At 42.4% G+C, this 118,821-nt stretch overlaps 2 protein-coding genes across 5 annotated transcripts; one reads left to right on the top strand and one right to left on the bottom strand.

The window, feature by feature from the left end:
- Nucleotides 1-37,842: 37,842 nt before the first annotated feature.
- On the bottom strand, nucleotides 37,843-98,433 carry tbl1xr1b (TBL1X/Y related 1b). 4 transcript variants are annotated; one of them, XM_034104369.1, is made up of 16 exons: nucleotides 98,226-98,433; nucleotides 95,878-95,944; nucleotides 83,133-83,236; nucleotides 78,195-78,340; nucleotides 76,995-77,223; nucleotides 75,192-75,324; nucleotides 67,448-67,589; nucleotides 66,463-66,526; nucleotides 66,272-66,369; nucleotides 62,780-62,840; nucleotides 61,753-61,874; nucleotides 56,169-56,243; nucleotides 55,899-56,026; nucleotides 45,440-45,605; nucleotides 45,087-45,188; nucleotides 37,843-40,085 (listed from the first exon to the last, which is right to left on the bottom strand). In XM_034104369.1, the coding sequence occupies exons 3-16, from the start codon at nucleotides 83,188-83,190 to the stop codon at nucleotides 40,059-40,061; spliced, it is 1,551 nt and encodes a 516-aa protein (XP_033960260.1). In that variant the 5' UTR covers nucleotides 83,191-83,236; nucleotides 95,878-95,944; nucleotides 98,226-98,433; the 3' UTR covers nucleotides 37,843-40,058. The 4 variants fall into 4 exon arrangements, with proteins under 4 accessions (XP_033960260.1, XP_033960259.1, XP_033960261.1 ...); XM_034104368.2 differs by lacking the exon at nucleotides 98,226-98,433 and adding an exon at nucleotides 97,794-97,994; XM_034104370.2 differs by lacking the exon at nucleotides 98,226-98,433 and adding an exon at nucleotides 97,790-97,994.
- A 14,966-nt stretch (nucleotides 98,434-113,399) lies between these two features.
- Nucleotides 113,400-115,446, top strand: LOC117461744 (calcium-activated potassium channel subunit beta-2-like). The gene is made up of 4 exons (XM_034103637.1): nucleotides 113,400-113,449; nucleotides 114,037-114,210; nucleotides 114,723-114,918; nucleotides 115,162-115,446. The coding sequence occupies exons 1-4, from the start codon at nucleotides 113,400-113,402 to the stop codon at nucleotides 115,444-115,446; spliced, it is 705 nt and encodes a 234-aa protein (XP_033959528.1).
- Nucleotides 115,447-118,821: the final 3,375 nt, after the last annotated feature.

The following is a 118,821-nucleotide window of genomic DNA, read 5'->3' on the forward strand; positions in this document are numbered from 1 at the left end:
CCGTTGTTGCAGATACACGCTTTACGACATCAGGAAGATACGTCCCCAGCTGACCCAGAAAGAGTTCCCATCAGCAAAAACACGTGGGTTTGCTATCCTGGCTCCAAAATGGTGGAATGAGCTCCCCATTGACATCAGGACGGCAGAAAGCTTACACACCTTCCGGCGCAGACTGAAAACCCATCTCTTTCGACTCCACCTCGAGCGATAGAATTACTAACAAAGAACTGCTAACAGAGCACTTATATACTAATAAAGGACTGGCTTATCTATAGCCAGTTGAGTAGCACTTGAAATACTTGGCTCTATGAAACCTGATGTACTTATATGATTCTGTTTTCTTCAAGGTTGTGTCTTCCTGGTCGAATGTACTTATTGTAAGTCGCTTTAGATAAAAGCGTCAGCTAAATGCAATGTAATGTGGGGCACAGCCCCACCTAGTGTCAGCAGAAAGTATTAAAAATAATGATTACAACAAAATGCAAAAAAGAAATTAAAAAATATATAAAATATATTTTAAGGTCATGTTTTATAATCTGATTCGTCTGTACATTGCTGTTTTAGTCTCTGTTCTTCTAATTAGTGTCTACAGTGTGTGCCTATTGAGCTGTTTAGAGCCTTGTGGGACAAAACCTGATCCTGCCCCTCCCTCTCTCTGTCTAAGTGAACGGTGACTGTAAAAACGACACTGCGCATGCTCAGAATATTTTTCCTATTTAATGTGTGTGGCAAAAAAATAATGACCATAGGGGTATAGAGCTGCCATCCCCACCATACATCATCTCACATAATTCAGAGCTAATTGGCTGTAAGTACGTGTGCCGCGAAAAGTGTGGTGTGTGAAGAAGAGACGAGAGAGCTGCAGTGAGGCGTCCTAAAACCCGGAAGTAAGCTGCGCATGGCTTCCCTCCACAAAAAAGCAATGAGATTTCTCCATAGGATTTTAGAAAATAGCTCCAAATAAGGTCTGTGGGAAACGTTCAGCCGGATAATATCCACATGTCTACCCTACTTTTATAATTTTCGAATCATAAATCTATTGATTAGATTAGATTTATGATAGACTTTTGAAACGACAAGAACATATGGAGGACTTTTACAAAAAAGTAATAGAGATTTTTGTCCAGAAGGATAGGCAAATGGACTTAATCTTCAAGTCAAGGTAAGACTGCAATTGTATTGAAGATGGGATCTTACTAAGAGAGAACAATTCGATATTTAAATGATAAAATTACATTTTTTGGGTATCCTTTTGTTGAACTGTCTGTTTAAAATTAATTGAAGCATCAGACAAAAAAAGCTTTTGAAAATAATATTATATTTTGATTTAGGTCAAAATATAATATTTGTAAAGAGTCAGTGCCAGTGCCTCACCAGCCATGAACCTCACTGCAGAAGCTATAGACATCTAAGTTTTTTGTGCCCCACCACTTTAGTACATATAAAAACGCCACTGTATATATATAGGGGAGAAGGGGGTAAGTTGAACCACCCCCTGTAACCAGGCAACGCCTTATAGTTGTAATCAAGTGACCAGAAATTATGCAAGCTCCACCCATTTCTCATTGCCTGTGAAAGAGAGTTCTATTTCGTATATGGCTTCGCCCTCTAAGGCTATCGCTATTGGGTAATCCCCCTGCGCACCCGCGCAGCACTGAAATACTTGTAGTCCACCCGCAAGGTGGGCCCCACCCTCGGGCTCCCTTCCGGAATAAATAGGAAGGAGGCCTGACAATCTGCTCCCTCTTTTCTTCAGCACCTCGTTACTGAAGCACAAGAGACACTTTAATTGCAGAGTAAACATGAGTAACAATTGTGTGAGAGATTGTCCCTCATGTGGCTCTGGGTTCATAATGAGTTATGACCAGCACACAGTATGCGAATCCTGCCTGGGGAGAGCACGCGTACGCGGCTCTAAACCAGCAGGTAGCATGCACACACTGTGCCCGTCTCCCCTTGGGCGACAGAAAGCGGAGAGCGGACGCTCTCGCTGCTGCGGCCGAGGAGGACGATTGGCCCGTCCAGGCTTACGAGGCCGTGGACGGGGGCCAACATAATCGCCGGACGGCGCCCTACGTTGAGCTCCCCCAGAGACCAGTATGTCGCCCGCCAGGCCGACCGAATGCACCAGTGTGCCTTTCAGGCGTCGGCGAATAACATCGCGCTGCTCTCCAACTCGGTGGTGATGCTGGTAGAGCGTTCCACCACCTTGGCCACCTCTGGTTGCAGCAGGCGTCTGTTACAGATATGGCGAGAAAAGTGCTACTGGACTCTCCCAATCAGCCCGGACGGGCGCCATGGTGGAGTCCATGAAGACGGCCGCGGAACAGGCGGACGACATTCTCCAGCATGTGAGCTGGCTCCAGCCTACGCCCGCAGCAGCCGCGGCATTCACACCGACCACAGCGGCAGCAGAGGCCGCAAGCGGAAAGACGCCCCACGTCTCCGCTCCCCCGCCACCCCAGAGACAGGGTCTCCCGGCGGCAAGTCAAAGGGGAGTGAGGCTCCCTGGTCCGCTCCTGGTCTGCTCCGCGAGAGCCTCCGAGGCGGTCATAATAAACCCATGAGCGCCGTTATAACGCCTCATGTGAACAGCACTGCACACACCTCCACTCATCCCCTGAGCGTGTACACGCCTCATGATGAGAGCCGGAGTGAAATGCAGCGTGTGGAGACTCCCTCGCAGCACATCACAGAGAAGCCAGAACGGGGGAATGAGACCCATCCTTGATCTGTCAGTATTCCAGGATGAGCACCCCCAGCGCTACAGCGTCAGGGCTCTCTGCAGAAGCCTGCTGGTTTTAACCTGCCGATTAATAAACTGCAGAGCTCGCTAATTAAGCCGGCTGCCACTAATCTGTTGATTAAGTAGACAGCAGGGCTCGCTGCAGAAGCCTGCCGGTTTTAACCTCGGGTTAATAACCTGCGAGCTCGCGGCATTCCTCTGTCCGAGATACACCTCTATACATACGGTCATAATAAACCCATGAGCGCCGTTATAACGCTTCGTGTGGACAGCACTGCACACACCTCCATTCATCCCCTGAGCGTGTGTATATGCCTCATGATGAGAGCCGGAGTGAAACGCAGCGTGTGGAGGCTCCCTGGCGTGGCTCGCCACCATGACGACCACAGAACATCTTGAGCATGTGCGCCCGCTCTCAGTGTTTCTCAGTGTGTGAGCACGTGTGTCTGATGGACAGATGGATGAGCAGGCTGATCAGCAGAGGGTACACCCTGCAGTTCGCCTCTCCCCCCCCACAGTTCAATGGGATACAGGAAACACTCCTGTCATCCCAGGAACAGTCTTGCGCTCCATTCAGAGCTACAGGAACTCCTGTTGAAAGAGGCTATTTCCAGGGTTCCTCAAAGGGAGGACAATCAGGGGTTTTTACTCCAGTTATTTTTCTAATCCCGAAAAAGACTGGGGGAATGAGACATCCTCGATCTGTCAGTATTCCACATGCTGACGATCAAACACGTGCTGCAATGTGTTCACCAAGACGACTGGTTCACTTCCACCTGAAGGATGCATACTTCCATGTACCCATCATCACGAAACGCAGGAAATTCCTGTGTTTCTCATTTCAGGGAATATCAGACCAGACAATCGTCTGCGGTTCGGATATTTCCTGGCTCCTTCCATTTTTGTGTAGAGAAGGCTGGAGCCACTACACAGAGGAGGGATGAGAGTGTGGTTTCCTCTGGACGACCTGCTATTGCTGGCTCGCTCCAGAGAGGAAGTCGCTTTACAGACGGTACATCTCGTATCGCATCCGTCAAAGCCTGGGTTTCATAATGAATCTGAAGAACAGCTGTCCTCTTCCCTCTCAGGTTTTCATTTATCTGGGAGTGGAATTAAACTCAGCCAGCAGAGCGCGGCTCTCGCGGCAGCGAGTGGAGAAACTGACAGCTCTCCTCCGGCGTGTCACAACCCGCACAGCCCTCCATGACGCAGCTGCTCGGCGTTGGCGTCAGCTGGTCACGTGATGATCCCCCTGGGTCTCTTCCAACAGGGGGACACTCCAGAGGTGGTTCATTCGCTGCAGTAGCCTGCTGTTTTTAACCTATTGGTTTATAAACTGCAGAGCTCGCGGCATTCCTCTGTCCCACATAGGCCTCCAATACACGGTCATAATAAACCCATGAGCGCTGTTATAACGCCTCATGTGAACAGCACTGCACACACCTCCATCCATCCCCTGAGCGTGTACGCGCCTCATGATGAGAGACGGAGTGAAATGCAGCGTGTGGAGACTCCCTCGCAGCCCTTTTGCCTCACGGGCAGCGGCGAGGGCGATGGCGTGGCTCGTCACCATGACGACCATTACGGCACATCACAGAGAAGCCTCTCCCCCCAGCAGTTCCATGGGATACAAGAAACACTTCTGTCATCCCAGGAACAGTGTCTTGCGCTCCATTCAGCGCTGCAGGAACTCCTGTTGAAAAAGGCATTTTTTCAAAAGGGAGGAAAATCGGGGTTTTTACTCCTGCTATTTTCTAAATCCCGGAAAAGAACGGGGGAGTCGCCCCGTTGCTGTACAATCAAACATGTGTTGATTCGCACAGACAACAGGCCACGGCTACGGAAGCAGCCATACCTCAATCGCCAGGGAGGAGTACAATCTGTGCAGCTTCTGAACGCAGCCAGACGGCTGCTGTTCTGGGCGCGCACACACGTTGCTCTCCATCAGAGCAATGTATATTCCCGGCTAATTGAACCGAGGGACTCGCAGAGCGCAGCAGCCGTGTTATGCGAGGAGTACGGAGACTCAGACCGGTGTCACGCACACTGGCGCCTCAGTGGGATTTTGCTTTGGTGTTACGCGCACTAAGCAAAGCCCCATTTGAACCTTTAGACCAGGTTCCCCTTAAACTGTTCAACCAAAGTAGTATTACTTTTGGCTCTATCAGCGAAAAGGGTGAAGGATTTGTCTGCTCTCCCTGTGGCTCCGTCATGTCTCCGGATCCAAGGAGATGGCAGTTCAGCTGTTTTACACCCTAACCCGGCTTTTATGCCAAAGGTCATCACAAGCTCTTTTAGAGTCGAGAGTGATCACCTTGGATGGCTTCTTTCCCCCTCCTCACAGGTCGGAGGAAGAAGCCGCGTCTCATCTCCTCTGTCCTGTGCACGCGCTGTCCTGCTATGTGGTGCGCACGGCTGCCTTGCGCCGTTCTCAGCGCCTGTTTGTGCACTATAGAGAGCGCTCATTAGGGCAGCCTCTGTCTGCACAACAGCTGTCACACGGGCTGTGTGAGGCTGTGTCGCAGGCATATGTCTCCTCTGGGGTGGATCTCCCGGAGAACATTAATGCGCACTCCACCAGAGGAATGTCCTCCTCCACGGCTTTGCACGGAGGAATGTCAGTGGAAGACATTTGCACTGCTGCATCTTGGTCTTCCCCCTGTTCATTTATTCAATTATATTTGAGGGATGTCTCCCATTCCTCTCAGACACACCCTGTACTGAGTGTCCTGTCAGAGTGAGTGACGTCAGGGATCCAGTTGTGCGCCTCTCTCCTGCCTCTCGGCACGTGGAGAGCGGCCCTTTTTCCCTCTTGTGAGAGGGATGTTTCCTTTTTTCCTCTGACACATTTTGTACGGAGTGTCTTATCAGAGGGAGTGATGTCAGGGATCCAGCTGTGCGCTCTCCTGCCTGTCTGCACGCAGAGAGCTGCTGTTCCCCCTCTTTTTGTCACTGGGCAAAGTATGACCTTCGTCTCTACTTTCTCACAGCGGCAGGTATGTATTGTTCCCAGCCTTTGTCCCCTCATGGGGAATATTCATGTTCTGCTATATTCCGGGGACGGCGATGCGGCATTACGCTTGGCATGGGTTGTTATTGAGCAGGTGTGTCTGTGCTTCTAGTACCGGGCGGACCCAGTGGGGCGCAGACTACATCTTGCTTCGCCCTTAACCCAATAGTGATAGCCTTAGAGGGCGAAGCCATATACGAAATAGAACTGAAGTTACCTACTGTAACTCCAGCTTCTATGAGTATTGGCGTAGCCCTCTAAGTTCTGGGCCCCACGAATAGCTGAAGAAAAGTTATGTTGTATGGGAGCATTGCGGGTGGGCGTGGACTACAAGTGTTTCAGTGCTGCGCGGGTGCGCAGGGGGATTACCCAATAGCGATAGCCACAGAGGGCTACACCAATACTCATAGAATCTGGAGTTACAGTAGGTAACTTCAGATTCCGATTGTGGTCTGGTAAGTAAACATGTTTACAAAAAAACATTTTTTCTTGTCAAAGTACATTTTCTAGATGTCAGCTATATCGGCTGTCATGTCAAAAAAAAGTATCCAGGTTTAAACACATATATTGTATATGTTGATGTGTTGGCAGCGTATTAAACCATATAAATCTTAAAGCTAAAGATGACTCTGAATTGTAATACTAGGCTATTTTTTCTAAAAAGGTGGTTATATGGAGGATTAGGCAAATGAAGCCGCTGACGTCACTTCTTCTTCTTCTGCTTTGGGTTTACTGGCAGGCCGCAAACAACTTCACGACGTATACTGCCACCCGAAGTTCCTGGCCGGAAATCCCGGGAGTTGGGGACTGGCTTCAGTAGAAGCTGCTGGGAGTCCCAGCAGCTTCTACTGAAGCCAGTAAATCGCCAGAACGCCGATACCTCCTCATCTCCACCGCTCCCATGTTTTCTTTTGCGTTGCCATAAGTTAGTCTCTCTGCGTTTGTGCGCTGGGCTAATGCTAATAATGCTAATGCAAGGATAATAAAATGGCGGCTTCACAACACTTTTTGGGAGTTTTACGGGACGTGGTTTGCAATCCGTCCAGCCAATCAGAAATAGGAACCTCCTTCTCCCACAAAAGAAAAAGCGGTTAAAAAGGTTCTCATGAACTAATTTTTGTTCCGGATTTTTTTGGTCTGAACGCAACATTTCGGAACTATATCGGAACTAAAGTGGGAAAAGTACTGCGGTGTGAAAGCGCCTAATACTCGCTGGTTGTACTTTTGCAGGCATCCAATTCACTAGGTGGCGATGTACTAGCTTCATGCTAGCATGTTTTCCTCTCAAATGCTTGATGAGGTTGGCAGTTGAATTAACGGCAGTGGACAAAAGTTTCTGGCCAGGGCACAACGTACACCTTACACTCACATTTTTCCCCTTATTGTCAACAAGTTCGAAGTAATGGGAATACCTCCATCCCTCGAATGTTAGCGTTGGCTGCGCCTGCTTCTCGCTTGCCGTTGCCATCATGCTCTTCAGTCTTCATGCCACCACCAGCATGTCACGTAGCACCTACAGTGTGGAATGAGAGCTTGTGCCTAATGCGTAAGCACGCAGCTGAGTCACTGTCACTCGTAAAAGTAACGTTGCGGAGAATTGAAGAAGAAACTACATTACGTTACCTCTAATCATTAACCCATGTTTGTATAATGTAGTTAACTCCGTGTGTTGCTGCTAGCATACATAACACCTGACGTGGAAACGTTACTCGTGGATGGGGCTACAGAGCTACTAGAAAGACAGTCGAACCCGGTGCATTCCTCCGTCTGAATGTGGAGCACTTTTGCTAAATGTTTAGACAAATTGCTCGTGTTACCGCCCTTACATGCTAAACACTCTTGGCAACGAGCATTGTCCACCTCAAGACGGGTAACATTTAACCACACCTTGGAGCGCTTCTCTCCGCCATCCCTGCCGTGTGTTGCTGCATGTAGCAGCCGAGTGTGTGTAACTGCCCCACCCCCTCGCACACAGACGGGGGAGAGAGAGATATTGTCAAAAATACACCGACCATCAGTTGGGTGTAACACGTTACAATTAATTATTACTTTTGTCGGTAACGGAGTAGTGTAACACGCTACTTTTATAATTCAGTAATCACACTACAGTTACTAACATTGCCCCGACACTAGTGATGGCAGTTTGACACTGAAGCTTCGAACGGAGCTTCAACCCTGGACTTCTTCTATTCCATAGAAGCAGTGCTTCGAAGCTTGCTTCAAATCACGTGACATGTGACGTCCGAAGCAGCAACTGCTTCAAATCACGTGACATGTGACGTCCGAAGCAGCAACTGCTTCATTTCCTGAATGAATCAACTCACTGGTTCGCCGTCCAATCAGGGGATTCAATGCACTGCCTCGTCTCGATTCTGACAGGTGACAGGTTGAAACAGTTTCGAATTTGAGCGCCTCAACACTTTATAACCGCTCTAAACAATGCACAATGTGTGGGTTGTTGTCGTAGTTAGCGTTGTTGTGTTGAGTTGTTGGTATTGCATTTTAATTGGATCATTATAGAGCAAGCCAGGAAGAAAAATAGGTCGTTCTGGCTCGTGAAACACTTCGAAATGTGGAGAAGTTGTGAACAAAGAGACAATAATTACTATAAAAACACTTCAATAGTTTAAGGAATAGATAGCCCAGTGGATAGAGCCGGCGGCCAGGATGCGGCGATGTCCTCCTCACACCTGGTTCAAAGCCAAGAATAGTCAAACTTTTGATCATTGCTTTTCAACTTTAATACTTTAATAACTGATAAAAGGCCCTCTCCGCCCAACATTTTTTCCAGCACTCTCTAGTCTCTTCTCAATAACCCAATACACACAATTATCAATCTTTAATTGCAAATAGAACATGATATTCAGTCTTAGTGTGTGTGTGCATCGAATATTCAGTTAATTATTTCAAGGCAAAGATACGTTAAACCCACTGCAGCCTTGCACTTCGCCAGGAGAGGTCGCTGTAACTGAAGCTTCGAGAAATGAACCTATTTCCGACACAATTGTCCAAGTGGTTCGATGCTTCATTCAAAGCTTCATTTTGCCATCACTACCCGACACGCGTTACTTCGTTACTTACTAAAATCAGTCATAATCAAACCTCAACAAACACCTGCAAAGAACACATGCTAAGGTGAAGCTAACGCACAGCTATTTGTTGTTTGTTTATATCACGTATTCTGTTCTTCTCTGTTTTCCGGTTGTTGCCTGTTTTGAATGACGAATACACACTACCGCCGCCTGCTGGTAAGGAGAGTTATTGCCACTCACGCATGCGCAATTCGTACGTGCTCGGCTGAAGTCTTTGCGGTGTCTGGCTCCAGTGCAACACATGGCCAACACGCAGGAGAACACGCCGACGCAACAGCGTGAGCAGAGATAGACTGCGCAAAATATACAGATAGCAGGAGACAGAGGACAGCCATGGTCATCTGGATCAGTCTTATGCGACAATGGAAACTGGACCAGCCAATCAGAATTGACCTTCTCGAGTTCTCCGATTGGTTGGTTTTGTGGCACATTTGTAACGCTGTGACAACTTAAGCGAGCGCAGGCAAAGCTGAGCGCGCACAGGGTGGAGAGGTCGAGCGAGCGAGGGAGAGAGAGCGCGTGCAGCGGTCTGCTTGCGCACGGAGCAGGAGTTTTATGAGAGAAAATATATTTCTCTGTGCTCAAAAATGTTCAAGTGCGCGCTCAATAGCATTTTCTATGCTCAACATGTTTCATTGCGTGCTCAGGATAGAGGCACAAATATAACGCCATATCCGATGTCCGCATCGCTGTACAGAAGACGTGGAGGGAGGGAAGGAGGGAGAGCTACGGAACTTCACAGTCTAATTTCCCGACCTGATATTTTAATTTAGTATTCAATCAATATATTTTTGGAAAGGGAAACTGTGCTCAAACAGCAGTAAATATATATTCATACAAAATAAAAAAATGGGGGGAAAAGGGCACTTTCTCTGGGGGAAGAAAAAGGCCAGGGGCTCAAGCCCACTTTGATGTCTATGTGTGCACGTGCCTGCACACAAGGTTAACATACCTCTATTTTTACACTTTCCTTGAATAATCCCATGATGAATTATTAGTCATGTGCTCAGCAGGACTTGACTGTCTTGTACTGTAGTCTCCTACATCCGTGACCTCCTGACAAGCATTTCTCCTAATCAGGTCACTTCGTATATTTTTAGATATCCATCTACTGCACCACTCTCTAAACTCTCAGGTGAAATTCAGCAGCTGCAGGGAAGAAGGTTTGTCAGTTAGGAGCCCGCTAGTTTGTGTCTGCCTGCACTAAATGGAAAATGAGTAGAGACAAACCACCAGGATTTTTTTTACACATGGTTCCTAATACGCTGCATAATCCATAAAGACACGGAAATGGGGCATGGATATGCCTTAACTGGGTGGCTTTTGTCACGTTTCGGTCAAAATAATGAGTGTGGAATAGTAGAGAGTGGAAGGGTCATCCTGGAACAAGGAATGTCTTTAGCACATTTGGAAAATCTATGTAACCTCAAAGAATAGATACAGTATCTAATGAAAATTAATTGGTAAAAGGAATTTCTGGGGCATTTTTGGAGCAGTTTCCAAAGAACGTCCAGCAAACAAGAGATCGGTTTTTTGGGTTACAATTACAGCAGAAGTGAGGTTACAGGGAAGTGGGAAGTTGCGAAAACAATGGAATTGTTGACATCTGGTTTCAACATTGCTCTCTGGGGACAGTGTGACATATAGTGCACTATATTTTGTAGGTATTAGCACAAACAGTGTATGAAAACAGTCAGATTTGTTATTATGTTGACATATTTTACTGGATAAATAAAACACTTTTCATCTGGTGGTGCTGTAAGAGAAGTCAGAGGATGATAAAAGTCATTAAGTTGCTGAAACCTGCATTTCTTCTAATGGCCAACAGGGGCCTTCTCCGTTGGTTGCCAAATAAGGCTGCAGCCACACGAGGACGATAACGGAAACGCACCGAAATCGTTATCAAAAAAAGTCTTCCATCCACACGCAATAGGCACCAGAAACGTGTCCGTCCCACTGACACGATTTGAGAGCAGCCAGGCTGGGGGTGCAGAGAAGGACCAGGAGCCCTGCCCTTTTGTTTTAAACAGGGCAGATGTGTGTAAATCCTTTAAAAGGGTTAACCCACACAAGGCTCCTGGACCTGATGGCATCCCAGACTGTGTTCTCAGGGTGTGTGCAGTTCAGCTGGCAGAGGTGTTCACAGACATCTTCAACAGGTCCCTGCTGCAGTCTGTAGTCCCCTCATGTTTTAAACACTCCACCATCGTTCCTGTCCCCAAAAGGACAAAAATCACCAGCCTCAACGACTACCGCCCAGTAGCACTCACCTCCATCATCATGAAGTGCTTTGAGCGGTTTGTCAAAACCTTCATCACCTCCTCCCTCCCTGACTCTCTGGACCCCCTGCAGTTTGCCTACAGAGCAAACAGGTCCACAGGCGACACCAAAGCCCCCCCCCTCCACACTGCCCCCTCACACCTGGACCAGAGGAATACATATGTGAGAATGCTGTTCATTGATTACAGTTCAGCCTTCAACACCATTGTGCCCTCCAAGCTGGCCATCAAGCTCAGAGACCTCGGGCTCAACAGCGCCCTCTGTGACTGGATCCTGAACTTCCTGACGGGCAGACCCCAGGCAGTGCGGGTGGGAAACATCACATCCTCCACCCTGATCCTCAACACCGGAGCCCCTCAAGGCTGCGTCCTCAGCCCTTTACTCTACTCCCTGTTCACTCACGACTGCGTGGCCTCACACAGCTCCAACACCATCGGGAAGTTTGCTGACGACACGACCGTCATCGGCCAGATCACAGACAGCGACGAGACGGCGTACAGAGAGGAGGTCGAAAACATGACATCTTGGTGCCAGGATAACAACCTCCATCTCAACGTCAGCAAAACAAAGGAGCTGATTGTGGATTACAGGAAGCAGCAGAGAGAGGGACACGCCCCCATCGCCATCAATGGGACTACGGTGGAGAGAGTCAGCAGCTTCTGGTTCCTCGGTGTCCACATCACTGAGGACCTGACATGGACTCTTCACACCATCACCAAAAAAGCTCGACAGCGGCTCTTCTTCCTCCACAGGGTGAGGAAGTTCAACATGGACTACAGGATACTCTGCAACTTGTACAGGTGCACCATAGAGAGCATCCTGACTGGCTGCATCTCGGCCTGGTACGGCAGCTGCACCGCCCTCAATCATAAGGCTTTACAGAGGGTGGTGAAAACTGCACAGAACATCACCAGGACGGAGCTGCCATCCATGGAGGATTTATACTCCCAGCGGCTCAGGAAGAAATCCCTCCGGATTATAAAAGACCCCCATCACCCCAGCCACAAACTGTTCTGTCTGCTGCCATCTGGCAGGCGTTACAGCAGCATCCGGACCAAAACCACCAAATTCAGAGACAGTTTCATCCCACAGGCAATAAGACTGTTAAACACCTGAACAGTTGTAACAACATCCATAACATTAATCTGCTACTTAGTAATTATTTATCTATTTACTAATATATCATTCCAATAGCTTGCATATCTGCCTGTCCTCCTACAAAAAACGACCATATAGGCCGATTGTTCATGCCCTTATTACGACCCAGAGACACGTTTTAAAGTGTATGTTGTTTCTTACACGACCACTAGAGCACCTCTAGTAAGAAACAACATGCTCCCGGCCCGTTCATTGCAAACGCTTCGGAAGGGACGTTTATTCACAAATAACCCTCTCTGGAAAATCCTAAATTGTGGAATACTTTGGCCATTAAAATGCTTTTTGATTCCATTTCTGGCGAGAAGTGTATATTGTACTCTTAGAATCCACGTCCAGTCGATGTGTAGGATCTATAGTTTGATAGATATTACGAAGATGATTTGAGGTCTCGCCAGGATAACGTACATGCAGCTTCCATGTAAAGTTAGCGTGGGTGAAAACAGTTTTTCCGGTCTCTAAGTTTTCAGAATAAAACCGGATATATTCCCCTCACTGTCAAATGATTACACAGTGATATCTACATTACTCATCCACTAAAAAACATCAGTTTATCCTTGTTAATTACACAATATTGATTGGTTTAAATTGTGTACAATGCTTTTGTGTTTTTAAACTTCGATTCAGAGAAACAAATAGTTTTTTCGGAATTTAGACACTACAGTTTCCGAAGACACTACACTACCCAGAATCCCCAGCTATCGTTTGGGACTACAACATCCGCCTTGCTTTACAAACCCCGTGAATAGTCATCAAGCCCTGTGATTGGATGTTGGAGTGGCAGTGCGACAAGGTTACGCTGAGCGTCAAACAGCTCTATGAAATGGAATGGAACCACGGTAGACTTTCCAAAACTGAAATTGGACGGGTCCAGCCCGAACTACACATGCTGGCTATTGTGTGTTTCGCAACATGTTCTATGGCCGTCTCTTTTTAAGACGTTTTCGTATTTCCCACAATTAGAAGTTGCCAGTGTACACCCTGGAGGTTTAGGGGATACGAAACACAGTGGTGTTATCAAATGTAAAACATATAATTAATAAATGGGTGAATTAATATACCTACATGACACCTAAGGTCAGAAGAGCTTTATTTAACAGCTGGTCTTATGTTTGTGACCCCTCCTGTTGTTCATTGATAAGCCTGAAACATGCACTTGTCAAGGTTCGGAGGCACATTTAGCAAATATGGCAGTAGCCATCGATCATCTTAAGATAAGATTAGATAAGATATACTTTATTGATCCCAAGTTGGGAAATGTTTTTGTTACAGCAGCATACTACTTTGTTCTACTCGACTACAATTCAGAGATTAACCTGGTATTTTTACTCCACTACATTTATTTGAGTTACTTTGCAGATTCTGATGAATGATGTGAAATATAAACAACCCTTAAATCAGACTTTAGTTACACCTGAGTCAAATTCAGGGAAGGTGATTGTCAAGTGCCAAAATAAACGATGCAATATATTGGACGTTGAGTACTTTGTCAGACTTCATATTTATCTGTGGATAACTCCAACGTTTTTTTCTTATTCAAAAGAAGACCTTAACTTAAAGTATTCTTTAATGTTTAAATAAAGCCTTATCTGTTTTGCACATCCTCCTGTTAATATCTTTGGACGTCCTGCACTAAACTGTTTTATTGTAGAGATCACTATAGTATCTTCTTAATATTTTCTGTTCTATATTTCTATCATGCCTTCTACTTTCCCCCAATTTTGTATGTAGGCTACTCTTAATATTTAAATGTTTTCATCAAATAAAACGTATTCAACAACAAAATTCAATAACGTGCTTTAACCACTAGGCGGTGCGGGTTAAAAAACCAGTGGTGTAGTTAATAAAACATAATAATATCTAACATAATATGACTATTAACTTGCATTGAGAGATATTGTTGTGGAGAGTCATTTATATATAAATCGCAAAATACATTTGTGAATACTTCTGTGAGCATTTCTTAATATTGAGACTGATCTGACTCCATACAGATGTTAAGTTCACCTAGGAATGGTATCATTGACTTAAATGTTGCTCTTCTGTCTATATTGGTCATCTGATGCCCCTTGACTGAAATGTTTCCTGTTCAATATCTCCACTGATTTCCTTACAATTCTGGGATGAGAGTCCACTTCACAATTTACTCTAAACTGTCATTTCCCTTTCATCACTCACCTCAGCAATGGACCTCTCTCCACTGTCCCTGTGTTCTGCCACTGACTCACTCTCAAGCGCCTAGATGTCAAGAGAGGTGGTGAAGTGATCATTATGTATTGAGCAGTATACTCTTTCACATTAAATCATAACAAGTCATACTGAATGTAAATACAACTGACTCTAAAGTAAGTCCCAGTCTGTGACATTGGACATTTTGAAGACTCAAAGTCCCAAGCAGTAGGTAGAATATTAGCTAGTCTATGTAATGTGCACAGAAAATAAATAGTTAACTGAATACTGGGATGGAAATTGCCTATAAGCACTCAGTAAAACATAAACACACACAAAAAGTTTCTGAATGATAAGAAGTATAATTAAAACATAATGCACATTACCATTTTGAGAGAGAACTCAGAAAATAATCTCTTATCGAACTGAGGCTCCAGTAAAACACACTGACTGCGTCTCTACATGGACATCATGGTGGAGCACAGAGAGATCGGGTTATTCATGTTCCCTGTTTACATGATCAATACTAGTAACCTGGCATTTCGATGCCTTTTATCATCTAAACCAGAGGTGCCCAGTACGTCGACCGTGGTCGACCGGTCGACCGCGGGGGCAATGCTGGTAGATCACGAGTCATTCATAAAAAACAAAATCCGGCTCCGTTAAAATAGACAAAACAGGTTTTGATCCCTCCTCCCTTGGCCTCCCTGCCACTTAATTCAGGAGTTTACTTGATTGACAGAAAAAGCGACCTATCGCTTTCCAGTCTGTTAACCCAGAATGCAAAGCGATACAAAATCAGTCAAGTGCCGGGAAAACTCAATTTAAGTTAAAGAGACAAACAAGAGACAAACAACAAAATGAGTGCGGGACCGAGCAAAAAGCTAAAGACATACCACTTCCACCCAGAATGGGAGGAAGAATATTTGTTTGTGATGTCACATTCAAAGGTTATTTGCCTTATGTGTAAAGCAAGCGTCGCTCTGCTAAAGAAAGGTAACGTGGAGAGGCATTATCGGAGTGTTCACAAGGCATATGACAGCGACTTCCCTCCGAGTAGCGAGTTGAGAAAGAGAAAGGTCATGTATTATTGCTACACAAACATTATCTCGCAGTCTTAGTGTCGCCAACTCGTTTCTAACATGCAAAAAGACAAACAAATGCGTCTATGGTCGGCAGAGATGGGGTCGTTACTAAAAAAAAGTAATATATTACATATTACTTTAAAAAAAAAGTAATATATTACACTACTTCGTTACTCTCTACATAAAGTAACTCGTTACTTTACTCGTTACTTTACTCGCAGGGCCGGCCCGCCCCTCCCTGCAGGCAGATCACGCAGACTGCTAACGTTTCAAATGTTCTCTTTAGTTCAGTTTCCATTGTCGCATAAGACTGATCCAGATCCTGAATGTTTTCCTATCTGACCGTGGCTGTCCTCTGTCTCCTGCTATCTGTATATTTTGTGCAGTCTATCTCTGCTCACGCTGTTGCGTCGGCGTGTTCTCCTGCGTGTTGGCCATGTGTTGCACTGGAACCAGACACTGCAAAGACTTCAGCCGAGCACGTACGAACTGCGCATGCGTGAGTGGCAATAACTCTCCTTACCAGCAGGCGGCGGTAGTGTGTATTCGTTATTCAAAACAGGCAACAACCGGAAAACAGAGAAGAAGAACAGACTGTGATATAAACAAACAACAAATAGCTGTGCGTTAGCTTCACCTTTGCAGGTGTTTGTTGAGGTTTGATTATGACTGATTTTAGTAAGTAATGAAGTAACGCGTGTCGGGGCAATGTTAGTAACTGTAGTGTGATTACTGGATTATAAAAGTAGCGCGTTACACTACTCCGTTACCGACAAAAGTTACACCCAACTCTGGTCTCCCCCATGGTTTGCTGTGCTGCCGGGGGATGCTCCAAGCGCTCAGAGAAAGGAGTATGAATGTACGGCTTCCCCACTGACACAGAGAGGAGAAAAGAATGGCTGGCTCAAGTCAGCAGGAGCAATTTAACTATCACAAAAGACAACAACAGCAACAAAACATGTGAGGTAATCATATTTTTCACAAAACAAAGACCACACCATTGGGAAGCTTAATGTCTGTTTAATCAAAATAAGGAACAGGGACAGGCTTGCAAAACTCTGGGAGTTGAGACTCAGGTGCAGGGTGAGGGTCTCATTGCAGGTCTTCAGGAATCCCCCTGGGGTTCTTGTGCTGAAAGAGGGAGACAAAGACAGGAGAAAGGGTTAGATACATCTAGCAACCTATCGGATGGGAAATTGCTGACCTATTTGAAACTTACCTTGTATTTTCACTCTCACTTAGGTCCCTGCCCCTTTGCCATCAATCCAGCATCAGCTGAGCTGCAACATAATACAGACAGGTAATAATTAACAGAATCACAAGGACATAATATGGCTCTGCTAAAAACACTCACCCATAAGTTACGTTTTAGTTTACTGTTTGGAAGTCTCAAATGTGCACTCTAAATCCATATCAATAGCGATGGATCACAAAAATAGCTCTCTTCCTTATTATTGTGTAACGTTAACTATATCATACTAGCTTGAACTCCAAAATGGATATCCTCATTTCACCACCTCCACCCACTACAATCACACGCCCCAATGTTATATTTAACTAATATGTAACTCCCTCCACCACCCCGGATAAAAGCATGTTTAGACCCTTTTCTCTAATTCCACAACGTTGGATGAAATAACATTAAGAGAACGGATGAACGGCTGTTCATGGTTAACGTGTGTTGCTAACTTTATCCGGTATCCTAGCCTAATCTGTTTAGTTGTCCGGTTGAAAATTAACGCAAGCTCTATGCCCATTGTAGAACAGGAAACAGAAGTCGGTCCAGGTTCTAGTCAACCCAAAATTGTGATAGAGAGAGAAACATGTTTTGTCATTCTGCCACCTCTAATGCTTACAGCAAGTAATCAACACCTCAGAAGGGTTCATGTACATGTAGGCTACGGTTTGTTAGCTGTTTGCTTAAACTACCCCTATAGCTATGTTGCCGGCTAGCAAACTCAGGCATTGCTAACAATAACGTGATATCAGAAAGCTGAGAGTGCACAGGGTGGAGAGGTCGAGCGAGCGAGGGAAAGAGAGTGCGTGCAGCGGTCTGCTTGCGCACGGAGCAGGAGTTTTATGTGCCCAAAAATGTTCAAGTGCTCGCTCAATCGCATTTTCTATGCTCAAAATGTTTCATTGCGTGCTCAGGATAGAGGCACAAATATAACGCCATACAGCAGTCCCTTCAGACAGACAGGTAGCAGCTCCTCCAACTTTACTGTCCCATGTTATGCCGGGTTTTCTTGGCTTATTTTGAAGTATACAAAATACTGTTACAACAAATGGACAACGTGGAATACCATACACTAGTGCTAATGTGCAAAGTAAACTGACAAAAATAGTGTTTTGAAAGACTAACAATCACCAAGCAGGATGATCAACATCTAAAAGTGTACATGGCAACCACTTTACATCAATTTTGTAGATGGGGGTCTGCAAAAATGTGTACATGCCGTTTAAGGCCTGGTCATAGGAGATCCCAAACACATAATGTGCTTTAAAAAGTTCATCAAAACTGACGGGGAAGACTTGGCCTTGCAGGGAAGGAACTCACCATCCAACGCAATGTAGTACTCATTGCTGTTTCTTGTGGTCCCAACTGCTAGGATGTTGGGTTGCCTCCACTGGACCAGAGTACTCCTGAAGGCTGGAGATGACTGTAAGATAACAATAAACACAAATATAAGTACACTGACTGTACATCATATTTTGATGGATGGGTCAGACACTGACAAAAACCTTTGATAGCAAATCAGATCAGCTCGGCCATTACCATGAACAGAAGTCAAATGCAACATACACATTCATGCAGCAGTAATATAAAACCTAAATGCATCCCAAAAATAGTAAAACACTGACAGGGACAATTTCACTGCACAATGAGTGCTTTTACTTATACTTAAAGTACATTTAGCTGATTATACTAGCATACTTTTACTTAAGTCAGGTTTTAAGTGCAGGCTTATAGTATATTCACAGGGTGGTATTTGTACTTTTTAAATCATATGAAACTTCCTCCACAACTGGAATTGGTCTATTGCACATGTACAGTACCAAATGTAGTGTGAAGTTAGACTGAACTGTTAACAGCATTATATCAGGCGGGAGGCGAGAGCTTCAAAATCATTCATTCTACATGAGTAACGTAAATCGGTCTCATTATTTCAAACGGTGCCTGCAGACTAGAGTTGATTATGGATTAAAAAAATATGTATTCAAGGCCGCTGCGGCACTTCCGTAACGTTACCCCCTTGTCGAATGATTGGAACGAGGAGCGGTTTCCCCCCGAGTCAGTATGAATGTAACAATTAACTTGGGAGCGGCAGCTAAAATAGCAAACAAATACATCTTTCGTTGTCAGAATAACGTTAATCTGATTGACTATGGCTAACGTTACCACTACAATAACGTCACAAATATTCTACTTGCTAACGTTATCGTTTTTAGTTGTTTAGTTATACAAATTAAAACAAGAAGACAAATATGAAAATTCAGAATTATTCACTTGGTGTCTACTTACCTAACGTTACAGTCCTGCGGAGAAATGTTGCCGTGTTCGATCCATGGATGTATAACTCTTGCATCAATCTGTAACGGTAACGGTCGCGCTTTTCCTGCAGAATATTTTCAAAAAGCCGAGGGTCACAAGGCTGCGTTAAACCAATGAGAAGGCGCTGCCTATCTGATGACGAATCGAAACCTAAGATCGATGCGGACCAGACAGACTCAATGCAAAGATATACTCTGAGGGAGTCCATCACCCCAGAATAAACACTACACAAGTCAACACCAACACCACACAAAGAAACAACACCAAAGAGAGGTTCTGGTGCACTTTATGTCCATTCTACTCCAAAGTGTAAACATTTCTACTCTGGTCATCAGTACTCTGGGATTTTAACACTTTGGTATTTGCTGTGTATATTTAACTTTTTGTTTTAAAACATTTTTTTATAAATGATTATGGGAAGTGCCCTTTTTCTCACTTGAGCACCTGCCCCCAAAATGTCTGTGCACGTCCCTGCTTGTGTGCACACTTTCTCACAGGAAACTCATGTTTGCAGAACTTGTTTCAGTTGATTGTGCAGTTTTTTGAATAAGAAATGGATGGGAAATTCTGAGATTTCTTTTTTAAATTATGGGTTGTTCCTTCCGTACTATCAATTTAGCTTTATGTCTGGGAAGATATGCAGTTTAATTTTAATCAATTTAGCTATTCCAACTTTAAGCGCAGAATTATTTTTATATATTCAACAAGTAGCACCTATTACAAGGGGTCAGAAATGGCTGTCGATTACAAAAAATCTAAAAATAATAGTTTCAGTTAATGTTTTTACTACTTTCTCCTAACAGTATTTTGCTTCTAAGATGATTCATTTAATATTTAATACCTTTTAACCAATGTTCAGCTACATTCAGCTACAATACAACTCCATAATCTTTTAACTGAATACATTTTCTACTGACACACTGTTTGGGTTCATTCCAGTTTTTGTTAATACATTTTACGGTCTGATATGTTAGCTGTGATGATAATCCTGAGTAAATAGTTTAGATAATGTTCAAACACTACCCACCCATATGTGAAGGTTGATTCTTTCAAATATCAAATTGCATTATGCAAGTTTGATGAACACTACCCTGAAAATAAACAAAAGACCTGCAGTTCTCGTCCTCCAATAGTACAACAGCAATTAATGAACCACCTGTATGTTGAAGCGGACACATGGTTGGTTAAGAACACCTAAACACAGATGTATTGCTGGAGAAAGTGTGTATGATTCAGCAATGACACTAAATATAGGCTACAAAAAAGATAAGAGAACAAAGGTGAAGTCTTAAAGGTCACCTATTATGCAAAATCCACTTTTTCATGTATTTTATACATAAACATGTGTCCCCTCTGTGTAAAGAGACTCTGAAAGTTTCAGGAAAAAAGATTCTCTCTCTTTTTGTCCTGATCCATTTATATAAAAACCTGTCTGAAAATGAGCTGATCGAATTTTGGCCACTTTATGATGTGTTGGCTTGTGTAACCATTAGCCAATAACTAACCAAGGTGAAACAATTACAAGTACTGCTTATCGATCCGGTTCTTTAACAGTATTTGTATAGGTTATTATTGTTATTTTTTAGGGGAAAAACTAAACAAATTAGAAACAGAATTCACATTGATTCATTTTATGTATAGTGTGGATTATGGGCTGCTAGCACACATAACACACCTGTCGTGGTGGTAGTAAGTAGATTTACTCAAGTACTGTACTGATATTGAGGTACTTAAGTATTTCTACTTTTGCTTCTTTGTAATTCTGCTCCTCTACAGTCCAGAGGTAAATGGTGTACTTTTACTCCACTACATGTATTTAATACCTTTAGTTACTTTACAGATGTGGATGAATGATGTGAAATATAATCAACTCTTAAATCAGACTTTAGTTGTGAGTAAATTCACAAGCTACCCTGCAGTATACTACTTTTACTTAAAGTGGACCTATCATGCTATATTTGAACAATATATTGTAGGGCCATACCTATATAAAAGTATATAAATGTTTGTTTTTTTCAAAATACCAAACAGATCCTGCATTTTAGCCATGCCTCATTTTGCTCTATTTGCTCTTTCCAGCCCTGTTTTTGCAGGGGCTGATTCTGTGACGTAGCTTTAATGCAAATGAGCTGCAGCTGACCACGCCCCCCTGCAGGAGAGGGGAGCGTGCTTTGAGATCAGCTGCTGGGCTGTCAAAAGAGGGGGAGGAAAAGAGATCTCCGTCCTCCGTGTTTTATTCTTATATGATTATATAGTCATTATTCATTTGTTTTAAAGTTCAATGAATAACAAAGAAGACCTCTGACCGGCACTTTTCTAATTTTGTCCGGAAGATTTAAACTTGAAAGGACATGTTGACCGGCGGAAAAAAATCTAACTGAAAATCTGCCGCACGGTCCCCTCGTCCCTTGGAAGAGGCGGAGAGGTGGGTGTTTGTCATCTGCTGGTGGACTAACGGAGGGAATTACAGTGCTTGCCTCGACGGGGAGGGATTGCATTGAATTACAGCAGCAGGAGCAAACGCTTGCCTCGGGGAGGGAGAAGAAGAGCCACAGCGGAGAATAAACAGAAGGGCAACCATGGCAACCATGCAAGGGAAGTCTTCTTCGCTGCTTTTGTGGCAGACTACAGCGCCACTTACAGGCCTGGCATATGTACTACAGCGTCTCCAGCGCTTTCGGGCGGCAATGGCCGGCCGTAGCCCAACCCCAATTCCCCTGATAGGTGGAGAATTGGCCATATAGGCGGTTCCTGACGTCAGAGAATTTTCAAATCTGTATCAGTCTGTATCAGATCCGTTGCAGCCCCGTTTTTAGAGATTGGGGTATGGAGGAAAAGAGAGATGGTTGTGTTTTCTGACACTTGGTGAGTTCCCTGACACACCGGGGACACATATTCATGTATAAAAGACGTAGAAAAGTGCATTTTGATGATAGGTCCCCTTTAAGTAGGCCTTACACGTAATTGGGGTAACAGAACTCAGAGTTAAGGAAGTTGAAAACGGTGCATTTCTCCGTATGAATATGATGCCTTTTGGCCAGCTGATGGACAGATTGCAGGTGTTTCCGCGAAAATACTTATGACAAACGAGCATTGACAACATCGAGCTCTGTAGATTAGATTGTCACTTTTGAACGCTATGTTTGCCACTGGCGGATCTCTGTGTGCACGCTGCTGCAGCAGTGCAGCGAGTCTGTGAGGCCCCGCCCCCCACACAGACGATAGAGAAAGAGAGATCTCCGCACCGAACACGTTAGATGTCAAGGGAGATGTGTGCCTCATCATACTTTGTTGATTTGCGCATTATAGCTGAAAGGCTTGTCGTGGGCTTTTCCACTTTTCTTTTCAATCAATCAATCAATGTTTATTTATATAGCCCAATATCACAAATGTTACATTTGTCTCAGTGGTCTTCACAGTGTGTACAGAATATCAGTATGACAATACGACACCCTCTGTCCTTAGACCCTCACATCGTACAAGGAAACACAAGAAAACCCAGTTTAAAGGGAAAAATGGGAGAAACCTCAGTGAGAGCAACAGAGGAGGGATCCCTCTCCCAGGACGGACAGACGTGCAATAGATGCCGTGTGTAAATTGAAAAGATAATACATTTGCAACATAGGTAGTCCAAATGTTTGGAAATGCATGTGTGTATAATAGGAAGATGAATCCACGAGGATATCCATCCAGGACCACAGCCACGACTCAAGATCCAGCGCTCGCGATCCAGGACACAGGACCATCCATGACTCCGGATCCCAGCGTATATAGACACCAAAAAGAAAGACATTTGGGGAAGCTGGGTTAATCGGAACATGAGAGTACACAGGTATAGACAGAGAGAAGGAAGAAGTAAGATGTCCCCCGACAAACTAAGCCTATATCAGCAAAACTAGGGGCTGAATCTAATCAGCCCTAACTATAAGCTTTATCAAAAAGGAAGGTCTTAAGCGCACTCTTAAAAACGGATAGGGTGTCTGCCGCCCGAACACAAACTGGAAGCTGATTCCACAAATGTGGAGCTTGATAAGAAAAGGCTCTGGCTCCCATTGTACTTTTAGAGATTCTAGGAACAACCAACAACCCTGCATTCTTGGAACGCAATGCCCTAGTAGGACAGTAGGGTATAATGAGTTCTTTAAAGGGGACCTATCATGCAAAATGCACCTTTGTACGTCTTTTATACATGAATATGTGTCCTCGGTGTTCCAGGGAACTCACCAAGTGTCAGAAAACACAACCCTCTCTATTTTCCTCCTTCGCCAAATCTCTAAAAAAGGGGCTGCAACGGATCTGAAAAAAACGGATCCACATTCCAATACTTTTCTACGTCACAAAGAAGTGCTCCGCTTATTGGTCAACTCTCCACCTATCAGGGGAATGAGCCACGGCCACGTGCATTGCCAAACCTCTCATTCGCATATAGGCTATCGGCAGGCTAAATAATCAACACCCCAGTCACATCTGTGTTTTTGCTTGCTCTTGCCAGGATGTCTAAGCCAGTTAAACGTTGTGCTGTTGTTGGCTGCAAGACTCGGGACAGGGGACTGCATGCAATGCCATCAGTGGAAAAAGAAATGAATCTGTGGCTAGACTTCATTTACAAGGGACATGTGCCAGAAGACCACGGAAGATTTCTGTTTGTGTGTTCCAAACATTTTACCACAGACATGTTTATGAACTTGTCTCAAGTCCAACACGGATATCCCTCCAAACTAATGCTAAACCCGGGATCAATACCAACCATCCGGGACCAGGCCAGTGAGGACACATCCAATTTTGAAGCTGTAAGTTTTTATTTAGCGGTGTTTTTCCTGATAAAGCTATCTCTAGCTTGTAGCATGTAGCTTCGCCGCATCAATGTCGCCTCAAACCCAAATAGTAATCGGTTAGGTGTTTATATATTTTTGTAGCATTTTATTTTGTACGCTCCGCAGTCTTTGCTTTGTCATTTGAATTATCAGGCATTTGCTAACATGTTCAGACATACTGCCGTAATGGCGATCTGTGTGAAGGCTGTAAAGCCACGCCCTAGGCGATAACACAAGTATTTATTCTCCTATTTATTAGTATTTTGTATCCTCTACAATCATATTGAGTAAGTTATAATAACAAACGTAATCTTCTGTAGGCAAGTGCCGTTTTTTCCAGCGTTATATGTAAACGCTTTTGTGATTGTAGTCTGTAAGAACGATCAGATATCATCGATCTGTAAGCTAAGCTACGCTACGCTAATGAGACATGCCGTGTTTTGCAGCGTTATATGTAAAAGCTTTTGTGTGTTTACTTGTTTGCACACATGAATATAAATGGGGGTGTGTTAGGATACAACACTGTCTATGTATGCGAGGGGGGGGACACACCACGAGTAAAACTGAGCTAAAGCCCCGTCGGTCTGTTGTTGTTGACAAGGCCTTACCTCTAGCAACAGGCTAATTAGTGGCTAGCACTCATTACAGTCAGTCTACTGAGCTCAGCCCCTCTCCAACACATCACCTGCATTGAGTCAGAAACACAGCATGCACGTTACGGTTCAAAACTAACTCAGATTGGAAAAGGCTAAGCAAAGAGCTTTGCTAAATAGAGAGCTTTGCTAAGAAGTTTCAGTTTTTTACATGCATATACTAATCTAAACCACATTTTTTGTTGTGCTTTTTTTACCATTGCACAGCCCTACGTGGCCAACTTGATGGACCTCATCTTCGACCAAGTCTTTGTGGACCCTGCACCATTATGAGCGACCTGACAGGGAGGAGGTCATCGCCGGGTATGCGACACGGTTCAATTTGGTTACTGTCTGAACCCAACATCGACATTTCACGGATCAGGAAACTCCCTGCGTATCCTGAGGACAACGCAGGCCGGAATCACCACTCTGATCCTGCATCCAAGGAAGCCCCAGCACCAGCTCACAAAGCTTCTGTAAAAATACAAGTAGGCTACATTTAGTTTTTTTTAATGGGTTTTTTTAACCGTTGATTTTGACAATAAAGTTCCAAGTTGATATCAAAATGTGTCGTGATTATTCATGTTTGGATGGGTAAAGAATATTCTGATTTCAAAAGCATAAGGTTGTGTGTGTGGACCTTTTTGTCGTACACATGGGTGTGTTATGCCATTGCTGTGTAGTATATAATAGTACAATGACGTCGTGGCGCAATTTGCACAAATAAGTCAATAACTGAGCTTTAAAAACACATTAAACTACACACATTGCTGACAACTGAGGTGTTGGAGTTATACTTTTTATCATCCTAAGTTATTCAACTTTCCAACGGTTGTTGCAGGATGTTGGAAGAAAAGGACTGTAAACTATTAAACGCAATGAGGCCATTGTATATATGCTGAAAATATGAATGTCTCCCTTTATAAATATATATATATATATATCGCTGTTTTTGCGTTACAAACTGTACACATTGCATTCTTGCTAATTAGCCAAAATATGAACGGAATAAGGAGCAAGCATCGTGACAGAGTAAAATAAATAGGGACAACAGCTTGTCAGCTAACCATTCAGAAACGTCCTGCTGCAACCAAGATTTTTGCACCTCCACCAAAACCTCCGCTGCTTCAGGCTCAGTTTCTGGATCAAATTGATAGTATGCTTGAACACATGCATTGCTCTGAGATGACATGTTTATTCGACACTCGTAATCACAGCAAGCATGGTAACGTGACTCTCGCCGGCTCATGCCTGCTCTTCTGCAGGGGGGCGTGGTCAGCTGCTGCTCAGGATTTTCAAAGACGGGCTTGGAATAAAGCGAAAATGAGCAAAACGAGGCATGTCTAAAAAATGATCCGTTTGGTATTTTGAAAAATAAAATGTATAAATATACCTTATATAGGTATGGTCATACACTATATCATTTAAATATAGCATGATAGGTCTCCTTTAAGGTAAGATGGCGCCTGCCCATTAAGGGCTTTGTAGGCGAGAAGAAGAATTTTAAATTCTATCCTGTGTTCTATAGGGAGCCAGTGTAAGGCTGCCAGAACAGGAGTAATGTGGTCCCTTTTCCTAACTCTGGTTAGTACACGAGCTGCAGCATTTTGAATCAGCTGAAGCGATTTGACTGACTTCTTGGTACTCCCTGATAATAAAGAGTTACAATAATCCAGCCTAGAAGTAACAAATGCATGGACTAGTTTCTCTGCATCGTTTTGAGGCAAGATATGCCTGATTTTTGCAATGTTACGTAGATGGAAGTAGGCGGTCCTTGAAATTGATTTTATGTGGGCGTTAAAGGATAAATCCTGATCAAATATAACACCAAGATTCCTTACAGTCTCACTGGAGGCCAAATTAATGCCATCCATAGTTAGTATATCTTTAGATAATTTGTTTCGTAGATTCTTCGGGCCAAGTACAATAACTTCAGTTTTGGTCGTGTTTAACATCAAAAAGTTTAAGGTCATCCAGGTTTTTAAGTCCTTAAGGCAGTCTTGAATTTTATTTAGATGATTAATTTCATCAGGCTTGATTGATAAATATAGTTGAGTATCATCCGCATAACAATGAAAGTTTACAGAATGATTCCTTATAATATTGCCTCACGGAAGCATATATAATGTGAACAAAATAGGTCCGAGCACTGAGCCCTGTGGCACTCCATGGCTAACTTTGGTTTGCGTGGAAGATTCATCGTTAACACGTACAAACTGAGAGCGTTCAGATAGATAGGACCTAAACCAGCCTAAAGCAGTTCCCTGTATGCCAACTAAGTGCTCTAGTCTTTGCAATAGGATGTCATGGTCGATAGTATCAAATGCAGCACTGAGATCGAGCAAAACAAGAATAGAGACAAGTCCCTTGTCTGAGGCTATTAGAATATCATTTGTGACTTTAACCAGAGCTGTCTCTGTGCTATGATGTGTTCTAAAGCCAGACTGAAAATCTTCAAATAAATCATTGTTTTTTAAGTAATCACACAACTGTTTTGCGACCGCTTTCTCAAGAATTTTTGAGAGGAACGGAAGATTAGAAATAGGTCTATAGTTGGCTAAAACCTCTGGATCGAGGTTGTGCTTTTTAAGAAGCGGTTTTATCACTGCTACTTTGAATGATTGTGGAACATAGCCTGATAATAAAGACATATTCATAATATTTAATAAAGAAGTGCTAATTAATGGAAAAACTTCCTTCAACAGCTTAGTTGGAATTGGGTCTAACATGCACGTTGATGGTTTAGAAGAGAGAATCATTGAATGTAATTGTTCAAGGTTAATGGCTGAAAAGCATTCTAGTTTACTATCTAGTGTAATATTAGAACTTACGATTCCGGGAGCTGTTGATAACACTATACTGGTCAAAGGCAAGAGGTCATTAATTTTGTTTCTAAGAGTAACAATTTTATCGTTAAAAAAGCACATAAAATCATTACTACTGAGTGCTATGGGAATAGAAGGCTCAATGGAGCTGTGGCTCTCTGTCAGCCTGGCTACAGTGCTGAAAAGAAATCTTGCATTATTCTTATTCTCATCTATTAATGAAGAGTAGTAGGCTGCTCTCGCTTTACGCAGTGCTTTCTTATATTCATTGAGAGTAATATGCCAAATTAAACGAGATTCTTCAAGTTTAGTGGAACGCCATATCCTTTCAAGTTGTCTAGACTTTTGCTTTATTTTGCGGGTTTCGGCATTATGCCATGGAGCTAATCTATGTTGTTTTATTTTCTTCTTTTTCAAAGGAGCAACAGAGTCTAATTTTATTCGCAGCGCATCTATAGCACTATCAACAACATGATCAATTTGGGGTGGTGTACATTTTGTATAAGTTTCCTCCCCTACATGCAGACATGCTATCGAGTTAAGTATTGGTGGAATCTCTTCCTTAAATGTGGCTATAGCACTAACAGATAGGTTTCTGCTGCAAGAGCTTTTGACTAATGCTTTGTAGTCTAGTAACAGTACTTCAAAAGTTACTAAGAAATGGTCGGATAAAGCAGGATTATGTGGTTCGACTAATAGTTGCTCAATTTCAATACCATAAGTCAGAACAAGGTCGAGAGTGTGATTATAGCAGTGGGTTGGTTTATTTACACTCTGACAGAAACCAACAGAATCTAATATAGAGTTAAATGCAACAGTAAGGCTATTTTTATCATCGTCAACATGAATATTAAAGTCACCTACGATAATTACTTTGTCTGTTTTAAGAACCAAAGTTGATAAAAACTCAGAGAATTCTGATAAGAATTCTGAATAAGGACCTGGTGCACGATACACTGTAACAAATAAGATTGGCTGCAAAGTTTTCCAGGTCGGATGCGTAAGACTAAAAACGAGGCTTTCAAAAGAGGTATAATTTAATTTTGGTTTAGTATTGATAAGTAAACTTGAGTCAAAGATTGCTGCAACTCCACCTCCTCGGCCCGTGCCTCGAGCAATATGAGTGTTGACATGGCTGGGTGGAGTGGCCTCATTTATGCTGACATATTCTTCATGTCTCAACCAAGTTTCAGTGAGACAGCATATATCAATATTATAATCTGATATTAAATCATTTACCAATATTGCTTTAGATGCTAGAGATCTTATGTTTAAGAGACCACATTTAATCTTCCTGTTTTGTTGCACTGTAGTAGTTGTTACATTTACTTTTATTAGGTTATTATGTATGACACCTCTATTAGGTTTTACCTTAAATTGTCCCTGGGCAGACACACACACCGCTAATATTGGGTATTTTATTGGGTTCGGGATTCCTATGGGTGACTGCCTAGGAGAGAGCGCAGAGAAGCGTGTAAGACTGCGACTCTGCCTCCTGGTCTCAATTCCAGTTTGTCATGGATTAAGTCCACAAAGCCCTGAAATGTTTGCCGAAATGAGATCTGCACCTTTCAAAGTAGGGTGAATGCCGTCTCTCTTAATCAGACCAGGTTTTCCCCAGAAGGCTGTCCAATTATTTATGAAGCCCACATTGTTTGCTGGGCACCACCAAGACAACCAGCGCTGAAATGATGACATGCGGCTATACATGTCATCATTGATCAGATTGGGGAGGGGACCAGAGAAGATTACGGTGTCCGACATTGTTTTAGCATAACTACACACCGACTCCACATTAAGTTTGGTGCATTCTGATTGGCGTAAAAGAACATCATTACCACCGACGTGAATAACAATCCTACCGTATTTATGTTTATTTTTAGCCAGCAGTTTAAGATGCGCCTCAACGTCGCCCGCTCTGGCCCCCGGAATGCATGTGACTGTGGAGGCTTCGGTCTCTAAATTCACGTGTCTCATAATAGAGCTACCAATAACCAGAGTTGGCTTCTCAGCGGGTGTCTCGCTGAGTGGGGAATATCTGTTAGATACGTGAACGGGTTGGTGGGGACCTGCGGGTTTCGCGTTATGCCTCTTCTGAACAGTCACCCAGCCTCCCTGCTGCTCGGGAGTTGCCGGGGGACGGCTAAGAGGAGCTACCTTTTGCCGGTCCGCACATGCTAACATGGGCTTTACTTTAGCTGAGTTACTTTCTAAGATGCGGAGCCGGGCTTCTATGGCTATGATTCCCGCCTCCAACCTAACAACTATACTACATTTAACACATGTATCCTTACCAGTAAGGGAGGCCGGGAAGTAACCAGAGGGTGGGGAAAGAGCCATGGTTAGCTATCAAGCTAAAGTAGCTACCGTTAGCAAACCCGAAAAGAGTGTAGGCAACTGTGGAGTTACAGTTACAGTCGCTAAGAGAAGGAGAGTTGTGAGTGCTTAAGCTGTAGTAACGTGTGATTACAACGTCAGGTAGTTGCCGTGATCAAGAGTTTTAAAACGATCGATTAAGTTTAAGTTAATAAGCTATCAGCAACAGAACAGGCACACGGGATACCCGGAGATAACAACAACAACAACAACCGGAAGTTACAACGTGCTCACCGCAATAGGTTCCTCCTTCCGCTTGGTGAGAGAAAATCCTGGTGAGCTCTGAGTTCCTTTTAACTGCCGGTTGTGTTAAAAATGTGTCAATTTTATTGATTTTACGAGCAAACAATGTTTGTTTCCAACTTCTTCCCAAGCTTCACGTGCCCCCCCTGCAATAGCGCTGCGCCCCCAAGGTTGGGAACCCCTGTCCTAGAGCATGTTGGAGTCGGGAGGCCTGGTAATTTACTTCCGGCAATTACTCAGACCTAATAATTGACCTAACAGAAGCTATTGAGTCTATAGAGCAGGGGTGCCCAACCTTTTTTGAACCGAGAGTTACTTAAAGTTAAAGTTGCCAGTCTGCCAAGATCTACCAGTCCAAGGCGTAGCCATTACTGACAGCCTACTACCAGGTAAATACACACTTCTTCTTGTATAAAACTTAATAGTGTTGCTACAAAAGTATAAATTAGGCTTATTAATAAGACAACTCAGATCTGAAGCTACACAGGAATCTGCTGCCAAAGTGCAATAAAAAAGACAAAATTAATAGAATCAAACCCTTTTTTTGTTGCATTTAGTAGAGTATAAAAATAAATGCCTTTAAAATAGGATGCAAGCAACACTAGTTTCTTAACCTGAATTGATAATAGACTATAACCTTTATCTTTATCTTATACCATTTTGTACAATAATTATAATGAATAAGTTCAAACAAACTAAAACTTACAGCTGATTAATAACGGTATCTAACTTGAGTTTTTATTATATCAAAAACCTGTTGAAATGCTATACTGTTATTTTTACTGTCCCCAAAGAGTGCGTTGGCAGCCTCCAGGAATGCTTCTTTCACAACTTTGCCGTCTTTGAAAGACTCAGACCCGGCGCCACGAGGGGGCAAAAGGGGGCATTGCCCCCTAAGTTGTTTTATTTTCCCCCTCAGTTTTCAGAATGTGCGTTAAAAAACATGTTACATGTCAGTAAAAACAGAGTAACAGTGTTGCCTGTTTGTAGCGTTAGTGTATTTATCTTTCTAATACTTCTTCTTCTTCTACCTCTATTCTTCTTCTTCTACCTCTACTGTACCTCTACTTCTTCTTCTTCTTCTTCTACCTCTTCTTCTTCTTCTACCCATGGATGTATAATAAGAAGCTTCTTCTTCTTCTTCTTCTTCTTCTTCTTCTTCTTCTTCTTCTTCTTCTTCTTCATATTGGACAAAAGAAAGTCGGCTAGTAGTGTCAACTAAATCCATAGTATTACAACAAAAGTGCTTTAAACGAGGTAAATTACGAATGTATGTTCTCAATCGCTTAGTACGGGATTGAATATTAAATTAGTTTAGATTAGATTTATTGTCCCCAGGGGGAAATTCATTTCCACAGCTCTGTGAAAACAAGATGAAATCGACAAAAAATAAGACAGACATCTACAGATAGCACCACACATGATGCCTACCTGTTATTATTTAGGGCTGCCGGTATGGATCAGGTTTTTGCCAAAGCGAGCCATTTTACTATAATAATAATAATAATAATATGTTATTATATAAACCGTATTGGTACAATGAGCGACATCTAGTGACGGATTTTTAATCTGTGTCTGTCCATTTGGTGTAGTATTTGATCCAATATTACATTTGGTTTATATATTAGTCACTTTCTTATGGAATGCCAGGTTTTAGGTCTTGGTTTGAACATTCAATCCTGAAAATAAAAATCAACCAGATTAATTTGTCTTTAATCCTGACATGACTAGAGTAGATAGTAAGTAAGTCAATCTGTATAGGAAGACAAGTTAAGGGATAGTGGAGAAAAGGTTATGGTATAATTACAGAGCCTGTCAATTTATAAATTGAGGAAATCAATGTTAGTCTGTTAACGTGACTAACAAAGTGCAGGCATCTAATAATGTACTATCTATTATTAAAGATCAGAGGAAAAGAACAGAATGAGAGGGGTCAATCCGGAATACAAATAAAGAAGCAAAGAGATTGTAGAGCAGTGAGAATGAAAAAAACTTGGTGTGTCAATTAATTACATTGCCAGTATTTGTCGTTGTTGTGAAAAAAAAGTCGCCGTTCCTAAATTGCCCTTCTTCGATAAAGCCACGCTCGCATTGCAGATGAGACAGATGGACTTTAAATTGGAATAGATACAAAAATAATCATCCTCCCACTTGGAGTGAAAATTATATATGTTGGGCTTTTTTGCTTCTGCCATAATTGCGGTCTTGTGTGTGTGCGGACTGGCACTCCTGTTGACACGGACAACGTCAGCGAAATAGTGCCCACTGCCCACCACGCCCCGACACATGGGGGTCACGCGGGCCAATCACAAAGCTTTGATGCGTTCAAGTGCATTATTCTGGCACAGGAAGATTAAGTTATAGGACATTAACGATAAAACAGAATATTGTTGTTCTATTGATCGCGATCGACTGGTTGGGCACCCCTGCTATAGGCTTCTCAATACTTAAATTTCCCCTCCTCGACTCCTCGGTCCTCCGGTAGTGACCCGGAAATGAATTTCAGCGCTGTGGTGACACCATGTGGGACCATAATTCACCTTGCTTATTGTGTTGCCACACGGACCCTTTAGTGGGGAAGACCTGTAGCTTTAGCTGCCATTCCTGCTAGCTCATCAGGCAGAGCAGTGCATGTGTTAACCTCTCTGATATTAATGGATAATAAAGATTGGAACTCCATTCTTAATACACCGCCTCCGACTCTCTTTTCATTTGTCGACTTTTCCCGAGAAAGTTTCCGGAAAATTAACGAACATGGCTGAGCGCGATGTTTTCATAAAGCTGCCGGAATTCTGGGAGCACGCCGTGGAGGCATGGTTCGCACATGTGGAGGCACATTTCAAACACCATGGCAAATATGAGGCGATTAAGGCCCTTCTCCTTAAGACATTTAGCTTATCTGCTAAGGAGAGGGCCCGCCAGATACTTGACATTCAAGGCCTAGGAGACAGCAAGCCTTCCCAGCTAATGGAGAAAATGCTAAATCTGCTAGGGGGGGAAGATCCCCGGATTTTATTCACGGAGATTTTCCTGCGTCACTTGCCTCCCCGGGTCCAGACGGCACTGGCCAACACGCCTGTCACAGAGCCCCGTACCTTGGCCGAGGAAGTGGATCGTTTTTTCCTGGCTACACAACAGCCCGGTGCAGAGACGTTAGCCGCGACGCTCAGCGGCCCATCTGCAGTCAAGAAAGCGTGGCGGAGGCAGGACACGGCTGTATCGAGCCGGCGTGGAGACACCGGAGAGTGCTTTTACCACGCACGTTTCGGGACAATGGCGAAGAAATGCATCGCCCCGTGCAGCTACAAACCCCCGGGAAACGGAGGGGCCGGCGCTCAGTAGTGGCCCTGAGCGTCGGCGGCACGTGCAGGCTCCTCTTCGTCAGCGACAGCGTTTCGGGGAGCCTGTTTCTGTGTGACACAGGCGCTCAACGGAGCGTAGTTCCAGCGTCGAGTGAAGACGGCTAACGGTGGTCCTAATCGCACGTACGGCGTGAGGCCTATGTGTTTGTGCATCGGAGGACAGCGTTTCAGCTGGGATTTTGTGACAGCGGACATTTCTTTTCCCCTCCTCGGAGCGGATTTTTTGTGTGCTCATGGACTCTTCGTGGACGTTAAGAATAGGCGTTTGGTTGATGCCTTAACGTTTTCTTCCCTCGTGTGCACACTTGGCAGCGCAGCATATGACGGGCTGTCGGGCTCGCAGTCGGGGGCAGACACGTTTCTCAGACTGTTGGCCGAGTTTCCAGACCTGTCGCTGCCCACCTTCTCTGCGCTTACCACTAAGCATGGCGTGGAGCACCACGTCACTACCGAGGGGCCTCCTGTCTACGCCAGGGCCCGGCGGTTGAACCCTTCTAAGCTGGCTGTAGCGAGGGCGGAGTTCGCAACCATGGAGCGCCTGGGCATTGTCCGCCGCTCTGACAGTTCTTGGGCTTCCCCCCTGCACGTCGTCCCCAAACCGAACGGCGGGTTCCGCCCGTGCGGGGATTACCGCCGACTCAACGACGCCACTACGCCTGACCGCTATCCGGTGACGCACATTCAGGACTTGTCGGCGCATCTGGCCGGTACATGGGTGTTTTCCAAGGTGGACCTGGTGCGTGGATACCACCAGGTGCCCATGCACCCTCTGGACATTCACAAGACAGCAGTGATAACGCCTTTTTGTGGTGGTTGCATTCTCCAGCCACCTTCCTTGTGTGTGTGTGTTTTCCCTTTCCCTGTCTGTGTGGGCGTGGTGTCTGTCACTCCTGGCTCCCGGGTTAAATCTCCACCAGTTGCAAACAGTTGAGCACTCTCCTCTGCGACACACCTGATTCCCATCAGCCATTACGGATGGTATATCAGCGGAGGCTCCACAACCTGTCAGCGCCAGATCGTTGTTAAATCCCAGTGGTAAAACTCTTAGCCTTCTCAGCCTTCTTAAAGTATAGTGACTATTTTTGCTACACCTGAATATATTCTTACCTGTTCTTCTTGTGCTCCAGGATTACGCTTCAGTGGATTACGTTCCAGTGGATTAAAACTCCGGAGGATACTCTTCAAATGATTACGCTCCAGCCGGATTATCTCCTCCAAATAAAACCTTTGTAACACACTGCCGTGTCCTGCGTTTGGGTTCTCTCAGATAACCGTAACAGAACGATCTGGCCCCCTAGAGGAGTGGAGGCACTGGCTGGAGGGAGCTGAACTCCCTTTTATTGTATGGACGGACCACAAGAACCTGGCGTACATCCAATCTGCCAAGCGCCTTAACTCCCGTCAGGCTCGATGGGCCCTGTATTTCGGCCGCTTCTCATTCACCCTCACCTACCGTCCAGGGTCACGGAACCTCAAGCCTGACGCCCTCTCTCGCCAGTTCGCTTCCAATGGACCAGCTGCCAGTCCAGACACTATCCTGCCTGCCTCCTGCGTGGTGGGGGCTGTTACCTTGGAGATTGAGTCATTGGTCAGGGAGGCCCAGCGAGCGCAGCCTAGCCCAGGTAACTGCCCAGCTAATTGTCTTTTTATGCCTACCCCTGTTCGCTCCAAGGTCCTGCAGTGGGCACACACCTCTCGTTTCTCATGTCATCCTGGTGTCCATCGCACACTGTTCATTCTCAAACAACGCTTCTGGTGGCCTTCCATGGCTCAAGACACCAGGGCCTTTGTTGCTGCCTGTACAGTGTGTGCCCGCGCCAAGTCCTCCCACCAGCCTCCCGCTGGCCTGCTTCGCCCACTGCCAGTACCTAGTCGCCCTTGGTCGCATGTGGCATTGGATTTTGTTACTGGACTTCCACTTTCACAAGGAAATACCATCATCCTAACTATTGTGGACAGATTCTCAAAGATGGTACACTTTATGGCTCTTTCCAAACTTCCCACTGCCCGAGAGACTGCAGATCTTCTGGTCAACCATGTAGTTCGACTTCATGGGATCCCCACCGACATCGTCTCTGACCGGGGCCCCCAGTTCATTTCCCACGTTTGGAAGGCCTTCTGTCAGGCTCTGGGAGCATCGGTGAGCCTGTCATCTGGCTATCATCCTCAGACGAACGGGCAAACAGAACGGGCCAACCAGGATCTGGGGTCGGCCCTTCGTTGTGTGGCTTTCAAGAACCCTTCGTCATGGGTCCCACATCTGCCATGGATCGAGTATGCCCACAACTCCCTGCCAAGTGCAGCCACAGGTATTTCACCTTTTCATTGTGCCATGGGTTTCCAACCACCTATGTTTCCAGCCCAGGAAGAGGAAGTTGCTGTTCCCTCCGTTCAGGCCCACCTTCGTCGCTGTCGTAAGGTGTGGAGGGACACCCGAGCAGCCCTGCTCCGCTCCGCGGCCCGCAACCGCCTCATCGCAGACCGCCACAGGACCCCGGCCCCCAACTACTTACCAGGTCAGAGTGTTTGGCTTTCTTCCAAAGATCTCCCACTCAAGACAGAGTCAAAGAAACTTACACCACGGTATGTCGGCCCCTTCATCATCGACTCCATTATTAATCCATCTGCAGTCAAACTTAAACTTCCCTCACACATGAAGGTTCATTCAACAGTTCATGTATCTCTGTTGAAACCTGTTGCCAGCAGTCCTTTGTCTCCTCCAGTGAGTGTTCCCCCACCCCCCCGCATCATCAATAATCATCCAACCTACACCGTCAGGCGATTGTTGGACGTTCGTCACCGTGGAAGGGGATTCCAATATCTGGTGGATTGGGAGGGCTATGGTCTAGAAAAGAGGTGTTGGGTTCCCCGGCGAGACATCGTGGGCGCATCTCTGATACGGGACTTCCACCGGGATAACCCTGGAAGACCTGGTAGACCGCCTGGAGGCGTCCCTTAAGGGGGGGGGGGGTACTGTGGTGGTTGCATTCTCCAGCCACCTTCCTTGTGTGTGTGTGTTTTCCCTTTCCCTGTCTGTGTGGGCGTGGTGCCTGTCACTCCTGGCTCCCGGCTCAAATCTCCACCAGCTGCAAACAGTTGAGCACTCTCCTCTGCAACACACCTGATTCCCATCAGCCATTACGGATGGTATATCAGCGGAGGCTCCACAACCTGTCAGCGCCAGATCGTTGTTAAACCCCAGTGGTAAAACTCTTAGCCTTCTCAGCCTTCTTAAAGTATAGTGACTATTTTCGCTACACCTGAATATATTCTTACCTGTTCTTCTTGTGCTCCAGGATTACGCTTCAGTGGATTACGTTCCAGTGGATTAAAACTCTGGAGGATACTCTTCAAATGATTACGCTCCAGTGGATACTCTCCAGCCGGATTATCTCCTTCTATCTATAACCTTTGTAACACACTGCCGTGTCCTGCGTTTGGGTTCTCTCAGATAACCGTAACACTTTTGGACTTTTTGAGTTCCTGCGGATGCCTTTTGGACTCAAGAATGCTGCTCAGACGTTCCAGCGCCTGATGGATTCGGTGCTGCGGGACCTGCCGTTTGTGTATGTCTACCTCGACGACATACTCGCCAGCGCTTCAGTGCAGGAGCACCTGTCCCACCTCCGAGCCCTTTTCACGCGGCTCAACGAACACGGATTAATCATCAATCCTGCAAAGTGCCAGTTCGGGGTGTATGACATTGATTTCCTGGGGCACCACGTCACCAAGGGCGGTGCGGCACCTCTGCCGGCGAAGGTTGTTGCGGCTTTTCCTCGCCCGCTCACAGCCTCGCATCTCCTGTGGGCGGCACCAGCGCCATATCTATATGGCGCTGGGCGGCACTAAGTCTCGAGGATAGGAGTCGAGGAGGGGAAATTAGAGTATTGAGAAACCTCTAATGCTTGCACTCATGATAAAAATGCTAAATGCTCAAAATACCAATGCTAACATGCATGTAATGACAATGCTAGCAACTAGCATGCTGATGTTATGAAGGTGTACTGTTTAACAAGTTCACTATCTTGGATTAGCAGCATGTAAGCAAGCTTACTAGCATTTGCTTGTTAGCGCTGAATATAAAGTACAGCTGAGAATTATGCATTTCTTTAGTTTTGAAGGTATTTGGCTTCTACCCAAACTATTGAGAAAACAAAAGAGTAGAACTGATTGTTAGAAGAAAACCTTAATTTAAGTTTACAATTTTAGAGAAATATATCTGCTCAAAATTCATCCAATTTGCTAATTTTACACACATTTCCTGTAGTTATGCTTACTCTGTGAGTTTACTGTTGACTTGTTGAATGAATACAATATAACATATAATATAAAATGTCACTCAACAATTCAGGGGTCAGTTAAGGAAAAGGGTTGGAATAACTGTTCTAGGGAACTTTTTTGTCACTAGAAAACTGGATGGCAATCCATATCATATTAACTCCTTCATAAGAAATGTTGTTAGTGCAGCAACATGGAAAGGAAAACCAAACACATTGATATTATCAAAATAGATTTTATTCTAGACCTTGAAATCTGAGTGATATTACAACAGTCAGATCAAGAGGCTGCAGACTGCAACCATGTGAGTGAGAGAGAAAAAGAGTACAACATAAGTGAGGGCAAAGACAACACAACAAAAAGAAATCTGCAAGTTTGTATTTCCATGTTCCAGGTTATAATACATTGACAATTTAATCCGGAATTATTTCTTTGTTTTCATTTTGTTTACGTAGCTACAAATAAATCAGAATTACAAAAGTTTTGAGGAGTACAAAACCTTCAAGGGCTCTCCGACATAGCAAAGATAGAGTTAAAGTTAGTACTTTTTGTAGGAACAAAAGATAGCAAACACACTTGAATGCAGTGTAAAAAGCTTATCATCTAAAAACAAAACATTATAAAATACCATTCCACTGTCATAGACATCATTTGAAATAGTGTCTTTGTCGTACAGTCCAATCACAGCTGACTGTAAAAGCAAACTTTAAAATAGTCTTTAGTTTCAGTACTTTAAAAAAAACAAAAACGACTAACATTCTGAGAAAACCTCTGAAATGTCCGACGATCCGTGCATGTTTGTCAAGCCGTTAGCTGCTAGTTATGGCTGCAAGATGAAAACCGGAATGCCACAAAGTCTGCCTAAATGATGAACCCCTAGGACGCCTTAATTACCCAATGCACACTTTCTGCAGCAATTCTAATTCACCTTTAAGAGCATTTTATTAGATGTGTCTACGATGACTTAAATAAACACCCTTCACATGGCTGCTCTTTTTAAATGTTTCTATAACTGTTTAATGGTATTTCATAAAAAGAAGACACCATTCCTTAGGTAAAGACCCTTGCTGATGCAGTGATATCACACTGTATTTGAAGCATCTTCAAAACTACCCTTAGCGTAGTGGCATACAAGAAGAGTCCCATGTGATAGCACAGATATATATTTATATATATATATATGTTATATGCAGATCATATGCTGCGAGTCTGCTTTTTAACAACAAGCACAGACTTGCCTCAAGACATCAACTCTACAAACAGTAAGCGCTGTCTGTCCATGCATAGGCCGGAACACAGCGTAGATTGTGTGTGTGTGTTGATTGTTATCAACGGCAAACCAAGGCAGGGACTGTAGTGTGTACTTGCTGGAAAAGAAAGTCAGGACTTTTTAAGCGAAACCACTGCTCGATGTGTTAAAGTGATGCCAACAAGCAAAGGAAACATTACAATGGCCTAGTCTGATTATCATTTAGCAATGTCAGCAAGAAGCCAACAATTGAGGAAATAAGCATCTATTAGTTGTTGGCGTCACATCGAGCAGATATAGTTCTGATTTCCACAGATCCCAGAAGCCGAACCGACGGCAGAAAGCAAACTCTTCCTGTGCCACGTTACCTCACTACTGACACAGCTCAGCCGCCGTCTATCCGTTAGCTCGTGACGCTGGACGCACATGGGTGTTTGGTGACATGTTGTTACAAAGATTATCTTTCAGCCTAAAAGGTTTTGAATTCTTTAGAGCTCTATATATTAACCTGATGAGTTGTGAACACCTGAAAACCATTTCTGAGGTTGTAAAAACAAAGGACGGTTCAGCCTTTGATTAACTGCTTTATACTTTGTTAAAAAAAAAAAACTGGATTGGATAAAAAATAGTCCACAGAATTAAAAACCATTTTCCTTTTCTAAGCTAAACATCTGCATTTGTTGCCAATAAATGGATGAGTGGATCTCCAAATGAACACCTTATTAATAAACACCGGCTGTAAAAAGATGAATACCTTTCAAACCCCCACCCCTCTTCTCTCCCACCCCACATGTAGTATTTAACCCGCAGGTAGCAGTAAAATTCAAAACAATGACACATCTGCTGACATATGCAATATGCACACGCCGACAGGGAACCAAAAATCGTTCAGGTACAAAGGATAAAAAGATGAAAGCGAGAGGAGTCCTAGTGTTTGGGCGTGTGAGTGATGTGTCCGTCAAAACAGACAAATGTTTGTTTGCTGGACGTCTGAGAGCGGCACAGGTGTCCAAGGTGTGGTCCTCGTGTGTACATATGTCGGGGGGGGGGGCTCCTTTTGGCTGTGATGTGATGGCGGGCCATGGTGTGAGATGGGACTACAGCAGTGTGGCGGACAGGCAGGGACACTCAGTCATTTTGGCTATGTACACATTCGTAGTCGGTCCATGGCTCCCCCTGACGAGTGTCATTTCCTCAGGTCTAACACGCAAACCTGGGAAAAACAGGAAGTAAGACAGTCAGAACAAAAGGCTACTTCCTGTTTCAGTAAATTCCACATCAGGCGTCTCACAGGCGCTGGCAGGGTGTATGTTTCATTACTCATAAGCAGGTTGGGAGGGTTACTTTAATAAGGAATTCCATTATTACTATATAACTGGAAAAAGTAACCAAATCGAAGAATCGGAATATAAAGTAATCTAACCTGATTCATTTCCGTAACTACAAGAGAAAATACATATCAATGAGATGGCTTTTACTGTGTATAATCTAATACAACAGAATAATATAACATTATTAAAGAAGAAAAGACACGATGAGCTAGAACAGTGGTTCTCAACTGGTCAGGTCTCGGGACCCACTTTTTTCCTTCGTCAATAAATCGCGACCCACAATTTTGAACCGCTCAAATCTATTCAACAACAAATCAGCATACAATTGTAATTAAAGTGAAGTACAGTGCATATATCCTTATATCCCTTCACAGAACTAAAGTATGCTTTTAAACAAAGTTTAATCTGATGATGGTCATTAAGTTTCTAGAATCAAAGTTGAACTGTATAACAAAAAAAGGCACACTTGACTTGTATTCAATAAAAAGGCAGACTTGGAGCCAATCCTGCAAATTCACCACACGTGAAAAACATGACATGCTGAAAACCCAACCTCAGAAGGGGGGTCTGGGAGGGATTGTCCCCCAGGAGATTTTTTTAGAAATACTAACATATAAACTACGCATTCTGGTGCACTCTGAGAAGAAAATAAATAAATCTATTACTACCCGACATATTAATAATAGTTTGCCATTTTTTTATTTTTACTTTGTTCTGCGATATGGTTGAGAACCACTGAACTAGAACATTTGCTATGGTTTATCCAAGACTAGTTTCACTTCATTTTGTGAGAATCATGAAGTGTTGTAATGTGTGCACGTGTGCTTCTTAATACATCATTTGTAATCCTTCCAGTAATCCCCATTTAATGTACCAGTAATCTGATGTTATTTTCTGTATTTGATTGCGTAATCCGGTTACATAATTAACGTAATTCGTCACTTCCCAAAACTGCTCATCAACAATTTACAGGAATAACCCTAAATAGTTTGTCATATTCCTAACCCACGTTACCTTGGATTTTTTTCTCACATGCCTCCACAGTTTCAAAATCAGAGAAAAGTGAATTGAGGTAAAAGGGCTCTGCGTTTTAACTAAAGCAACTAATTTATCCAGTCCTATGCCCACCACTTCACAAACGCATGCATTTTCATTCAAACTACACTTTTTAGTACATAGCCATAAAGAGCCTGGTAGTTGTGTTGCTGCACTGCTCATCTGTGTAAGTGTTGAAGATAGCAAGAAAAGGCTATTCTTTTGAAAGTAGTAAAACAACTGGAAATATGAGACTTAGATTATACTGCACACGTTTTGTGAGAGTTTGTGAATGTTTTGCTGTTGTGAAACTAATGCTGTCAAAATTATCGCGTTAACGGCGGTAATACATTTTTTGTATTAATTGCGTTAAAATTAGGGCTGTCAAACGATTACGATTATTAATCAGATTAATCACAGCTTAAAAATTAATTAATCATGATTAATCACCATTCGAGCTATGTCCAAAATATGCCATTTATTTATGTATATTGTTGTGGGAATGGAAAGATAAATGAAAGAAGGCGCATATATCCATTTAACATACAGTATCTATGTTTATTATAACATTGTTCTGTGTGTCAAAATGTACTTCGTGACCACAGTGTGAACGTTGTGATCAGCTGTTTTAGCGCAGTTCTCCAGTGAAGGGGGGGAGTCTCCCTCCGCAGCCGGTTGGCTAGTTTTGGCACAAGTCCGTTGTACAGACCGACGTTAACAGCAGCCCTGTCTGTGCACACGGAGACCGACTCTGTCGTCCGGTGATCTAACCGCCTTCTGGAAAAGCTTCACAAGTACGTCGGTACGCAAATGCGCTTTGTGACACAAGTGACGGTACGCATTTCAGATTACGCACATAACCTGCGTACCAGTTATGTGCACCCCTGTACCAGAGCCATATTATTACTATTATATCGGCTCTGCCCTGTACTACAGCAAGAGTATTCTGCGTCGGGACTTCCTGCAACAACACCACGCCGTTATCAAAGATGTTCTATTGAGAAGACGATCACTACGTGACAAAAGTTTTCAAAACCGTGGCTACTGAAATCAATCTTACTAACTGCTGTCTGTGCAATTTACTCCATGAGTTGGCAGACTTTATTTTGCTTACATAATTTTCCATGGTGGGGCTAAGCCATTTCTTGGTATGGGTGTCGCCTACCCCAGCCAATGCCATACCCTGGCGCTGCCACTGGTGGCACGTATGGGGCGGGCCATTCTGCACATGCGGTAAATGCGTTAAATATTTTAACGCAATTAATTCAAAAAATTAATTACCGCCGTTAACGCGATAATTTTGACAGCACTAGTTAAAATATTTAACGCATTTAACGCATGTGCAGAATGGCCCGCCCCATACGTGCCACCAGTGGCAGCGCCAGGGTATGGCTGGGGTAGGCTACACCCATACCAAGAAATGGCTTAGCCCCACCATGAACAATGATGTTAAAGTAAGCAAAATAAAGTCTGCCAACTCGCAGTACCGACGTACTTGTGAAGCTTTTCCAGAAGGCGGTTAGATCACCGGACGACAGAGTCGGTCTCCGTGTGCACAGACAGGGCTGCTGTTAACGTCGGTCTGTAACTGCTGTCTTGCACAGACAGCAGTTAGTAAGATTGATTTCAGTAGCCACGGTTTTGAAAACTTTTGTCACGTAGTGATCGTCTTCTCAATAGAACATCTTTGATAACGTCTTCTGGCCAATCAGAATCAAGATAACGACGTGTTGTTGCAGGAAGTCCCGACGGAGAATACTTTTGCTGTAGTACAGGTAACACATAACTAACTGGTACGCAGGTTATGTGCGTAATCTGAAATGCGTACCGTCACTTGTGTCACAAAGCGCATTTGCGTACCGACGTACTTGTGAAGCTTTTCCAGAAGGCGGTTAGATCACCGGACGACAGAGTCGGTCTCCGTGTGCACAGACAGGGCTGCTGTTAACGTCGTTCTGTACAACGGACTTGTGCCAAAACTACGCCAACCGGCTGCGGAGGGAGACTCCCCCCTTCACTGGAGAACTGCGCTAAAACAGCTGATCACAACGTTCACACTCTGTGGTCACGAAGTACGCGAGCCGCCGCCGCCCCCTCTGTCGACTTTCCTGAAGTACTCCCCGTTGATAGAAATCAACACGTAATGAATTAAGACCCCACGGTTTGATGATTGATAGGTGTGTGTGGGCTGTCTTTCATTTTGACATGCAGACAAATGTTATAATAAACATAGATACTGTATGTTAAATGGATATATCCGCCTTCTTTCATTTATCTTTCCATTTCCACAACAATATACATAAAGAAATGGCATATTTTGGACATAGTTCGAATGGTGATTAATCATGATTAATTAATTTTTAAGCTGTGATTAATCTGATTAAAAATTGTAATCGTTTGACAGCCCTATGTGAAACACAACCCTCATTTAGTTCAATCCTTTATCCAATTGTTTATCATCTGTGCACTGTGGAGGCTTGTCAAGAGATTGAGATAACACGTGTTGAAACATTGATGTTGATATGAACCTTTTGTGGGTAGGCTTAAAGCAAATCATTATTGAGCAATACCTGTATTTATTTCATGGTTGCACATGGCATACCTGCGATAAAGTCAGCCAATAAGAGTGCTTATAGCGTTACTCTGCAGGAATCCAGATGTGTTGTCATGTCTCTTTAGCTCTGCAGCAGTAGTGCAGACACTCAGCCCTAGAGGCAGGCTTCCGGAACGTTCCCACCCCCCTCAGCCTCTCTGCCCTGCTGCTCCCTGGGTCAATGCTTGTTAACACTTCTACTATTAGCATATAGAGAGATAGCTTAAAAATATAGGACTGCAATTGAATAAATAAGTATTAATTAATGTTCTTAGTTATTTTCAGAATATGATTCAAACACGAAAAGGGTTTTTATCCAGAGCAACTGTTAATAGGGTTAGGCTGCTAGTTATGAGCAACAACCATTAGATGTCTGATTTAGCAATCAGTAAAACAACATCAGATCCCAATGGCTCTATTAAGTGTTTATGAATTGAACTCGAACAAATATAAATTGTATCCAGTTTTTTAGGCTGTGTTTGAAGCTGTCTCCTGGTTTTTTTTTTTTTTTTAAACACAGCCGCCAGAGCAGTCTTTATTATATTACAATCTCAAGTGCCTTGGTGCTAAAGTCCTTGAAACCACATGTCCTGGGACAAGCAGTAAAACCTTTTACCCCGCAGAGGCAGGTTTCACCCGGAGCTTTTATGGGGTCAGCCTACCTGGGTCAACCATGGATGTATAATAAGAACTGGATACAGCGTGGGAGGCGGGGCCTCGTTCATTCCTATGAGAGTTGCTCATTGGCGCATGATGATAAAATGGCCCAACATTTGAGAGAGCGAAACGTCACGAAAGCATTCATATAATCCGTTCTTATTGTGCATCCATGGGTAAAGGTAAAACGCATGTAGTGCTGAACACGTAACATGAACGTGCCGGGCAGCGCGGTCCCGTGGGTTAGATGCACGTTCATAATGCAGAGGAAAATAACTCTCAGAATAACGTTATTAGCACATTTTCACAACTTGAGAACCGAATGTTTTTAATAAGGGCTATATAAGTGTTCATACTGGGTTGTTTATTTAGTTTAAAAAAAATTATCCAACGATTTACAGATGTCTCTTTCCCCATGTAAGTCATGGGAAAAAGTGTTTCCGGGCCCAGCGACTGATACGGAAGTGTAGTACCGCCGTTTGGCCACAACTAATATTTTCCTCCGTCCGGCGCACTGTTGGGGGCACCTGGGTCAGGTGTCTGGTTAGTGTAGTGTGAATAGAGGTTAAAGTGTGTGTGAGACTCAGAAACAACTCACCGATCCATCCGACGCGCTGGCTCCTACTTTGTCGCCTGTGGCGTTCCAGCACACCTCGAAGATCCCTCCTGTCCCTCGGTAGCTGTGCACTAAAGCCCCCGTCTGCGCGCGCACACACACACACACACACACACACACACACACACACACACACACACACACACACACACACACACACACACACACACACACACACACACACACACACACACACACACACACACACACACACACACACACACACACACACACACACACACACACACACACACACACACACACATCAGCAAACCTTCTCCTAATGCTTTTATAGTAATGTGTATGTGCAAAAATGTTAAAGCATTATCCCTGACCTGAGTGTTCCAGATGTGCACACACTTGTCGAAGGAGCCGCTGGCGAGGTGCCGGCCGTCTGGGCTGAAGGCCACGCTGTAGACGGGCTCCTGGTGGCGGGTCAGAGTGTGGATACACACCCCCCGCTCCACGTCCCACAGCCGCACCGTGGAGTCAAACGATGCGCTGCAGAGAGGGAACAAGCAGAGGAGGGAGGGGTGTCAAAGAGTGGTGTCGCAGGAATATCTGCAATGTGTGACACGTGAGTAGGGTTGGGTATCGTTTGAATTTCCACGATTCCGATTCTACTTTTCGATTCCGGTTCTTAACGGTTCTCGATTCCGGTTCTTTGAGGGGCAGGGTAAAAAAAATGATACATGCTTCTTCCACCAAAAAAATTACATTTATTCGAGAAACTTTTACACAGGTTAGTTTACAGTAATATTCACATGAATCAGTCTGTTTATATTCACTGCTATGTAACTGTAACCTGAGAACCACTGAAGCTGCAACAGTCCAACTTTTAAAGAACAGTTATTTTTGAGAAAAACAAGCATCTGCCTTCTCAGGCATACCGGGAAGAAAGGTTTGAACATTTTGAAGTAAAATGCTTCAATCTGGTGCACTTTGAGCAGAATTACTAGAGACCAGATCTAGGGGGTACAACTCCAAACACCCATATGAAAAAGATCGGTTTACATTTTAATAATTAAATAAGTATGTGAGCATAACCAGTAACCTACCATAGCCAATAACAAATACATGTAACGTATTTTATTTTTGTTGTTCATTCATATCTTATTTTACTATTTTATTTATGCATATTTTTTGTATCTCTCCAGTTTAAAACGATATGTCTGGTTTACTGTCCTATAGTTTACATTGGAATGATTTAAAACCTGTTTTATCCCAATAATTATAAAGGAGTGCCTTGGAAATATGTGTTTACATAAACTGTGATCAAACCGTTTGAGACCCACTGAGATAACTTAGACTAAAGTGAACTATCTAAACACTGAGAGTCCTTTACCTCACTGAGCTGAAGTTATCAGCCGCTCAGTCTGACTGGAGAGGACTCTCCTCCACATCATTGTAGAAACATCTTCTTCTTCCGTAAGAGCAGCTAGCACCAGATTCTAATAACAACAGCCCCCTACCTTTCTCCCTAGCTCACTCGCACGTTGGCTGTGAGCTGCGGTTGCCAGATAAGCCAACATCCCCCATTTTCATCACTTACAGCGCCCATCGTACAGGGGAAATGAAAATTGTAACCGGGATGAAAAGGGTGTTACATTTACTTAATTATGAATGTTGTTACATCAAGGCCGAAAATTAGGATGAGCACCAACGGTCAAAACAAATTTGTTTCCTCCCAGAGCTGCCAGCGCAGCGCCTCCACAGATCTGGCGCCCTAGGCGAACATCTATAACGCCATTGCAACGGGCCGGCCCTGGTCTCAGGTTACGCTGTAGGAAGTGTAGGTACAACGCTACATTTCCCGCCCCGCCGCAGTCACACAGTAGGCTACGGAGAGCGGCGAGAAACATTTCCTCAGGCATCGAAAAGCGGAACCGAAATTCACATTTCTAAATGATGCCGTTGGAATCGAAATGTTGGAACCGGTTCTCGGTACCCAACCCTACACGTGAGGAACATTATGCACAATAGAAATGCTGGATCTCATTTAAAAGGGAAACTACTTCATTAATTGCTTTATTTATGCATGCATTTTTTTGGTAATAAATTGTATTTATAAATGTTCTTCTAATCTGAGACCATATCTAGGCCTTTCCCGATAACTTATTTTGTTCAACGACATGTCATTTCCGAAGAAATTGCATTTTTATGTATATAATTATGGAACAACATGTTTTAAATTAATAACACATAAATCTAACAAAACCACACATTTCGTAAGTAAAGAGAGTGTTATTCATTCCTAAACATGCTTTACACTGTGTTACAAAAAGGTTCAATGAAAAAACTAGGCATTAAATAAGATGGCTAGAGTCACGAAAAATGTATCCTTAGGTGCTTTTATTGACAGCCAACGTGCTGAAAAAACACAAAGTAACCAGGATTTTACAGGAAGAAAACAAAAACCTCATATATACATTACAGGTCGAGGACATATAACTGGTACCTCTCTGCTCTACCGCCACAGCCAGACTCCCCTCAAAACACTTGTGGCCAGGGTTGTATACATGTTAAGCCCCTCCCCATAGGACAATCCACTATTTATACCCCTAACCAATGTCATTCTAATCTACAAACACATTCACAATGCAAGACAAATTACCCAAACACACCAAATCAAAATAGGTCAACATATTATCTCTTTGACCATGGAAGCCCCAAACAATAACATTGTTATACTTGCAAGAAAAGTGCCACCCGCGCCCATGCACTACATGGTATGCTCCAATTGAGCACAGGTGTTCCCACTGATTGAGCCTCTACTTAAGGCTGCTTCTTTCTGTGGCTCTGTTTGGCCTTCACAACCTTGAAGGAGAGGGTAAGCAGGTTACTTGCAAAAAGACTTCAAATAAATTAGTTTTGAACAAACAATGACTTGGGTTTTATTTTATCAAATGTGTGTTAGCCTCAGTGTGCCTTTTACCATGCCCCTATGCCAACTGTGATGAAGGCTTCTTCTTCACATTACCACCCTCCTCTCCTACATCAACGATGTTTGGCAGCCTTGACAGGTAGTCTGCGGTGACGTTTTCCTTGCCTGCTTTGTGCCACACACAGAATTTGAACGGTTGTAGTCGAAGATACCATCTAGTCACCCTGGCGTTCCGGTCCTTCATGGTCTGAATCCACGTCAAGGCTCTATGGTCCGTCTGTAGGTCGAATTCCCTCCCGAGTAGGTAGTACCTTAGGCTGTCCAATGCCCACTTGATTGCCAGACACTCCTTCTCGATGGTGGAGTACCGGGTTTCACGGGGCAGAAGTTTCCTGCTGAGATACAACACTGGACGTTCCTCTCCTGGTTCTCCCTGAGCCAGCACTGCACCGATGCCCACTCCAGAGGCATCCACCTGAACCAGGAAGCGTCTTTTGAAAGTCAAGACTCTGCAGTACCGGAGACGAGCACAGTTTTTTCTTCAACTCCTGGAAAGCCCTTTCACACTCTTCATTCCATTCCACAGGATTCCGAGCAGCCTTGCACGTGAGGTTGGTCAATGGAACTGCTAGAGTGGCAAACTGAGGAATGAAACGTTGATACCATCCAACCAGGCCAAGAAAGGACCATACTTGTTTCTTGGTACGAGGTCTCGGACTGTTCAGGACGGCCTCAACTTTGTCCACCTGTGGCCTGACTTCACCGTTCCCCAGCTGATACCCAAGGTAACGAGTCTCCTGCTTAGCCCACTCACATTTCTGTAGATTGAGTGTGAGTCCTGCGGCATGGATTGCACCTAGGACCCGACGAAGGTGATCGAGATGTTCCTCCCAGGTCCTGCTGTAAATGACCACGTCATCCAGGTAGGCAGCACTGCAGTCCTCACACCCCAGAAGAACTTTGTCCATTAACCTCTGGAAGGTTGCTGGGGCACCATGTAGACCAAACGGCATCACAGTAAACTGGAAGAGGCCTAGTGGGCTTCTGAATGCGGTGAGGTGCCGGGACTGGCTTTCCAAGGGGACCTGCCAATATCCCTTGCAGAGGTCCAAGGTAGTGATGTAGTTGGCTCGACCAATCCTCTCCAGCAGGTCCTCAATCCGGGGCATCGGGTAGGCATCAAAGAAGGAGATGGCATTCAGCTTCCTAAAGTCAATGCAAATGCGGAGAGCCATCCTTCTTGGGTACAATAACAATAAGATGAAAATTAATTAAGATGAACTTTTATTAATCCCTCATGGGGAAATTATTTCTCTGCATTTGACCCATCCTAGTGTTAGGAGCAGTGTGCTGCCATTTTGAACGGCGCCTTGCTCAGGGACACCTCGGTAGCACTTGGTCTTTCGGGGACTTGAACTGGTGACCTTCCAGTTCCCAAGCCAAGTCCCCATCGACTTCGCCACCACCGCCCCAGCCCCAATAGGGCTACTACACTCACTGGTTGATGGTTCAATTACTCCCAGCTCGAGCATCAAGCGGATTTCTTCCTTCAACGCCTCCACTAAACGTTCCGGTACTCTGTAGCATGCCTGCCGAACTGTGTTCTGCCCCGGTTTTACTCGGATTACATGCTGCAACACACCTGTCCGGCCTGGTTTCTGTGTGAACAAGTGGGGAAGGGTATCGAAAATAACTTGCAAGTCAACTGGCTTCTTACCATCCAGGTGGGAGAGATCGACCTTCGCTGGCTGCTGATTCCAGGCACCCACTACCCCTTCGGAGTCATCCTCTTCAACCACCCTGCGGGCCAGTAGTGAGGTGATGGGAGGAGGGCTGCTTCTTTCCTCCCATGCTTTAAGGAGATTGACATGATAAGTCTGTTTTTTTTTTCTCTCCGGGTGCAAGATCTCATAAGTCGTAGGCCCCATCTTCTTTAACACTTCAAACAGTCCCTGCCATTTGGCCAGTAGCTTGCTAGAGGAAGAAGGCAAGAGTAACAAAACCTTTTGACCTGGTTTGAACTCACGGTTGCGTGCTTGCTGGTCGTACCATCGTTTCTGAGTCTTCTGGGCATCCATTAGATTGAGCCTGGCCTCCTCTCGGTACTGATCCAACCGGTCCCTGATCTGGAGGACATACTGCAAAATACCCTGCCCTTCTGCCTTTTTGTCTGTTACCTTTTCCTCCCAGTTACGTTTCAACAGATCTTTAACGCGCTTTAACGTTGCTGTGCACGCCTGAGTTGCTGTGCCCTGTGCGTGCCCTAGAGGCGTATATTGGTGCTACGGCCCATATACGACAGTCAGAGCAGCTCTTCATTTGCCATGGCGGCACGAGAAGGGGCTGTGCTCTCTTCAAGCAGCGGCTGTCCCACTGGGTTGTGGATACAATCTCACATGCCAGTGGCCGCCCCCCACCATCAGGGGTGAGATGTCACTCTACAAGGAGCATCTCAACGTCTTGGGCTGCTCTGAAAGGGGTGTCCCTGGAGACCATCTGCGCTGCGGCATCGTGGGCATCGTCTGGCACATTCTCCAGGTTCTACCGGGTCAATGTCGCCACTCCCCATCCTTTGGGCGTGGTCCTGTTGCCGACCTCCGCTGCTTTCAGCTAGGTAAGCAAGTATTCGGATTCTTCATGACATGGTTGGTATTGTCATCCAGTGCTAAAAGCACCGCCTCTGGCGGTTAGTAGGGACGAAATAGAACGATAGTTACGGCTGTAACTACGGTTCTATCAGTCCCGGATGACCGCCAGCGTTTCCGGTCACTCAGAATTCTTGTGTGCTCGCGAGAAGATTCTGGGAACCGATCCACTAGTGACGCCGGCCTATGTAGCCGTAGTCACGTGGGTCACAGGTGACTTTGTTGTTATTAGGTACTTGAACTGCGCATGCGTGCGATGGACATATCCAGTGCTAAAAGCACTGCCTCTGGCGGTCATCCGGGACTCATAGAACCGTAGTTACAGCCGTAACTATCGATTTTAGGGCTGCTTGAGTGGAAGACCCTCTCCGATCCGGTTGACCGAGCCCACCACAGTGGCAACCTTTACAGGTGCAGCTGGAGCATCAAAACTGGCAGTGTGGTGACTCAGCATCCAAACAACCAATAAGACTGAGGCGTATTGGTTGTTTGGCTGTAAGGCAAGTCAAACCTGAATATTATATTAGCAGCAGGTGGGCTGCACGATTTGGAAATTATTCATAATTGCTATATGGTATTAGAGGGATTGATAATTTTTGCATCATAATTCTCACCATTAGTGAAAATGCATTGAATTATGATGGTAAGATTTCTTAGGGGGATCTGTACCAAACATCCTTTTTTAAGTCTGTGAAATATGATGAGTATGCTGGGATGTCTCTGCAGCACCACATTACCTCATACAGAATGATATTTCACCATATTCATAGACTCTAACAAATACTGTGTTTCCTGCAACTTGAATATTGCATTTTACGGCGTGATATGCCTTGAGGGGGTTTCCCGACATGTCGTTGCAGTAAATTAAAGGGTGTCACCTTCACATTCCTGTCCTTTCTTCGGACAAACTCAAAATAATGGGCAAGTTTTAAATGTCGAAAGTTATCGCTGTTGACTCAGCCATGTTTATGCACTGCAAGTTGCGCAAATATAAGCCTGCGGCGGAAATCCCGCCGCTGTCAAAGGGAGAATCTAGTAATTCTGTGTTAGTAACTGCAGTGTGATTACTGATTATAACGTTATAACGAAGTAACGCGTGTCGGGCGATGTTAGTAACTGCAGTGTGATTACTGAATTATAAAAGTGTTGGTGGTCATGCCACAACCGTTGGTGTTAATGGTCATGCCACAACCGTGCACGCATGTGCACGGTTGTGGCATGACCACCAACATGATTTAAGTGGGGGGGACTTAACCTCCTCTAGGGGGGTCCGGAGGGCATGCTCCCTCAGGAAGATTCTTTTTTAAATGTTGAAGTTAAAAGCATCAATCTGGTGCACTTTGAGAGCAACATTAGGAGATCTATGGATACATCTCTCAACACCCATATGAAACAGAACTGTAAGCAGATTTTCTTTTTCTTTATGGATATTTTACAAATCACTCCCCTTTTTAACTTTATTCTCGTTTATTAATAACAACTTTTTTTACTGTCATATTAGTATTTTATACCTGTTCATTTATTCTCTTATTTTTTTATAACTATAATGACAGGGTGTCCGCGAGGTCTTACAAAGTATTAAAGGGCATTTTCCAAGGTATTCAGTGTGCGAAAAAGTACACGTCCCACCGCCCGGGACGTGTTATTTACAATATCGGACAAGTAGATCTTTCAATTGACTTGTCCGGCGGACAAGTGAAGTTTTTCGGCCTGATTTATTGACAAATTATTGATACATTCAGTTTACAAAAGGCAGAACTCATTCGCAAATTGTACGTGTCCGCCATTGTTCGTTTAGAAGTGTTAGTTTCGGTTCTGCTTGTAGATTCCTAAGGAAATGCATCTCGCCGTTTTCTGTATGTTAGACGGGGGTGGGGCGGAGCGGGCGGGAAGTGTAGCACAGTGGCAGGGTTGGGAAGCAAAACTCGGTTCCGAGTAGGAACAAATAATCTCTCTCTCTCTCTCTCTCTCTCTCTCTCTCTCTCTCTCTCTCTCTCTCTCTCTCTCTCTCTCTCTCTCTCTCTCTCTCTCTCTCTCTCTCTCTCTCTCTCTCTCTCTCTCTCTCTCTCTCTCTCTCTCTCTCTCTCTCTCTCTCTCTCTCCACAGCAGATCCGCTGCCCGTTTAACAGGGTAATGAAGGTTATTAAGCGTTTTAGCTCCTGTGTTGTTAATATTGACCGCTATTTCCTTTATGAAGTGAAGCAGCCTCCCTGTCTGTGTCCTCGCGCTGTCCTCACATCCCCCGGACCCCCAGACTCGGAGGAATTCAAATGGCTTCAATGCGAAAGTGTCGATGGAGTGGAAAAAAATTGTTGCTCCCTTTGTGCTAAGTCAGGGAGGAAAAATGGCTTTACCAGAGGATCAACCAACATGAGAGCATCAGCCCTCACAGAGCACAGCCAGTGCCAAGACCATACGTTCGCAGTTAACGCAGGACAACAACAAATGGCTATGAAAAGTCATATCGACAGCGCGATAAAAAGTGGTGTTTCACATGAGCAAACATGATATTCCAGGTAACCAGTTCAGAGGAATGACTGATTTACTGAGGGCAGTAGGGGCTCCTGATTTTGGAACCGATGACGGCATTTACAAGCACAGCGAATCCTTGTGTGACATGGAGAGGGCACTGGAGGGTGTTATTATGAGGCAGCTTGACGAAAAAGGTGATGAGACTGTCAGTATTACAGTGGAAAATAAATTAATCGTATATGCCAAGATTGAAAACAAGGGCAAGATTGATAACTTTTTTCTGGGCAATTACAACTTGCATTCCGGAACTGCGCAGTGCATATATGAGAAAGTGGTGGAGGTGCGTTGGTGCTCTCTTGAAGAGAGTAAATCCCTTCTTGATCCAGGTGCACTGTGTCGCTCACCGAGCTGCACTTGCAGCTGTAGATGCTGCAAATGCTGTGAGTCAGGTGAGCGCATACAGACGCACTGTGAATACAATCCATTCATTCTACAAGCACTCCGCAAGTAGGACGAATCGCCTCCGTCAGCTGACAGCGACCCTAAGCGATGAAGACATGGTTAGTTTGAAACGGCCATGCGCCGTCCGTTGGCTGTCCTTGCATAACGCAGTGCAAAGCGTTAAAAGCAACTGGCCTGCTCTGGTAATGGAGTTGAACAGTGAAAAAGTGAACGGAAATACCCAAGCCCAAGGTATTCAAAATCAGATTCAGCAGTATTCTTTCATTGCTCTCACCCACTCACTGTCGGATGTACTTCCAGTGATGACCAATTTGAGTTTGGTTTTTCAAAAGGAGGACGCCAATCTTGGCAGCATCAGGCCAATTGTGCACGCATTCCAAATGATCTCCAAGATGGAAAGTATAGAAATGTGGAAGTGACACATCTGAATGAAAGGTCCATTCAGGCTCACACAAACGTACGATCAAAGTACATTCAGCATCTCATCAATGCGTTACAAGACCGATTCCCCGATGACACTCTGGATCTCATCAGCTCCCTCGACATCCTTCTGAACCCCTCCCGATACCCCCATGCACAGTCTGGTAAGCAATTATCTCAACATTTCTCTTGGTCATATTCATTTTATCCTATCGGCACATATTCTACAATATATAACTTCTGCGCAGCACCTGACACTCTCTTTATCTCTTGCTAGTAGCTAGCCTACTATTATAGTATACAGCGGGCATCCAAATTAAATAATTCCGTCCCAATATCCATAAAATTCGCTCCAATAGTGCTCCTTAATTAAGATGTATTTCTTCCTTAACGAAATAATTTAAATCCATCCAGTTTGTTCCACTGTTTTGTACACTTTTGAGACTTTTAAAACTATTTACCGCTGTGGCATTTCCTGTTTAATATAAACTAGGAAATGGCGCCTATAGTACTACTACTAATAATAATAATACATCCTTTCAGCGTTTCAGGAATATGCCAGAGACGCCACTGAAATGGTCATTGCACATTTTGGCCATGAAGTCACTGAATCAGCTCTCGCACCTCTCATCGATGTCAAGCGTGCCCGGCGGGATGCAGTGGCAGTGATGACAGCGCTCCACGGCTATGGGGGTTTAACTTTTGCCACAGCTTGCAAAGTGCTCATTTGCGAGTTCAGCGAGCTGTACCCTGACTGGGCTACACAGGCTAAAATTGCTTGTGTTCTGCCCGTGTCAAGCGTGCCTGCAGAGAGGGGCTTCTCCTTGCTGAACCGTGTCAAGACATCACTGCGGAGTCGTCTGGAGGAGGAGCGAGTGACGCGGCTTATGCAAGCTGCAAAGACACCTTGGACACGTTTCATTTCAGCTCGGCAGCAGAGGACTTTGCCGCAATGAAAGCAAGGAGAAAGTAAAAAGGGTAGCCTAGGGTAAATGTGATGCCTTTTTTAAAAACGGGCTCCAGATGTTACAGGTGTTTTTTTTAATAGCCTACATTTTAGCGGCTAATGAGGTTTTGCTCAATCGTTCCTGTTCGTTTTGTTTAATCGTTGCTGTTGTTCATTAAATAGTCAAATTGATTTGAGGTCGTTGTCATTCTTTCGTCAATCTAGGTGTACATTATAGTTGCGTTTGTAAGATAGACTGTTATTGAAACATGACCGGTAAGTTTTGAATTTATCCGGTAAAATAAATTCTGTCCGGACATCTGACCGGTGAGAAAAAATCCTAGCGGAAACCCTGGTGTGTGTGTGTGTGTGTGTGTGTGGTTAAAACGAAGCAGCATGCGGTCGCTCTTCAGCTGTTCTAATGAAAGTAAACACAGTGAAGGCGTTGCGTAAAAGGCACAGCTCTTTGCGCGCTGGTGCTGCACTTCTCAGAGGCAGAGTTACACGTCCCGCTGCCTCCTGGTGCTGTAGTGATTTCATGAAGTGAATGAGAGTCCGAGTTCGAAATATATCTAAAATAATGTATGCACTACCATTTCCCAACATTAATATTACAGTCTGCAATGAAACGGTTGTCTCCTGTGTGCTCCACTTCCTACTTGGCACTCCGGTAACTTTCTTGTGCGAACGAGATACAGTATATTTTTCTTTTTTTATTTAATTTTAAATATTTAATTTAAAAAAGTAAAGTCCTTTTGAGTCATCTGTCTCAAGTCATGAATACCAAGTCAAAGTCATGCGACTCAAGTCATGTGACTCGAGTCCACCTCTGCAACACAATGTATTGAGTTTGTCTTGATATCCTGATACCTCCTCAGAATTATTATAAAATATCTTATTTTTCGAAAACTGCCTGTTTAGGAACATTAGACTCTGTGCATATGATGGCTGCTTGGCGCTCTCACCTGGCCAGCATGAGGTTGGCACTAGGGTTGTTGGTCCCGGGCCCAGTGGGGCTCCACTTGATGGTGTAGATCTCTTTACTGTGGGCCTGGAGGTCATGGACACATGTGTCCTGCTTCATACTCCAGATCTATACCAGAGAAGAAGAAACAAGCTGTCAGCATGGATTTATCACTACATATAATGAGTAATTTGTCTGATTATGGCTCATTTAAGTTGTCATCTAAGCCATAAAATAACACCAAATAAGTCTGCAGGTGATGAGGACTGACCTTAAGCGTCATGTCGTCTGAGCAGGAGGCCAGCAAGCTGCCAGTGGGATCCCACTTGATGGCGTTCACCTCGTTCTGCATCCAGAAGATTAGAAATTGAAAAAAAAACACAGCATATTTGACTGACATACAGCAACATAATAAATAATATACCCAGTTTAATTAATACATTTATACAAATTCATTTCAAAATAGATGTTGTCTTAGCGTCCAACCCAGTCTCACGGCATTTCGTGTAATAGTCACGAAATAAATGTAATCTATTGATTCGTGTTCACCAACACGATTTTCCCATTTTTTTCGTGTCACACAGAATGATTTTAAAAGCAATGTAAATAATATTTCGAACTCGGACTCTCTTTAAAACTGCACTACACAGCTTCACTTACCTCGGGATCCAGGTGACCGATACATTTAAAGATCTTTATAAAGCTAATTTTGCCCCCCTTTTGTCCCGCGTACAGGAAGACTTTGATCGCTGGTCAGTGTTGAATCTGTCTCTGGTTGCCCGAATTAATTCTATCAAGATGAATATACTCACCAAATGTCTATATTTATTTCAATGTGTGCCCATTTTCCTCCCTCAAACATTTTTTTGTAAAAATGACACTATTATTTCGAACTTTATTTGGAACAAGAAAACCCCAAGGATACGCAATCAATTTTTACAGAGACCAAAGGCGCTGGGTGGACTTGACTTGAGGTTCTATTATTGGGGACTTCCGGCCGGGGACTTTGGGCGGCAGTATACGCCGTGAAGTGGTTTGCGGCCTGCCAGTAAACCCAAAGCAGAAGGAGAAGAAGTGACGTCAGCAGCTTCATTTGCCTAATCCTCCCCCAGGGACTTATTCTGGTGTGAACGCGATCTGTACTTAGTTCTGATGAACCTTTGTGGGAAAAGTACTGCGGTGTGAATGCGCCTCTGGCTACAGTCTGACTCACAGTACTCTCTGCCTGTTTGGCTTGAAATGGAGACTGCTTCCTGTAGTCCAGTATCTCTTTCAGCATTGGCTCACTCTCCCATTAAGACCCCCTCCTCTGCTTACACTAAAAATGTAATCGTCAAAGCATCCTTGAACATTTGGAATCAGTTCAGACGTTTCTTTGGTCTCCAAACATACTCTACATTAGCCCCTTTAACTGCAAACCATGTTTTTCCTCCATCCTTAGTAGATGGCGCATTTACCATTTGGTCTAACCAAGGCATTAAAATATTCAAAGACCTTTATATTCACAACACATTTGCCTCTTTCCAACAGCTATCTGATCAATGTGCACTACCTAGCCAACATTTCTTCAGGTATCTACAGATTCGCAGTTTTGTTAATAATAGATTTCCTCAGTTTCCTAATCACCCAACTGATTCGCCACTAGACAGACTCCTTAGGCCATTACCTACTCTGAAGGGAATGATGACGTGTATTCACGCTCAGATTTATTCTCTTCGTTTGGTTACCCTGAACTCCATTACATCTCTTTGGAAAACAGATCTTGGGGAGGAGATTTCTGAAGAACTTTGGGAAAAAGCACTCGCTAATGTACATAAATCTTCTATTTGTGCCAGACATGTACTGATTCAGTGCAAAGTAGTGCATCGCACACACTTTACTAAGCTCAGGCTCTCTAAAATATATAAGGAGGCGGACCCAACTTGTGACAGATGTAGCCAAGCACCGGCGAGTCACGCACACATGTTCTGGTCTTGTCCGGTCTTACACTCTTATTGGACTGACATCTTTAGATCACCGTCAGAAATCACTGGAAAACCGATCGCTCCTAATGCCATGACCGCACTGTTTGGTGTAACCCCACCCACATGGCCACTCTCTTCTCTGCAGACAGCCTACATAGCCTTTGTTACCTTACTAGCCAGACGCCTGATATCCCACACGGAAAGAAAGTATATGAACATATATGCCAATATATGGCAAATATATGCAGAATATATGTTGCATATATGTCATATTCAGGTTCATATATGTGGATTAATAGGAGATATACGTGTCATATATAGCTCATATATTTCCACATATATGCCAAAGTCAGGTTCATATATTTGCATATATCTCCTACATAATGCCTCATATATCTGTCTTTTTGCATATATGTCATACAGAATGCCTACATACTGTATATATAGGTCTTTGCAAGGTAATGTGGTAATGTGCATATTATTCCAAAGTTCTATATAACTACATGAATTAATCATTGTACTTATTTCCATTCAATACAGATTGAGGTTTGCGGATTGCCCAAGACAATTCAATGTATAAAGACAATATTGTTTGATTACGGTATGTTTTATTGTATGAAGCAACATTTTTAGTTTGAGCCACTAACATTAATCACATTCACTAAAAGGTAGTATTAAATGTACTGTACCAAATGAAATGTTTTCAATCCTATGTAATTTATAAGACCCTTAAATGAACAGTATAAACACATTGCTCCAAGGTCATTATAGCCAACTGAAACTAACAAAATAAAACTAAAATAAAAAGACAAACAGATTAGTTAACTGAAATAAACATGGCTGCATGTACAAAAACGAAAAATAAAAATCATGGAGAAAATGTCCTATTTGGTATGGATAACACTTTGGGGGAGATGAAACCTAGTTTCCATTTTCTTTTTTGCACTGTCATTTTAACCCATTAAAACCAGGAAAGCATCTTTGTCATTTTCAGCCATATTTTATACTTTAGCTATTCAAAAATAGCACATATCGCATCACTTCATGCCCGCTATTAACTAAAATCTTTGGTTCTGGGGGTCCCTCCCACACGGAAAGAAAGTATATGAACATATATGCCAATATATGGCAAATATATGCAGAATATATGTTGCATATATGTCATATTCAGGTTCATATATGTTCATATATGTGGATTAATAGGAGATATATGTGTCATATATAGCTCATATATTTCCACATATATGCCAAAGTCAGGTTCATATATTTGCATATATCTCCTACATAATGCCTCATATATAGCTCATATATCTGTCTTTTTGCATATATGTCATACAGAATGCCTACATACTGTATATATAGGTCTTTGTAAGGTAATGTGGTAATGTGCATATTATTCCAAAGTTCTATATAACTACATGAATTAATCATTGTACTTATTTCCATTCACTGCAGATTGAGGTTTGCGGATTGCCCAAGACAATTCAATGTATAAAGACAATATTGTTTGATTACGGTATGTTTTATTGTATGAAGCAACATTTTTAGTTTAGTTATTTCAACCAGGACCGGAACCGGATGTTTATATCCGCTCGACGTCAGCTGATCAGTTTAAGATTAGTAAATTATTCAATATTTGACAGACCACACTTCCACGCTCACCGGCAGGCACCGACTGTCCATCGGGAGGACCGGGAGGGTGTGTGCATGTGTGGCCCGAGCGAGTGAGAGAGAGACCTTACGTGCATTGTTGTTGTTAGCATCTGGTGCTAGCTAGCTGCGCTAACGGATACAAGGAGCTGTTTAAATGAAAACAGAGGAGCGACATTTCGCCACAACTGCGCCGAGCACTTGACTTTATGCAGGTAGCCAGACAGTGGGGCATTGTAGGAGAAGTCAGCACACTCAGCTCGGATAGTGCAACATGATTGCAGTTCCGGTTCGAGCATATGCCTTGAGTTGCACATAGCTCCAACGATCCCACACACCCACACCCACACACACACACCCACACCCACACACACACCCACACCACACACACACACACACACACACACACACACACACACACACACACACACACACACACACACACACACACACACACACACACACACACACAGGCTAAACTTATATGTGCATATATGTGAAACCTATATGTGCATATACACTGCACCCATATATGTACATATATGTGTGTGCATATATGTGCATATATGGATATATATGTACATATATGTTCAGAGACATACATGTAGGGGTCCAATTTCATATGTCACATATATGTGAAAATATATGTAACATATATTAAAAATATATATGTTCATATACTTTCTTTCCGTGTGGGATTGCTCATGTGGAAGTCTCCAATAGCCCCTTCACACACCTTGTGGTTAAAAGAAGTCCTAAATTCAGCCAAACTCGAGAAAATAAGGTGCATAGTGAGGGGCTCCCTGGGGAAATTCCACAAGGTATATACGGGAGCTGGACATGCCGGATGTCTCTGTACAATAGGGTGGTGGACCTGCTGTGTTAAACTGTGATTAGTGGGCGGCTGACTGACCAACAAGTGCTATGTTTTTATTTGATATGTCTTTTTGTTCCATTTATACACATTGTTTGATTTCTTTTTTTAATTTTTATTACGTTATTAATAATGGGCTTAGACTCAAAGCCTTTAGTTTTTGTTGTTGTTTTATTTGTCCTGTCGCAGTCCTTCTTTGTTTTGTTTTATTTATTTTGTTTTGTATCCTGTCGGTCTCAAATCGCACTGTTGTCATCCTACTTGTTTGCCAACTGCTATTGTGCCGTCGTTCTGGTTGTTTGTTTATAAAAAAACTAAATTAAAAAGGTTTTTTTATAAAAAATCGTTCTGTGTGACACGAAATAAATGGGGAAATCGTGTTGGTGAACACGAATCAATAGATTAATTTCGTGACTATAACACGAAATGCCGTGAGACTGGGTTGTAGCGTCCCATAGTAGACAGTTGTATGTTGTTAGAGTTGTGAATGAATGCTATTAAAAGGGATAGTTTGAAGGTGAAGGTGGTGTAATTAAATGTCAGTGTATTACCTACAGTACTGTGTTTAACTGCTGAGGGACGGGGTCAGTAGCATAACGTATTTTACCCAGATAAAAGAAAGGCTTACCTAAAAAATCCTTAACTGAACCCCTTATCTATGCTTTTTTTTTTTTTAAGCCACCAGACTCCACTGAGAAAAATATGAATCTGAAATTGCAGAGCACGGGAGCGGCTGGTTTATTGCCGACTGGATTGGTTGGTTTGTTTGTGTTATTGTGTATTAGTTTGCTTGGTTTGTAATCACACAACAACACAAACTAACTATCTAATTGAGGCAGCAATACAAAAGTAACTTCCGAATTAAAATAAAAAAAATGTTCAACAAAGTCTGGTGGCTTTGGCAATTATTGATAGCGCCTTCAGTTTCCCATCAGAAAGGACTCTCTTATGTCAAGGTAAAATAGTTAAATATTCTAAATATAGCTTGCACTTAAACTGATTCTAATTTCTTTTTTAGGTAGGCTTTAAGGTGGCTAAAATGTGGATTTTGATACAGTAAACAGTACTGTAGGTCATACACCGACGTTGGATAAGCACATAATACCCTAAAGGGGCATTCATTATTTTAAATCAGAAGATAAAGTTAGTAAGTGCCAGTATTCCTATTAGCTATCAGTGGCGAGTCGTCAGTTATTCTAAAATATAATATTTGAAAACATTAAAAAAAAATGTCAGAGGGCCTAGGCATAACAGTCATGGCTCACCACTGTTAGCTACTGTATGCAACAATGCGTGTAGAACAGAGTGTGTTTGGCCAGCGGAGGGTGTGTGTTCCCCCTGTGAGAAATCAACGTGTCCTGTCTCACCGTGTGTCCCTGGAAGGTCTTGACCGGTCTGTCCTGACCCAGCTTACACACATGGATGCACATGTCTGTGCTGCAGGAGGCGAACGTGTTGTTGCTCTGCCAGTCCACGTCCAGAGCCGGTGCTGTGGGGAGGAAGGAGAGCTTAGAGGCACAGAGCACCAGGAGAGAAGACCAGATGAACACGGTGCTATGACAACACAGTGGTGCAGTGATTACATATGTTTGTGACGTTAGCATCGCAAGCGCTCCTTCGATTGGTTTTTGGAATGTTACAGAAAATAAGCTCCGACTCATTTATGACACCTTCACGTTTTGTTCAGCAGGAGTATCTCCACATGTTGACACCACTTTGTGAATTTTAAAGCATAAATGCAATCACAAGAAGTAAATACCTAACATGTGGCTATGAAAACAAACCACATGACGGTAACATGACTTCAAATCAACACGCTAAGCTTAACGCAGTTAAAGCTGACGTGATTCGTTTAGTAGTCTTATTCAGTCACTTGTTCGCAACCGTTATTTTTAAGACGCCTAGAAACTCCAGACATCCACGAGTGGGGTATTTATTAACTTTTTTTTGTCGTCGAACAAAGCGGGAACATCTTGTGAGCTTGTGTTAACCACATACCTTATTTTGGGAAGCTAACCAAAAAGCGTTGCCTTGGAAACGAGGGTACAGGAAGTGTTAAAATGCTATCTAATTTTGAGGTGGAGGAACTACACCACACAATAGATTTCTTTATGCCATATTTGAATCTGATGATTCACTATTACCCTACTCTAAGGGCAGATATTGTTTTTAAACAAAAAGAAAAGCTTTCAGCACATTTATTTAATGGTCACTTTTGCACTGCAACATAGCAACCATGTCAAACACGGAGCTGAGTGCAACATGTGTACAGACAAGTTGGGTTGAGTGTGGCAGAAACACATATCAGTCACAACGTGTGCAAAGAACGTGGGTGTCACTAGAGTTTAGCAAAAAGTTAAGTCAGTCTAAAACAGAAAGCTTTTTGTCGCTCACCTGAGTGGAAAGGAAATTGTTGTTTGGCCTCTCCCGTATGTGCGTCCCAAATAATTGTGGTCTGTGTGAAGAAAGACATTCTCATTATTTAGACCAAACTAGTATTATCACGCACGCACGCACGCACGCACGCACGCACGCACGCGCACACACACACACACACACACACACACACACACACACACACACCACACACACACACACACACACACACACACACACACACACACACACACACACACACACACACACACACACACACACACACACACACACACACACACACACACTAATGTGAAGGAGGATATGCAAACAGTTAATACATCACAACTCACACGCTTTTTACCCCACCAAGACACCAAAACAGGGGTATTAAAATGTATTCTGAAGGTGACGATGACAGTGCTATTATTCTTCTGTACACTAGGTGGCAATGTTGAACAACAAAGGTTTCAATGTTGTCCTTTTCTGACCGGAGCATGAGTATGTTCATTGTGGTAAGTGATATCTGGTCAGCTAAGTAGAGGCTGACATGCAGGTATATCGATTAGTTTAATCTTTATATTGTTAAGGTTTAGAGTAACAAATATACAAGTGTGTTACATCAGATGTTGCAGAAGAGCCAAAACTTCGGTTCAATGTTTTATTTGTATTTTTCTTTGAATCGGCTGCATTAAAAGTAGGGGCTCTCTGAAAACAAAAATGCAGGGAGCAGCATTTTTTATTTAGGCAGAAAAATATGTCTCCTAACAACAGACGTCTTTTAAGAGTGTGTGAGTACGCTGAGGGTTGGATGGGTAGACAAACACAGGGTTCTCACCCAGGAGACCCACATCGTCAGACATCGTTTTATGTCCCTGGATGTAAAGCGTCGTTATAGTGTAGCTCAGGGGTTCTGTCCTGTTGATAGCTGTTGTTGTAGCTCAGCTCTGTAGGAAATAATTTGACTTTTCCCAAGCCCGTTTAGGCGCTAATTTGCAGTTGGTTGTTAAAGGTGGGGTCGTCATTTTGGAGAAACCAGCTCGAGTGCGCTATTATTTGAAAATACACATCTGGAAAAGATCTGCCACTTCCTCACAGAGCCCCGCCTCCAACACACACGAACGCGCACATGACCAATGAGGGCACGAGGTAAGTTTGTGCCCAGATGGAAGGCTGACAGGCAGGTAGGCCATCCAGTTACTTTAGCCGGGCCGGCTCAGATGATTGGTCGTGCTTTTTACAGAGCCACGGCTTCCACAGATGACATTTTTCTATGGATTTTTTGTCAAAGCACTTCAGATGTTCATTGCTATCGGGATGTTAAGAGCATTCCATGGAATATAACAAAGTGTATCTCGAGCCGGTTTCTCAAACTTACCTACCCCACCTTTAACTATAGCAAGGGCTTATTTGTGTGTTGGTTAAGGGAACATTTACATCAAGGGAATGTAAGGGAAGGATCACACCTCAACCAAAAAACACAAGGGACTTCAAACAAGCATTTTTAAGAAGTGAATCTTATCCTTCTCCAAGGTAGTAACTCCACATTTAAATCCCTTTACACTCTGTGAAATAAAACGGGCATGATTGAGTCTCTAGGTGAGAAGTGATCATGTTGCTTTGAATACATCAGGGAGTAGTGATGTTTGTTCCATCATACACAATCGACCGAAAGCAGATTAGTGTGTGAATCAATCAATAAAAAGTGTAACCTCACTGAGGTCAGACTATTGACCACGACAGTGCGAGAACAACGAGTCATTAATGTGTGGGATTCTCCCATTCCTTCTTCTGCGAATGATGTATTGAATACTTAGAGTTGCTGAATCTCGTCTGCGATGATGCTCTCTGCTTGGCAAATTAAAAAACAGCTTTTCCTGAATATATTTTTATTTCGTATATTCTCTCTTCAATGAAATGCATTACAACTGTATAGAAAGATTAGCAGCAGAGCCAACTGTCACAACCACTGGTTAATGCATTTCTTCTTAACCTAAATGTCGCCAAAACAGACACATTTGTGTTTTATACAGCGTCTCCCATATTGCATTCTGATATGCCTTTTCATATTTGTAAGGATGTTTTGTACCCAGTGGACATTGCAGGACGGTGAAGCGAGGCTCACACCAGGTACATCTGAAGGCAGAGTCCTCCAAGAAACACAAGAAGACTCACCGGCCAACTTCCTTGATGTGTTCAGAGAAAGACACCAAATGCAGCCTGAGACAAAAGGGCTTGCTGGAAGTATCAGTCAGGTAGAGCATCTGAAAAAGATCTGCCTGATGCTCCGCGGCGCCCAGAAAGATCTTGTGCAACTGAGCTCCACAAACAAGGACCAACAAGTTGCATCGGAGCACATGAAGGAAGACAGAGAGGCCCTTCAGATGAGCTTTGTGCTGACAGGGTCAAAAACCACGTGGAGGTGGAGCTAGGGAGTTCTCTCCAAATAGGATGAGCAGAGAATAGGCATCTCCAAATTGCCCATAACATCTCTCCCAGACTGAACGCTGCCGCGTCGAAATGGAGGAAAGCATCCTTCATCAGGAGGCAGAGAAATCAAGAGCTTCTCTTCTTGCTTCACTTGAGAAAGAAACAAAGCTCGAGTCTGCTCCGGAATGGACTCAGCAGGAGCTTAAGTGCATCAATCTCCACGACACGAGGAGACCACGTCCGTCGCTTCACAGCTGGAAGTATCAAATGGCACTCGTCTTTCCGAGCTGCAGACGCAAGGTCGAAAAACAAGACCCTCATGGCTGCACTTCTAAAACAAGCCACAGATCAGCTTGGAAACTATGGATTTCCTTTGTAGGAGAAAAAAGCAAAGACCTTCTGTGTGGCTCTGCTTACGGAGCGAGGACCGGCGAACATGAAGCTGGGCGACGCTCTAAGAAAGGCTGAGCAGAAGTTGGAGTGCGGTCGCATCCAGTGGCAGGACGACAGGTCCGCCCTTCATCGGGCCACAAAAAGCCTCCAGAAGACTCCGCAGCAGCAGGAGGAGCAGGGATGGCAGGAAGCTGAGAGCCCTGGGAGATCGCAGGCCGAGGAATCGGAGAGCCGGTTCCCAAAAAGAGGGAGAACTGGTTCCAAAAGTGCTTCAAACTCCCGGCTGGGCACCTGTTGCTGATGTAGGGATATAAAAAGGCCCACTGAAACACGTTCGATCCAATACATGCTAAACTGTTATTTGTTATGTTTATTTGTGATTTAAAATCTTAGGTAGCACAAGAGTGTGTGCAAATATTTATGAATCAGTGGTAGGCATCTATCTGAATAGAAATTGGCTTAACTGGTCTCGTCTAGATTTTATATTGGTCGCAATATTGGGAATTTGGTTTAAAATAGCATCTACTGCACTTCAATAAACACCAGAAAAGATGATAGTGAACATGCTTACCCGAAAGACTTTAACATTCTGAGGAACAAAGTGAATTAACTTGTTCTGTTAAAACATTTAATACCTCAATGATCTCAAAAACTTGTTTTAAGCGTTTATCAAACTGTTTGCCTTACCTTGTCTACACCAGCACTGAGGATGAAGTTTCCTTTCTTATTCCACTTGAGTGCAAATATAGGACCTTTATGCTGACCCAATGTACTCGCCAGGTTACCTGGAAATATGAAAATTCTTGTTATATCCTCAGCTAAGAAAGAGAATGGAAACATTTCATCATCTGAGCATCCCTGCTGAGCTTTGATCTTACCGTCTTTTGTCCATATTCTAGCAAAGCCGTCGTATGAGCCTGTTGCTAGCAACGTTCCCTCGCTCTGAAAGAAAGAGAGCCATGATTCTTATTAGAATTGAAGTCAGTGGCATTCAGTCTTTCTCAGTTTTATTTGAACATCCTGATTCAGGCAGGTTGAGTGTGATTTTATATTCCACAGTTTTTTAACGAGACACAGAGTGGTGGAGGAATGAATCCGTAAACCCTGGGAAAGATATGGATTTCAGCCGGCGTCCCTTCAGTTCCCAAGCCACGTCCCTACAGACTAAACTACTGCCGCCCCCCTATGTGTCCAAGAAACAACTAAGACGTAGTTAAATGAGACTAATGAATGTCATCACACCTAACATTAGCCACTGTTAGCTCAGCAGTGTTAGCGTGAAGTCATGTGACCGGGATGTAGTTTCTTTATAGCCTGATGTTAGCATTTTATATCTCCTGATTGCATTTACTGTTCAAACAATCGAAAAGTGGTGGTACTAGGTGGAGAATATCCTGCTATACAAAACGTGTAACCAAAACGTGTGTTTGCTACAGACCTTGTTTTTTTCAAATGTTCCCACAAATGCTATGGGAAAATCCCATTTAGTCCAGGGAGCCCTTGTAATGTTAACTCCCAGATCAGCCTACAGAAACATGTCCTCACTGCACGACTCTCTTAACACAACAGTAGCTAATGACTAAACTAAATATTAGTGCTGAAAATAATTTTCAGCTGAGCGGTAGAAAAAGTATTTCCCCCCTGGGAGAGACTCGCCCCCGTGTGTGTGTGTGTGTGTGTGTGTGTGTGTGTGTGTGTGTGTGTGTGTGTGTGTGTGTGTGTGTGTGTGTGTGTGTGTGTGTGTGTGTGTGTGTGTGTGTGTGTGTGTGTGTGTGTGTGTGTGTGTGTGTGTGTGTGTGTGTGTGTGGAAGGAATGCCTTCGGCAGGAGTAGTGGTCAAAGGGGCACACACACACGCACTCACATTCCAGTCTAGTGAGGTGACGTCTTTGTTGCTGGGTACGTCCTGGCCCCCTTCCCGTATGCAGTGCCTCAGAACCAGCTGGGTGGACCCGCCTGTGCTGTTCTCACTCAGGTTCCAGATCCGCGCTGTCGAGTCCCCGGACCTGCCCAGTCAAAACACACACACACAATCTAACGTTAGTCATGTAACATGGCTTCCATTCTTCAAACCAGTACTGAAATGTTATCCAACTGACCATCGCTGCTCTTGAGTAGGGCTGGGGTTTGAAAGCATTTATTCGAACCTGAACCCAGTATCAATGCCGTAAATCTTTCTAAATGACTAAACAACCCTTTTTCACATGATCTGTTGAGGAAAAAGGAAAAATACATTTTACAGGCACAAAACTTAATTGCGATTACGTGGCCCATAATGCACCCTGTCAAATGTATAGGTCTGTTTTTTTATTTTGGTGAGGCGTGCTCATGGATAGGAGCAGGACAGTGTGTGCACACTGTTGGGTTGGACACTTATATTAATGAGCCCTCAATTGTAGATTAAGGCAGGGGGAAGTTTAAAGACATTTTAAGGAAGATGATTAATAATTCTTTTTTCAAAGTTAAGTCAATTATTTTTACTCCCTTGGCTTCGATCCATGGGCTTGGAAGGAAATTCATATTATGGATTAACACTTAGCTGTTAATGATGGCTCACAGTAATGGCCATTTACAGTCGGACCAGGCTTTTCCTGGGATGGGTGTTGAAGGGGCAGTACATTTATCACACATGTTCATGCCCTTTTCTGACTTGTTAATAACTTCTTTTATTATTTAAGGTGTAGTCCACATGTACAACGATTTCTTCCATTATCCGATACACGTACTGCCTTTTAAAACAATCCTCCAATATGGAAAAAAAGTGTTAGATACTGTAGCTGTAAATCAACCTGAATCGCTTTCTGACTACTCTGTTTCTCAATACAGTGGAAGAGTAACGTTTTTATGAACCATGGAAAAGGTCTTGTTAGCAAGTTTAGAGCCAGCCCTATTTTGGATACATCTGCATGAAATATTTAGTCATTGGCGAGGCCTCACAACGCCAGAATCTCTGTCCTCCCAGTCTACAATAAAAACGGAGTTTCTGATCATCTTCATCCTGGAAGGGGTTTTACAAGATCTTCTTTGTCGGTAACCATAACGCTTTTTGAATGTGGACCAAATATAGAATATGTTTAAAAATACCAGTGTGTGTGTAGACTACATTACATTTTGCTGACGCAATCTCATGAGCACAAATCCTGCAGGTATATCTACACTGAACAAAAATATAAACGCAACACTTTTGTTTTTGCTCCCATTTTTCATGAGATGAACTCAAAGATCTAAAACATTTTCTATATACACAAAATAACCATTTCTCTCAAATATTGTTCACAAATCTGAAAAGATCTGTGATAGTGAGCACTTCTCCTTTGCCGAGATAATCCATCCCACCTCACAGGTGTGGCATATCAAGATGCTGATTAGACAGCATGATTATTGCACAGGTGCCTTAGGCTGGCCACAATAAAAGGCTACTCTGAAACGTGCATTTATTGGGGGGGTCCGAAAACCAGTCAGTATCTGGTGTGAGGGTTAGGGTAATGTTGTGAATCGAGTGGCCCATGGTGGTGGTGGGGTTATGGTATGGGCAGGCGTATGTTATGGACGACGAACACAGGCCACTCGATTCACAACATTACCCTAACCCTACCCCTCACACCAGATACTGACTGGTTTTCGGACCCCCCCAGACCCCCCCAATAAAGCAAAAATGCTCGTTTCAGAGTGGCCTTTTATTGTGGCCAGCCTAAGGCACCTGTGCAATAATCATGCTGTCTAATCAGCATCTTGATATGCCACACCTGTGAGGTGGGATGGATTATCTCGGCAAAGGAGAAGTGCTCACTATCACAGATTTTTTCAGATTTGTGAACAATATTTGAGATAAATGGTTATTTTGTGTATATAAAAAATGTTTTAGATCTTTGAGTTCATCTCATGAAAAATGGGAGCAAAAACAAAAGTGTTGCGTTTATATTTTTGTTCAGTGTATAACCAATCCAGGTTTAGTACTACTGCATTAGCTCACTTAAAGCCAAACCTTTTTAAGTGCAACGTGCAGAAGAGAGAATCTTAATATTATTTATCTTTTTGACCAAGGTGTCGTCAAAACATGTGAGTTTTCTGCTGCAACGGAATCGTTTAGACTCTTTGATGTCCTGATATCAATGGGGAGCTTGTTCCACCATTTTGGGGCCAGGATAGCAAACAGGCATGTTTTGTTGAGGGATACCTGGGTCTCTTTCACAGCGAGGGAGTAGCAAGCCTATTGGCCACTGCAGAACGAAGTGCTTGTGCATAACCAAGTCCTGGATGTAGGAAGGGCCTGATCCATTATCAGCATGGTAGGCCAGTACCAGTGTCTTGAAGCGGATACACTAGGCGCATGTTTTCAATGGATTTCTACAATAACAGAGCCAAGCCGTCTCATGCGGCTGCCTTGGGAAAAAGCGCTACACCCAGCATAGTTTTTCTAAACGCTTCACCTTCTTTTTTTTCAGCCGTTCCGAGTGCTTGAGCTTGAACATGTTTCAACTTTTTAGAAAAGCGCTGGTTTTTAACTGTGTTTGATGGAAAATGTCAATTACAACATTTGTTTGAATTGGGGACTAGTAAAGTGTGTGTTCTGCTAACTGACTCTCAAAATCAATTACTGCTTGGCGTAGTCTAATTTTTCCAGCCATGGTTTCTGGGTAAGGGCAGTTGGACCAATTTATTCATTTTGAATATATATATTCAAAATGAATAAATTGGTATATATATATATATATATATATATATATATACACACACTAGGGGTGTAACGGTACATGTACCGAAATTATTCGGTACGGGCCCTTCGGTTCGGTACAGGTGTGTACCGAAGTGTACCGAACTAATATAACGTTAAACGTAAAATATTGAGAACGTGAACCACTTTTTGGAAGTAATCTCAGGTGCTGCGTCGCAGCATTCAGAGTAATTTGCTCCCATTGTGTTCAACGCGTCATAGAGCGAGCAAGTCATTTCATTGGATGAGAGGCATACTATGAGAGCTGGTCAGAGGGATGCGTTCAAATGTAGTCAGTAATTTGAGGAACTGTCGGAAATTAATGGCGAATGCAGATAAAGTTGAGCTCGAAAATCCTCCAGCATCATTGAAGTCTCCGGTTTGGGAACATTTTGGTTTCGCAGTTACGTACAAGGATGACGGACAAAGACAGGTGGACCGAACCAAAGCTGTTTGTCGGCATTGTTCAACTAAAATTGGTTACTCGGCTGGCAACACATCAAACTTGCACACTCTTGAAAAGGCATCACCTGAACGTGAATATCACCGGTACCAAAAGAAAAAAGACTGAAGTGCAAACCCAACTCCCGCTAGCATTTAAGCCTCCACCACTCGCAAAAAGTTCAGACCGAGCCAAAGCTATTACAAACGCCAAATATCCTTATGTTGCCATGTTAGCAAAGCGCTACCTGGCTGTATCTGCTACTACCTCTGTCCCTAGCGAGAGGGTTTTCTCCACAGCAGGAGACATTGTTAGTGCCAGCAGATCTGCCCTTTCGGCAAGCAATGTGGACAAGTACATTTTTCTTTAAAAAAACATGAAAATACAATGACAAGCAAGTCCTAATGTCAAACTGGCTGCTTAGGTGCTAGTACAGTACAGTTCAAATATAGATTATTTCAGTTAATCGAAATGCTGCACCTTAATGTTTATTTTATTATATTTTGTATTTATTTGAGTGAATACATTATTCACAGTTTAATAAAAATAAAGATATATATATATATACCGTACTTTTCGGACTATAAGCCGCGACTTTTTTCCCCATTTTTTTTGTCCAGCTAACGGCCACTAGGGAACCTCCTAAATCTATGGATTTTACAGGTAAAATTAACCAGCTTTAACACTACGGGCTCTAGGACCGGTCCGCGCCCGCCACCTTTAAGCGGCGGGCTCCAGCAGGAAAAGCTGGAGGCCGGAAAAGAGTGAGACGGGTAGCGCGCCAAAGTAAAAGTGGAACCGAGAGACAGAACGAGAGCAAGACAGACGGACAATTTAGCTGCTGCGGCTTATATGCAGGTGCGCTTTATAGTCCGAAAAGTACGGTATATGTTTTGTTTTGTGAAAAAAAATTCTGCTGTACCGAAAACGTACCGAACCGTGACCAAAAAACCGAGGTACGTACCGAACCGAAATGTTTGTGAACCGTTACACCCCTAATACACACACATACACAAAAAACATGTGTTTTTCACAGACAATTGCATTCTGAAGCACTTTTTACAATTTACAAAACTTTCATTTAGGGGAAGTTATCAACAACCTCCACCATAGTGGGAACACTATAAAGCATAGACAGATTCCAACACTACTCTTGAGGCTATCTGTTTGTTATTTTCTAAAGCTAAAAAGTAAATAGTGCTGACTGCAAAAGATGAAGAAACTTTCCCCCAAAGACATGGTTCCCAAGAATGCAATAGTGAACTCAACGTAATTCTAAAACTAACCCTCTAAGTCTACTGATCTGTAAGTAGATTCATGGTTGCCAAATAACTGCTTAGTCTTACTTACTGAACAATAAGCTTTTAATCAATAGTTCAGGGCTCGAGCTTAAGGACGTCCCGTCGTCGAGAAAAATAGTGTCGGGGAGGATAAAAAATAATTTTGGGACGGATTTGGGACGAGAGTTAAAATAAAAATACCCTGCTAACTCTACTACAAACGGCGATGAAAATAAAACCGACTGCACGTTTTGTGTAGCACACAGTTATTAAACCTCCTTGTCAACATAAACACGCACAAAACATTTAGCAACCCGCGAAATACACACACATGTAGCTACTGCTGTGCCGCTGGCTGTCAGCCAGCCGCACAGCTGGCTGTGCCCGTGAATTCCTGGTCCGCAAATTCGCGGGTCTAGCTATGTACTGAGTGTGTATTTCGGGGGCTGAGTGATGTACAATGGCATCCCGTGGAGGAATTCTGAAATGTTTTACCGTTACATCACAAAAACGCACAGCAGAACCAGACCCTGGAGCACCGGTCTCTTTATTTACTTACTCCTCTTCATCCCCTATGGGTAATAAGGCTGAGAAGAGAACCCTCCCCCGTATTTAGTCCTTAGCAATATGCTGCGCCTCTCCCCATGTAGGGATGGGTACCGAGCCCCGGTATTAAACGGGCCCCGGGCCGGAATTATTAAAGACAGTGGTAACGTTAAGCTCCGACGTTATCAGACTTTTGATTGGTACTGGAGACATTTAAAAAAGATATGTCATATGTATTATTGCTACATACACATTATATCGCAGTTTTAGTTTCGCCAACTCCGTTTCTAATATGCAATAAGACTAAAACATGCGTCTATGATGTATTTTCGAGCTTTCCAATCCAGACGAGATCTCTCTGTCCCGTCTATGTGCGAGGGGGCGGGGCCGTTTGTAAAGGTCTCCTGACTGTGTTACAGACTGTCATCCTGGTTAGTGGTCACTCTGGGTTCTGTCTTCAGGACACAGTGTTGGATTGTTTTGTTAATTGGATGGGACTTGATTGGATTCAATATTAGAGTAATTTTCTCGTTTGTGTGTTTGTTTAAATATATTTTGCCTTTGTTTATGTGAAAATAATGTGTATGATGTCAAATAAAAAGGTTGATGGATTATCATCTAATGATTTGTATGATGTTTTATTTATGTTAAAGGTCACTTTGAATGATTTTAACTAATGGTAATGTAGAAAAACTAAAAAAAAAAAAAAGAACGGGACGGTCCAAATAAATTTCGGGACGGCTTAGATTGTATTTCGGGACGGTTCCGGGAGGATGGGGAAAAAAGTTAGTCGAGAGCCCTGCATTAGTTACTGCTGGAAAATCCGGCTCATTTACAGTGCCATCATGTAAAACATGCTTTGCTCTGTAACAAACATTACATAGATTTTTCTGCATGAGTCCATTCATCTAGAGAGGGATAAGCATACTGCAAAAACAATGACTTAAACCAACAAGGATTTGTTTAGTGGTGGTATATCAGAGAAAGACCTTTCCATCGACAAAAAAGCAATGGGATTTCTCCATAGGATTTTGGAAAATAGCTCGAAATAAGGTCTTTGGAAAACGAACCCGTTTGATAAATGCACGTTTTGTTCAGCCGGATAATATCCACATGTCTACCCTACTTTTATAATTTTAAAATCATAAATCTAATCGCCAGAAGCAAAATGCTAACGTTATGCTATAAACGAACTACAGCACAACTTTAATGTCACGCCAACTTACGATCGATATTCAAAAATACAGATTCAAAATGGTACAAGTTGAAGTGTTTGTTTTAACAGTTTGCAAGAGCGCAGGAACTTGCTTTCAAGCAGAACAGGGCAAACAAACTTAGCGGGAGTGTTTACGTGTTCGGCGTACAGCGTCCTCGACAACCTCTGTAGTCCTATTCAGCCACTTGTTAACAACCATCGTTTTTCAGGCACGTAAATCACCAGTGCAGAGCAAAACGTGATCCGTCTCTTAAATGTGTGTCAACCACAGACCTTATTTCGAGCTATTTTCCAAAATCCTATGGAGAAATCTCATTGACTCCGAGACGAGGGAACCAGTAGTGGTAAAATGCTAACTCACTTCCGGGTTTTAGGACTCGTCACTGCACTGCAACGTTATCCTTGAATTTGAAAGTAACCCGTATTTAAAAATCCTGTAAATGGTTTAAAAATTAATTAGCTGACAAAATTAGATATTTTTTGCTGGAACTCATGAACATTATTTTAAGTCATGCCCCGAATGATCTGATTCCGATTGTTATCTGCCTTAATTAAGTTAAAATATGCAATCAGCATTAATGCTTTCTAGTCCCCGATCTGCAAAAAGAAACGACAATAAAATATCCTTTTTTTTTTTATCGTGGTCAGCAAACTCACCATCAACAAGTACACAAGTACAGGGGGTGATTGTTTTGTAAACAACCACCCTGTGTTAAATTCGGCACAAGGGCTGATAAAGTAAAAAACAAAAGTTTTTATACCGAAAAATACATTTTAAGATTACATTTGAACGTATCAAGATAACGCAACTTACCTTTGCCCAATACACATTTTAATTGAACGCATTATATTGAAACTCGAGGAACCTGCTGCTGTTTACATTAGCTTTTAGCAGATCGTGGCCCTGTAAAGTTAAAGCGTCATCATGATGTGTTCAAATGCAATCTTACAAAATGTAGTTTTTGGCAAGAAACTTCCTCTTTACCCTCATAAACCTTCATGGAGTTCAAGACCCCTTGGTAACCTTGGTAACCATGATAAAGCAGCAGGAAAAAAGGAGGATCAAGGCATCTCTATCAATAAGTGATCAAGATTTTGCTTTAACTCATGCAGGTCCTTTTAGGTAAATGCATAAACCCACTCTTGGCCTCACACAGGACCAGTAGGCATCATTAGGCATCATTAGAACACTTGTTGCAGTGCGTATTCAAATCATTATGGTTGAAGGCTGTCATTAAAAAGGCATTTGTATTAAATGAAAAAAGAAAAGAGCCAATAACATCACTAACTTGTATTAAGGATGTTAATGCATTACTAAAATCCACTGTCCCAGTAGGAGAGACACTTTTGCCTGATATTCTAGACACTGCATGGCCATAGCCAACAACAGGGTGATATGGAGATACTAACCCGGAGGCGAGGAGGTCGTTCACAGGGTTCCAGGCACAGATAAAGACTTCGGATTCGTGGCCTCGGAGAACCATGGCTTTATTCTGGGGGATCTCCACTTCCCTGTCCACCTCCATCATCTCTGCGTGGTGATCTTAAGGAGGGAGTGAGAAAATAAAACCTTTAACTTAAAGCTCACATTACCTTCTGTTGCAGGTAGCAGGGAAGCAAGGGCAATGGAGTACAAACAAGATAAGATGAGTCACCGCTTCAAGGTAAATTGCCTGTTCATTTTCAATTGCCAGTGTTTCGCTACAAATAGGCTTAATTTGGGTTGGAACTGCAAACATCCATTTTAATATTGTCGGAGGACAGTCTGACATGATCTAATTTCCTACGAACCAGAGCAGTGGTTCACATGTACGTCATCGTCTGATCTCGTTAATTCAAACCGAATGGCGACACCAGTATGTTTTGGACAAGGCTCGAGTTCAATCACCGCGAAATGTACTTTAACATAGGAGTTTCTCCTCTTGCACGTTATGTAGCTCTTGTATCTTCTCTTGCACTTTATATGTCGTAGCTGCTGCATTGTACTGCCATGTGGTTAATGCTTGTATGCTGCTCATGCTCTTCCTGGATATCATGTATTTATTTTTGCCATGTATATAACTGTCATGTTCATAAATGTTGTATGTGACGGGACTACGGATGGAAATGAGCTCAAAGCTAAAAAATCTGGTTCATTTAAATTTGTAAGCATTATTTTATTTAAAATGTTCATCAATGTGCACTGTCCCGAAATCAAATAAACGATTAGATGAAAAACAAATAAGATGAGTAACCACTACTGCTCTGAGTGAACACCAGACTGAACAGCTGACAGCTGTGGAATTAAAGGCTGTGCTTGTTGTTAAAAGAACCAAAGCTTGTGCCCAACCCACAGCAAAAGAAGGAACAAAAAACAAGTTATCGAGTCCAGGTTAAACTCTGTGTAAGCCATCGTTGGATTTGTGTTTAGCCCATAAGAACCTGAACATAACACTCTATAATTGTATTGTGAGTCCGGTTGTGATGTTGGGATTCAAACCCATCGGAGAAAGAAGGAGGTTTTTGAGGGAAAACAAGCAGACCACATTTTTCCTTTCTATGCTAAAACAAACAAACAAACAATTGTGTGTTTGGAAAAGGTGAGTGAAAACATGGACACAGTGCTACACAGGAAGGACAACACCAGAAATGAATATGTGCTGTTTAAAGAAAAATATAGAGTTGCCTTTATGTAATACCAAGCAAGCCACAGACTTAAAAAAAGAAAAGGAAAAGCAAATGTTGTACTGCGGCTGTCATGACAAAGGAAAAAAGCAGACCCACACAAACAGAGGTGGTAAGCTTTAACTCCATGCAATACAGTCCTCGTACAGTCTTACAGCTCTTACAGCTCTTACAGTCCTGGCTGCAATACATCCAAACCAGCTACTATCCTGGAAATACTTAAATAACATCGTAATGAATGTTCCTGCACATTCTACAAATGTACGTTGAAATTAAGTTGGATCATAATTCTATTCATGTTAAGGTAGCATTAAAACTTGGTATTGCTTTGCTTTAATTTTTCTCCGTTGTATCAGATTGGATATTGAGAATGGAAAAGAGAACTAGATTAACGGGGGAATGCCAAACAGCATCTTATAAACACAACTGATCATGTAATTTGTATAGAGATAACATCCTGCATAAATACAGTTGTGGAATTTAGTGGACTATCTGTTTGTTTTAGAGCTTATTCATTCAGAGAGTTTTTGTAACCATGAGTTAGCTTACTGGCTAAGGCGTGGGATCCATTCTCGTCCCCGTTGGCAGTGCCCTCTCCGTTCTTGGGGCCTCCCTGGGGCCCTGCAGCGCTGTCACTGCCTGCCGCCTGCTGCTGCTGTTGCTGCTGCTGGGCCAGCTTTTCCCTGTAGGCCTGCTGCCTGGTTTGGACGACATCTGGCATCACAGCGTCGATCAGAGACAGGGACTCGATGGGCCGCCCGTCAAATAAGGTCCCGTCCTAGGAAGACAAATATAAATAAATACATAAATATATTCACATTATCCTTTAGATTATATGACAAATACTAGTGCTGTAGCGACGCGTCGACAACTTCAAAATATCGTCGATGACATATTTCCGCGTTGACGCGTCGCTACACACACGTGGGTCACCCACAGCAACAAGCAGTTCTAGCTGTGGTGGCTACCATTAGCAGCTAGCATTTGCTCTCCGATTTTTACATTAAAATGGAATTATAGATTATAAATTCAATCATTTTTTTATACATAGACGTTAAAAACCTATGGATTAACCGATTCAGCCGCGTTTTTTCTCATTTGAATGCCATTGAACACGTCTTTTGATCAGATTGACAGCTACGGTGGTGAGACGATCTCCCTAGAAGCTCTGTAAAGGTACGTGTTGTGATGACTGTATTTGCTTTCCCTGTCGCGAGTCCGGATCACTCAGTGATGATACTATATACCTACATAATCTGTGGAGTCTCAGCTTTAATCGGATATCTTGTATGTGCAGCTACGATAAGTAATAAGGGTACTTTTATCTTGAGTTCTGTGCCAATGTCCGTTAGCATTTTTCGCTCAGGGGTCATTTAGATGCTTCTTATGAGACTTGTGTTTTGTTTTGGTAAACATGGTTTGTATCGTCAGTTAGCTGAGATTATTCCCGTTAATCTGGTATAACACATTAATAGGTTCTTAAATATTAAGATCCCCTGAGACACAGTATCGTGAAAAAATTACATTACTTTTTTTTACATTACGTTTTTTATGAATTGTACAACAGGAAAATAATCGTTAGATTAGTCGACTAATCGATCAAATAATCGCCCGATTAATCGTTTTCAAAATAATCGTTTCCCCCCAGCACTAACAAATACAGCAAATAAACCAACCAACTCTAGTCAAAATAAATCTGACAGTGCAGAATGTTGTAGGATAAAACTAATTATTAGTTTAAAAGCTGACCTCATTAATGCTGACTTCAGCCTCCACATACTGCAGGCCCTTCTGAAGGATGGAGATGAGGGCAGCAGGGGGCACCAGGGCTCCATTGATGTTGGACTGGCTGATGTGGCTCTCTATGCCAAAGGTGAACGCTGAGTGGGAGAAGCCTGGAGGAGATGGGGATCATTAGGAAGGAAGGATGAGTCAATTGCAGGGATTCAAGCAGCAGTGTATAACAAACTATTAGAAATATTACGTTAAGTAGGAAAACAAGTGCAATACAGTGATGCAGTGATGACTTATTTGTGAGGACGGACACGGAGGATAGCATGGCAAGGGGGCCGTCGACAGAAAGCAATGGGATTGCAGAAGATAAGATTTGTGGCAAATTTGTTTATGATACTTCGACATTTGTATCAGCAGTATAATCTCCACATATTGATGACACTTTATCATTTGTGAGGCATAAATGCAATCGGCAGAAGTAAAAAGCTAATGTTAGGGTGCATTCACACCTGCCTTGTATAGTCGGTTGAATCGAACCCTGGTGCGTTTAGCCGCTTGGTGCGGTTCATTTGGGTCGGTGTGAACGCAGTCCGAGACCTCTTAAGTGAACTAAACAACCAGACTCTGGTCCGCTAAAATAGGTGGTCTCGGAGCGCTTGCTTGCGAACTCTGAAGCGGTTCATTGCTGGTGTGAACGCAGTCCGCACCAAAACATAGGAAGCGTAGTATTTACGTGTCACAAGAACGCGGATATCTTCAAAATCTTTAGCGAAAGAGTCTTTCAAGACATCCGCGGTTGTTTAGTTAAAGAGTAAAGCAGAATGAAGTGTTGAACAGTGTCGTGTAAAGTAACAATTCTCCTTCAGCTACATAAAAGTAAGAACACCCGTCGTCGGTGAAACGCCCCTCCTTACTGCAGAATGTCTCTCATTATATGTGTTTTAACGGACGTTGTCTGATTATATAATCATATGCGCGGGCCGCTGTTGATCTCCAGATTAACAGCAGCATGAGAATAACCTGCGAAAATGCCGATGCTCCATGGCGGAGGCTCCGGTAGAAATTGCCGGCATTTGCGGTTTTTACCCCCTGAATGTCTGACCAATGGTTGAACAGCATTTCCGAGCACATGACTTGTGTTTAAAGTTTATAGTCCGTTTGAGTTTTGCCCGTGTGAACGCAAACCGAACCTTCTGAAAAATGAAACAATGTAACAAACTGTCGTCTGGTGCGCACCAGAGAAGCGGACTATTAGGTGTGAATGCACCCTTAGAGTTTAATGAAACTACATTATCACTTCGCGCCACCATTGCTAAACTAAAGGTAGCTTAGCAACCTCCGTTTTTATGTCACAGAGACTTCTAACATTCACAAATTGCACTGTTGGAGGAGCCCGTGACCTAAGATTTTCATCTTCATAACCGCTGGGACTCCCAGCAGCTTCTACTGAAGCCTTCCGAGTAAATCGCCAGAACGCCGACACCTCCTCATCACTCCACCGCTCCCATGTTTTTTTTTGTGTTGCCATAAGTTATTCTCTCTCCGTTGGTATGCTGGGCTAATGCTAATAATGCTAATGCCAGCAAATACAATTGCGGCTTCGAGGGCTGAACGATATACCGCGTCAAGGCGATAACCACGATATGCGCATGCGCGATATTCACACCGCAGGGACGTGCGGTTTTATTTTTATTTTTTTTTAAATGCTAACGCACTTTAGCACAGAATTCAAAATAAAGATACCCTTATTACTTATCGAAACTGCACATACAATATATCCGATTAAAGCTGAGACTCCACAGATTATTTAAGTAGTATCTGAGCGATCCGATCTCGCGACAGGGGAAGCAAACACAGACATCACAACACGTACCTTTACGGAGCTTTTACGGGAGATCGTCTCACCGTAGCTGTCAATCTGATCAAAAGACGTGTTCAATGGCATTACGAGAAAAAACGCGGCTGAATCGGTTGATCCATAGGTTGATAATGTATCTGTGGCTTTGAAGCAATTGTTTATAATCCATAATTCCATTTGTATGTAAAAGTCGGAGCACAAAAGTTAGCTGCTAATGGTAGCCACCAGAGTGTATGCAGCTTCCGGTTTTGGTTACGCGTCACTCTCACTCCTTATTTGGTAATGTGTGTATTAGACTGCCGCAAAGCCAAGACCGGAAGCAGCAGCCACTCTGGTGGCTACCATTAGCAGCTAACTTTTGCTCTGCGATGTTTACATACAATTTTTTTTTTTTTATACAGAGACGTTAAAAACCTATGGATTACCCGATTCGGCTGCGTTTTTTCTCGTTTTAATGCCATTGAACACGTCTTTTGATCAGATTGACAGCTACGGTGAGACGATCTCCCTAGAAGCTCCGTAAAGGTACGTGTTGTGATGTCTGTGTTTGCTTCCCCTGTCGCGAGTTCGGATCACTCAGTGATGATACTATATACAGGCATGAAAACAGGTCAGGGGTGAAAAAGGTGAGAAGTATATTATCCCTCTAGGGGGGTCCGGGGGCATGCTCCCCCAGAATATTATGGCCTCCTTACTAAGTATTATCAGGGATGCAATCTCATCAGGTATGGAAAAGGTGACAAGGATCCGAGCCCCCCGACCCCACGGAATATCGGCTTTAAAATGAGGAATAACAGGATGTTAGCAGTCAGAACAACTAAAGCAGCAGTGTTAATAATAACAGAAACGCTAAAGAGTCACATCTAATAGAAATATATAAAAGCATTTATTTTAATTGTGTAGCAGTCAGTTTATAATTTTGGCAGCACTGTTGAGCATTTTGAAAATTTATTTTCATGCCTCTGTGCAAGGCTTAGTCTTTCTATCTGTATACTGGTGTGAAGTAACTAAGTTCATAAACTCAAGTACTATACTTGGGTACAATTTTGAGATACTAGTACTTTATTTAAGTATTTCAATGTTTTGCTACTTTGTTCTTCTTCTCCTCTACAGTTCAGAGGTACATGGTGTACTTTGACTCCACTACATGTATTAATACCTTTAGTTACTTTACAGATGTGAATGATGTGAAATCTAATCAAGTGTTGAATCAGACTTTAGTTCCACCTGGAGTAAATCCACAAGCTACCCTGCAGTATACAAAGTCCTTCAAACTAGCTGCACCTTTACCAGCTTTCAGAACACTTTCATGATCAATCATTATAAAACATATCATATATATTATTCTGAAATGGACCAATCTGCACAACGACTACTTTTACTGTCGCTACTTTCACTATATTTTGATGAGAATACTTTTCTACTTTTACTTGAGGAACATTTTGAATGCAGTACTTTTACTAACAGAGTATTCCTTCCTACACTGTGGTACTTCTACTTTTACTCAAGTACAAGACCTGAGTACTTGTACTTTTACTCAAGTACAAGATCTGAGTATTTCTGCTTTTAATCAAGTACAAGATCTGAGTACATCTATTTTTTCTCAAGTACAAGATCTGAGTACTTCTACTTTTAATCAAGTACAAGATCTGAGTACTTCTACTTTTACTCAAGTACAAGATCTGAGTACTTCTACTTTTACTCAAGTACAAAATCTGAGTATTTCTGCTTTTAATCAATTACAAGATCTGAGTGCTTCTACTTTTACTCAAGTACAAGATCTATACTTATACCACCTCCGTTTATAGCCTATGAAAAAAAAAATATTAGAAAACTAAGGCTAAAGCTAACGTTAGCAGATAGTGACAATGTATGCTAGCTAGCTAGCTCAACGATAATATTGCGACAGAAAAACTTTTCAGTGCACATCACGCTCTGCGCTCCGACAGGGAGCTCTGCTCTGAACACCTGAACGGCCCGTTCTAACAGCTGTTCACCAGCGGTCCAGTCTGTACCACAGTGACTCCGGACCGCACAGTTAATATTAACTAACGCACCCATAGGTAATATGGCTGCTGAAGCTAGACCATCATCGCGGAGCAGCAGAGCCGACAGGCAGGAAGACTCGAGCACACAGCTCGCGCTGCATTATAATATATAAAAAAAGAACACCATGCGTGTCATGATGGCACATAACAGCTCGCGGCCGCAGATTACTCGGGGTCCCAGACCCCCCCATACCCCAAAAATATTTTTATTGCAGATCTACATGAATCACACAAACGACCTATTTTGGATTCAAAACGGCGAATTTCGCCAAAAGGTGAGTGATTTTCATGCCTGTATATACCTAAATAATCTGTGGAACCTCAGCTTTAATCGGATATCTTGTATGTGCAGCTAAAATAAGTAATAAGGGTACTTTTATCTTGAGTTCTGTGCCAAAGTCCGTTAGCATTTTTCGCTCAGGGGTCATTTATTTAGATGCTTCTTATGAGACTTGTGTTTTGTTTTGGAAAAAATTGTTTGTATCGTCAGTTAGCTGAGATTATTTCCGTTAATCTGGTATAACACATTAATAGGTTCTTAAATATTAAGATCCCCTGAGACAGTGTCGTGAAAAAAAAAGTAAAGTACCCGCCGGGACCTTGGGGCTTAACGGGTTAAAAAAAACGCAATATATATCGCAGGGGAACAAAAAACCGCAATGTCAGTTTTTTTCAATATCGTGCAGCCCTAGCGGCTTCACAAAACTTTTCCGAGTTTTACGGGGCGTGGTTTCCAATTCGCCGAGCCAATCAGAAATGGGAACCTTTTTCTCCCATGAAAGTATCTGCTCTCTAGCAGGCACTAAAAAGGGGGGGAAAAGGATCTCATGAACTAAGTTCTAGTTCCAGATCTTTTTGGTGTAAACGCAAAATCTCAGGAACTATCAGAACTAAAAGGGAAAAGTACACGGAAAAAGTACTCCGGTGTGAAAGCGCCTAAGGACACCGGAAGTGGGGAAATGCTAACTACTTTCTGGGTTTTAGGCTCCATTAACGCAACGCTCTTTTCACAGAATTGTACTTTTGAAAAATGAAAGCAAGACTTACCTGACTCTTGCAGGTATCTGTAAACCAGGAAATTTACTTCATCACTGCTTATGCTCATTTTTAGTCCTTGTGATTAAACCATTTGGTCAGCACAGGATAGGAGTCTGTAAAAAAAGAACACAGAGCAGGGAGTGTTATATATATATCAAGGCTCGACATTAAGGAATGCCCGATGGCCCGGGGCCATCTAGTATGTAGCTCGGGCAATGAAGCCTCACCTGCTGGTTGCCCGATCGGGCAATCTATTATGCCAGTATCATGCAGCTCGCGGATCCAGTAATGAGTGACCCGACAGTAAAACTAAACATATCTATAACTAGTTTAGGTAGTTTGAGAGGTAATTAAAATAACTACGTGTGATATTCTAACCTGAAGTGTGTGTTTTGTCCGCTCACCGCTGCATGTGATCATGCAGAGCTGCGTGTCAACTCGTCAGCAGCAGCTGATCTCTCTCTCTCTCTCTCCCGTCAGATTAGACTTCACTCGTGTTTATGTCCATATCGATCAGATCCAGCTAGTTCTAGCTAATGATAGGACTACCTGCTTATTAAAAGACACCTAAACAATAAGTGTCGCTATGCAACTGGGTGAGGCCACAAAGTATAGCGCAGCATTATGCATTTGTTTACATGCCCACCGGAACCCTGTGTGCTAGAATTTGAAAATCGGCCACTTCCTTACAGAGCCCCTCCTCCAACACACACGAAGGCGCACATGACCAATGAGGGCACGAGATAAGTTTGTGCCAAACTTACCTACCCCACCTTTAAGTGTTAGACATTATAATTGACTAGTATTGTCTGTCACATACTCTTCTTGTCTGTCACATAAGTGGCACAACTGAAGCGGTATTGCGCTAAAGGGAAATTATTTTGACCGAAGAGATTTAGATTTGCCGGCTAACGGGAACTCTGACGTCGCCATTTTGAGTGCTACGCGGATGCACTCGGCTCCTCTCGACTGCTGCTCGGTCAGCTTCCGGATGAGGAGGCATTCATTCGACCAACTTACAGTAGATAACATTACAAACATTTTTAACAGGGGCCATAATAGTGTAAATAATGTTTGTTTTGGCAGTTACAACTGAATGTAATGTTTTCTACTTTTTTACATATGGGAAGCAGGGTCTCCGTTAGGGTTGCCAGAAACTGACCATGATCAAAATCGATTATTCGGCAGCCCTGGCGAATAATAATCGATTAATCGACCGACATCAACATGATGTTTGTTTATTTTTTGTTATTTTCTAAAGTGCCTGCCATTGCCTTTATTTGGAGATGTGCTATGCACGCACAATGTATTTATTGCAATACTGCCATTATTAAATACAGGCTACAGCTTGTATTAATAATAGCAGCATTGCAATAAATATTATTATAGCAATTTATGTATTGCAATGCTATTATTAATACAGGCTGTAGCCTGTATTATTGTAGCTGTGATAGACCAACGTCTTTTCGCAGAGCTTGCATTTAACTTCCTTTGGACTTGTAAGTTCGAAGTAGTTCCACGAGGAGGAACTCTTTTTACCTGCCGCTTTGTTCATCTTTAGTCGCACGTGGGAGGGAGTGTGGGGTCGGTGTGTAGCGTGCTGCAGCAGCAGTCTGCTCTGCACGCAGGCTTCCTCCAAGTTTACAGTAAAACAAACTGGTGGTGTGACCAATGGCCATTTACAATTATTAATACTATTACTATTATTAGCATTATTCTATATTTTGGTTGAAACTAAGCCAGAATTTAAAAAAAAAATACATAAATAATAATAAAAAAATATATAAATAAAATCGATTTTTAAAAATAATATTAGATTATGGAGACTGTAACGAATATTCGAATAATCGAATAATCACTGGCATCCCTAGTTTCCGTTAGCCGGCAATTACCGGTTTTTAGCTGGTACATTTTTAATAAAAATCGGTAAATTCAAAACCTGCCGGTCAAAATATCCGATGCTCCGATCGATCGACCGCCGGTCATTATCGGCCGATGTTCACTCTTAATAGTTTGATCTGTGTAAAGGCCGATCAGGAGAGCTGGATCTGATCGATATGGACATAAATGCGAGTGAAGTGTAACCAGACGCGAGAGAGAGATCAGATCAGCTGCTGCATAATCACCTGTAGCCCCGCCCACTGTTTAGCGCGCTGCATGAGAAACTGACCGGCTGTCAGGAGAGAGAGGGAGGGAGAGGGGAAAAGAGAGGATCCGTTTCTCCCGTGTTATTATTCAAAGTTAATTTAAACTTTTGAATAATGTACTTCATCTACTACAAGTAGTTTCTTTGAATGTAATAATTAGGTTGTTTGTGGAATCATTTATTGAAAAATGAATCTGAATGTTTCGATCTGTTACGATTATAAACTGAAGCAATATAAAAATGACTCCCATTAACTGAGTTTTAAACATCAGCATATCCGGTCCTAGTCCGGTAATTACCTGCTAACGGAAACTCTGCTACACAACTCTTATTATTATTATTGAAACATGACCGGTAAGTTTCAAATTTGTCCGGTAAAATAAATTCTGTCCGGACATTTGACCGGCGAGAAAAAATCCTAGCGGAAACCTTGATGGGAAGGCATTTGCCTTCATCAGATGGAAAGTGTCTCGACCATAGACTGTATATATAAAGGTCTTGACCAACAACTTAAGTATTTCTTATAGCTATGCAGGGCATGCAAGCGAGCAAACACAAACAAGAACAAACAAGTGAAATGAAGAATAAAATTGAACAATATAATATTGTGGTGGTTCATCTTATAATTCAGTCTAGACTAGAGAATGCACCAGACAGCATTTAAGACCTGCAAAAATCTAAATGTTCTAGACCAGGCATCCTCAAAGTACGGACTCCGGTCCGGATCCGGACCGAACCACAACTGTCTCTGGACTCTGAGCAAATTATACTTTTCATATGTATTATCTGTGTTATCTGCGAGACATCGCCACAACGCAACGAGTCAAAATGATCCGCTATGTCCATAGACTGCAAACAGCGCTCATCGGACATTTATGAGAGAAAGTCTCTAATGTCCGAGTGCAAGTGAATGCAGCACAAGATGCACGTCATGTAACCCCTCCCCCGGTCCTGGCGCGAGTGTGGACATATGATTGGCGGCGATTTCATTTGAACGGGACGGCGCAAAACGAGAAGCATTCGGACCCAATCACTGAAGGAATGAGGTATTTGCGGTCTACACTGACAGAGAAGAGACTCTCAGTTTGGCTGTACTCAGCATTGAATCAAAACGCACTAAAGCTGTTGATCTTAATACGTTTGTGAGGCGTTTTGCTGAACAAGATGGTAATCGCCGCATTCAGCTGTAATACACTTCAACTTGATGCTCTGCTCACGGATGAGCATACACAACTATTAAGATGATGACCTTACGTGTGTAAATATATTTTGTTCTTTGAGGGGGTCTGCCCCCAAAAAACAGTTTTAAGTCCTGAGAAAGTCAAATAAGACGGTGTGTAAAACTACACTGCCCAGCCAAAAAAAAGTAACCACTTTGATTTAACTAGGTTAGTAGGTAAGGACTTTCCACTGGATAATAACTGAAGTATAAAAGAATGCATGACTGAAGTGATGAGACCATGTTGAAGGCAAGCAAAAAGAGGAAATAACAGGTCAAATCAAGCAAATGCCCCTCTCAGATTCCACAGCAACCAGAAGAACATAAATACTGGCTGGTGATTTGATTAATCAGCTTTGTGATGGAATAAAAAATGCACAGTGCATTTCCCTTAGCTGTGGGTGAGTCCACTGACACCGCTGACATTGCTCAGTTGCTGGTGTTTGTGAGTTTTTATGATGAGGCAAAGGGGGAGTTTGTTGAAGATGTGTTGGGCCTGACGAACCTCAGTGGACACACAAGGGGGGAAGACATTTATAAAGCAATAATGGGAATGCTGAATGAAAAAGAGTGCAGCTGCCTTTATTCAAAACTGTGCAGCTCTTACACTGCGACTCTGAGGGGTCAAGCACAGACACAATAACAATAGCCGCGTTCACACTGCAGTACTTTTCCCACAAAGGTTCATGCGAACTTAGTTCATGTGAACTCTTTAGTTCGCATGAACTAAGTACAGATCGCGTTCACACCAGAAAAAGTCCCTGGGGGTGGATTAGGCAAATGAAGCCGCTGACGTCACTTCTTCTTCTTCTGCTTTGGGTTTACTGGCAGGCCGCAACCCACTTCAGGCCGCCCAAAGTCCCCGGCCGGAAGTCCCCGGAGTTGGGGACTGGCTTCAGTAGAAGCTGCTGGGAGTCCCAGCAGCTTCTACTGAAGCCTTCCGAGTAAATCGCCAGAACACCGACACCTCCTCATCTCCACCGCTCCCATGTTTTATTTTGTGTTGCCATAAGTTAGTCTCTCTGCGTTTCTGCGCTGGGCTAATGCTAATGCTAATAATGCTAATGCGAGGATAATAAAATGGCGGCTTCAGAACACTTTTTGGGAGTTTTACGGGGCGTGGTTTGCAATTCGCCCAGCCAATCAGGAATATAGCTCTTTTCTCAAAAAAGAGCCGCTCGAAAGTCCCTGCTTTCTAGCAGGGACTTTCGAGGGGGTAAAAAGGTTCGCATTAACTACCTTTAGTACCGGCTCTTTTTGGTGTGAACACGATCATGAACTAAGTTCGCATGAACCTTTGTGGGAAAAGTACCGCAGTGTGAACGCGGCTATTGGAAACGGCTGCATACAGATTATTTTTGTTTTTGCAACCTCGTGTTAAGAATCTTGTTGCAATTGTTTAAAAGTTTGAATGACCGTAATAAACGGACCTTTGTCTTATTGAAACATTTATTTTGGACCTTTAAGATTTGTATTTGAGTACCCCTGTTCTAGACCAAACCCTTCGCGCCATTTTGTCCACACGCATTTTTCAGGGCAATCTCTATTGGGCTCAGGGCCATCTGTAAATTAGCTTAGATGGCCCACAGGGCAACATTTAAAACGATTTTAGGATATACGAGCACTCACATCTACCAATGGTGTCGTGTTCTCTGTCCTTTAAGATGGACCTGAATTCCCCCATAGTGATTAAATCTGAGAGTTTCAGCTCCTTCTGTACATTGTTCCAAGCTGTGGGGGCAGCATATTTAAAAGCTGTTTTTCCCAGTTTTGTTCTCACTGTAGGAACCAGCATCTGAATAAAATCTTGGGAGCGCAGGCCATATAGACTTTCTCTTTGACACATATGTGCAAATGTAGGAGGGAACCAACCCAAGCAGAGATTTATAAATAAAACCCAACAATGGGAAAGTCTGCGAGCAGACAAAGATGGCCAATTAGCAGCAGCATATAAAGTGTTTTTTGGGAATCAGGCACAAAAAAAAAATGCAACTGATGATTCTTTATTACAGACCATTGACCTGAGCAGAAAGAAGGCTTTAGTAGTTTTGCCTTTCCTCTCTAGTGTGTGTGTTGGCTGTAGAAGCATTATTGCTGCAGGCAGGGCACCAGTTTCAATTCATTAACCTACAACTGGAAATAATTACCTGCCGCCTTCATGAGGCAGGCTGGGTGTTGTGGGATAAAGTATTGGTTTTGAAGCTCAGCAGTAGCAGATCTTAAAGTGCTTGCATCTGGGCTTCGTGTTTATTCACACGGAACCCGCACCGTTTAAATGGGAGAGTGGAAATAAACAAGGGGGTCTGGATGGCGGACAGAACATCAACTGTTTCCATCACGCCTGCCTGCCCTGCTGCCGCATCCCAAAGGCTGAAGTCCAAGATCAACTGGACCAAAAGCCCTGGAAGAAGTCCACCTGACATCCCTTACATGTAGGGGTGTTGAAAATAATCGTTTCTACGATGCATTGCAATGCGGACGTAGACGATTCGGTATCGATGCAGTGACGGAAGATAATCGATTATAGCGTAGTAACGTTGCTTCCTGATTTTCCGGCCGCGGCTTTACTATAACGTTTTTTTCTGTCACTTTAATATCAAATCGGTCGGTGACGCAGAGATCAGGGAAACAGCGGCACAGCAGTACAGCAACACCGAACACGGAGCAGTCTGCTTTATCCACCAACACAACAACACCAGTCCAGAACCAACAGCAGAAGGACCCGCTCTGAATCACTCCGTGCATGTCGCTGCGGCTCAGAGACACAGACAGGGATTTATGTTTTTCAAAAATAATCGCGTTACAATCATGTCAGGTTTTTGGTGGATTTAATTAAGTCTTGGATTGCAGAGTATGATTGTCCTCTAGCATTTTTCAGACGATATATACGTGTGTAAAGTTTGTGAAGGCAGGAGGAAAAAAGCTTCCGCGATCACCGTCTCCTCTCCGTTCCTCCAAGCCCCGCCCCCTCCCTGAAAATAATGAGTGACAGGCTGATAGTGACCCGATAGAAACTTTGTTATTCACTTAATCACTGAGATATAATGAAGCTAATTTAATCTCATACATTCATGGGATTTATGTAACAGTAAGACAGAGAATGTAAGTGTGCACCCACATGCAGTATTTTAGTTGTTAAATGCTGTTGTAAATACTCCTGTTGTCTGCTGTGTTCAGACTCAAGTCCTGTGTGTGATGCCACATTCAGGACATTCAGTGTCCTTTTTTTAACAGAAGACTGTTGGCTGCAGCTAGACTGCAGAAGCATTAGTTTTTTGTTTTTGAAGATGGAACCACTTCACACACAGATATAGGGAGGCTAGACCTATACAATTCATTTATTTTGGTTTATAAATTAATGTCAAGACATTTATGTTATTGATTTCTGAAGCACTTTCTAAATAATAAAAAGAGAGTTCATATGTATTTACTGCATGTATGCATTGATGAAAAATAAAGCCATGTGCAGTAATATAGAAAATTGAGGATGCAACGCATTGGTATGAATCGTGATATTGAATTGAATCGAATCGTTGACAGGATATTCGTAATCGAATCGTGAGACCAGTGAAGATGCACAGCCCTACTTACATGGTGGTCAAAAAATCCTGATGGCTAGTATTTTCTCAAATTGAAGTTCTACCACTAGAATACAGCGAATTGCTTGTGTCGTCATTTTGTTTGTGTACATAAAACACGGAATATGCTTTTTAACTCAATATGCGTCATAGGACGTTGTTTGTGTGACAGTCAGACAGTCAAAGCCTGCGATTTTTTTCCTTTTTTTTCTTCCATTTTTTTTGTTTTTGTTTTGTTCTTCTTGTGTGTCAGTCATCCACACTATTCAGAAGTGCTGTGCACCACATGTACTAGCCATTGTTAACCAATCAAAAGAGGCCCATGATAGAAGGTGATAGACAGATTGATCCAATCACCTGCAAAGTATTTTTGAAATACTTTTCCAAATGGCTTCCAATGGAGCTTTCCTAGATGCTTTGGTGAAACAAAGCATCTGAGTCAGGTTAGTAATGCTCCATCACATGTTCTACATCTATTACAGGGTTAACCTTAAACTGAAGCTTGACTTTAAAGCAACCCAACGGAAGTTTCATGTAAGTTTAGTTCTTTCACTCGTAGCTCGGGCTGCGGGGGTGCTAGAGACGGGAGCACGTTGATACGACCTTCCTAGCCGGAGATATGGCCGCATTTTACAATAAACTTCCGCTGGGTCGCTTGAAAACAAATATCGCAAATCGAAACGCAATATTTGTCAGAAAAATCGCAATTAGATTTTTTTTTCTAAATCGTGCAGCCCTATTCAGAAGTGGTTTGCAATTATATATGAGCGTATTATGTATACATGCTGAATGTGGGTAAATTGTTAAAGCACTTTGAGCAACATCCTGTGTAGAAAAGTGATGTGCAAATAAAGCTTTATTTTTATTATCAATATCTAAACACTTTTACAGGAAGGCAAAAGACAGGTTTCTTAATGAAAAAAACTAAATATATAATATTAAATAAAAAAAGAACTGGGAAAGATTGATTTTTCATTTACAGGGTCTTTTAAGGGTCAGTGTAGTCATGGTGCACTACACGCACATTGCACCGTTGCATTTCAGACACTAGCCTGTTTTGACAGGGTGCCGGCAAATGTCATCACTATGCAAGTGACGCAGGAGCAGTGAACAGGGTCAGAGCTCTTTAACCTGTTAAGCCGCGAGCCTGTTTTTCAGGTCTCAGGCTCAAAAATGACATTCCCAGAACAAATGACCATATCTTCCCTTCTAAAAAGGGTTAAATTAATAATATTTTTTCTCAAAGCAAGGTTACACCTGTGAGTTGGATGAAGAAGTATCAGAATCAATATAGATGTTTTTATTTTAAGGTAAATTCAGATTGAACATAGTAAAAAAATGTAAATGATTGTGTCCGTCCAAAAAAATAAATGATTGTGAAAACCACCCTTGAATGATGGGATGGTAGACTAAAAGCTTTAGGAATCCAAACTACAACTTATAATAAGTACCCTGTATCAAGATTGATGCAAAACAAGTGAAATTTGACCTTTTTAAGAGAGATTTAGCAAAAAAAAACACTTCTGGGGTCATTTGGGTGGATTTGACCTCTGGCCCACCTTGCTCGATTTTGCTGATTGACATCTCTTTCTAACCGTCAGAGCCAATGGAATCGAGGGGAACTCCCACATACTCCTTATTTGGTCATGTGTGTGCGATACTGACGCATAGCCAAAACCGGAAGCTGCGATAACTCTGGTGGCTACCATTAGCAGCTAACTTTTACTCTCCGATGTTTAGATAAAAATGGAATTATGGATTATAAATTAAAAAAATATTCCACAGAAACATTATCAACCTATGGATTAAACGATTCAGTCTTTTGATCAGATTGACAGCTAAGGTGAGACGATCTCCCGTAAAAGTACGTGTTGTGATGTCTTGAGTTTGCTTCCCCTGTCGCTAGTTCGGATCACTTAGTGATGATACTAGGGATGCATATCGTTGACTTTTTTACGATACCGATACCACTGAACGATAACGATACTCAACCGATACATATCGTGATACTTTGAAAATGTATCATCCCACAATTACTGCCATGAAGCGCTTTACGATATAGTTAACATGTCAAATGAATATTAAATTCAATTGAATATTAAATCCTTCATTGGCTTCCGGTAACTGCTAGAATTCACTTCAAGACACTGGTACTTGCGTACCATGCTGCGAGGGGGACCTTGAGGCTTAACAGGTTAAGTTGACCAGTTCTTCTTCTGCTGACATAACGTGCATTACCTGACTCTTTTGTGAACGTGAGAATCCGTCAAGAGCCCTGACACTAGCGATGGATATCGTTAAGGTTTTAACGGTACTACTACTTTTATCGATACCGCTTATTGGTCCGGTCTTTTAACAGTACCCTTATCGGTTCTTTTGGAGAAAAAAAGAAGGTAAACTAACTAAACAAATTGTGAACAAAACTAACATTGCTTTTTATTTAAATTAAATAAATAATATTTCACATCAAAAGAAACAACAATGCTTTAACAAATCGTATTAAATAATCTGATGACTTTAACAAACTAAATAACTCAGTTACCTCTAATCATTAACCCATGTTTGTATAATTGAGTTAACTCTGTGTGTTGCTGCTAGCATACATAACACCTGACGTGGAAACGTTCCTCGTGGATGGAGCTACAGAGCTGCTAGAAAGACAGTCCGGTGCATTCCTCCGTCTGGATGTGGAGCACTTTAGCTAAATGTTTAGACAAATTGCTCGTGTTACCGCCCTCACATGCTAAACTCTTATTGCACTTTTGGTAACGAGCATTGTCGACATCGAGACGGGTAAAGTTTAACCACACCTCGGAGCACGTTCTCTGTGTGTGTGTGTGTGTGTGTGTGTGTGTGTGTGTGTGCGTGCGTGCGTGCGTGCGTGCGGTAAAAATGTTAAGCAACTGGCTAAAAAGTTAGCCAGTTGCTTAAACCCCTGGTTGCTTACCGTGCTAACCAGAGTTGGGTGTAACGCGTTACTTTGTAACGCGTTACTGTAATAATATTACTTTGTCGGTAACGGAGTAGTGTAACGCGCTACTTTTATAATCCAGTAATCACACTACAGTTACTAACATTGCCCCGACACCCGTTACTTCGTTATTTTCTAAAATCAGTCATAATCAAACCTCAACAAACACCTGCAAAGAACACATGGTGCTAACTGGGCACATGTCTTTAGCTATGTAGAATGTGATGGCCTCTGTTATATCTTTGTGTCCTTGCGAGCTGGTTGAGTAGGCTGTTGCACTGTAAAGCGTCTTTAATTGATGACTGTGATGTGGTGGATGAAGTAGAGGGAGCACACTCGTGAACTGTCAACGGGAGGGGGGGGGGGGGGGGCCTCACTGCGGGGAAACTGTGGACCTCTGTCGCCTGTCAGCGCAACTGAAATGTTGACGTTTAAAAAATTCATTTTACCTTTCTTGCTCTTGTTCTGCCATCTTTGCTCGCGCTGAACTCACAACTATTGTCACTCACAACCTGGCCAAGAAGGCTTTTAGGGAGGGGCGAAAGCGCACACAGCTAAATAATCCTTTTATTTAGATTACGTTGTTTTCGTAATCGTTGCAAGACAAAATTGTAATCGAGATTAAAATACGATTAATTGCACAGCCCTACAACATAGGGCCCCTTTAACATCGGCGTTGGAGTGGAGCACTCATTGATCAATCTTGTCATTTGTGATATGCATGATTGTGAATCAGTACAAGAGTATCCAGTGCGCTTCATTATATGATTAAGCAGGCAATTAATCATGAGAAGTAATAACATGAAAATTACTTTGTTGCACTAGTGAATCATATAAATGATGAAATCATTATCCTGGTTGGATACTTTGCCACATTTTGTCTTGTTGTTTTCTTCTTCCCTTTTAACCCCCTTAATGATCAACAAGTAATGCCCCTTTCACACCAGCGCCTTTTCAGCTCCGGCTCGGAGCTAGAGCCTGAAAAGCGCCGGGTTTTCCAGTTCACACCGGAGCTGCGCCGGCTCTTAGCTCCGGAATCCGCTTCATTTCCAGCTCCAAAAAATTGTCGGTCCAGAGGCAAGAGCTTTGGAGCTAAGAGGTGACGTCGCTTACGTCTCTCTTACGTCGAGGCGTGCAGGAAACTAAACCCACCTCCCCTGAACATGGGTCGACTGTTATGCCTGCCTACAAGCAGTAGTGCTTATAAACACACTTTATAAAGTCAGGCAACACTAACCAGGCTTCGTGTGATTCTGTTTATTTGTGCCTTACTTTGACCATCCGTTCGCTGTTATCGATCATTGTGGAGAGAGGCAGACGTGTTGTTTTGTATTATAGCAGCTATCGGATGCAAGTAGTCAGTTTAGCTTCGGTTGCTATGCTAACATCACCCGTTTTATACCAGAGAAACTTTCATAACAGCGTTGTGATACCAAACAGTGTCAATTCAGACTGACACACATTCACTTAGGCTAAGGGAACTGGGGATATGCATCAGCTGCTTGTGTGAGTCGGACAGTGAATACTTTAGAGCGGCCGCTGCAGTGTGAGCTAACCGGGAGCTAACGGGAGAATAAACTCCCGTGGACGAGCAGCACTGCAGCGGTCGGTAAATGCTGCAGAAACACATTAATAAACAATGAACCACGGCACTCCGGAGAAAAGTATAAGGTTGGAGAAGTCGTTATTCAATTTATTCTGGCTTCGTGTGATTAAAAGCAACACGATCATCGACTTGACGCAGTTGTTGTTGTTGTTGTGAGCTGCCGTTGGGGGGCAAATCAGCGATGTAAACGGTGACGTCATGACGCAGCAAGGGCAGCTCTGGGGCGCCAGTGGGCGGTGTGCACAGAGCGGGAGCTGAAAAGGGAAACCGGAGCTGAACCAGAAAAGCTCCCACTCGGAGCTAGAAACTGAAAAGCGCTGGTGTGAAAGCCGCATAACACTGTTGGACTTTGAACCAAGCTGACCACCCACTATATATTTCTAAATAGTTCAAACAGGTGTAAAAAAACAGCATAAAAAGGAGTCAACTGTGCAAACAAAGAAGGGCACCAAAGATATCTGCATACTGTGGACCTAAAATAACAATACAACATATGTGTTTTCTTAAAGTAGCTAAGACATACATAAACACGTTCTAAAAAAACATTTCTGCACACACTTAAGCAACATACATGGGGTGCAAGGCCATCACCGTTTCTATATTTGCACAGCTATTCTTTGAACAGTATCCTATAGGAATTTCAACAGAGAAGGTGTACTGAACCAGAGTATACCCAATATTTTTTAAATGGTCTGGACGTCTGCAAATGATTTACATTTTAGTATAATCTTTGTTGGACTTGTCCTATTGTTGTCAATTTCCGGTTTAAAATTATGTGCGTAATAAACTATTTAATAATAAACACTTTGTTTGTATGGACCCTATCTTACACCCAATTTTTTTTTACATTACGTTTTTTATGAATTGAACAACAGAAAAATATTCGTTAGATTAGTCAACTAATCGATCAAATAATCGCCCGATTAATCATTTTCGAAATAATCGTTTCCCCCCAGCACTACTGTGTCATGGCGAATACAGTCACTGGTTTATTTCTGTCTGTATGCCGTTGTTGTGAATGTGGACGGAGCAGCTACTACGTTAGTTTAGCCTGATTGATCCGATCTCCATTCCGAAAAACACGCATTGTAAAAGGTTTTTCGCCTGCCGTCTTGTCTGTACACTTGTCAAAGCATTAATTCATGGTTTTTACTAACCGGTATCAGTTTGTAGTTATTCCGCCATCATTTTGAAACGTGTATTACAATTAACATGTGACAGTTAGATATCCTACCCATGTGATCAAGAGGTTTTCAGAAGCCCCTCATAGCTCCGTTGTCCTCAGCAGGAACTCTCAGCCCCTGAGAAGAAAAGAAAGAAAATGAGTACGTTTTACACTTAAGAAACACCAGGAGTGGATCACATACGGCACTGCTTCCCCAAAGTAAAATCACTTAGGAACTATAGGTTAAGATCAAGAGCTACGCTGGTATTGTTTTCACCCTGTGAGTCTGTGTGAGTGTCACCCGGGCAAAAAGTACTCCTGGAGGCCACTAGCGTAGCAATAACTAGCACAGAGGAGGTTCTGAGCTGGTCATTTATTTGACAATGGACACATTTAGGAACCATAATAGATCGCAACCATGCAAGATGCAGTCACAGAACTTTACAGGTGTGTATTGAGATCATAGACGAAGAACATAGTAAGAAAATCCTAAATTGGGGGGCTAAGAAGTAGAATGGGACCACTGCCCCCAACTTTATTTGGCATCCAAGTAATTCCTGATAACACATGTCATAGAAGTTAATAGATGTGAAAATCTAGTTTACAAAAAATCATGGAGGCCCTGCCAAATATCCACTCAAGATATTTTTCTAACAGAGCTGTGAAAAAGTACCCTAATTACTATTGACATTCTGCAGCAGTGTGTCAGTAAGTGGGTGAAAAGGCAGCCAGAGGAAAAGTGTTATAAACAAAGGGTTGTGTCATCAAAACAATTAAAGAAACTGGGTCAGCAATGCCTGTGAATATGTATGCACAGCACGTTGTAACTACACCTGATGATGTTGATGATGATGATGATGATGATGATGATAGCTATTAAAGGGGCAGTACGCATATGCATTCATTGAATGAATACAATATGAAATGCAAGTAGGTAAAAACACCTCCTTCATGTTTGCCACCGATATATTAACCCCCATCTCACTGCTGGTACTGGATCACAAACTAGAGTCATTGAATTAAGTGTTTTAGTTTGTTTTGTATGTAGCTATTTTTTAAATGTGTTGTCGCCATTCTGCTTTCCTCCAAAACTCAGTTTCATCTCGTGCAAGTTAAGTCACCATGCTAAACTGCCGGTAGCTAAACTAGCATTAATTCATTGCAAGGCAAGCTACTTGCGGAAACACATTGCCCATCCCCCACACACCATGGCGACTGAATGGGCTGAAACTACAGTGTGTACGTTATCCGACATGCTGTTTAAAGCAACACCGGCTAATGTCAATTAATTACTCAAAATGCACTTTAATGCTGTAAGATGAGACTGAATCAAATGCCCCTTCATTCGTCAGTGGGAATCTCAAGTATATAGCAGCGCTGCATCTATAAAGTATAACAACCCCTTTAACACGTTACAGTTGTACTGTAATGCTAGGCTGACAATACTGTCCACATGTAACTACGTGAATGTATGGAGGAAATGAGACCGGGCTTTATCGGCGTTTGTATTCTAAGCTTTTTGTCAAGTAAACACGTGAACTTGCGCCTTGTTTTTTTACCTCGTTAAAATTGTGTAATTACCCGTTTATTTACATCCATTATAACGCAAGTCCCCCTCTGCATTGCCATGAGCAATGAGATGTTAGCACAGAGGCTAACATGCGCTTTAACGTTAATGTTGCCTTGGCGGCGGCTGTAACGGTCGCCACACATGCCAGGCAGGCACAGGGGTCTTAACGTTTTGTTTATTTTATGCATGTCACGAGTAGTCTATAGCTACCAAACATATGCAGTCCAAGCTACATGGGTAACCGTTGTGTTTGGTTCTTTGAAATAGCGAGAGCATCAAGTACGCTTATTTGAAACAGGGTGTATGGCAAGTACAGTGAGACCATCAGCTTGCTACCACTCTGCTAACACGCTAGCTAGGTGGCTAACACTAGCATGCTATGCTAATGACAGTGTTGCTATAATCTCGTACCTACTTGGATAAAACCTTTCAATGGACGATATCTTCCACAGCTCTTGTGTTCACGTCAGACCATGTTATCTCTTTTATCGATTGCAAGACAAGTCCTTTACGCACATATATTAACTATCAATATGTTATAATATTTAAACTACAACCAGGCGGTAAGAACCTATGGTAAGAACCCAGCAACCGCTTCAGACATTCGACACAGTGGGGTGACCTAACATGCAGAAATGAGCCGCCTGTAACTACTGTTATTTCAAAATGCTCAAGCTCAATGTAACGATTAACCCGTGACGACGGCAATGTATAATGTGTTCACCGCCTCCTCGATCAAATACGGCACAGTATGATGGGTTATTCATGTAGAAATACAACTACATGTTACAAAAGCGTTATTTCATATTTCATCCACACATAACAATCATATAACGCGGTGACTAACCTATTTTTCAAAAGCAAGGCTTGTTAAAGGTGCAAGCGGCCCTCAAGTGTTGATTTGAAATTGGTCCGTTTGACAGGTTTACAGCAAAATGGAGCCACATTTCCTCGTTGAATCCAACCAATGAGGTGGAACAGAGGGAAAAAAATGCCGAGGCCTCTGGAAGTTTGTCCCGCAGCCAAGCACCAGTCATAACAACAGTGTCCTTGCCCATCCCCCACTACACCTCATTTTTGCATGCGTGGTCATCAATCGCCGTGGATTAATGACACCCCACCCCCTCTCCTCTGCTCAGTCATTCAGACTGGGAAAGTCAACAACAAGTTTACATCATCATTACAATCTGAGTTTTACACAGATTTTTTTTTTTAGATGCATACATAATCCATAAACATATTAATGTATCCAATGATTGCCTGACCATATTCATCCTGTCCCCCAGTCATGTTATTTAATATCAAGGATTCACTTGAGGTGTGTGTGCTGACCTTTAATGTTGCTTTATGTTATTTCGGTTGTGATTGGTGGCTGTCCCTGTTTAAGTGGCTGCACTGCCTCTATGCCGTTTCCTCTGTGAGATGATGACATAGCGTGAAATGTGAAATCAGCTAACCATTCTATTAGCTGTGCAATAGCAGTAACTCTGCAGCATATTCAGCATCAATGGCACTGACTTTTTATCGTTACCACAAATGTAATAATCTCTCCTGGGATTGTAGTGCATTCAAAGAGTCGGGTCATTTTTCATCTCCTTTTATTTATTATGTGTCTCTTTGTGGTCATTATGTTTCTCATCATGATGGATCTCTTTATAGTCAGTTTGGGGTTGTTTTGTCTCTCTCTGTAATAATGTTGTGGCTTTTCGGTGTCATATTTTGTCTCTTTGATTTATTTGTTGTTGTTTTTTATTTTGCTTATTTTGTGGCCCTTTTGGTGGTATTCTATCTCTTTGCTTATTTTGTTTCAATGTTTTGGTTATTGTGTGTCTTTTAGTGGCCATTTTGTAACTGTTGGTTGTCTTCTTGTGGCTATTTTTGCTTATTTTTCTTTTCTTTTTGGGGGATTTTGTGGCTCTTTTGTTTATCTTGAATCTATTTATTGATGATTGTCATTGCTTTGTAGTTTCAGTCTGTCTTTTTTTGCCCATTTTTGTCTATTAGTGACTTTCCCCAAAAAAATGTTGGCCCTGGCCCAGGGGCCTCCTGACCTGTAAGACCCCTGGGTCTGTGCCCTGTAGACCCAGGCAATACCCCATCCATCACTCTGTGCATCCTCACAAACAACACAATCAAAATAACATTTGTTAGTCAAATTGCAAAAAACACTGCTCATCAGTAGCATTGATAATATATCAATAGAGCAGCACAGGCAGTATGGGACAAATACAGTATACAGTATTTGCATGCAATCAGATGGTAAAAGCCTCAAAGGATAGCCTATCCGCTGTTAGCTGATGGATGAGGCTGTAACAGACAGACTGCAGTCCACTGCCTTCTCCCCTCTGCTGCCTCTGAGCTGTGTATCCTCCCACTGCATTATATCAGTGGTTATCTGTCCCTATGTCCACATCCATGCGATTGATCCACCACGCCTCAATGGCTCTAATATCTTGTGCCAAATGAAACATTACGCTTTTGGGGGTTTTCCCTTTCTTGTAATATTGTATTGGTTTTAGTGCTTTCAAATGGTCTGCAGATGCTAGTGATTCCTCGAGAGGGATTTCTTCTCCCACACACTCCCCCCCTTCCTGAAACACCTCAATTGTTAACTTCTGTAACTAGGGACATCACTGTATCACTGTAACACTCTAGCTTCTATTGGCTACCACTCCAACACAGTGTACGTGATAGGCTAAGGGCCGGGACATCTCCAAGCGGTTGACCAATAACATCCCAGCCAGCCAGCTAACCAATCAGAGCAGACTGGGCTCTGGTTTCAGACAGAGGCTGAAAAGAGGCAGTATGAGAAAAATAAAGAGCTTTTTGAACATTAGAGCATGGAGACATGTCACAGGAGAGACACTAAATGAATCTGAAAAGAAGCATAAAAGAGAATTCCATCAAAAGTGATCTGAATGTCAACAAATCTGGTGAACTGCTTCACTTTCAGCACTGATTACTGTTCATGTATGGGGATTGGCCACATTCTGCCTCTCACTCATATCTCCTCAGGCCAGGAGCAACAGATGTGTGCTCCATCCCTCCCACTGCCAGGGTGTTTTGGCTGCCAGTGAAGAAATGTGAAACAAATTCCTTGGCTCCAATGCCAAGCTTTCCACAGTATATGATTCACTCGAGGGGCCAACATTGTGAATCGACTGACCTCTTCTCTGTGAATGTGTCCAAAATGAACATTGTGTACTTGTACCATGTACACTGAACATACATTTGCAAAAATCTCTATTTATTCAGTTTGTGCCGACTGTGGTTCTCCATGAAATGAGATTAGCTCCCCTCTATAAAGTGTGTGAGACTAGAAGGAACTACAGCAGTCTGGGATGTGTTTGGGGGCGGGGAACAGATGGATGTGAGCGCAGCGACTACACTGATACACGTGTGCTCGACCTGTTGTGTAATTGCTTGGATACTGCCGCACAAACAGCAGCAGGCTGCATCCACTGCCGTCACAACAGCAGTATTGTCTTTTCTTTCATTTCTGTGTGAAGAGGGAAGACAATTATCAGGAGATTAGTGGCTACATCTAAGATAAGGATGAGTAGTTTCAGATTTTCAACACCATACAAATAAAATCAAGGTTCAATAATAAATGGATATCAGCTATATTTAGTTTTTAATTGCAAACCTATTATAATATTTGTTTAGTAATGCATAAAGAGAATAATCTGAAAAGCATACGTTTAATAGTTTTCTTTATGTGCGATACCAGATGTTTGACTATTGTAATTGTAATGTTGTAACTGTGTTACTCTAATAAAGAAAAAAGACTGAAGCTCATTTAGACCTTTACTTGAATTAATCATATTTATTTATATTGCTTATCAAGTATATGTTCATATGTAAACTATTTAAAATGCTGTATTTGCATCTTAGGAAAATCAGCATTATCTATTATTGGTGTAATTTTTAAGAGAATATTTAAGGGTTTTTTGTGCATGTAAATGGTCTGCAAACGCTAACATCTCTGTGTTCCCTCCAGAGGGAGTTTCTCTCCCACACACTCCTCCCCCCCTTCCTGAAACGCTTCCATTGGACTCCTTTGTTTACCGCCGTCACATAATGACATTATTATGTAATACTCCCACTACTATTGGTTAGCACGCCAACAAATTGTAGATGATAGGCTAAGTGGCGGGAAATCTCTAATGGCGCGTTTCCACTGCAGGCCTCGCTCGGCGTCGCTTGGTTTGGTTAGGCCTAGGCCCGGCTCACTTTTGGCGCGTTTCCACTGCAGCAGGTAGCTCGCTTTAAGCGTGCCGAGCCGTGCGGGGCCCATCTTTGGTTGCGTTTCCACTTGGCCTAGTTTTGGCCCGGGGCTACTTTTTCACCTTTTTTCTGGCCCGACTAAATCGTGGTTCTAGGGCCAGGAACAACCAGGCTGAGTCGGGCTGAGCATGCTAAACTAGAGAGAGAATCGCTGGCAAGGGGGCTACAACTACAACAAGATGAACATATTTGACCGTGATTTAATTGTAATACACGTTTCAAAATGATGCCGAAGTAACAACATACTGATACCGGTTAGTGAAAACCATGAATTAATGCTTTGACAAGTCTGCAGACAGACGGCAGAGAAACACCTTTTAAAATGCGTGTTTTCTAAATGTAGCTTGGCTAAGCTAACGTTATATATGCTCCGACCGTCCACACTCACAACAACGGCCTACAGACATAAATAAACCAGCGACTGTATTCATGACACAGGCAGTCTGTGGTTTGTGCTTGTTTAACTTGTGTCTAGTTTCTGAACAGAGATGAGGAGCTGTGAGCTCTGAGTGCTAAGAGCTAATGGCCGTGTTGTTTTTCTGGGCCTCTCATTGAAGATGACGTCACGGCTCCGCCTACACTGCGTTACTATAGTAACTGCCCCAGTTCCTAAACTGTAATGGAAGAGCAGCATTAAAGTGAGCCGGGCCTAATAAGGCCTAATCAAACCGAGCGAGGCCTGCAGTGGAAACGCGCCAGTGGCTGACCAATCAAAACAGAGCCGGCCAGCTAACCAATCAGAGCATTGATCAGTCTGAATAACACAAATATTGCATTGTTGTATAAATAAATGTGTACATTTCAAATGTGCTAATTATAGTGAAACTGTTTGACTGAAGTGAATAGTAAAATGTGTTACTTGTTGCACATTTTACATTTTAAATCTACTATTTATTTTTTGATTGAATTCTGGACTGATTTGTCCTAGTTGTGTGTCCAAATAACAATCGTTTTGATTTGATCTCTTTTATAACTGGCACTGTGGCCGTAGATAACACTGATTCACAGCAGGTGACTAACCACCACACAAAGATCAATAACTGTCCTTCCTTGTTTCCTACATAATAAATAGCATGCCGTAACCACGCACAGTGTCAGACCAGCTCACCCTAATGGCTGTACTACATTAAAGCCCATCTCACATGAATCATTAACCTGAGAGAGTGAAGGACAGAAACAGAGGAAACGGAGCAGATTGTGCGGCTCAGCCTGCTCACTGCCTGCTCAGCAAGACCTATTTTTAGGTTCCTGTGAAACAAAGGAGCAGAATCTCCTTTCATCCCCCCCCCGTCACCATGTCGTTCCACCTCACATTGTGGAACTGGAAGACAGTCTGCGCCTTTTTGGAGCTATGTTTAGGCCTAACCTCAAATACATATCTGTCTGCCCTTTTCTTTTTTCTTTTCATCCTGCTATATGTGTGCATGTATTTCCTGCTGACTGACTAAATGTATTTAAAACACCTCAAATGACTAAATGTCTCCAAAAGTAAAAACAAATGAATAAATAATAAAACAAATTACATTTAAAAAATAAATAAAAATCTAGAACAGAGACGAAAACATGAACAATCATTTGCAATAAATATACAGTTCTTTATACCTCCACCATTTTTCCATATGGTCAAATAAATTACCTTTTTTATTCTCATGGTTATTTTGTCCATTACATAACATTCATTTACAAGATCCTATACATTATTTTCCAAGCCTATTTCTTAGTCCAGGGTATATTCCAATGGGGAAGCATCAGCTAAGAGGCAGCACAGAGGAGTTTCTCTGGAGAATTGTCTTGTATTAATGTGTACTATTTGAAGAGGTAAGCACTGCTGTGATGCTGCTGCCTGGACACATTTTCATAATCACACACACACACACACACACACACACACACACACACACACACACACACACACACACACACACACACACACACACACACACACACACACACACACACACACACACACACACACACACACACACACACACACACACACACACACACACACACACACACACACACAGCCTCAACATCATTGCATTGAAAACAGCTCCTAAATATGACGTTTTATGGAACATAATATATGCCATGGTCAATTTAAAAATGATATCAATGTAAACATATCTCACAGAGGTCTGGCATGTAAAGCAGAATATGTAAGTAAACACATCTGTAATAAAGAAAAAAATACAGAGAGACACAGCGAAACTCATCCTGAGCACACACACACACACACACACACACACACACACACACACACACACACACACACTCACAGCCGAAGTAAAAACAATAAGTGTGGCTTGATATTGAGTAAGAAAAAGGTTTGTAACGCTGTGAGAATGCGTCTGCGGAGAGCATTTCTCCGCGATCCCAACTCGTCTATTAACAGCGCTCAGGGAGCTCTATGCAAGTCAACGGGACTCCCTGTTAGTTAGCCAAGGGATCCTGGTGTGTGAGGTGATCCGTGGATTGATCCATTTGGGCCAATCCGGTCATTTGTTGTTGATTTGGGAGTTCACACGTCACAGAACCCAGGAAGTAAACAATGGAAAAAGACAAATCTCCAACGAGGCGTTTTGGGGCAGCAGACAGGTATTTTCTGTGTTAGAGTTTTACTCGCTACAGGGTGTACTTTGAGGGTTTGACTCTGCAGACCGTTTAAAAACCTTCATAACACACAAGGGGACGGGTAATAACCGGAAAAGCATGACATGGGACCTTTAAGAACAATGGTGATGGTGTGACTTTTCTTCGACAACACATTGAGAAGTAACAATAGCTTTTATATCAAATAAAATATGCAAAATAAACGAAAGTGAAAAAAGCATAGAAGTAAAAGTTTGTAATGATGTGCAAATAAATAAATAAAATATATACCTTTATTAACAACACACATTCATCAACACCCAACAGTGGTAGAAAGAAACGTGGTTAATTTACTCAAGTACTGAAGTATATTTTTGACATACTTGTCTACTGGCTCTATACTTTTACTCCACTACATTTTGGAAGCAAATATTGTATTTTTTACTCACTACATTTATTTGACATCATTAGTTACTTACAGGTTCATATTATAAATATATTTAAAAAAAAATATCAATGATTTATGACATCCTATTGTGGATTAAGACACCTAGCAATATAAAGTTAGCTCCAAATGTACCAGCTGGCATTCTGCATCATAGTCCAATAGTAAAAGTTTGGGCTCTTCAATTTTTGTATTATTTTGATGCAAATACCTTTGTACTTCTATTAATTACTTTTTTGTTAATTAATCAGCCTCTGAATGCCAGACATTTATTTGTAACAGAGTATTTATACACCGTGGTATTATAACTGTTACTTAAGTAAAAGGAGTATAAAATAAAATGTCTCACATTTGCACTTTCACCAAAATATAATCATCACTCAAAAAAAATGAATACAGTTTCTGAGGCTGCAGCGACACCTTGTGGCAGGATGCGGCTTTGCTTTCTTGTCAGTTCTTGAAGCTGTGGCCTCCAGGCTGTCTACACATACTGAACATATATCACATTTAAATTCAGAGGTGTTAGAAATAACTGCTTCTGAATTCCTCTGTGGATGTGCAACAAACATATCCACAGGCCCAGAGTGCAGCCAGTCAGAGGCAGTTATTTGTAGGGACAGTGGACATTCGTTTTAAGCATGACGACATTGTTCAGGGAACTCGTATTACTGTCACAGGTATGGCAGGCATTCTGTTCACTTGGGTAAAGAGTTTAAATAAGAGGTAGCCAGCTGCTGACCCGAGGAGAGAGCGTGCTGGAGACCCACTGCTGACAGTTGTAGCACAGAGTCTGGATTATCCTTACGACAAGAGGTAGGATCCCACAGATATGACCACTGCTGCTTTAACTCAGCACACACACAGGAGCTGGGGCGTACTGTAATGTGGATATGGAAGGATAGGAGATTATTACACGAACTACAGAGTATGTGCTATGAACTAATCCAAAAGGGGTTCCACACAGCATGTACCTGGGAATTATGGAGTTTTATTTTCATACATGTGAAATGGATTTCTACAATTATAACCACCTTGATGACTCTTTCTTGACTGCATAATAATGGTAGGAGTAGCAAGACACTAAACAATTGCAACATACTTGAATATGAATGGATGACTGTTTTATGACCAGCGGTGGAAGAAGTATACAAACTGTTTTCTTTTGTAAAAGTCTTGAAATCACAGTGGAGAAATACAATTTAATTCAAGTTTATCATTCAACATTTTATTTAGGTAGAAGTACAAAAGTACCATCAGTATTCAAATACATTTTAAGTAATAAAACAAGTACTTATTGCACAAATTGGGCCATTTTAGAATAGTAGATTGGTATTATTGGATTATTATTACTCATGCATGGGTTTAATGTGTTCACCACTTTAATGTCACTGTAAAAAGAGGAGCATGCTTTTTCTTAATTTATCTATCTATTTATTCATCTTTTTATTTATTGTATTACTTCATATGCTGTCGCTTGTGAACACCAAAGGAAAAATACAGTTTTATCTTTACATTTCAATAGAACATGTTCAATTATGTGTAGATTATATTTTGTATCATTAATATAAATCTGAATCTTCCAAGTATTATTGTCAAATAAATAGTTCAAAGGGGATAATGTAAGAGTATAAACTGTAATAGTAGCCCCTGAAATGAACTGAAGTGGACTAGAAGTAGCAAAAATGGAAACGCTTAAATGAAGTCCAAGTTCCTTAAATGTGTACTAAATTACATTACTGAATACATGTTCTTACTATCCACCTACGGTGTCAACATATAATATATAATGCATGTTTATGTGACTGACATGCCATTTGTAATGCCTTTCATTGTTGCATTGGCAGTGTTTGCACCTCAGTGTTTATTGATCGCTTTACCTCTGTGGCGTGCCGTGCATGTGGTTCTTTTTTAAGGTTCTTTAACACCATGACACATGGCAGGGGAGCAATTATCACTGGAAGGACGAGGCAAAAAATACATCATGCATTCCTTTTCAAAGAGCGTGTTGATAGCGGGTCAGGCTTTGAATTCTACAGCGCTGTTAAAACACGGGGCGAAAGTAAACACCATAAAGCAGGGATCAAAGCTGAGCCCTCAGACTTATCCCCTTCAGGTTACACACACATTATAAATCCATAGGATGTTGCAAAAAGTCACATGAAATAATGTATATATTATGAGCAAATGGGTCACTGAGCACAAACATGAAAAAGCCCCCTACCCATCATGTATTGGAGCAAAACAGCCTGACTCAAAAAGACACACAATGTTCAAGTCATTTGTATTTCAGTTATGTTTCTTTGTGCCGGGTTTTTTGTTTTGGCCTCCATATCCTTTTTTTCCATCTCCTTGTCGCTGCGTTGTGTCTCTTTGTAGTCAGTTTGCATCTCTTTGCAGTCATTATTGTATTGTTTCACATTATTTTGTCATTATTTTGGGGTTGATTGAGTGTCTTTTTATTCAATTTGCATCTCTTTATGGTTGTTTTGTGTCTATTTGTAGATGTGTGGTGTCTTTTCGTGGTGATTTGTGTCTTTTCGAACTCATTTTGCGTTGCTTTGTGGTTCCTTTGTGGTTGCTTTGTGGTTGCTTGGTTGCTTGGTGGTTGTTTTGTGGTTGCTTTGTGGTTGCTTGGTGGTTGTTTTGTGGTTGCTTTGTGGTTGTTTTGTGGTTGTTTTGTGGTTGCTTTGTGGTTGCTTTGTGGTTGCTTTGTGGTTGCTTTGTGGTTGTTTTGTGGTTGTTTTGTGGTTGTTTTGTGGTTGCTTTGTGGTTGCTTTGTGGTTGTTTTGTGGTTGTTTTGTGGTTGCTTTGTGGTTGCTTTGTGGTTGTTTTGTGGTTGCTTTGTGGTTGTTTTGTGGTTGCTTTGTGGTTGCTTTGTGGTTGCTTTGTGGTTGCTTTGTGGTTGTTTTGTGGTTGTTTTGTGGTTGCTTTGTGGTTGCTTTGTGGTTGTTTTGTGGTTGCTTTGTGGTTTATTTGTGGTTGCTTTGTGGTTGCTTTGTGGTTGTTTTGTGGTTGTTTTGTGGTTGCTTTGTGGTTTATTTGTGGTTGCTTTGTGGTTGCTTTGTGGTTGTTTTGTGGTTGCGTTGTGGTTTCTTTGTGGTTGCTTTGTGGTTGCTTTGTGGTTGTTTTGTGGTTGTTTTGTGGTTGTTTTGTGGTTGCTTTGTGGTTGTTTTGTGGTTGCTTTGTGGTTTCTTTGTGGTTGCTTTGTGGTTGCTTTGTGGTTGTTTTGTGGTTGTTTTGTGGTTGTTTTGTGGTTGCTTTGTGGTTGCTTTGTGGTTGTTTTGTGGTTGTTTTGTGGTTGTTTTGTGGTTTCTTTGTGGTTGTTTTGTGGTTGCTTTGCGGTTGCTTTTTGGTTGCTTTGTGGTCACTTTGCGTTTCTTTCAATAATCTTTTTGACGTTACGGTCATTTGTGCTTCTTTTAATAATAATAATAATAATAATAATAATAATAATACATGAGACTTGTATAGCGCTTTTCTAGAAACTCAAAGACGCTTTGACAGAGAATAAAAAACAATTAAAACAAACGAAAAAAACAACAGTTTTTTGCTTTCCATCCATTTGTCAACACTGCGGTTTCATATTTCTTTGTTGTGTCTCTTTGTTGTCAGTTTGCGTATCTTTGTAGTCGTCTTGTGTCGTTTCACATTCCTTTGTATATTTTGTCTTTATGTTCACTCGTGACTCTTTGTAGTGAGTTTGTGTCTTTTCAAAGTTCTGAGTTTTAATTGTATTACTTTGTAGTAACTCGTTTTTTCCTTGTAATCCATTTAGGTATTTTTGTCCTCACTTTGTGTTGATTCCTATTGTTTTATATCTGTTGACGTTGTATGTCTATTTGTAGTTGTTTCGTGTCGTTTTGGTAATAATCATGCATAGAGGCAAAATTCTCTTTTGTTTGAAAAACTGCTAATTAACACATGTATTTATCATCTCGTACCTTTTCCTTGTAGCCCATGACAGAAAGATAAGTCTCATGTTTGAACACTCTTTTTGTCTGTTGTGTACATTTGTATTTTTCCCCATTCTTTTCTTCTATTTCTGTATTTTTCAAATAGGCCAATCAAACATGTTTTTTTTTAACTCAACTGTACATACTATTATTTACAGTGGAGATAAAGTAACAATCCCTCTGTGTGTAAGATAACACCTGCTCCACAGTTGTGTGGTCCACCACATGCCATTTAGGTTTATCACTCATTCAGTCACGTTTTCACTCTCACAATACGGGACAGAGGCAGCTGGGGAAAATATAAACCAAGGACAGACCCATACAGTGAGGTCGGCTGATCCTACCTGCCTCTGGCTCAGGATATGTAGTTCATTAAACTGATAATAGGAAAATGTGAACAATAACTTCCTGCTGCTGGTGTAAGCAGTTTCACAATAGAGCTTCCCCTCACACACCCACTGTCTCCCTCCAGTGCTTCCTCCGGGGACACTGCAGACTCAGTAGTTTTTTTAAATAAGCTGTGATATGGAGGATGCAAATACATGGAAAATACATTTAGGTTGCTGACCATCATTTAGAAACAATCTTATCCTATGAATATTATTTCAGTCAGACAACTCACGTGTTTCTTAATATGTTTATTATAAGCAGAATATAGTTTGAGTTTGGCATCTAGGCTCAGGCCTCATCACTCCACAGATTTACAAAGAACATTGAATGATGATTAGATAACTATCCCGAGCCTACAGGTGGAAGCTGGGGTGGAGCTGGGGTGGTGGGGGGGGGCAGGCAAGCTGCAGCAACATGAAACACAGCAGCAGGAACATGAACACAGCAGTGCAGCAGCAGCATGAGCGAGGCCGAGGCAGGAAGACCTGGCAGCTTAAATAGAGCGGCATGTTTAGGAGAATGTGTTTGATTGGTTGTCAGAGGGACGAGGTGCGTCACGTGGTAATGTATGATTGGTGCTCGAATTGACTGCCTGAACTATCTCGCAGGCTTCGCCCCATTTCTGATACAAGCCATTTTAGTTTTCCAAGGGTGTCAGAAACTGTACTTGAATACACTTTTCACTAGCAGGAACCACGCCACAACAAGGTGATGTTTGTAAGTTTATTGAAGTAACATGTGAATGATATGAGGGGGGTGAAGACATGATCTGGGAGGACGAGCTGTCGTCCGTGCAGTGGGAGACTCAGAGTGGGGGTTCCGTCTCCGGCATGATCTGCGTGGGCTGATTACGGGCCCCCCAGACGATACCTGGGATTTAAGGTGTTAGTATACGCAGTATATAAACGTGCACCGTTTGAATATAGATGGTGACGGGCAGAGGATGTTGGGATGAAGGGGGGAGGGAGGGAGGGATGTAGGGATGTAGGGATGAGGGATGTTGGGATGTAGGGATGAAGGGATGAGGGAGGGAGGGATGTAGGGATGTAGGGATGAGGGATGTTGGGATGAGGGATGTTGGGATGTAGGGATGTTGGGATGAGGGGATGTAGGGATGTTGGGATGAGGGGATGTAGGGATGTTGGGATGAGGGGATGTAGGGATGAGGGATGTTGGGATGAGGGGATGTAGGGATGAGGGATGTTGGGATGTAGGGATGTTGGGATGAGGGATGTTGGATGTAGGGATGTTGGGATGAGGGATGTAGGGATGTTGGGATGAGGGGATGTAGGGATGTAGGGATGTTGGGATGAGGGATGTTGGGATGTAGGGATGTTGAGGGAGGGAAGAAGGGATGGGTGGATGTATCGCTCGGTGTGAGTCGGAAGGGGAACTGTATGGGTAGAAAGGGAGAGGGAGGGTGGGTTGAAAGGATGGAGACGAGCAGTGGCCGGAAGTTTTGCCGGATATAAATAGGGGTGGTTGTGGTTCGAGGCGGAGTTTTAGGCGTGGCCATGCTCCTGGACCTATGTTAACATTTTAACCTCATTTAGTTGCCTAAAAACATCCACTACTTTCAATGTTTAGCATTGTGACGAAGGGAACTTCGTCACTATGGACTGACGGCTTCAGGCCGGGTGATAGGGCACTTTATTAGCGTGATTGCACAGTATATGTTGTCTGTGGCTGATGACGGTGTGCACCTGGTGTCCTGTGTTGTCTCCTCCCCCTCACCTGTGTCTTGTTGTGATGATTAGAGTGTGTGTATTTAGGCTCGGTTTCTCTGTCTGTGGAGACAGAGGGTGTGTGTGTGAGATCCTTGTGGCTGCAGGATGTGGACAAAGGGAACAGCAGGATTGAGGCTGTGAACTGTGTGCCCGTGTTTTTAATAAATGCCCACGTCGGGTTATATTTTTAGACGTTCTGCCTCTGCCTCCTTGCTTCGTCTGAGCCGCTCAACGGTCAGCTTTACAAGCATTGAGAAAAAAATGAAGACAATTATCTAAACCAGACCAATGTCTATTGTGAAAGAAATATTACACTTTTTTTTAATGTAATGTGTGAGGCCAGGTTAACTGTCTATTCCTTATAAGTTAATAATCAGAATCAGAAAACTTTGTTTAATTCCGGGGTTATTAGGTTTGGGGATAGTTGCTCCATTATAGAATTAAATAAATACATACAAATAAAACAATACAATAATAATATACGTTTTAATATAAGGAGGTAAGAGAAGGAATGAACAATAGAATACTTTTTAAATTATAAATAAACATGTATGGAAACAGAAGTTAAAGTTAAAATATAAAGTTAAACATTTATTTATAAACTAAAGATATTTATCACATAACATAAGAAACTAAATAAAATGCCAAAAAAAGTGAATGAAAATGTTCGTATAAACATAAGAAGTTAAAGTAAGAATGTGCAATACAAATATTTTAGAGAGCAGAATACAAATATTTATATTAATTGAAGTAAAAACTGCACAGTGTACAGCTGAATTATTTAGATAGTCACCTGCATACATGAGGCACGGATCCAAACCCCTTGCTCTAAAAACCCTTTAAACAGTTGGTACAAGGAGTAAGGCAATCTTTCTGAAAATGACTGTGTCCATGTTTAGTTGAAATCAATACCGCTATGCGTGGAGCTTGAAGCACGCAGTCATAATGGATTTACAGAGGGAAATAATTGGAGAGTTGTAAGACAGACCATAAATCGCATGAACCTTTGTTATGGGTGTGAATGCAAAAAGCGCATGGACTGTTTCCAAAAACATTGATGGTTTCCTTCAGATTCCCTTTGTCTCACTGGCCGGTGTTATCTCCCAGCAACATCTCCCCCAAGCAGCTGGGAATGCGATACAATGAGGAAATTACTCATCCAACAGGAACTTGTTGGCTTCTTTTCCAACTATTCTGCTCCTTGAAAGGTTGTTTTCTCCTACACAAATGAAGAGCATACTTAATGTACTAACATGTTAAAGGACTGGGCGGTGGCTACAGAAAATCCAACAATATATCATAAAATCCATGGGGTATGTAATGTATTGAAGGGGAGTCAATAAACATGAAAAACACTTTTTACGGTCATTTATTGATTTTCTGATTTAATATCTTAATATCTTTTTTCCCAGTTATGTTTCTGATTGTTTCAGGTTGAATTTATATTTCAATTCACTGTCATGTCTTTGAGTGGGAAATATTTACATAAAGTCACATTACCTTTTCGTTAGATTTAATTATTCCTCATTGCACTTTATACCCATATCTTTAGTTGAAACACGTCAAATATCCGTGCATCAGTAAATATTTTATAATTTACTACCAAATAGTCTTGGATGCTCTCCAGGTAGACGACTTCGATTGAAAGTAAGCTGGATAGCTATTGTTTCCTTTTTGTATTCCTGCTTATTTTTGTTTGCCTTATCCTTGAAGAGCAACAGATATTTGTATTTTAACATCACCAATATTTGGTTTCTTAACCTGTGCAGAGTGCAGCGATCCCTATTCTTTCTTCAATATCATTTGATTGATACTGTCCTGATTGGTTGGTATTTCTTATTCAGTTTGGGCTTCTGATGGAGCCCACCCCTGATATACAAGACGATGACCAAACATTACTAGCGGAAATACATTTGTCCTAAATTGTGTTTTGGAATAACTGCCTTTGTATCGACCCTCACCATAACCCTTTCGGGACCCACAATAAATAACTCATAATGTCTCACTTACCCATTTATTGGCATCTGAATCAAGGCTGATGTTATTAATGGGACCGAAACAACATGTGAACTCTGTGTTCTGCAAACTGTAGGACCAGTGCAAAGCGAGAGGAAGCATGTGCAAGGTGTCGTGCCAAGAGAGGACCCAATGACTTTGTGTTGACAGCAGAAGTGTTCGGGATACAGCAGGTAGGTTTATCACAAGCGCCTCATCAGCATGACCACCGTTCGTCTGTGGCTATCTGTCATCTTGTTTACCCTTTGTCGCGTTGCTTTGTGTGCAAAATGAGATGTTTACCTGGCGGAGACCACTACGTGCTTCCTGTCCCCACTCTGCACCACACTCTGAGAGTCAGGAACTGCAGTACTTTGTAGGCTAAAGAAGAGGCCGTTAGAACTTACAAAACTAGACATATTTAGCGACTTTGACAGCAGCTATGCACCAAAGGTACAGTGTGATTTGTCGTCTTACACATTTGCTTTGTAACCAGTGATTTGGGACTGGGACTTATGATCCATATAGTAGAAGTGCTTCCGGACAACTAACAAACTCCATTTCACAGGTCTTTTCAGCGATCCTACCGTTCCACATCAGCGAGCAAAGGAGGACGCGGATCATCGAGAAAGATGTTTTTTCTGGCCGGGGCCAAAAAGAATGCAGGACGAAATGAAAGGAGGTAACCAATTCGTGCTGAGAATTTGATTTGAAAGGGGACCTATTCTACAAAATGTCAGGTTCATAATTGTATTCTAGACTGTGGCATGTTTTCATGTTTTAATGTTCAAAAAGCTCTTTACTTTTCTCATACTGCCTGTACTGCAGCACCTCTTTTCACCCTCTGTCACAAACCAGAGCGCAGTCTGCTCTGATTGCTTATCTGGCTGGCTATTTTGTGATTGGTCAACCACTTAGAGATGTCCCGCAACCTTAGCCTATCACGCATAATGTGTTGGAGGGCTAGGCGAGATGCAAATGTTACATAGTGATGTCATTTTGTTATCGGATGTAAACAAAGGAGTCCAATGGAGGCATTTCAGGGGGGGGGGGGGGCACAAAAACATTTCATGCACAAAAACCTATATAACACACTACTGGAAAGGGAAACCCCCAAAAAGCATAATAGGGCCTCTTTCAAATACAAAGGGGGGGAAGGGGGCATGCCCAAGAAGAAGCTCATATCTATCGTGCAATTTTCATGTAATAATATTTGCACTGTAAGTGAAACTACATATTGATAGGTCATATCCTTTTTTAACGCAGCAGTAAGTCAATCTACCAGAAATTCCGTCGGGTAGATTTGTTGGACAAGAAGAAGACGGTGACGGCTCTGAAGCCCGGTGAAGATCGAGCCATCTTCCTGGGACTGGGAATGATCCTCTCTTCAGTGATGATGTACTTTGTCCTGGGCGTCACGATGTTACGCTCCTATGCAGACAGGTACAGGCCTGTTGTTTGACATCCCTTCATGTTTGCACCCCCATACAGGAAGCTAAGTGATATAACTATCAGACGCATCTTTGATTCATCAGATGCTTTCAGTGCTCGATCAACCTGAAAACTGCAAAAATGAATACTTTATGAAATCAGGAACAAATTATACCGTAAGCCATTTTCTTACCATGCGGAGGACTATTAGTGCCGGGCAAAAGGGCAAGACGAGAGAGGGAATACTTTTGTTTTACTTTCTTTTTGGAGATTAGGGAAAGGGATTAGGGAAATGTAGTTTGGTATTTGTTCCAACATATTTTGACTTTACTGTCAAAATGTTGGTTTATTAACACCATTTCGACACTATTCCCGATAGTTGGACTTTATGTTCAACATTTTCTCTCAAAGTAGCATTTCTTAACACATTGAAATAGTTTTTTCACATTTGTACCCAACATTTTCTAGAATTTTTTATCTTTTTTTTGGTATTAAATCGTTTTTCCATTTAAATCTCATCACAGTGTGTGGACAGAGGAAGGTGTGTGTGTTATACTGAACTCCACGGTCACAGCAGACATGAACTGTTCCTACAACTGTGGGTCAGAGTGCTGGAGAGACTCCAAATACCCCTGCCTGCAGGTCTACGTGAGCGTCAACAACACGGGCCGTGTCAGCCGTTTATCTCACAACGAGGAGACACAGGACACCAGCTCTGAAGTGAGTACAGTGCCAGAGGGGGAAATACTGACAATTACTGAAGCGTTACAAATGTTGACAATGGCTGTCAAATGTTGGCCTGATTGTAGACTTGCTCTGTTTCCGATTCAGAAAATGTTAGTTGATAGGATTATTTCTGGTCAAGCTGAACGATGATACATGAAGGTTGATGTATTCAATAAAGAACAAACCAACTGATTGCCCCCTAGATAACCTAAATGTCTTTCAATCCTGTCCTTGCAGTGTTTCTACGTGCCAAGGTGCCAGAAAGACAGTGTCGCCATGCATGTCATCATCATGAACATCTCGGAGCGTCTGAAGGTGAACCAGCAGGTCACGTGTTACTACGACCCCAGCGAGCACCAGGAGAACATTATCCTGACGCGGCTGTATGACCAGACCGTCGTCTTCCACTCGCTGCTCTGGCCCTCCAGCATGCTCATTGGAGGGGCCCTCGTCATCGTCATGGTGAAGCTCACACAGTACCTCTCCAGACTGTGCGAAGAGATAGGGAAGATCAAGAGATGAAATCCAATGCAGCAGCTGTCAAAGCCAAGCATATGGGGGCTGGTGATGGACATATGACATGGGATTAGTGCACCTCCTTCAGATGATATCAGCTCATTCGATGGCTGCCATCAGTGGCTGAGAGTCAGTATCAGTGTACATATCTGGGTCAGAAGGGGCTTGACCTGGAAAACCCATCGTCCATTGTTGTGACAATGATGAGTCCTCTCAGGGCAACGACCAACTTCCCTCAGGTTTCCGGTGTAGCCAGTGAATATCCAGGCCATGATTTTCTTCTTCTGTGTGCCAATTGTTTACAGGCTGATTTGCAAATTGTGATGCGATATTGAAGTTAGATTTCAGAGACGACATCGAAGATTGGATTTATCCACATGCTAATTTTAAATTCATTTAAGCTAAATTGTTGCGAAATGGTAGCCAATCGATTCTGAGATTGCATTCCGATCAATGTGTTCCCCCTATTTTGCTTCACACAGACTTCCTGCATCAATCCAAAGCTTCCTTAAGCGGGGTTTTCCCATTATAGCTGGACTGTCAGCGCAAACCAGAACTCATCCAATACCAAATGATTGTCCAATGCTGCAGATTTATAATAATCAATAATAATAATCAATTTTATTTATAAGCGCACTTTTCATTTGCGTAAACAAATTCAAAGTTCTACAGAGTAAAAAGGGTGAAACAAAACAACAAAAACAATTAAAACAACAGAATAAAAGCAGTGACATTTATGCTGGCAAAATGTGGGGGTTATAGGATTTCATAATTTCTTTTTAGAGACTAGGTTCTGATACTGATATTCTGTACACACTGTGAAGACCACTGAGACAATGTAACATTTGTGATATTGGGCTATATAAATAAACATTGATTGATTGATTGAACAAGATTATTGTCTTTTCAAACAGTAGCCCCCCGATACAGGAACAGAAAGGTGGTGACCTCTATAATGACGACAGAAACACACGTTCGGTCCCGCAAAACCATTGACTGTAAATAGAAAGTGGTTATAGTCACCAAGTTCAGCCTTTTGGTTGTCACCATAATTGTTTTTTTTGGAAGAAAAATACAAGAAACAATATTGGACGACATTTTGGAAGATAAGAACAACTGAGACTGACATTTTTAGGTGACCAAAATTGTTAAAACTTGTATTAAACAGAGAAGGAGTTGAAGTTTGTAAAACGAAAAACATGGACGTATACTTAAACAAACCACTCCAAATTACAATTGAGGACCATAAACTCATTATATTTCCTCATAGGCAATATGAGTCACCCTTCTGGGCTATTGAAAAAAGAAATGAACATTAAGAAGCTTTCCGTATGTCTTCACTTTTCAGAACTGGGGGGTTTTTCGCTCGGGTGAAAACAAAAATATTAGATATGTTTACTGAAGTATTCTATTGTAACAACAACGTAGGCATACTTATTGTGTCTTATTAAACCATAATCTTATACCTAAATCTTACCACACTGTAATTATGCAAAGATCTAAATAAGTAAAAACTTAACAAAAACTGCCACGCGTTCATATGTTGTATATGAACCTTCTGGGCTAGGCAAATAATGGAGCAGTTTGCCCCTTCTGAAGCAATAGAGTGAAAGTGAAAAAAACAACTGAATAGGCCATTTGGAGTGGCTTGATAGCACTCATAAAAGGTAATTGTTTAAACCCAACCACCTTGCTGTGGCCTCTTACAAGCTTCCTCAGGTTCAAGACATTTGGGAGAGACTGACTATGTGTCCGGAACGAAGATGCGACTGTTTATAAATGTGAAGTGAATGTTCACAGGCGAAACTGTCAACAAAAAACACTGCATTTTGCATGGTTTTTAAGCATTATGAAGGTTTTATGGATATTTGTTCACAAGAGTTCTTTAATGTTAAAAATGGTATGTTTCTATAAGTGTAATGTTTGCTTTTGCACATATAATACACAGGACAATACCAGCATGTATGCCAAAGGGAGAAAACTCTGATGTTAGTCCAAAAATGCTTCCTATATTTTGATAATAACATGTAATCGTAAATGATTTTATTTTAATATCCACTATGTCAGCGACCAAATAATATTTGTAAGCCTCTCATTATGAAATGTATTTAATAAATAACATAAGGTGATGATGAATTTTGTTGGTCATGAGGTTAAAAAAAACTATAAAAATGAAGCTCACCAAACCAAATAAAACAAATAAATGCATAATATTTAATATACGTTGCATATGCTTGACATTTCTTATGTATTGAGATGTTATAACATAATAATTTATACTTGCATATTGCAGGATAAACATATAGGAAGTCAATAAATAAATTATCAGGTCAGGTTCTCACACAAGTTTACCTACAGGGTCATCTCATGAATATAATCAGTAATAATCAAAATAAAAAATACACACAAGGCCTCCTGGAGGATATGTCCTATTAGACCAAAACAAATATATTAGGCAGGTAAGGTTTGTATTTATCCACAGAGGCGGTTCAATGTGCGTTATATAATGACATTTAAAAAAGACAATGATAACACAATAACAGTGCATAAAACATGTTTTTTTAATTAAGGGAAAAGAAAGAAAAACACAAGGTGTAATAAATTAAAACAAAAATAATAAATAAATAATGCTAATACATGGATAATAATGAAAAAAATAAATTGCTATTACATATATCATTACATGTGTAATTTAGTTTAAAGGCAGTCATGAACAGTCTTAAGCTTGCTTTTATAAGTAGGTTTCACTTAGTGCCGATGTAAGATATTCAGGCCGTATGGTCCAACAAATGTCATAATAACTACAATAGTTTCACTTTATGCGAAGGCAAGGGTCAGTGGGTGTCATATGCTGTATACATTGTAGAAGGCACATTTGAGGTTTGTGGTATTGGGGCATTTATATAAATTAAACTGATTTGTCCTAACTTAACCTACAATCTAACTGTCTACACAGCATTACCATTGTTCTGGGAATGATCTGACCAGTTCCAGCGTACCCAAGGAAGATGTGAATTCAGATTCCTTCACAAAATGTAGAAACCTCTCTCGATAGCATAACATAAATAATAATAATAATAATAATACATTTTATTTTTAGGCGCCTTTCATGACACCCAAGGACACCGTACAATTTAAAAAAATAAAAATAAAATACAAATAACTAAATTAAAAATAAATAAAATAAAAGCTAATAGGCAACAGAACATGATAAAAAAAACACAAACAGGAAATCATGGAGGAGACAGTCAAGTGGACACAAATGGGACATATAATGGGGGCCACTCCAGTGAGTAAGCAGATTTGAACAGGTGGGTTTTTTAATTGGGATTTGAATATGGTGGTTGTGTCTGACTGTCGGTGTGCGGGGGGAGGGAGTTC

The sequence above is a fragment of the Pseudochaenichthys georgianus genome, chromosome 17 (assembly GCF_902827115.2).
Source record: "Pseudochaenichthys georgianus chromosome 17, fPseGeo1.2, whole genome shotgun sequence".
In the NCBI taxonomy this organism is placed as follows: Eukaryota; Metazoa; Chordata; class Actinopteri; order Perciformes; family Channichthyidae; genus Pseudochaenichthys; species Pseudochaenichthys georgianus.

Coding starts and splice junctions, on each gene's coding strand:
- tbl1xr1b (XM_034104369.1), bottom strand. CDS start 83,190: ATGAGCATAAGCAGTGATGAAGTAAATTTCCTGGTTTACAGATACCTG. Junction 78,341..83,132: donor CAGATACCTGCAAGAGTCAG/GTAAGTCTTGCT, acceptor CATCTCCTCCAG/GCTTCTCCCACTCAGCGTTC. Junction 77,224..78,194: donor CTGAAGTCAGCATTAATGAG/GTCAGCTTTTAA, acceptor TTGTCTTCCTAG/GACGGGACCTTATTTGACGG.
- LOC117461744 (XM_034103637.1), top strand. CDS start 113,400: ATGTTTTTTCTGGCCGGGGCCAAAAAGAATGCAGGACGAAATGAAAGG. Junction 114,211..114,722: donor TTACGCTCCTATGCAGACAG/GTACAGGCCTGT, acceptor ATCTCATCACAG/TGTGTGGACAGAGGAAGGTG. Junction 114,919..115,161: donor CACAGGACACCAGCTCTGAA/GTGAGTACAGTG, acceptor CTGTCCTTGCAG/TGTTTCTACGTGCCAAGGTG.